Below are 132,789 nucleotides of genomic sequence, written 5' to 3'. Positions count from 1 at the left end.
GATCAGGAGTTCAAAACCAGCCTCAACTGCATAGAAAATTCAAGGTCAGTCCTGACTACACGAGACTAACCATCTGAAACAAAAGAACTGAGAATAGTGGTATGTACCTGTGTGCATATAGTCCCAGTAGTATGGAAGCTGGGACAGGAAGAGTGATGAGTTCAAGGTCAGCCTGGGTACATGGCAGGACCATACCTCTAAATAAATAAACAAACAACACATAAACAAAATTTTACCTTGCAGTCAGTACAATTCTTTGTTACTCTCTGAAAGGTCTCAGATCTGACAGAGAAGTTGGAGGAGAGAATGTACCAGGTGTACAGCCACCACAGCAAGATCATTCAGGAAAGACTCCAAGAATTCACTCAGAAGATGGCAAAGATCAGCCTTCTGGAAATGGAGCTCAAGCAAGTTTGCCATACTGTGGAAACAGTATATAAAGACCTGTGTGTCCAGTCTGAGGTAAGGGGTGTATCCTGTGAGGAAAGAGACCTGGAATGACTCAACTGAGAGTAAATGTGGATAGGAACCAGACTTTTTTCTTTTCCCCTACATTGCTTGGAATGAAATCCAGGGCACATGGATCTGCACATGCCAGACAAGTGCTCTGCCACTGATAGTCACCTCAGCTCTAGGAAACACGACTGTTACTAACCCTAAGTCATACAGTCTGCCCTGAGAAACCAAACTCTTGTCCATGTTATCATTGTGTAGTTCACTGTATCATGAAGGAAAGGACAAAGTGCCCCCTTGCCGGTTCAGAAACTGTCTAGCTCAAAGTTTATGAACTATTCCAGGAAGACATAGCCCCCAGGCAAGTTAATCTCTCCTACGAGAAACTCCCCAAATTACCCCTCTGTGGTTACCAGTAAACCCAGACCAAGGAGTGAGGCACAGGCTTTATTTTTCTCTTTTATTTGCTCAGTGTTGAACATAGAAGGCACTGCCCCTGGGATGGAGGCAGGAAGGAAGGCACCACAAACTCCAGAGCACTTTCTCACAAGGTCTGCTCCATTTCACAGTGTCGTCCCCCCCCCCCCCAGTTAGAAGAAGCTTAAAGTAAATGGAGTCTGATCTCACTTAAAATGGGCTAAGGGCCATACAGAGAATTTCATCTTCTTTCTATAGAGCATATCTGAAATTTCCATAGTCTCAAATCAGTGTCTCACTTTCCACCATAAAAGCCAGTTCCAGCCACTGCTTCTTGAGCAGACAAAGAGCAATGCACGGTGCGCGGTTCTAGCCAAGCATTTCTCTTGTTGAAGGTCCCGCTGTTGAAGTGGGTTCACTTGCCAACTGTGAATGCCTGAATCCCAGTAATTGCTTTCCCAAGGATCAGAGCGTGAATGTCATGTGTACCTGTGTGAGATGAATGTTAGAATTCGTTTGGAATCTTCAGCTCATAACTTACCTTTAAAGTCATTCCCTGTGCTGCCCTAGGTTCCCACTTCAGAAGAACAGAATTACAAAGATGGTGAATGCTGACTGCTGCTAAGAAGCTCCCATCTTAACACAGCCCACTGAGCCATGCTGCGATTGTTTTCTTTTACAGTTCTGTAACCCAACACAAAAGCCACCAATGATCTTTGTGCTAACTACCAAAGTGTGACAAGGTTAGCCCCTGCCATAGACCTAGCTTTAGCAAATTTACCCAACCCACACCTATAGCTGATTAAATGTTGGATTTCTAGCCTGGCCTACTTTCTTCCAGAATTGGGAAGACTGATTGTATGTGCAAAAACATGGATGGTCCTTTGCTCCACCCCTCCTTTAGGGACAGCAGCAGAAACCATGGTTTCCTTTTTACACAGTTAAATCATTCCATTTGCTTCCAACACCCCAAGTCTGACACATCTCAAATCATGCTCACATTGTAGGATCTCATCCACCTCTCTCCCTCACTGTTTCTGGAATGTTTCGTCCAGTAGCCAGAGATAAACATTGAAGACTGCGACTTTCCCTTGGTTCAGATCCTCAGTCATTGAGGCAGACAGGGAAGATATCACATGCATTCTGTGTTTTCTGACTAGAATCTGCCTCTCTGACCAAGAAGCTAGTGACCCCATTGTGCATGGATCACACTGGATTTGATCCCCCCCCCCAATAGGATTTCTCTGTAGGTTTGGAGACTGTCCTGGAACTTTCTTTGAAGACCAGGCCACCTGCCTCTGCCTCCCGAGTGCTGGGATTAAAGGCATGCACCACCACCACCCAGTGTATTTCCCCCCTTTTAAATACTGGTCAAGAACCCGTGAGTGTAGGTGCACATGCCGTGACACATACTTGGAAGCCAGCAGACAATCTCAGGCCTTGGTCCTTATTTGAGATGGGATTTTTGTTGTTCACTAGTGTGTTACCCTGGCTGGCTGGTCTGAGATCCATGCCTTAGTTTCCCATTTTACCTTGGAGCACTGGGTTACAGATGAATGCTATTGTGATGGCTTTATGAGGGCTCTGGACTTAAACTCAGGTTTTTATGCTTTTATGGCAACTGTTGTGCTTACTGAGCCATCCCTACAGCCTCCCCCCCCCCCCAGTATCATTTTTCATGTCTTTTTCCAAGTTTGTCCTAAGCCATGGGTACATGCTCTGTGACTCCCATAGTCTGCAAACACCTTTTTCTCTGAACATGAAGTAGTGATACAATTACTGTGTGCTGTTCTCTTTTTCACGCCCACCCACTACCAAGAACTGCGCCTCTCTCTTCGAACTTTGCTCTTGGGACTATGTCTCCCTCCATATTTCATCCCACAATGAGAACAAGGGCCAGGAGCATGAGCATCTCACATAGTCTGCTCATTGGGACCTTTGAAGTCATGCAGTCACTCGTTTATATATTTACTCCCACAACCTCTGAACAGCTCCAGGTGAGGGGCAGAGGGTAGTCATTTGACAGTCATTTGGTGACGCTGGAGGACAGAGCTGTGCTATCCCAGCTCCTTACTGCTGTCTCCCTCCCCAAGACCACTGTAACACCCTCCTCCTCAGCCCAGGGTCCAGCTCTGACCTTCATAAGTGTTCACTGCCTCCAGATTCATAGCATGCCGGATCACATGGTACTCATCAGAAATCCCATTTCCTCCCAGGATGTCTCGTGCCTGGCGGGCAATGTCCAGGGCTTTCCCACAGTTATTTCTCTTCAGCAGGGAGACCATTTCTGGGGTAGCCCTGGGAGTGGCACATAAGTTATAAACACTGGGTCTCATGTACACCCCACAGATGATATCCAACTGGCAAGGCTGTCCCTGGTCCAGCCCATCAAAACCAAGAGGGAAAGAAGCTTATGTCCCCAGCTGGGGCCACTAGCTGGCAAGGAGAACCTCAGAAAGGGCCCAGGATTCAATCATACTATATGATTTCCTACTTGTCCTGATCCTTTAAACGGCCAAGCTGCAAACAAGCGTGGAGGCCCAATGTGATCTCGGTGAGCATGTCTGCCAGCTTCTTCTGAATCAGCTGGTTCCTGGCCAAGGGGACACCAAACTGGATCCTAGAAAAGGCAAGGTCAAGTGAGGGCCTGTAGTTCAAGAGGCTTCCCAATTCATAGTGACCCTGTTATTGGCTCATTTTAACTGCTCAGGATGTCCCAAGTCATGCCAGAGCAGAGAACTTAAACTTGGGGGGTACTGGGGAAGTCACTATTGGGGTACAAAGTAAACTTTAAGACCCTCCACACCTGTCCAGAGCGTATTGCCGTGCTGTGTGCAAACAGAACTCAGCAGCTCCCAGGACACCCCATGTGATGCCATATCGAGCAGCGTTGAGGCAGCCAAAAGGACCCTAAAAGATTGACAAGAGGTCTCTCTCAGTCAGCTGAAGGCCTGGGAAGAACCAACTGGGAAGCAGGAAAATCTGTCTCCCAAATGTTCCAGACAAGGGCATCTGCATTTAAATCACATAGGGTATGTACACCAAAACTCGGGTGCAGCAAGCCTTGTTTGTTCAGTGCCTTTCTGCTCTGTGTGTGCACACAGTTCTATACAGCATGGGACCTCAGTGCTCAAATGCAAGAAGCTGGCAGGAGACAGGTAGCTGCTCATACAAGCAGAGTAAAAAGTGGTCCAGGGCAGAGCCATATGCATTTGGGGCAAAGTGGTAACCCATGAACAGGGAGCATCAAACTCCACAATGCCCCACAAGTACAGGGACCATGTAGTTTGTTCTCCACTTGAAAAGGTGAGAAAGGGAAGCCAGCAGGTGGCCCCCACCAGTTCCCAAGGTGTCTACCACATACCGCCAGGCTGGACGCATTAGGGAGCACATTCTCCTCAGGCACTTCCACGTTGTCCATGATGATCATACCAGTAGACGAAGCCCGCAAGGAGAACTTCCCCTCAATCCTAGGGGCTGAGAGGCCCCGCATTCCCTTCTCCAGCAGAAAGCCCCGAATACAGTTGTCCTCACACCGAGCCCACACTACGAACAGGTCAGCCACAGGTGAGTTGGTGATCCTGGGGGCCAAAAAATTATGGTGGGATCTGTCTGCTGCCTCCTCACACACACCTTATCACCCACCACCACCTGGGCCCCTCACCAGGTCTTGGTCCCATTGAGAATGTAGCTCTGGTTTGATGGATTGTGGCGAGCTCTGGTCTCCATACCACCGGGGTCACTCCCATGGTTGGGCTCTGTAAGCCCAAAGCAGCCCAGAAGTTCACCCTTGGCTGCAAGCACAAGTCAGGGTTATAAGGCTACCTACCAGGCCTCATTCATCTCCTGATAGATTATCTTCACCACTGAGCCAGACCTGTAACCACTCTGTGAACTGAGGAAATGGTCCAGGCTATCTATAATCACAATGTCACAGTATGAGGGAGGCCAGAAGGAAGGGGCTGGTGAGAGTGTCTTCAAGGGCACCAAGAGGCTTAGCTGAAAGAGGGCATAAAGTTTGTGGTTGTCTCTTATTTTGTTTTTGAGAAGGTTCACTATGTAGCCCTTGCTGGCCTAGAACTAACAGATCCAACTACCTCTGCCTCTGGAGTGCTGGGATTAGAGGCGTGCGCCACCACACCCAGCCTGAAGGAGGGTATGAGGAAAAGTAATCACCAAGGTGGTTATTGAGAGAATCTCTAGTAGCTGAGCAGTCACAAGAGTGGCCAGAGGGATGAGCATGGTTGTGCATGCCTTTAATCCTAGCTCTTCCCTCTCCCTCAGGAGACCAAGGAAGGTAGACCTCTGAGTTCCAGGCCAGCTTGCTCTACAAAGCTCCAGGCCAAACAGGGCTACCTAGAGAGACCCTATCTACAAATAAGATCTGAGTGGTCAAAGAAGTAGAGGAAAGGTCTCAGGGGCCTGCTCCTGGGCCGCATGGTTAGCAGTTAAGACTTTCAACTTTGGACTGGGATAAGGAGCACAGAAAACAAACCCAAGGGGAGATGATGGTGGCCAGGAGTGAAGTCACAGGGGAGGGGAGAGGGAGGAGGCTGACAGAGATGGTATGGAATCAGGGCCTGGCAAGGAAGGGCACAGGTGGTCTGTAGGAAAGGAGGCAGGCTATGAGGACACTGGGATCTGCATTCCAGACCACAGTCTGATTTCCCTCCACCAGGCAGCAGCTGCTTACCCAGCCGGGGCAGATACTTCTGCCGCTGCTCCTCGCTCCCATAGGTGTAGATGGGGTGCATGACAAGAGAAGACTGAACACTCATCATTGACCTGTAGCCGCTGTCCACCCTCTCCAGCTCTCGGGTCAGGAGCCCATAGGCCACTGATGACACCCCAGCACAGCCATACCCTGGTGTAGAAGAGGAGCAGGTAAACCGACCAAAGTTCAGCCAGCTGGAACAGCCCTGAGTAAAGGGCTATAATGGGGCCCTTCTGAAGTGAGCAGGGGGCTGCCCTGACTGGGGCTTTCCACTGCCCATTTTACAGATGGGAAGGGGTGACTTCTCAGGTGCTGGGAGTAAGGGCTACAGAGTATACAGAGAACCCCTCTTACCTTTGATGGTGGGTCCCAGCATGCCCAGCTCCCCCATCTCATACACGATGTCCCGGTGAAAAACTGCAGAGACGGGTGCCAGAGTCAGGCCCTGTCTCAGCTTGATGGAGTCCCTGACTCCAGGGACAGAGCCTGTGTGTGGGCACTGCAGCAGGTGTAAATCCTGTGTGGCTGAGGAGCCCAGGGTGCCCACCCTCCACATGGGCACCTTCATTCCGATTGGCCAGCACAATTCGAGGCATAAGCTGCTCCTGGCAGTAGTTGCGGAAGGTGTCCCTGATGAGTTTCTCATCAGCAGTCAGCTGCTCCTCCAGTACCAGTGGGTCCCTCCAGTCAAACCCAGGACGAGAGGCTGGGTAGGGCATGGAGTTCCAGTCAGCCAGACCCCCCCCCCCTTTCCTCTTTTTGTTTGTTTTTTGAGACAGGGTTTCTCTGTGAAACAGTCCTGGCTGTCCTGGAACTCGCTCGAACTCACAGAGATCCGCCTGCCTCTGCCTCCTGAGTGCTGGGAGTAAAGGCGTGCACCACCATTGCCCAGGTCTCTTCCAGGTTTCTTTTCTTCTTTTATTAGGGATTTATTTATTTATTATCTATCTATACAGTATTCTGCCTGCATGCAGGCCTGGTTGTGAGCCACCATGTGGTTGCTGGGAATTGAACTCAGGACCTCCGGAAGAGCAGTCAGTGCTCTTAACCTCTGAGCCATCTCTCCAGCCCATCTCTTCCAGATTTCTAAGTTGCACCCATTCTCCCTATCTAGCTCCACATGAATGCTAGCTTCATACAGTCTGACAAACGCAGCCCTTCTCTAGCCCAATAGAAACAAATACCTTAGCGCTTCTGACCCTGGGCACAACCCAGCTTCCCTTCCCGGCAGCCCTTGCAATCACAGACAGAGACCACCAAGGGTCAAGGCCACAGCTGGACCGGAGTGTAGGTGGGAAGGTGGTTCTTACTTTGGGCCGGTCGGCTCTGTGTCTTCTCTGCAAACACAGGACGAGAAAGTCACACTGAGAAAGTGTCCTTGTGTCTCCCTGCCCACCCCATCCCAGGTCCCCGCACTGACTAGTGTGTGCCGCCGCCGAGCTTCACGTACGTGGGAAGTGCAGGCCCGGCCTGCGGCTCAGTATCCGCGCGGAGACTCCTCTCAAAGCCATGTAGCCGGCCAGCATCGCAGCGACCGCCACCTGGAAAAGCCCGGCGTCAGCGGAGCCCAACCTTGCCCCACCCTCTACCCTTCGGACCTGGTGCACGCAGACTGCTCGGGAGCTGCACGCTTGACCTGGCCTAATAGGGACTCATTGGTTCCTCCTTGATTCCGCCCAGAACACCCCGGTCCTACGTGGCTCTGCCTTTTAAAAGGGCCTACGTAGCAGCCTGGCTATGTAAGCGGATTCTTCCCATCGCATGCATGATGTCTCCTTTAAGAATCCAAACCAGGAAGGGGCGGAAAACGAGTGCACAAATCCAATTGGCCAGCTGGCTTTTGCTCCGCCCACCCCAGGTTAGCCAGTTGTCAAGGGCCCGAGGGGCGGGATCCCAAAGTTCAATAAGGAATCCTGGGGCCAGACTTTGAGAAATCCTCAAACGGTGTGTGTGCGCGCGCGCGCGCGGGTGGGGAGAAGGTAATCCCAGCCCCGCTTGCCCGCCAGTCCCTCCCAGTCTATCCCAGTTACTTTTGTGTGCTCTGCGGGTGGGCGTGGTCTCGTTCTGTGAATGCTGCCTGTCTGTGCACCTGAGTATGCGCGGCTCTCCTACTTGCTGAGTGTTTGTGTAGACTAATCTAGAACATGTTGTAACTGCGTGTCTTGGATATTATTATTTCTATGGAAGTACGCTCTGTTTTGAACAGAAGATAAAGACAAGAATAGAAAAGGAGGAATATGTAACTTCAAAAAACTCGCCTGAGAAAACATAACTGGTTATCCTGTCAAAGCAGCCGTCAAGGATTGTCCTTGGAAAGGAGAATGCTCTAACCATCGACCCAGTATCTGCTTCTGAAAAGTGCTCTATTGACCGGCCACAGAGAGGGAGTTCCCTTTATAAACTTACACCGGCCCTTTATTGGCTCTTAGTAGTGTTTTTTGCTTTTCCGTTTTTCGAGACAGGGTTTCTCTGTGTAGCTTTGGAGCCAATCCTGGCACTTACTCTGTAGACCAAGCTGGTCTCGAACTCACAGAGATCCGCCTGCCTTTGCCTCCCTAGTGCTGGGATTAAAGGCATGCACCACCAACCCCCAGCTGGCTTTTAGTAGTTTAAGCCACCAATAAAGATGGTTTAGCAATAATGTTACAACTACAAACATAGAAACCCATGTGAAATTGCTCAAACCCAAGGTGATTTTTCTCCTGGAGGGGCCCACAAATGATAACTTCTGGTCCTCCTCTAAGTCCTTAGTGTCTGTGGGTGGCAGCTCTGCGATCTTTCCTGTAACATGTTTTGTGGTGTTGTACTTCTGTCTTGTGACATAATTGACTATGTCCCCCGTTTTAGCTGTGTGTGGACGAGCTCTTGTGATTGTTATCTTTACACGTGTCTTGTCTTTTTTTCAAGTGTTTGTGTGCCCTCACTGGCATGCAAGTTTTTAAAAAAGATTTTATTTATTTATTATGTATACAACATTCTGCTTCCATTTTTATCTGCACACCAGAAGAGGGCACCAGATCTCATAAGGGATGGTTGTGAGCCACCATGTGGTTGCTGGGAATTGAACTCAGGACCTCTGGAAGAGCAGTCAGTGCCCTTAACCTCTGAGCCATCTGTCCAGCCTTTGCATGCAAATTTTAATTACATTTATCTGTGTGTGTGTGTGTGTGTGTGAGTGTGTGTGTGTGTGTGTGTGTGAGTGTGTGTGTGAGTGTGTGTGTGTGTGAGTGTGTGTGTGTGAGTGTGTGTGAGTGTGTGTGTGTGTGTGTGTGTGTGTGTGTGTGTGTGTGTGTGTGAGTGTGTGTGTGTGTGAGTGTGTGAGTGTGTGTGTGTGTGTGTGTGTGTGTGTGTGTGTGTGTGTGATGGGGGGGGTCCACCTAGCGTATGCCACAGCTCCCATGTGGAGGAGGATGCAGGACAACTTTCAAGACCTGGTTCTCTCTTTCCACTGTCCTGGGATCCTCAGGTCTTTTTTTTTTTTTTAATGATTTATTTTTATTTCATGTGTTTTGCTGTATGTATGTGAGGGTGTAGGATCCCCTGGAACTGGAGTTACAGACAATTGTGAGCTGTCACGTGAGTGCTGGGAACTGAACCCAGGTCCTCTTGAAGAGCAGCCAGTGATCTTAACCACTGAACCATCTCGCCAGGTCCTGATCCTCAGGTCTTTAGGCTAGGTGACAAATGCTCTTACTGCTGAACAGTCTCTCAGGCAGGCCCCTTTGACACAGGGCCTGTTATGACACTGTCATGAGTGTAGGGTTGCTCAGAGGTTCACCGTGACCATAAATAAATTTTAATAAAAAGAGGCTTTTTATTTAGTTACTGGTGTTCAAGAACGCTCCCAAGATGCAGCCCCTAGCCACATCAGCCCAAGGCTTACAAAGGCAAAAACTACAAGATTACATGTAGACAGGCTCTAATTTTAACATATATGTCTTACAGTTGCCTTAGTCATCTTTTTTAGCAGAGAAAGCAAGTTTGATTACAAAAGCCAAAATAGCAGTTAGTTTTATGACCATCTATCTTGCTATTACAGTCAACTTAAGGATAGTCTTCATGTCTGAGAAAAAGGAAAGTGGGTGGCTAGTGTACAACCTGCGAGTGAGAGACTTACATGTTAGAGACATTTTTTGCTTTTTGGTCTCTCAGGGATACTAAGTCTAAATTTTAAATATAATGTTAACCATCATCACACCTCCTTGAGTTACCCTGATGGCCTTGAATAGTGTTTAGTGTTTAGGCTCTCCTGAGATCGAAGATCACAGGCCTGAAACACCAGGCTCAGTTTGTACTTTTTTGTTTGTTCAGTTTTTTGTTTTTTTTTTTGCGGGGGGAGGGGGGTTTCGAGACAGGGTTTCTCTGTAGCTTTGGAGGCTGTCCTGGAACTCTGTGTTTGTTTGTGTTTTGATCGTTTTTGTTTTTTGGTTTTTTTAAAGATTTTATTTATTTATTGTGTATACAGTCTTCTGCCTGCATGCAGCAGAGGGCACCAGATCTCATTCAAGGTGGTTGTGAGCCACCATGTGGTTGCTGGGAATTGAACTCAGGACCTCTGGAAGAACAGTCAGTGCTCTTAACCGCTGAGCCATCTCTCCAGCCTGCTTTTTTTTTTTAATAGGTTTCTTTTTTTTTCATGATTCTTTTTTAATATTTATTTATTTATTTAAAATGTATACAGTACTTGCTTGTATATATCTCTGCAGGCCAGAGGAGGGTACCATATCTCATTACAGATGGTACCAGATCTCATTCAAGGTTGTTGTGAGCCACCATGTGGTTGCTGGGATTGAACTCAGAACCTCTGGAAGAGCAGGCAGTGCTCTTAACCTCTGAGCTATCTCTCCAGCCCCTGTTTGTTTGTTTTTAAATAGTCTTTTATACCCTGCTAGATTTTTCTTCAAATTTGCTATGTAGTGGAGGATGACCTTGAAATACCGAATCCATATATTTTTTAGAGATTTTATTTATTTATTTATTTATTTATTATGTATACAATATTCTGCTTCCATGTATATCTGCACACCAGAAAAGGGCACCAGATCTCATTATAGATAGTTGTGAGCCACCATGTGGTTGCTGGGAATTGAACTCAGGACCTCTGGAAGAGCAGCTGGTGCTCTTAACCTCTGAGCCATCTCTCCAGCCCCCGAATCCATATTTTTTTAATGATTTATTTTTATGTGCATCAAAGTTAAGTCTGTTTTAGGGCACAGGATCCCCTGGAGGTGTAGTTACAGAGTTGTGAGATGCCATGTGGGTACTGGGAATTTAACCCAGCTCCTCTAGAGGAACAGCCAATGCTCTTAACTGATGAGCTGTTAAGGGCCATGGGCCCTAAACTATGGGGTTTAAAAGCCCATCTTTGTAAATCCTTTTATGACCTTTAAGTGAGCCTCATGTGACCCATAATTAGATAAGTTTGGCCAAGAGGGACTACTAATGACTGCGTTCTGAGAAAAGGCGTGGGCCTTTCTGCCTGCTGTTTAGAAGATACCGCAAGAATGTCCCAGCCCCAGCAAATACAAGACGTTCCTTCCTGCTATCCCCACCGCTTGCCTAATTTCCTTGTTGCAGGGCTATATAAGCCCACTCTGAGCCCCAATAAATGGAGACCTTGACAATTGCACAGATGGACTCTGGTCCCCTCTTTTGCTCACTTGGTCTCCTTCTCTTCTCTCGCCCATGACTCTTTCAGGCAGCCCCCCTTCGGAACCCTGAATGACTGATCCGAGGGACGGGTCAAGTGGCGCCCGAACAGGGGAGTACGGTCAGCTGTCGGATGGCGGAAAGACAGCCCGGGACAAAGAGGATCCTGCAGACGGCCAGACTCGAGCCCTCTCCAGGTGGAGGTAAAGTACCAATCATTGCTGTCCCAATGCCATGGGCCGTGTTATGGGTAAAGAATTGAAATTCATAAGAGAAGTTAGGTAGCCCGCAGGGAGAAAGGAGTAAGAGTTAAAAAGAAAGATAAAAAGGAGTAAGAGTTAAAAAGGAGAAGATAAAAAGAAATGAGTCAAAAAGAAAGATTTAGTTCATTTTTTCTGTTTTATTGATAAAGCTTGTCTATGGTTGATTTTAACGGGACCAGACATAGCTCCCCAGACCTGGGAAAAGGTTGGGAGAGTTACTTCGCCCACAGCGAGAAATGCTGCTGGCAGCATTTCTTAGAGGCAGTCAAGCTTGGGGGCTGCAACTTACAGCCTTGGGAGATGCCGCCATGGTTGATGGCTGATTAATGTATATAAATGCTATTGAAACAGCCAGACTGTTTTTGAGACTTATAGAAAAGAAAAGGCAACATATTTAAGCTTAGAATTGTTCAAATTTTGGATGCTCATATTTCAATGATTGACTATAAGCTACTATGTTAGAAATTTCAATTAGGGATTTTTCTTTTCTACAAGCTGATCATAACCTAGGCAAAAGGAGAAATGTGAGACGTATGCAAGTTATGAATGAACGGTGTGGCCACACCTGGATGCATGATGTGATTGTGAATTTATGAATGCAGATGAATGGAAATGCCTAAATTGCCTTGGATATGATTAGAGATATTTATATTGCCTCAGATATAGTTTAAAATATCAAAATCACTTTAATAGGGTCAAAAAGAGCATCCAGTCAGTCAGTCAATGTCTTAGCAGGAAAAATTTTTATTTCAGCCCTAGGAGACAGTCAATTAAAAAGTTAGCAAAAGCCTATAGCATTAGCTTAGAGACATAGAAATCTATGGATGATTCTGTAAAATTTGGCAGATGAGAGGATACAGGTCTGACTAAATTTTTATGGTTAAAAAAGGAAATCTAGGAAATTAAAGTTAAAACATGATTTTGAAAAGGGTTTATAAGAAGCCTCAGAAAAGAGCCAACCTGTTAGATTCACAGCTTGGCAGGTCAGCTAACATGCAAATAAGGTTTTATCAGCTTGTCAGCCTCGAAGGTTAGATTAGAAAAGGCTACTCAAAAACTCTAAATAAATCTAGAGAATTGTTAAAGACATATGTTATATTCTAAAGAAATTAAGGCTTAATAGATAGCAATTGGAAAAGATACCTTAAAAATCTTTAAATAAGTTTTTTAGAAATTGTTATAAAATATTGATTGGTTAAGTACCTTTTTTGGGACATCTAATGATGATTTAAATCCTTTAAGTACAATTCTATAAGGAGATAATGATCCAGATATACCCAAACAGCTAACTAAGAAGGTAGACAAGTTCTATAATTTGAGGAGTCGATTCAGCATCATCAGATATATTGACTATGCAAAACCATGGGAAACTTATGTACTCCCTACAAAACATAGTCTGACTTCTGGTTTTTGGCAGAAGGAACCATTACTATGGTTGTGCCTACCCGTCTTACAGGCCTAAATATTTTAAACCCTTATTTTAAAGCATTAGCCTACATGATACAGAAATGCCATATAGATTCTAAAAAGTATTTTAGGAGAAAACCAAGTATGATACATGTCTCCTACTCTAAGCAACATTTGATGGTTTCAGAACAATGATTTATGGGCGATTGCCTTTGCTCAATTTTCAGAAAGAATTGATAATCAATTTCTAGCTCATGGACTGTTACAATTTGCACTATACATCCTTTTGTATTTCCAAAATTGTAAAAAGCAGTCCTAAAAAAATATGCTATGTTAATTTTTACCAATGGTTCTATTGGAAGAGTTACTTACATAGGTTTTTAATAGAAAGAAATAGAGCAGACAGCTCTGGCTTCAGCTCAAATAATCAAACTACAAGCTGTTGCAATAGTCTTACAGATCCTGGTAAATAATTCATTTACTTTGTATACTGACAGTCACTATATATTTAAGGCTTATAAGGTAACAGAAACAGTCCCATACACAGGATCTAGTAATAGTCAAGTCAGAATATTATTTAAACAAATTCAAAATGTTATTCACCTAAGAGAATTATCATGTTTATGGGGCACAATGGGAACCTATTAAATAGGCCTTTCCCTGATTACTAGCCAAATGGAATGAATTATCTAATTAACAAAATTGGTTGATTTGCCTTAAATAGAAAAAGCTCGACAGGCTTCTAACTTTCTTCATCATAATAGCAAAAGTCTAAGAAAGAAATTTGGCTTAACCAGAGAGACTGCTGGTCAAATCATCAAACAATGAGGAATATGTCCACAATATGGCTATGGCTGGTTTAAGGGTGAATCCTCAAGGCCTGCTCCCCAACCATTTATGGCGAATGGATGTGACTCACATTACAGAGTTTGGCAAGTTAAAAATGTGCCACTCCACAAACAGGAGAAGGCACTAGGCATGTTATAAGTCACTGTTTAAGATGTTTTGCTTACATGGGAGTGCCAAAAGCTATAAAAACAGATAATGGGTCTGGATATACTAGCAAAGTTTTCCAACAATTTTGTGCTTAATTCCCGAGACCGGTGCTACCGGAACAGCCCGTGTGGCCTAGTCCCGCCCAGCACGCGTGGACCTGCCTGCCGAGCCTTTGGGCCCAGCATGCTGCTGACTTGAGGGGAGTAAAGCGCCTGCCTCCGTGCTTTTATAGCAGGTGAGACATGAGGCGAGCCCGCAGCTCGGGCAGCGGCGGCTCCTGAGCCGACAGGACGCACAGGCCAGGCAGTGGTGGCGTACGCCTTTAATCCCAGCACTTGACAATTGCACAGATGGACTCTGGTCCCCTCTTTTGCTCGCTTGGTCTCCTTCTCTTCTCTCGCCCATGACTCTTTCAGGCAGCCCCGCCTTCGGAACCCTGAATGACTGACCCGTGGGACGAGTCAATGAGCCATCTCTCCAGGCCCCACATATCTTAAATACTGTTACAAATGATCTTGAGCTCCTGATCCTCTCATTGCTACTCTCAAGTGCTGAGATTTCAGGTCAGTATTACCACACCCAGTGTCTCCTCTGTTTTTCATTTTTGTCTCTCTCTTTTGTGGGGGAAGGGAGGTTGAGACAGGGTTTCTCTGTGTAGCCCTGTGATGGGGGTTGTCCTTCTGTATGTTTCTCTTATTGGTTAATGAATAAAACACTGTTTGGCCAATGAGGCAGGAAGATAGGCGGGACTAGGAGAAGAGGAGAATTCTGGGAAAGGTAGGCAGAGAGAGTTGCCATGTAGCAGTCAAAGGAGTTGCAGGTACAGCATTTCCAGTAAGCCAAGACCTCATGTAAATACATAGATTAGTAGTTATGGGTTAATAGTTAAGACAGAGCTAGCCAATAAGAAGTCCTAGCCACCAGCAAACAGTTTCATAGTTAATATAGTGTCCAAGTGTGTTTATTTGGGGCTCAAGGGCCACGGGACCAGCTGGGACAAAGAACCTCTTGTTACAGCCCTGGCTGTCCTGGAACTTGATTTGTAGACCAGGTTGGCCTGGAAACAGAGATCTACCTGCCTCTGCTTCCCAAGTGCTGGGATTAAAGGCGTGCGGGTTAAATCAGGGTCTTTTGCTTTGTTTTTGAGACAGGGTTTCTTTGTGTAGTTGTCCTGGCACTCACTCTGTAGACCAGGCTGGCCTCGAATTCACAGGCATCTGCCTGTCTCTTCCTCCTGAGTGCTGGGAATAAAGGTGTGTGTTGACACTGCCTGGCTTTAAATCAGGCAGGGTCTTAAGAAACAGGGAGTTAGACAAGACTTCCTGGTAGGCAGATAGATAGGGAGAGGGGTCAAGGTAGGTACTAAAGGTGGTAAATTTCCAAGTGGCCTCAACCTTCTGACCTGAAACAAAAGTCTGACAGCCCTCATAAGTTTTGTATCTCACTAACAGGACCCCTGCTGATGAACTGGCTTAACAAGTTCAAGGATGAAAGAGCTAATGTAGACAGGACAGAATTTGTTGGTAGTTGAAGGGTGTGGTGATATATTGTTTATGATCTAATAAATAAAGCTTGCCTGGAGATCAGAGTGCAAAGCTAACCACACTAGCTAACCATAGATGCCAGGCAGTGGTGGCCCACACCTGTAATCCCAGCATTCAAGAGGCCAAGGCAGGTGGATCTCAGTTAGTTAGTTCAAGGCCATCCTGGGCCACATATCCAGTCTAAAAGAGAAACCGAGCTCACACAAAGATGATCCTAGCACTTGGAATGACAAGCCTTTAATCCTGGCACTAAGGAGGTGGAGACCTGGGGCTGGAGAGATGCCTCAGAGGTTAAGAACAGTGACTGCTCTTCCAGAGGTCCTGAGTTCAATTCCCAGTAACCACATGGTGGCTCACAACCATCTGTAATAGGATCTGGTGCCCTCTTCTGGTGTGCAGGTATACATGGAAGTAGAATGTTGTATACATAATAAATAAATAAAATCTAAAAAAAAAAAAGGAGGTGGAAACAGAAACAGGATATGGCTATGCAGAGAGGTGATGGAATTGTCTAGTGGGACTGGCAGTGGACAATTCCTATAGCCATGGGGAGATCATGGCTGTGATTTGGTCTGAGTTGTTTACTGATCCTCCTTTTGTTGGAAGTAGCAGCTACTCCTTCCAGAGGGAAGCTTGGGACAGGAGGACATGGAAGACATGATTATGGTCTGTGTAGACGGTTAGGGATTATCATTGTGCCAATTAAAAGGCACTGGAGAGAGCTATTAGTTGGGTCTATTGATTAGTGCTGTGGGCAGGGGGGGGGGCGGGCTTCAACCACCTCAGTATCTGACATAATGGCATAGCCTGCCTTTCAGGCCCCCTCAAGTAAAAAGGAGCTGCCGTTTGTGTACCAGGTGTAGGTGGCCTGGGGTAATGTGCCTTCCTCTGTGTGCAAGTAAAGACGCAGCAGTTCTCGGGTTTCAATACAAGAATGAGATGGAGAGTGGTCTGTTTGGTTAGGGAAGAAGATTTGAGATACTGAGGGATGGGCATGATTGGAAAGTAAGTGTGGCTTCATTTACCAGTGTCACCTGGAGAGAGAGAACCCAGAAGGGAGGTGGAGTTTGTAAGCCTTTATATAGGGGGGACAGGCTGTGGGAGAAGACAGTGGTAAGTGACCTGAAAGTTCATTGGATTCACAATAAGGAGCTCAGTCACCACTAAAACATGTATGCAGGGCGCCTGACCCTGGGTGATAAAGCTAATTTTTTTTCTTGACAAACATGCCACAGGTATGAAGGAAGGTCTCAATTGGTGGCCTAGGACCCCAAGGACATATCCCTCTTTTGTGTTAGATAGAGGGAGAAGGCACAGGTTAGGCCTGGACAGTGTAGTGCCAGGACCTGGAAGAGGGCCTGTTGGAGCTTCTGAAAGGGCTTGGTAGCAGTGTGAGAAGGGGTTCATGTTGGGGGTCCACAGCTGCTTCATGTAGGGTGCGGCATGGAGGGACAAGGAGGGAGATCCAGGAGCACCAGAAGCCAGCTCTTCCTAGGAATGCTGAAGTCTCCTGGACTGGACAAGGTGTTTTCTATCCTTTGTGGGTCGGGGGTCATGGTTAGTCCCCAGCAGGTGGCCTGAGTGGTGGGCATTTGGACCTTAGACAGGGAGACTCGATACCCCCGACTGGACAAGAAATTTGGAAGAGCAGAGGTGTCAGTTTAGCTAATCGGAGAGGCAGACTACAGAGATCATCTATATATTGTGTAGGTTTAGATCTGGAGAGAGACAAAAAGATTAGACCAGAGGCCAGAGCCGGACTAAATAGGTGTGGACTACCCAGAACTCCTGGGGTAGGACAGGCAAGGTGAGTTGAGTAGAGAGCAGGTCAGTCCAGGTGAAGGCAAAGAGATTTGTGACTGGCTGTTTAGGGGCATAGAGAAAAAGGCCTCCTTAAGGCCCAGGGCCAAGAAATGGGAGATTCTTGAGGGGCTAGTGGAAAGGAGTGTTAAGGTTTAGCTACAGACAAGATGGAGAGGGACCACCGAAGAGGTGTTGAGCTGAAGGTCTTGAACCCCATGGAGGGCCCCATTGGTTTTTTTTTTAACTGCAAGTATAGGGATGTTAACGGGGTGGGGCAGGGAAATATGGGGTGAAGTAGCTTTTTTCTTAGGAGGTCTGAGATGATAGGCTTAAGTCCGCTGAGGCTCTGGATAGAGGGTGGGTTCTGGGCTTGGGTGATGTTCCATGTAGGGTCCTGTAGTTGGATAATTGCAGGAGAATGGTGTTCGACAACAGAAGGGTCTTGGGTATCCCGGAATTGGGGGGGGGGGGTCCACCTGGGAGGTTGGTAAAGGAAATAGAGTGTTGGAACCATAGTTTCGGTGGCCAGGTGCTCTTGAGGTCAGGCAAATGGGGGGAACAAAGGAAATAGAGGCTTTCCCTTTAACTAGAAGATCCCTTCCCAATGAGGTGAAATGTTAGAGCAGCCTGTCACTGGAGAGGGAGGAGACTGGAGGTTGTGGACCACCTCTGCCCCCCGCCAGGTGTGCTGCCTTAGTTTGGTGGATTCCGTCTGCACGTGATCTATCCTGTCCCCGAACCTGCCTGCGCTCCTCAGGACGTCAGTTGTTAGAATCATATATGTCGTCGTGGAAGGTGAGACTATAGGACCAGGTCATATATTGGAATTCTTTAAAGAAAGTAGAGGAGTTAGAGGCGTAAGGCCCCAGGTTTTCTCTATTTGAGAGAGTTCATTTAATGAAAAGGGGACACACACCTTGACTAGGCTGTCCACCCTGGCAATCTCCCGAAAATGGGAAAGAGAAGCTGTGTGAGTCTGGATCGAGAGAGGTGGAGGAGGTCCCACGGCAGAGTGGGGGTGGGTGCGAGGGACTGAAGATTGCTTGTGAGGTGAAAGGGGCTGCAGGGTGGGGTAGTTAGAGCAGCCTGTTGCTGGAGAGAGAGGAGAGGAGGTTGAAGGAGCCAAAGGAGAAGGAATTGTGGGTTGAGGCTGGTAAGAGACGGGGTCGTTAGCAGGATCAAGAGCAGTGGAGGAAAGGATACGATAGACTCTGACGAGCCCCTAGGGAAGGCCTCACCCTCCCTTGGGAGCAGAAAGGATATGTGATAGGTAGGGTTTTAGTTGGGGGTGGTGCGGGAGGACGAGAGAGAGAGAAGGGAACAGGGATTGACATGAAAAACAATTTTTGTTTTGTTTTGTTTTGTTTTTCGAGACAGGGTTTCTCTGTGGCTTTGGAGGCTGTCCTGGAACAAGCTCTTGTAGACCAGGCTGGACTTGAACTCACAGAGATCCGCCTGCCTCTGCCTCCCAAGTGCTGGGACTAAAGTCGTGCGCCACCAACGCCCAGCTTAACAATCTTGTTTCTAAGTCAAATAAAAAAATCTGCAAAAGAAGAAGAAGAAGAAGAAGAAGAAGAAGAAGAAGAAGAAGAAGAAGAAGAAGAAGAAGAAGAAGGTGGTAAAATCCGGAAGATCAGGGGTTCAAGACCAGCCTGGACTGCATGATACTTGTTCCAAAAAGCCAAATAAATAATTTGTTTTGTAAGAGAGAGTGGGAGAGGGCTGGAGAGATGGCTCAGCGGTTAAGAACACTGACTGTTCTTTCAAAGGTCCTGAGTTCAATTCCCAGCAATCACATGGAGGCTCACAACCATCCGTTATGAGATCTGGTGCCCTCTTCTGGTGTGCAGACATACATGGAAGCAGAATGTTGTGTACATAATAAATAAATAAAATCTTTTAAAAAGAAGAGAGTGGGAGAATAGTCAGAATGCATTATATACTTGTGTGAAATTTTCAAAGAACAAAATTCATCAATAAAAATAAATGAGTAGTTTTGTTTAAAAAAAAAAGAGTAGTGGAGGTTTCCACTGGTTCCAACTTCATAGCTAGGAGCTGAGTTGGGGAACAACACAGGGAAGGCTTGGAGTGAAGATAAGAGAAAGCTTGAATTTCCCCAGTCGCTAGCAGTAGTTGCAGAGGTCCCTAATAATGTTGAGATTTAGGGTGCTGCTGGGCAGCCATTTGGATTGGTTATCTGAGGGATGTTGATGCCAGATTCAACTGCAAAGGAGAATAAGCCAGGTGCTATGTGGAGAGGTCGGAAGTTCTCTAAGAGGCATCCCAAGGGAGCCAGAAGGCATGGATGACACCTCCCATGGATGAGGAAGAGAAGACGGTCCTAAACCTGAAGTCCAGGGTATCCTCAGGGCTCACCAAGGACTAAATGGGAAGATACAAGCCATTCAGTGGGTTGTATCACACTCAACAGGCATCTGGGCTAAAAGCCTGAGGAGACTCATGGCTGGTACAAGGGCTTTTGAGTGAAGCCAAAAGGCAAAACCGTGCTAAAAAGTGAAGGCTTGCTGAGCAGCGGTGGCACACACCTGTAATCCCAGCACTGGGGAGGCAGAGGCAGGAGGATCTCTGTGAGTTTGAGGCCAGCCTGGTCTACAGAGTGAATTCTAGGACAGCCAGAGCTGTTAGAGACACCTTGTCTTGAAAAACAAAAACAAAGCAAACAAAAAGTGAAGCCTCACCAAGGGTAAGAGTCAAAAGTGGGGTTAATGAAGAGGGTCAACCGTAGCCTTAAGGACCGTTGATAGGGATAACTCCACCTCAAAGAATACAAGGGAATGCCAGATGCTGGACGGTCACTCCCTTGGATTTAGGAAACTGTTTACACAGACCAAAGGGTAAGCTTACCAAGTGCCCATGGTAGATGGGGAATCCAGCACTGGAGAGCCGGAAGGTGAGTCTGTTGCTGGTGGGCTGGAGATAAGAGATAGGGTCCCAGTGCAGCTTAGACCCCAAAGGGAGTGCAGGCACCAGGATATCCTATGAGTCACAACATCAGTTTGTTCTTGTGTGGATCAGTGAGCCACATAATGTCTCAAAATCACACAGTGCAACAGACCTCACACAAGAGATGCACTGAGGGTGGAGGGGTATACAAAAGGCCCCTCTGAGCAGAGATGGACAAGCAGCCAACTGAGAAGGTGCAGGCTGTGTAAAGAGCCTGGTGCAGGAGCATAAGGAGAATACTTGACTCCAGGCAACAGTGGATGTGCTGAATTTGGCAGCTGGTGATAACATGGCCACTGCTGCTGACTCATGGAGGACAGGCTGCAGGAGCACCTGGTTCAGGAATGACAGTAGTTCTCAGTTTGCCAACATTGCCTTCAATATTTTCCCTGCCTTTTAATTCTTGAACTGGCAAGGGAAATGAACCTTTTGAGACCCCGAGATTGCATCAGTCTCACTAAATTGCTCTGGTCAACCTTGAATTTACTTTGTAGTCCAGGTTGGCCTCAAACTTTTAATTCCGAGCCCAGTGGTGGTGGAGCATACGTTTAATCCCAGTACTCGGGAGGCAAAGACAGGTGGATCCTGTGAGTTCAAGGCCAGCCTGGTCCACAAAGCTACACAGAGAAACCCTGTCTCAAAAAAAAAAAAAAAAAAAGTGTTTGCCATACCACCATGCCAGGGTTGCCTCCAGCACTTTTGATGGTTTCTTGTCTACATAATACATTGTAAGTTTGTTCCAGGACAGCCAGGACTGTTACACAGAGAGACCCTGCCTTGAAAAATGAAATCAAACAAAAACAAACAGAGCCCACCCGTGACAACTCACAAAAACTGGAAACCTGCATACCTACAGGCAGCTCAACAGGTTGCAGGGTTCTTTCTGCGTGGTACCACTAGTCTGAGCCAGCAATAGACCAGTGACTAAGATAGGGATCCCACTAGCTCTCTATGGGCCATAAGTCTTCACCTAGTAAACATTTTTATATCACAAGCCCCACTCAGTCCTAGAACTTGACAGCCTGGGACTGCACAATCATCTCCTCTTTCCATTTTCTTTGTGTGAATTCTTTTAAAACTGGCCAGTCCCAAAACTATGAGGCCAGATCCAGCCAATGGTGAAAAGTCACCATCACCATTGACTTAGAATAAAAACCAAGAGAACTTAAGTGCTAGACTGTGATTGCTAGCTCGGTTTGGGTTCTGGCCTTGAACTCAGAGATCCGCCTGCCTCTGCCTCCCAAATGCTGGGATTAAAGGCATGTGCCACCAACGCCTGGATTTTTTTTTATTTTTTAAGATAGGATTTCTCTGTGTAACAGTCCTGGCCATTCTAGAACTCGCTCTGTATACCAGGCTGGCCTCAATCTCAGAGATCTGCCTGCCTCTGTGCATATGGTTTTTTACAAGAAGAAATTGACTTACCAAGCTACGTTTACTCTATGTGTGTGTTTCTTTGTGGGACACCTTGATTATTCTTTTAACTGGTGCTACAGTTCTCTGATGCTCGATGGGTATTAAGGGCCAAAAACAGTGTACAAATCAGGAAACCCAAATTAAGCCTCAGTCCTGCTACTCCGGGAAATCTACTGTCTTTCTCAGCCACTTGCTCCCGAGGGCCTTGGACCCACACTCTTATCCTCTTGCCTCTCCTTAAAGGCAAAAGATGCATGCAAAGTGCCTTATGCAAAACCAGGAAACTACTGTCCTTTCTAGAAACGTCTCCAGTTGCAGGTGAGCTCCACGGTAATGTGCTTGTGTAGCTCACTGGAGACCCTGATCTTGATCCCCAGTACTGCACACACACGAATCAAACTTGATAAAGGAAACTCCAGTTCCAACCAGTTTTCTTGACTGAAGTTTACTGCTGTTTATGTCATGTGGTGGTTTGAAAGAAAATGTGACCCTCCCCACAAAGGGAGTGGCACTATTGGGAGGTGTGGCCTTGCTGGAGGAGGTGTGTCATGGTGGAGGTAGGCTTTGAGGTCTCAGATACGCTCAAGCCACGCCCAGTGAGACCACCCACTTCATGTTGCCTGTGAGTCAAAACATAAGACCTCTCAGCTCCTGCTCCAGGACCATGTCTGCCCACATGCACCATGTCATACCATGGTGATGATGGGCTAAACCTTTAAACTATAAACCACCACAATTAAATGTTTTCCCTTAAAAGAGCTGCCATGGTCATGATGTCTCTTCACAGCAATAGAAAGGCTGAGACATGTAATATGAAAATCTTTCCTTTTTGACACAACCGCTCATTGGTAGCCCCAGGTTGGCCTTGAACTCATGGCCAAATGAGACCTTGTACCCATTAGCAGGCACTGCTGCCCCATCCTCTGAGAAGCACTGTTAGTTCTGATGGCCTATTCCGAATGTTGTATATAAAAGAAATAATACAATATGTAGCCTTCCATGGCTGACTTTTCCTCTCCTTTAGCGTGTTTTTCTCCAGTTTACTCATGTTATTACATGTATAATTGTGACATGTGTCTGTCTGTACACATGCATTCAGCACAAGGTCAAGGTTGACTGTCTCTTAGATTTCTTTCCCTTATTTTCTTAACCTGGGTCTGACACTGGAGCTCACCGATTTGCTAGAGTAGCTATCCAATGAGCTCCAGTGTCCAGTGTCCAGTGTCCAATGAGCTCCAGCTGGAGCTCCTGTCTCCAGCTCCCTAGCACTGGTCTTAGACTTGCACAATGACACCTAGCTTTCATGTGGGCGCTAGGGATCTGAAATTAAGGTCACTTTTATTTTGTTTTTGTTTTTTCAAACAGCGTTTCTCTGTGTAACCCTGGCTGTCCTGGAATTTGCTCTGTAGACCAGGCTGGCCTCAAACTCAGAGATCTGCCTGTCTCTGCCTCCTGAGTGCTGGGGTTAAAGATGTGCACCCCCACTGCTGGCCTGAACTTTGTCTTTATGTCCAGTAAGCACTTCACCAGCTGTGCCACCTTCCTGGTCCCTGTTATGCACACCACTGTATTTTTTGGTGGGTTTTTGTTTTTTCTTTTCTTTTTTTTTTTTTTTTTTTTTTTTTTTTTTTTTTTTTTGGTTTTTTGAGACAGGGTTTCTCTGTAGCTTTGGAGCTTATCCTAGAACTTGCTCTGCAGACCAGGCTGGTCTTGAACTCACAGAGATCCACCTTCATCTGCCTCCCAAGTGCTGGGATTAAAGGCATGAGCCACCACCGCTCGACTACTTCATTCTCTTTTTTTACTAGATAATAATTCCTGTGTGCAGGAGTATTCTGTCTACTGTTCACCTGTCCCTGGACATTCAAACAATCTCTTTCTCCTAGTGACTGAACAGTGCTGCTGCGAACACTGACACGAGCATTTGCTTGAAGACTTGTTATTGATTCTGTGGGATATAGACCTAGGGGTGGAATGGCTAGTTTTTTGTTTTTGAGAAAGTCTCATGCATCCCAGGTTGGCCTTGAACTCACTATGTAGCTGAGGATGACCTTCAGCTTATGCTCAATTCACTCAGTACTGAGGACAGAGCTCAGGGCTTCATTGTTGCCAGCCGTAGGTGTAAGTTTCTATCCCACCAGCAGTCCCAAATAAACACAGAGGCTTAATATTAATTATAAATTTGTAGCCAGTAGCTCAGGCTCGTTACTAGCTATCTCTTACATTTATGTTAACCCATACTTTTTTTTATTTGAATTACAAACAAGATTGAATTACATGACAATCCCAGTTCCCTTCTCCCTCCCTTCCTCCCCTACCACCCCCCAACTAACACCCTACCTCTCACACACCCTTTCTTCCATTCTTCCCCTGACTCAGCCTTTCTGCTCCCTCATGACCTCTGCATCCTCCTCTTCTTCCCTTCTCATCCTCGTAGCTCCCTCCCCCCTCTTCCCATGTTCTCAATTTGCTCAGGGGGACAAAGTTAGTCTCTCTTAGGGTCCTCCTTGTTTACTAGCTTCTCTGGCAGTGTGGATTGTAGGCTGGTAATCCTTTATGTCTAAAATCCACATATGAGTGAGTACATATCATGTTTGTCTTTTTGTGATTGTAACCCATACTTTTTTTTTTTTTTAAGAATGAGGGGCATTATTCTATTTGGTACTCGGTAACTGAATGGAGGTGGGTGCTAGCACTGCCCCCTCCTCGATGTGGTGAACAAGTTAAGGGGCTTAAAATCTAAGTTCCAGGTTCAATTCCAGAATGACTTCGGGGTCCTGGCAGCAGGCCCTGTCAGTGGGTATGAAGGGACATATGGGGGGGGCAGCTTCTTGACCAAGTAAGGACTGACTGAAGGTAAGCTTTTCCAGGCCAGTTCTAGGAACCCATACTGGGCAATACCCACAGGTTGGACAGTATCCACATTGTTCCGCCTGGAGAGGAGTATCACATCCCAGAACTTCAAGGAACCTGCCAGGGCGTGGGAGCCACTGAAAAACAGATGGCAGAACAGCCGCTCCCTGGGCACTAGCTCCATGGCCTTCAGAGACTCTTTGGAGACGAACTCTTGGAATTGAGGTTCTTTTGTCAGTAGCAGGTCCTGCAGCAGCCTCTGGACTCGGGGGGGATTTAAGCCGGTAGCAGTCCATGAGCTGGTAAAGTAACCCATACTCCTTATCTATACTTTACCGTGTGGTTTGGTACCTTTTCTCAGTATGGCATGCTCATCTTGCTTCTCTCTGGTCTGCTGATGACTTCAGACTCCGCCCTTCTCCTTCCCAGCATTTTCTTTATTAAACCAGTCACAGTGCCATATATTCACACAATGTAAAGGAATATTCCATAGCCCGCAACCATTCCATTAACTGAGCCATATCTGAAGCCCTCAAGTTTATTTTTGTGTCTGAGGCCATCTCTATGTTTGATGAGGTTATGTGACTTTAATAATAATTGTAGTGACATTATATTTGAGAGTTCTCATGAGTCTGCTTGGTGTGACCAGAGTATAAGTGAAACTGCATAGCTGTGTGATTGTCTCATCAACAGCCATTGTCATTATGAGTTCTGTCTGCAGGCTCACTTGGACTGTATCACAAATTGATGGCAAAACCAACATAACAACCATTTACCTAACACCCACAGTATGCTGAGCATTGTAATTAATCTGCAGATGACTTCAAGTGTATGGCAAAGCAGAATGTAGTGGCACTTACCTATGTAATCGGACAGGCAGGAGGCTCAGACAGGATCACAAGTTCTAGGCCAGCCTGGCTACACAGTGAGCTTGTTATGTGAACTTTTCCTGAGAAGTGAACAAGTACTCACTCACCCCCAATAGCAGAGTTCCCTCCCACTGTGAAGGAATGTCCCAAGGTCCAAGCTTGAGGATAACAGATGTTGTGCACCAAGTATCGTGTGCTACAACAGAGACGTAGGACACGAGGCCTGTCTCAACCATAATAACAATAAATCATATAAATGGATGTGCGTAGACTCAGTGCACATGGGTTTGTTTTTATTTATTTTATTATTATTACTGGTTTTTCAAGACAGGGTTTCTCTGTGTAGCCTTGGCTGTTCTGGAACTCGCTCTGTAGACCAGGCTGGCCTCGAATTCACAGAGATCCGCCTGCCTCTGTCTATCAAGTGCTGGGATTAAAGGCGTGCGCCACATGTCTGGCTAGATGGATTTGTTGTCCCCTGTGGATACCAAGCAATGATGGTGTATGTGTGACCATATGGTATAAGTGACACTCCATTTCCCTACACTGACTCACATGGCACCAGAATGGAGGTATGGGAATTGCAGGCCCTCTACCATGGGGGCCACAAACCAAGCAGCAGCAGGGCCCAGTCAGGACTGAGGTCCCTTGAATGGCATACTGGCTATGGCTCCAGTCAGGACTGAGGTCCCTTGAATGGCATACTGGCTATGGCTCCATCTAAACCTCCTCACTGCAGGGTTTATAGCCATTCCCTTCAGCTTCTGTGAGTATCCAGTGAGGGTCCTCAGTGTCCAGAGGTGGGCTCATTTGAGGGGCTCCCTCTTGCTAAATGGCTCAGACCCCAACACAACTCAGGCAATTCAAAACCAAGATAATTTGTGGCCCCAACCCCCAGCCTTTCTGCTCAAGGAGGGATAGAGCCATGGCTGTTCTGGGCCCCTTACCTGATAGCAGCCTAAAACATCTGGTTTGTCTGATAATGCCTGAAAGAGAGCTGGTGCCAAGTCCCGCCACTAGCACCGTTGGTACTGTTGGTTGGGGAGGGTAAAGGGGTGCAGTTCCCCAGATGAGGCTCAAAGGGTCCAGAAGACCTTTCCCAAGAAATGTATGCTTCTGGTCCACCCCTTCTCCAAGAAGAAAGACTTGAGACCAGACCAGGGAGGCCTCTCAGTTCCCTGAAGGAGGGGGGTGGGTGAGTGGGAATCAGGCCCTACTGTTCACCTGAACCCCAAAACTATGGAGCCCCTACCCTTGACTTCTGGCTTAATTTACATACAGGTTTGGTTTTCAGGGACCAGTTCCCAAACAGGCTAAGGTAAGGTCTGTTCCCTTGAAAAGTCTCTCTCTCTCTCTCTCTCTCTCTCTCTCTCTCTCTCTCTCTCTCTCACACACACACACACACACACACACACACACACACACACACACACACACACACGCCTTGCCTGAGTCTTATCAGACAAGACAGCCAATCAGAGGAGGGTAGACAGGCGTCCTCCAAGGAGACCTCCAAGCCTCATAGCCCATGAGGCAGAAGAGGGAGAAGAGGCCTGGGGCCCAGGGTGCACACCAGCCAGCCATGGCAGCAGCTGAGACTGTCTTGCCCTCCATCAGTACCCTCACCACCCTGGGCCAGTTCCTGGACACCCAGGAAGACTTCCTCAAGGTGGGGGCCAGTGGGGCTCGGGTAGTCTTGCTGTGACCTCGCATATAGCGATTGGGGGTCGGGCTTCTAAGCATCCTCTGCTCAGGGTTTTTTTTTGGGGGGGGTCTGAGCCTGGCTTGGGGTACTGTTCTAGGGGTCTGAGATCGAGGTGCCTGTTTCTGTTATAGGAAGCTGAATTCTGAGCGCAATACCTTAACAGTGTAGACTCAGAGAGACAAAGTCCTGGATAGATGAGTCCTGGGATGTTCAGGCTTTGAGATGTAATATTGTTGGGAGATGTGAAAAGGTAGGGAAGGTGTGGGGGAAACGGAGTCAAAGCTGCCCCTTGCCTTCCATTCTGAACTCTGCGACCCTTTCCCCCATCTGAACACTGTTCTTGGTAAGTGTCTTATCGGTCTCTAACCAGACCTAAAGGGCTTGTCTGGAGCTGAGAAGTGGGTTAGGGGAACAGTGTGAGAGAAGAGATAGGCGCTCAGATCCCTCAACCAACCTGCCCCAACGGTGTTTCCAGCCGGGACTGCGTCAGGGGCAGGTACCAGGTGCCCACCATTCAAGCAGTGCGCTCCCTCCCGCAGTGGTGGCGCTCCGACGAGACACAGGATTTGGGCCCGGGTCCCCCTGATCTTCCGGGGTCATCCCTTCACGTGAGTCTGAAATCGCAGGCCCCTCCCGGAGAGGACGAGGACGATGAGAGGGACGTGGCCTATGCCTGGGATCCGGATCCTTACCTTACCAACTTCCCAGGTCCCGAGCCCCGGACCTGTGCTCTGGCGCCCAGCGGGGGCCCGGTGGCACAGTACGCGCCGCCCGAGGCTCTGGGCGCCTATGAAGGTGGCCCAGGGTTGGTGGCCGGGCCTTTGGGCTCCGAGGAGCACGCGGGCTGGGCGCACTCCGCCCCGCGAGCCCCAGCCCCTGAGCCCTTCGTGGCCCCGGCTCTGGCCCCGGGATCCGCGCCCAAGGCGCAGCCAACATTCTCCGATTCGCGAGCGGGCTCGGCCAGCGGTTTCTTCCCGCGGGCCGGGCTCGCGGTGCCCGCGGCTCCCAGCGCCCCCTATGGGCTGGTGTCGGGGTACCCCGCGCTCTACCCCGCGCCACAGTACCAAGGGCATTTTCAGCTCTTTCGCGGGCTGGCGGCGCCTTCCGCTGGCCCCGCCGCGCCCCCTTCCTTCCTGAATCGTCGGGGACCCGGTGCGGTGGGCACAGAAGTCGGGGCCACCGCGCTCGCGGGAGACACAGGCTTGTCCCCGGCAGCTGCGCCGCCCAAGCGCAGCGGGAGGGCTTTGGCCCCAAAGAGGCAAGCGGCACACACCTGCGCGCACGAGGGCTGCGGGAAGAGCTACACCAAGAGCTCGCATCTGAAGGCGCATCTGCGCACGCACACAGGTAAGGGCGGAGCGAAGCGCATGGGGGCGGGCCCGGGGGCCGGAAGCGGAGCGGAGGGAGGGGCCAGAGGGTGGTCAGAGGCGTGGCTAAAGGCGGCTCCAGAGCTAGAGGCCTGAAGCGGGCGGGTCACTGGGTAAAGTATAGGGGCAATTCTAGACCCAAGTGGGGCCCGGCGAATCCCAGCACTCGGGAGGCAGAGGCAGGTGGGTATAAATGACTTCTAGACTAATCTGGTCTATTCATAGCGAATTCCAGCAGTCAGGGCTACATAGTAATATCCCATCTCAAAAATGATAAATAGGGCTGGAGAGATGGCTCAAGAGGTTAAGAGCACTGACTGTTCTTCCAGAGGTCCTGAGTTCAATTCCCAGCAACCACATGGTGGCTCACAACCATCTGTAATGAGATATGGTGCCCTCTTCTGGCATGGAGGCAGAATGTTGTATACATAATAAATCTTAAAATTTTTTTGATTGTTTAAAAAGAATAATAAATAAATAAATAAATAGTTAAATGGGTGTAGACAGAAGACCTGGAGAGCACTTTGGGGGCTTCAGGGTTAAAAGCTGGTGTATAGGACCTGGGTTAGAGATGGGCAGAGGAGTGGGAAACAGGATGAAAGTAGCATAAGGGGAAGAACTAGAGAGGCGACCCCAGGGAGGGTACAAGCTTGGAATGCAAGAGCTCAGGGATAGAGCCAGTATTCACGTGCATATATTCCCGTTGGATGTGTCTGAGATCTGGAGGCAGAATTAGTTTCACGGGCAAATGATGGAAGCCCCAGACGCAAGGTGGGGCCTCCCAAGTGCGGCACGCACCAGGTATAGAACCAGGAGAGGGTCATCAGGGACTTGGACACTGGGGTGAACTTCAGGGCTTAGGCCAAGTTCAAGAGCAAGACTGGACGCCAGCGGGAGGCTCTGCCAGTGCATGGAACACTGAGAGCAAGGGATGACCGTGCAGCCACAGAAGGTCTCAGGCAGGGAACTAGAGCATAGGAAGTGGGATAGGAGACAGGAAATGAGAAAACCTCAGGATTGCAACTGCAGGTACAGAGAAGGGTCAGGATCACAGAGGGCAGGACTGTATGCCCTTCTTAAACTGTGCAAGCTAGATAAGTAACCTAAGGCCTGGCTTCAGCTCATCAAGTGTGCAAATCGGAGCTGGACGGTTTGGACGGTGGTACTCACAAATTCCTGTCCTTCAGGAGAAAAGCCTTATGCCTGCTCCTGGGATGGCTGCGAATGGAGGTTCGCTCGCTCTGATGAACTGACACGCCACTACAGGAAGCACACTGGCCATCGACCCTTCTGCTGCAGACTCTGCCCACGTGCTTTTGCACGCTCTGACCACTTAGCCTTGCACATGAAGCGCCACCTCTGAACTCCGATCTTGCACAGGGACTGTGAATGAATCGTCTTCCAAAGGATGGGCCATTATTGAACTTAGAGCTCTACAGACCTACCCAGATCAAGAACTTACCTGTGGACAACGCAAAGGAACCTTCAATAGAATCTTCTCATATCTTCAGGCAGCCACACAGAAACATTTGATGGCCCCACAGACCCAGCAAGACAGACCACCAAATAAATCAACTCAGATGGACCCTTAGACCAGTTCAGGAGTGACTCTGAGTGGGGTGAGATTTCTCAGAGTCTAGAAGGAGCCCTCACACTGTCTATCAGCTGGGATTGTCATGGTTACTATAAAATTCTCCCATATAAAACCGTTGTTGGCCTCACTGTAATATGGAGCTGGAAATCAGGAGGAGTATTGAGCTCCAGTAGGTGACACACTTATCTGTAAACACACTCACCTACTAGATCTCCTAAAACACAGTCACTTCTGATGACCTGCCCCCAGCAGTACAATCTATGTAGCTCTTCTCCATCAAGATTAGCCTGTATAATCCTGTCACCTGTTGTCAACCCAGGGGCATTCACAACTGTCATTTGCCTTCCCCAGGGGGCATCAAACTCACAGAAATTCTGTCATCCTGCCTCTGACTCCTGAGTGTGGTTATCATGCCCAGCCTGTCTACTTCCTTTTAAGAAGCCTCAGCCCAAGTGGGCCATAGAGGTAGCTCCAGCCTGTGATCCCAGCTATTTGAGAGGCTGAGCTGAGGCAGGAGTATTGCAAATTCGGGACATGCCCACAGTACAGAACAAACTCAAGGTTATCTTGGGTGTGCAGTTTAGCCAGTTTCTCCAACTCTCTCTCTCCTTCTCTCTCTCTCTCTCTCTCTCGTCTCTCTCTCTCTCTCTCTCTCTCTCTCTGTGTGTGTGTGTGTGTGTGTGTGTGTGTGTGTGTGTGTGTGTGTGTTTGTCTTTCTGAGAAAGGGTTTCTCTGTATAGCCCTGGCTGTCCTGGAACTTGCTCTGTAGACCAGGCTGGCCTCCAGCTCTGAGATCCACCTGTCACTGCCTCCTCAGTGTTTGGTTTTTGCTTGTTTGTTTGTTTTTTGTCTTCCTGTCTCAAAAAGTAAAAAGAAAAACAAAAGACTTGCCATGGTGGTATGTGACCTTAATCCCAGTACTTGAGAGGTAGAGCTGGGTGAATCTCTGAGTTTGAGGCCAGCCTGAGCTACATAACATAGAGGCTCTGTCTTTAAAACGGGGCAAGTATGGTGGTATAGGCCTTCAGTCTCAGGATTCAGGAGGCAGGCGGATTTCTTCAGTTAGAGGACCGCCTGGTCTACTTAGGGAGTTCCAGACCAGCTAGAGCTATGGTGCTACAGGCCTTTAATCCCAAAATTTGGGAGATAGAAGCAGGAGGATCAAGTGTCAAGGCCTAAGTGACAGAGTCAATCTGTGGCAGAGTGCTTAGCAACCCCTGTATTCCCGCCTTGCCACAACCTAAAGTGACTCCCAGGTCAGTGACAAGAGGGCAGGGTGGCTAGAAAATTTGCAGAACATTCAGAAGGAGGGTGCAGAAAGAACTATGCCTACGCAAACAACAGTGACGCAGCTGGGAGTGGTGGCCCATTCTCACTGGGAGGATGGGAAGTTAGAGGTTCGCTTGGGCCAGAGTGAAAACCTGTCAAAAAACAAAAGCACAGGGCCACAGGTGGTGGTGGTGGCATGGTGGCTGGAGAGATGGCACAGTGGTTACAAACACCTACTGTTCTTCCAGAGGCCCTGACTTCAGGTCCCATAACCCAAATAGTGCTCGCAACTACCTGTAACTCCAGCTCCAGGGATCTAACAGCTATGGGCATCTGCCCAGCCTGCACATGGTATACATAAACTCACAAAAGCACACACACACAGAGATGCACATAAAATTTTAAAAGCTGGAAGGATAGAACATATTTATAATGCCAGCACTCAGTCAGAGTTGAAAGTTCCAGGCCAGCCTGAGCTACAATGACACCATGCCTCAAAAAAAGAAGGCCCGATAAGATGACTCAGCCTATGAAAGTGCCTGCTATTAAGCTTGATCGCCAAATCCCACGTAGTGGAAGGGGAAACTCCCACAAAGTGCCCTGGACTCCACTTGCATGCTGCTGTGTTATGTGCCCACACACTTACACATACATACTACGTGGTGGAGCACTTCTGTGAGGAGAACACTTGGGCGGTAGAGGCAGGAAGATCAGGAGTTCAAGGTTAAACCACAGTGTTAAGAGGTCAGAAAAAGAATCAGGAAACTGTCAGAAAAAAGAAGAAAAAAAAAAACAGGGGTGATTGGTGCGAGTCTTTATTTTTTTTTAACTTTTATTTGTTTATTTATTTATTATGTACACAGTGTTCTGCCTACATGTATGCCTGCACACCAGAAGAGGGCACCAGATCTTATTATAGGTGGTTGTGAGCCACCATGTGGTTGCTGGGAATTGAACTCAGGACCTCTGGAAGAGCAGCCCGTGCTCTTAACCTCTGAGCCTTCTCTCCAGCCCTGGTGTGAGTCTTTAAATCAAACTTTCCGGGAGGAGAGGCAGAAGGGAGGCAGAGATCCCTGTGAGTTCCAGGCCAGCCAGGGCTACATAGTGAGATCCTGTCTTAAACAAAATATAAATAAAAGAGAGAGAGAGAGAAAGGAAGAGAATTGGGTCTTCCCTGACACGCAATGATGCTCAGACAGACATACATGCTCCTTAGAAGAATCATATGGCAGCTAATGCCTAAAGGAGGGGCGTGACCACGGGTGGAGCCTCTCCGGAGCTGAGTCGCCAGAAGCAGGAGGGTGGGGTGGGCCCTGAAGGGGGCGGGGTCCGTGGGAGGAAGCCCCGCCCCCGCGCTCCGGGGCTCTCGGGCGTCGCCGTCACCCTCGCGAAGCCCCCACCCAGGTCTCAGCGGACTTTAGGGAGAAGTGAGTCTGGACCTCGTGACCCGGCCGTCCTGGGTGTTTGCTCAGATTCCGCTCGGCCGCCTCATGGCAGCGCTGAGCTCGCTGCTGCTGGCCGCGCTGCTGTGGGCCCCTGCCGAGGCCCTGAGCTGCTATGGAGACTCCGGGCAGCCTGTGGACTGGTGAGCGAGCCAGTGGCTGACGGACTGTTCCGGCGCGGGCACCGAGGTGGCGCTTTTCGTCCAAACCTCAGATCCCTTTTCTCTCTCCTCCTCCTGTCTTCCCTGACCTCCAGGTTCGTGGTATACAAGCTGCCAGCTCACAGCGGGTCTGGAGATAGTTCGGGGAAGGGTTTGAAGTATAAATACATGGACCAGAGCTCCGAGGGTTGGCGCGACGGCGTGGGGTACATCAACAGCTCAGAGGGAGCCGTGGGCCGCAGCCTGCTGCCGTTGTACCGGGACAACTCCAGCCAGGTGACTGAGTGCAGTGGGAACCTGGGCTGGGTCACCGTGGTGGGCCCCACCGGGAAGGGAGGATAGTTATGAGCCTCTCTGCATTCTCCCAGCTGGCCTTCCTACTCTACAACGACCAGCCTCCTAAATCCAGCTCAGCTCCGGACTCTTCCAGCCGTGGGCATACAAAGGGTGAGGCTTGGACTGGTGGTCGTGGAGCCACCCTGAATTTCTTGTAAATTTACCCAGACTAACCTTTGACACGCATGAGGGGTGGAGTTTCTGCCCTGTCAAACCCTTGCCTCGGTTTCCTGCCTGTACCTGTCTAAGACTCCAGCCATACGAGACCGTGTACCTGGTTGCAGATGAGCTGACTTGCGGGGCCTGCTTCCAGCACCTTCTCTGACCTCCTTCTTCTGGTTCAGGTGTTCTGCTCCTGGACCAAGAAGGGGGTTTCTGGCTGATCCACAGTGTGCCACGCTTCCCACCGCCTGTGTCCTCTGGTGCATACAGCTGGCCTCCTAATGCTCACACCTATGGGCAGACCCTACTCTGCGTGTCCTTTCCCTTCGCCCAGTTTCTCAAGATTGGTGAGTAGAATCTTGGAGGTGTGACAGTCGCAAACTGCCTGAAGTAACCAGCCTCACTTTTCCTCACCTTGTCTTCCAGGCAGGCAGCTAACCTATACCTATCCCCTGGTCTATGACTACAAGCTGGAAGGCATTTTTGCCCAGAAATTACCTGACCTACAAGAGGTGATCAAGGGTCACCATGCCCTCCATGAGCCCTGGAATAGTAGTGTAATACTCACTTCACAAGCTGGGGCCACCTTCCAGAGCTTTGCCAAATTTGGAAAATATGGAGATGGTGAGTCCTGGTGTAGAGGGGTAAAGAGCACTTTCTTTGTGTGTGTGGCGGGGGTGGGGGTGAGGTCCCTGATATCTCCAAGCCTGAGGGCAAGCCACATTTAGAGCCAGGTGTCTTTGGGAGTCATGTTATAGTAACAGCCACCAGTAGGAAACCAACGGGCCAGCTGGGCAGATGGTACTTATCTGTAATCCTAGCACTATGGAGGCTGAGATAGGAGTTCAAGATCTGCCAACAGACCTAGGTTCAAATATTGGTTTCTGGATGTGCAATATATGATATGGCCTGAGTCTGTCTGCTCATCTGAAAAATTAAAATATTGATGCTTGTTTCCCTTAACTGACTATGAAATAACATAAATTGTTTGGTAAGGCCTACTTTTTTTTGTTTTGTTTTGTTTTTGAGACAGAGTCTCAACTGTGTATCCATAGCTGGTCTGGAACTCACAGAGATCCACCTGCCTCTACCTCCTGAGTGCTGACTATAAAGGCTTGGGCCACCATTCCCAGCCTATCTTTTTGTTTTCAAATAAGGTCTCACTGTACATTGCAGGCTAGACTCCATCTGAAATCCTCTTGTTCCAGCTTTCTGAGTGTTAGGATGGCAGATGTGACGTGACCTGTTGATGAGGGATATTTAGGCTCCTGGCATTCTGAAAATAGACAGATCCTGGAAGGAAACGGGCCTAAGGGATCTAACAGTGACCACCTTGTGCTTCTTTCTTCCTCTGCAGACCTGTACTCCGGCTGGTTGGCAGCAGTCCTTGACACCAACCTACAGGTCCAATTCTGGCCAAATTCTCCAGGCACCCTGCATTCCAACTGCTCTGGGACCCATCAGATTCTTAATGTGAATCAGATAGGCTTCCCTGGCCCATCTGGGCCAACTTTTAATGCCACAGAAGACCACTCCAAATGGTGTGTGGCCCCTCAAGGGCCCTGGGCCTGTGTGGGTGACATGAATCGGAACAAAGGAGAAATGCACCGAGGTGGGGGCACTCTGTGTACCCAGATGCCTTCCCTTTGGAAGGCCTTGCAGTCTCTGGTGAAGGCCTGGGAGCCCTGTAAAGAGCCCAGAGAGCAAAAAACTAAGACTGCGGGAATAGCTGTGCATGGTGGTGCACACCTTTAATCTCAGGCCCTTCCTAACTGGAGACCTTAGTAGTGCCTGGAACTCAGAGATCCAAGCCAGCCTGATCTACAAAGTGAGTTCCAGGGAGACCAGGGCTACACAGAGAATATGTGTATCAAACCTCCTCCACACACAAATAAAAGGGGGTTGGTGTTGTTGGGTTGAATCCCAGGGCTTACCACAAAGCACCATGCTGCTCTGGCTGTGAATTCAAGTACCAGTTCAGCCCCTCCCTAACTGGAGACCTTAGTAGTGCCTTAACCTCCTTGGCTGTCCAGTGATCTGCAGCACAACAGAGGCTGTTAATAAAAGGAACTCTGTACATGAGGCCGTTACCTTTTCCTTCAGACACTAACACACAGAGCAGTAGTGAGACACCTCTTCCTAAAAGGTCTGCCCCAAGCTGTTATGTAAGGGATGGCAGTGGAAGGGACGCAGAAAAGCTTGAATGAAAACTGCCTTCCCACTTGTACCGAGCACAGGAGCCATCCCTTGTCCTGAGAGGAAATGTGAACCTCGGAAATCTCAGGCAGCATGGGCACTTTATTTATATGTGTACATATGTATACAGGCATCTGTACAGCACAGGACCAAAGGCCTGCTCTGCTATGGGCCTAGGGGGGCGTGGCTGGGTGCCCCATTTTTGGTTAGGCCTGAGGAAGTCACAGCTTCAGCAGGACACCGGGAGTTCAACCCTGCTTCAGGTTTGGTGCCTGGGACCACAAGGGAAGCAGGTGGGACTGGAGGAACTGCACTGCGGGACACGTTCTTTGTTGGGACTACGGTTGGAGTCTGGGGGTCGGGAGAGAGCTTGGGAGAAGCTGGCTTGGAGCGAGGTCCGCTTAGTGTGGTCCGCTCTTCCACCTCCTCGAGCACCCAGCGCTCCCGGCCCCTTGGTGCATCAGGAACTAGAGGCACCTGGGCTACAGGTTCCTTCAATCCCTTGGAGTCTGTTCCTAGAGGTTGAGGTGTCTGGGTCTTGACCCCTGATCGGGCAGGCTCTACAACAATGGGCACCAGGGGTGTGCCTGCCTCACCAGAGCTACAGCGCCGGCCTGTCTCATGTTCCTGCACCGGGCTTAGCGCCGCCTTGGCCAAGGCCCTAGCCACTCCACCTGGGCCATCCTCAGTCTGCACGCTCTGGTGCCTGGTGCAGCCTGGGTCACGCTCCAGGGGCCGGCTCCCGGGGGTTGTCGCACGAGGCGGGGTGCAAGCCTCTGCTCCTCCCGGGGACTCCTCCTTGCTTGATGTCATCGGCCTCGGGGCGCTCTCGGGTAGCAACGGGTCCGCGCCCAAGCTCAGGGGCGATTCCTGGCGGCCCAGGCGTCGCACGGCGACCTGCCGGGTCGTCCCAGGACCCTCGATGGGAGGTGTCTCACCGTCGGATTCGGCGAGGCTATGTAGTGCCAGCTCACCGTGGAAGTCCTTGCGGAAATCCGGGTGGCCCACTTCGAGGCTGTGTTTACGCAGTGCGCCCTTCTTGTCGGAGGCCAGCGAAGCCCCCAGCTTCTCTGCTGACTGCACGCGCTTGAGCAGTGGCGAGCGCGGTGGCTCTGCGCTCTTGGGGCGCGGGCGCACAACAGGCGGTGACGAGTGCAATTTGGCTGGGAAGCTCTGCGTGGTGTGCGAGCTGCCCACCGTGTGGCCTGGCAGTGGCGGTGGCGACGCCTGTGTCGGGGATGGCGTGTGCGCCAGTGGTGACAGCGGGATGTTGCCGGCCGATTTACAGCGTGCAGAACGGTACTGCCGGTGTAGCTTCGGTGACAGCCCGTGCAGGGTGCTGGGCCGGATGTGGTGTGACGCCGATGACGCGGGAGAGTTGGGCGTGCTGGAAGCTGGGGAGCTACTCTGTGACGAGGCACCTGCAGGCCAGAGAAGGTATAAATATTCTGAGCACCGCACCCCAGTCCCCTACCCCGCGCAAGTACTGAACCTACCTAGGTAGGCGGAGTCAGGCGTGGAGCGATAGCTGTGTGTGGGCGAGCGTGCCGGTAATCCGTGCGTGGGCGAGCCGGGAAGACTGTCGCTGGACGACAAGGACCGGTTCAGAGAGGACAGCGATCTGCTAGTGTGCAGCAGGTTTGACTGTTTTGTGATCTTCCGAAAGAGGGAGCTGCGCTTCTTGCTGGGGGATAAATACCAAACACCTCTCAACTCCGGAACTCTGACAGCTACTCCTTTCTAGCACTCCCCTCTCCCTGCAGCCCATCTATCAAGGCAGAACTCTTGGCTCAATCCTGGGTGGTCATGCCCTCTCTTTTCCACATGCAATCCAATCCAGAAATCCCTTCCAAACAAACTCAGCCCCTTCTGGTCCCTCCCACACATCTAGTCAGGCACCTTTTCACTGAACTTATTTGCAGGATTAGTTTGATTCCTTCACTCAGATCTTCACTCTGGCCCTGACCAAATCCACTGATCAACGCCTCCCCCCCCCACTCCGGGCCACCTTCTTAGGGTCATTATGTAGTTCTGGCTGTCCTGGAACTTACTATGTAGATGAGGCTCGCTTCTACCTCAGAGATCTGCCTGCCTCTGCATTAAAGGAATGTGCTACTATGGCCTGCTGTCAAAACAGTCTCTTTGGAGCTGGAGAGGCGGCTCAGCAGTTAAGAACAGTGGCTGTTCTTCCAGAGGGACCAGGGTTAGATTCCCAGCACCCATATGGCATCTAAAAACCACCTGTAACTCTAGTTCCAGGGAATCTGGCGCCCTCTTCTGGCCTCCTTAGGCATCAGGTACACATGTGGTGCACATAAACAGAAGCAATCAAAATGCTAATACAAGTAAAAAGAATCTAAAAGAAAACAAAACTGTTTTCTTGGGGCTGGAGCGATGGTTCAGTGGTTAAAAGGAAGAGGGTATATTGCCCTTCAGAGAACCTGAGCAAGTCTATCAGACAGCTAGCTCATAATGCTTGTAACTCCAGCTTCCAAGAACATCCAACCCGCGCCCTCTTCTGGCCTCCATAGGCAGTGCACTTATATTCACAGACACAAACCTATGCATAATTAAAATAAAATATTTTTAAATCTTAAATAAAATTTTCTCCTACATCTGGGAAGGTGGCTCCATGTATGAAGACCACAATCCACAGGACAAGCACATGTGCACTCGTGTACGCACTCAAACACACACACACACACACACACACACACACACACACACACACACCACTCCTGGCCCCACCCTTTCCCTTATTCTTCTAGTGTATGAGATTAGAAATTATAGTCATGCCCCTTAATATAACCACATTCCCAAATGCCCACACCATGTTAGTCCAATATGATGATATGGCCTGGTGACCTCATAGTTGATTTGTGTAAATTCACCCTGATACTCACCAAAGGAACTCCTGTAAGTAAGGAAGTCAGGATATATTTGTAATAACACTTCTCCATCACTAAATAATACTGACTGTGTTTAATTTCTTTTTTCCCCTTACTATATGGGCCTACACTAGCTTATTTATTTATTTATTTATTTATTTATTTATTTTTGAGACAGGGTTTCTCTGTGTAGCCCTGCATGTCCTGGAACTCGCTTTGTACATCAGGCTGGCCTGGAACTCACAGAGATCTACCTGTCTCTGCCTCCTGAGTGCTGACATTAAAGGCATGCGCCACCACTGCCCAGCCCACACTGGACTTTAACATCCAGAGATTTTCTTGCTTCATCCTCCCAAGAGCTGGAATTACAGGGGTGCCCCCACCAGATGGTCTTCTAAACTGTATTCCAGGTAACTCAGTCTTTTGTTTAGTTTAGTTTTGTTTTGTTTTGTTTGCTTATTTGTTGAGTCAGGGTTTCTCTGTGTAACAGCTCTAGCTGTCCTGAAACTAGTGTTTTGCTTTTTTGAGACACCATCTCTCTACATAGCCCTGGCTGTCCTGGAACTCACTATAGAGACCAGGCTGGCTTTGAACTCAAGATCTACCCTTCTCTCCCACCACACTGTCTTCGAACCTTGGGGATTAGGGACTGCTGGAATCATACACCACCTTTCCCAGCCAGTAATCTTTTATCCAGCTCCTCTCAAGTCCTGCTGACAGGTCTAACCTGCTCAAGTACTAACCCACAGTGCTTTTATTTGAAATAGTTTTCTTCCCAGGCTCCCACCACTCCCCTCCCCCCCCCGGGTTTGGTCCTCAATCTCTGCTTCCTACCCTTTGCATTCTCCCTTCTGTTCCTCACACCTCTGGCTTTAATCCCACCCACTGTGGACAAACTACTTATGGTCCCACTCACCTTTCTTGGCCATCTTTAGCCGAAGGCCTTTTGTTCCTACGAGCCATTTTGGCCTTGTAGCTGCTGCGCCTGGCTGGCCCAATGCGGATGGAGGTGTTTTCGAAGGGTGTGGTGGTCACAGCTACTTTGTTGCCACTCTGGGAGGAGGGAGGGAAACCCATTTGTTAGAGGCCGCTGGTCCTGCTCTCCACCGCACTGGTAGAAGCTCCTCCTCCCTTACACTCACCTTCAGGATCAATTCAACCACCTCAGGATGCACCATTCCATGGACTGGCTCACCATTCACGTGGGTGATGAGGTCCCCAGCACAGAGCCCTGCCTCTTGGGCTGGACCTCCTTCCTCCACGTGCTGTAAGTGGGAAACCCCACAGGGGCATGATTGAGGGATTGAACAGAAAGAAAGCTCCATGCTTTTTGCTTTGGCTCTTTATGAAATAGTCATTCTCCCTCACTGCATAGACGAAGAAACTGGGTTTAGTCTCACCGTGACTACCTTTCACCCATTCGCCAGCCCACCAGACTCACCCAAACAATATGGTGGACACTGTAGACATCTGAGTCCCCCATGTAGACACGGATGGCACGCAGTGTGAAACCATATTTCTTGCCTGAGCGTTGGATGGTGATGGGGGAACGGAGTCCACTGACAGCTGGGGAGTAGTCCCGGCTAGGTGAAGAGTCCCGTGAGGATGGATTGGAGGAGAGAGACCGAGGGGACATGGGACTAGCAAGGGGTGAGCCTCCATGTGGGTCCACTGCAGACACAAAACTGTGGTCAGAGACCAAGACAAACCTCACACTGTTATCCCAGTGTCTGTTGTTCGCTCCATCCACGTCAAAGCTCCATACCAGGTTCTCCATTACTCCACCCTGACAGCAAACAGCCATAGACAGGGAAAATGCACCTGTCACACCACAACTGCAGGAGCCATTCCCTAGAGGGTGGGGCCCAGCCTCACCTGCGGGAATCATGACTGATAAGGCAGTTGCTGAAGCTGACTTGATAACTTTGCCCCCAGTTCGAGATGGTCGCTTCTCCACAGCAAGATCCCCAGACAGCTGCTGGTGCCTTGCTCTCCGCAAAACTAGGTCATTGGTGGCCCTAGGGCCTAGTGGGTCTCCATCCTTGGAGGGTGGGCACAGGTCACCTGGGTGGGAGCGCTCAGCTGCAACAGAGAGCAAGAGCTATCAGATCAGACACATTATTCCTAATCCTTAAACTTCACAGCACAGGTCACAGATCCTGTGGTACAGCCTGCGGCCCAGGACAGCACTACCACCATTCTGTTCGTTTGAACAGAACTGAACAGCCTGGAACAGTGAGTGCTTTTATTTGTTTGTTTGTTTGGAGACATGATCTCAGTGTGTACCCCTGCCTATTCTAGAACTCACTTTGTAGACCAGGCTGGCCTTGCACTAATAGAGACCACCTACCTCCCAAGTGCTGGGCCCATAGGCGTGTCCCATCACATCTGGTTTAGTGCTCTCTCATTATAGATCGATTTTATGAGTGTTTTGCCTGCATGTGTATGTATGTGCACCAGTGTGCAGTGCCTGCAAAGTCAGAAGAGGGTGTTGGATTCCCTGGAAACTGGAACTATGAGTGGTTGTGAGCCACTCTGTAGGTGCTGGGAACTGAACCTGAGTTCTCTGAAAGAGCAGCAAGTGCTTTTAATCTCTGACTCCAGTCCCTGAGTGATCTTTAGAAGAGGAAACTGTAGCTATCCCCCCCCCCCACTCATCCCCACCTCTGGGTGACAGAATTATCAGCTCTCCGTAACTACCACCTTTTTTCTGTTTTGCTTTGTTTTTTGAGACAGTTTCTCTGTAGCTTTGGAGCCAGGGTTTCTCTGTAGCTTTGGAGCCTGTCCTGGAACTCAGGCTTTAGACCAAGCTGGCCTGTCTCTGCCTCCCGAGTGCTGGGATTAAAGGCGTGATGAGTCACCGCTGCCGGGCTCCCAACTGAACTACCAATTTTGTAGTGTGGCCTAAATTCTGGGACTTAAGCCACCCCCCCCCCCACTAAGCTTCACCTACTCTGGTAGGGGTTCTCAGTGGTAATACCCTCAGATAGGTGCGTGAATAGCGTGAGATCTTGCATACACTATGCTATGTACATTAAATGAATACGCAATAGATCCTCCCTGGGAAATTGGGAAAAGCAGCTGGAGAAGGCACTCACTGGCCTCAGGGTCCCCGGGAGTAGAAGTGCCTTCTCCTTGAGCTGCCTCTTTGGGAACGCGTGTATCCAGTGAGCTAGGGGGATCAGAGCTGGGCCGAGGAGGCCTGCGGAGTCGGGCCTCATCTTCGTCCTCCTGAGGGGCACTGAAGCGGCTGGGCTCCAGCAGGGCCGAGAAGCGTCTGCGCGCTCCCAGCGGGGGACTGGCCTCGCCCTCCAGGAAACTAGCTTCAGACGCTGAGAAGCGCTTACTGTACAGAGGGGGCCAGATCAGAAGGGACAATCCCATGCGGCCCCGCCCTCGAGCCTCTCCAGAGCCCTGCTTACATTTCGGGGGAGCCCCCTCTCCAGGTCTTCTCTCGCAGAGTCAGGCCACCCAGTCCCTCCCGCTTGCCGGCCACCTTCTCCTCCGGGCCCTTGGCGCTGGGGTCCCGCTTGCTGGCCCCCGGTGCCGACACCGGGGTCTTGGGCTCGTGCTGCGACAGCTGCTCCATGCTGCTGTACACCTAGGGGCCGGGTGGGAGGTGCTGAGTCCGCCTGCGCGCCGGGGCGACAGCCCATCAGTTTTTCTGCAACTGCATTCTGCCCTCTCTGGGCGCCGCCGGCCCGATTCTACAATTCCCTGTAATTCCGCCCTGAGAAGCCCACACCGAGTCCAGCTCCCTGACCACTGTGCTCTCCACCTAGCCCGGCCTTACAGGCTTGCCCCAGCTCCTGTCTGTCGCGCACCAGGCTGGACCAGGCATCCCTCCAGTTGCTCAGGACTGGTAAGACCTTGCATAGCTTTGCCACCCTCAGGCCAGCCCAGTGTCAAAGGTCTGTCCCCAACCAGCCTACCCAACGAGACTTCTCCATCCCCTAGTTCCCACCCCTCCTGTAACTTTCCAAACTGAGACCTCGGGCGCCTGGGACCCTGCTGCCCACAGGCCTTCCAGCCCAGCCCGGCTCGGCGCACCTTGCTGAAGCGCGGAGAACAGGAGGAGAACTGGCGGATCTCTACCGGCTCCTCCTCCGTGGTGTCGTCATCGTCGTAGGAATTCACATGGTGATACCTGTCCGAGCGGGCTGGGGAACCGCAGCCTCCTCAGAACCCAGCCAGACTATGTCCTCGCCTCGCCCCCTCCAATTTGCTCCCGGTTCCTCCCCCAGATATCCCCCCACACTCCCGTGCGCCCCATTCTTCGAATCTCTGCCTTGCCCGGAGCCCGGAGCCCGGAACCCGAGGAAGGCCAAACTACTAAATCACCCTGGCTCCACCTCAGGTTACTATAGGTCTTGACCGCTTCTTGGCCATAGCCCGGTCATCTAGCCAAAGCCCGGGCCCAACCTGTCAACTCTCCCACGTTGAGGGTCAACCCCTGTCCAGTTCTTAACACAGGCACTGCTCCCAATGTGGGAGCAGCAAGGACTCTGAACCTTCTTTGTGGCGCAGAAAGCTTTCTTAGAAGCTGGGAGGACAGGCCTGCACCCCCCAGGTCTGAGCAGCTTCAGCCTTTGTCTCTGATACACCCTCAGCCAGGCTCTGCCCCAGCCCTCACTCTAAGGGCCTCTCTTCTGATCCCATCCTCTCCTCAGATCCAGCATTGTGTCTCTCCCTACTCCCAACTCACTGTCAAAGTAGCTGGTGTCGTCTTCTGACTCCAGGTGGGGGATGAACTCTGCCTTCTGCCGCAGCAGCCCCGTCCAGTCTAGGTCTCGGAAGAAACTGTGCTGCTTCACTTCAAAAGCCCCACCTGTGGGCAGACGATCTCAGAGACCCCTGACAGCCTGCCCCGCCACCCAGCCCTTCAGGCCATCTTCCACCCCTATGCCTCAGCACAAGCTGGATCAGTCCTGTTTCCCAGCCTTAGCGGTCTGTGCAGAAGGTCTCTTACCTGCCCCAAGCCGGACCAGGGGGTTGGTCTGCAAGAGGCTAGATATTAGAAGCTGGGCATCTGTGGGCAGGGCCTCATCCCCTTCAGGCCACAATATGTCATCTGCAAAGCAAAATGAAGCTGAGCAGTCACCCCAGGCTGCCTGTCTTTCCAGATTCCCACCTACCCACCAAGGAGGCACATACCACTGATAACCTGTCCAAAGAGCTCTTCTGGGGTATCCCCGAAGAAAGGCACACAGCCTACCAGGAACTCGTACAGAATGATGCCCATAGCCCACCAGTCCACTGGCTTGCCGTAGCCCTGGCGCAGGATGACCTCGGGCGCGATGTACTCGGGGGTTCCACACACCTGGGGGCAGGCGGTCAGCCTGTGCCCTGGCCACAGAAGGGGCCTCAAGGGAGAGCTGTGCCCCCCACCAGGCCCTGGGCCCCTGAGGTCCTTCCAGGTCACTCCACCCTTGGTGACCCCCATGCCCGCCACACACCTGTTTGTCCAGGAACTCCCGGGCATCCTTCTCAATGTGGCCTTCATATAAGTTGGTTGTGAGACTCATGAGTCCCATCTTGGAGAGGCCAAAATCCGTGAGTTTGATGTGGCCCATGGAAGTGATGAGAAGGCTGCAGGCACAGGACATAAGCAAGTTTCAAAAGTGAGATCCTTGTCCTTCACCCCTAGAACAGGGCAGGGGGGAGGAATAAAGATCAAGGCTCACTTGTCTGGTTTGAGGTCACGGTGCACGATGCCATAATTGTGTAAGTACTCAAGGGCCAGAACCGTTTCTGCAAAATACATCCGAGCCATCTCCACAGGCAGCGCTCCAATGTTCTTCAGGAGAGTGGCACAGTCACCACCTGAGAGCCAAAGAAGGGATTCCAATAAAGAGGGGGTCACCCTGTACCCAAAGCCAAGCATACAGCATGCACCATTTCTCTACTTCCATTGTACCCATTTTGCAGAAGGGGAAAATTAAGGTCTAGGTTTGGAGAAAGTCTCAGAAAGAGTTGCACTCTCCTAGGCTTACCTCATGTTATTAGTCATCCTCTGAAATTGGTATGACCAGCTCACTTTCTACATAAGGACTCTGACTCAGAGACAGGTCTGCTCAAACAGGAAGTTGATGGTTGTGAGTTTTGTTTGGAATCAAAGAAAACCGTGACTCTTGACAACTGAACCTTGAGGGTCAGGAGGAGTGTGATCCGAATGTTATTTAATAGTGCTGCAGGTGGGTCCAGGGCCTTGTGCGTGTCCTTGAGCCACACTCTCGCCAGCCCTCACTGCTGGGTCCTAGACAGGTGCCTGCCCCACGTCTGCCCGTTCCTTACAGGGGTAGATGTCACTCAAGGCAGGGCACCTAGCTCAACACTGGACAGAGTGTGGAACTTGCTCCATGGCAGCCTTGCTACAGGAGGGTCTGTCAGGAGGACTGCGTGTGGGAAAGCAGTTCTACGGGATTGCCAACGGCTTGGTATGGACGCCTGCAGCCAGCCATTCCTAAAGGTGACATAGGCTTTTCTATCACATGAGCTAATATATTTCTTTGTTACATAATACAGAAAAAGATAGATGGCTGAAACCAAGCACACAAAAGGTCCTGGATTCAAACTCCAACATTGCTCAAAAATAAATGTAAAAATATAAAGTATGAATGATGACATAAAGTATGAGTGTTAGATAATATTGTAACTAGTTAATTTTTATTTGTCATATTTTATTCATAATAATATTTGCTATTAACTAAATCATAACTGAAGCTGGCCTGGAGCTATCTCTTCCTGAAAAGGGCTGGGGACATGATTCAGAGGGAAAGCCATTGCCTAGAATCCCCCAGTGAGGGATTATGGCTATGGCTCAGCAGTAGTTCCTGGGTTACATCCCCAGCACACCCCCCAAAAGAGTAGAGTCGTAGAGGAACAAATAGATGAAAGTGAAAGGGGTGAATGGGTGATGCTGCACACCTGTAGACCCAGCTACTTGGGGGCTGAGGGAGGAGGTGGAGCCTGGAAGTTCCAGGACAGCTTCAGCTACACTGAAGACTATTTCAGAAACAAAGACAGACGGACAGGAAGGAGGGAAGGGAGGAAGGAGAAAGGAGAATTGGGTTGATGATGAGTAGATGGTCAGAGAGAGGAAAAGCATGTAAATAAACAGATGCGGCAGGGCTGGAGCGATGGCTCAGAGAGGTTGAGAGCATTGCTGCCCTTCCAGAGGTCCTGAGTTCAATTCCCAGCAACCACATGGTGGCGCACAACCATCTGTAATGAGATCTGGTGCCCTCTTCTGGATGCAGGTATGTATGCAGGCAGAACACTGTATATATAATAAGTAAAATGTTAAAAACAAACAACAGGTGTTCTAATGAATGGGTGTGAAAACAAATGAATTGATGGAAAGACGGATATAGAATGCAAATTGAGGGGATGTATGTACATATTAATACAATACAAAGTAGCTAAGCCTGCCCCCCCAAAAAACCACACCTAAACAAATAAATAGGTGTGATGAAGCCCAGCACTCAGAAGGATGAAGTAGAAGACCAAAGGTTGAGGTCAGCCTGAGCTACATACTGATACCCTGTCTCAAAACAAGCAAAAAACGATGGGCATAATGGGCAGACAGATCAAGGACAGGATAGCAAACAGCTGGGCAAACAGGGTCAAGTGGGTGGCCCAGCAGCGTCGGCTGGCCCAGCGGAGCCCCAAGGTGGCCGCACCTTCCACGTACTCCATGACCATGCAAAGGTGGCGCCGGGTCTCAAAGGAGCAGAACATGCCGACCACGAAAGGGTTCTCCGCAAACGTGAGGATGTCGCGCTCCACGAATGCCTGCTGGATCTGGTTGCGGAGGATCAGGTTCTGTTTGTTGATCTTCTTCATGGCGAAGCGCTGCCGAGTGTCCCGGTGCCGCACGAGGTAGACGGCCCTGCGGGGGAAGAGAGCGAGGACCGGCCATCACCTCCGAGACACCCGGCCTCCGCCACCCTCCCCCGCCAGAGCCCCGGGTGGCTCACCCGTAGGCACCATTGCTTATGAGCTTGATAGTGTCAAAGTCACTCTCTCCAGGCGGTTTCTTGGCCTTTGAGGTGCTGCTGCGACCCTGCCGAGGAAAGTGCAAAACCATCGTCATCACCATCTTTACACATCGGGGAACCGAGTAACAGAAGAGATGGGTGAGTCCTTTATCCATTTTGCACAGTGAGAAAGAACACAGATGCCACTTGAATCCAAACCTTCTCTGGTGACATACTCTTTTTTTCTTTTTTCTTTCTTTCTTTTTTTTGGTTTGTCGAGACAAGGTTTCTCTGTGGCTTCGGAGGCTGTCCTGGAGCTAGCTCTTGTAGACCAGGCTGTCTCGAACTCACAGAGATCCGCCTGCCTCTGCCTCCGGAGTGCTGGGATTAAAGGCGTGCGCCACCATCGCCCGGTTATTCTAGGAACATTTTATATATGTACATGCTACTGTATTAGCCACCAGTTTTCTGTCTTTCCCAATAGCGAAGTTAAGAATATGTCACCAGCCGGGCATTGGTAGCGCACGTCTTTAATCCCAGCACTCGGGAGGCAGAGGCAGGAAGATCTCTGTGAGTTCGAGGCCAGCCTGGTCTACAGAGCAAGTGCCAGGATAGGCTCTAAAGCTACACAGAGAAACCCTGTCTCTGGAAAAAACAAACAAACAAACAAAAAACAAACAAAAAACCAAAACAAACAAACAAAAAACAAAAAACAACTCCCCTGGAAATTCAACACCACCTCCCAAAAACTGAAAAGGAAAAATATGGGCTGGTGCACAACTTTAATACCAGCAGTTGGGAGACAGAAGCAGGTTGATCTCTTCTAGTTCCAGAACAGGAACATCTACACAGAGAAAACCAGCTCCCTTGTCAAAAAAAAAAAAAAAAAAAAAAAAACAGAGGAGAGGGAGAGAAAGAAAAGGAAAATAGGGACAAAGTATGTAAGTGAACTAGAGTTAACAGCCAGTAAGTATAAGAGAGGCTTGGTGCTTGCTTGTAAGTCTGACAACCTGAGTTCAATCCCCAGGACCCATAAGATAGAAGAAGAGAACCAACTCCCAAAACTTGTCCTCTGACCTCCACCACATGCATGCTGTAGCATGTATCCTGATAAATAACTAAATATAATAAAATGTTTAAAAAAGAAAAGGGCTGCTAGGTATGGTGGTACACACCTGTGACCTTGTCACTTGGAAAGTTGACCAGCTGAAGGCTACACAATGAATTTCAAGTTACTACTAGCTACATAGGAGAAACTGAGGCTCAGGGTGTGGAACCAAGATAGCATCACACAGCCTGAAGGCAAACAGCCCCTGGCTGGCCTGAGAACCAAACTTTGGCGGAAGCTCACCTCTGATGTGTCATCTTGCTCAGGTGTGTTGGAGCCCCCGCTGTCCTGCTCCTCCAGGCGAACCACATCTAGAATGAGGTGAGTGTGAGTGGCTGCCCCGCTGCTCATCCCGCCCCCTCAGGCCCCTCAGACCCCTCGCACACCTGGAAAGGGGTCCCGAGTGAGGCCCAACTGTCGAATGATGTAGCGGGGGATGTCAGTTTTGACCAGGTGGCCCTCCTTGGCATGTCCCTCAGCTGCTTCCAGCAGGTGGTAGAACTCTTCTGGGTTGAATTCCTGAGGCAGGGATGGGCTTAGGTTGCTGTGCCCACTGAGGGCCACCCCAGCCCTCACACCCTTCTGTAGCCTCACCAGGCACTCCAGAAGCCTTGCAGGGCGAGAGATGATTATGAGCAGTTTCTTCACCAGCTGAGTGACGAAAGCCACCTCCAAGCTCTCAGAGCGTTCGTAGGCCTGGAGTGGAGGAAATGAGGGAATGGACTCACAAGGCATCTGCTCTGCCAGGCCTCTTTCCCAGACCAGGTTCTCCAGGCCCTGGGGCTACACAGAGCATGCAATGTTCCTGCTGTCCCTTTACAGAAGAGAACTGTGAGTGCAAGCCCAGCTCTGCTCTACATAGCAAGTGAGACCCTGTCCAAAATAATGCTTGTTTATTTATTGTGTATGTATGATATACTTGAATATAGGAACGTGTGTGTCAGGGTACACATTCAGAGGCCAGAGGATGTCTTTGGGAGTAGGTTGTCTCCTACTATGGGCTCAAGGGAATCACAGCCTTATCATTCTTTTTGGTTTTTCGAGACAGGGTTTTTCTGTGGCTTTGGAGGCTGTCCTGAAACTAGCTAACTAGCTCTTGTAGTTAGCTGGTCTCGAACTCACAGAGATCCGCCTGCCTCTACCTCCCGAGTGCTGGGATTAAAGGCATGTGCCACCAACGCCCAGCTGCACTATCATTCTTATAAGGCTAAGCTTATTAAAGGGAGTGAGCCACACAGGTGTGGTTCAGTGGGAGCGGAGGACCTGCTTACCTGGGCTTTATCCTCAACACACACATAGAAACCCTGTCTCCAAATAAATAAATAAATAAATCCTTAAAAACAAAATAAATAAAATTTTAAAAAATTAAAAAGAAAAGAGGGAGCAAATCATCCTTTTTGACCTCTTCTGGGCACAGAGGTTAATGGCATTAACAGAGCTGCAGAACCAGCACTGAAGACAGACCTAACACCAAGCCTACTGTTTCCTCTGCTCAGTCACACTTCTTCTGGCCTTTCCACAGGTGCTGTCTACTTAGTATTCTTGTCCCAATTTCTATGTCTCATCCCCAGAGACCCCTCCTAAGAACTCTTGATAAGGGAGCATGGTGTTGGTGGCATATGCCTTTAATGCCAGCACTCGGGAGGCAGAGGCAGGTGGATCTCTGTGAGTTCGAGACCAGCCTAGTCTACAGAGTGAGTTCCAGAACAGCCTCCAAAGCTACACAGAGAAACCCTATCTTGGGGAAAAAAAAAAAAAAGAACACACACACACACACACACACAACGAACTCTTGATAAGGGGCCCAGTTGCTGTTTTGTTTCCTGCTTAGCCCTAAGTGTCAGCTGATACCATTATCCTTGACCTGTTTCCATGATTCCTGGACTAGCATTTCCACCTAGGAAGGCAGGGATACTTATCTTCAGTGGCACCTGTGCCCCAGCACATAGTATGTGTTCAATAAATGCTCTCCACAATCCTTGACTTGGGTGGGATATTGTCTTGTTTGCTGTTATTCATACATCCACTTACTAATGAACTAACTCATTCATTCATTCATTCATTCATTCATTCATTCATAGGCAAGGTCTGCTGTGTAGATCAGGTTGGCCTGGAAGGTGGGACACTCTTGCTTAGGTTTCCCTAATGCTGGGATGACAGGAGTGTGCTGCCATAGCAGGTTAATCCAATGGTGTGTGTGTGTGTGTGTGTGTGTGTGTGTGTGTGTGTGTGTGTGCTAGGGATGGAACCTAGGGCTAACACGTCAGGCAAACCCTCTCCCAACGAGTCATGCCCCCAGAAACATGTATGCAATATTTGTTGAGCACACCAGAATCAGGGACTCTGTATTGAACAGAACAGCCTCTGTGCCCAACTGTGGGGCTGACATTGGAGTAGGGAAACCAAGAAAGAAGAGAAGTAAAAATATATAGAATGTGTTGTGTGTGCAGTTAGAAATTACACACAGCCTGGGAGTGGTGCTACAGACCTGTGACTCCAGCTATTCAGGAAGCTGAGACAGGAACATGTCAAATTCAAGGCCTGCATGGGCTATGCAGTGATTTGAAGGCCAGTTAGTGGGCAACTTAGTGCGAACTAGGGACGCTGCTTAGTTGGTAGAGTGCTCTCTTAGCATGCAGAGGCCCTGGGTTTCATCCCAGCATCTCATAAACCGGAAGTGGTGGCATAAGACTGCAATCCCAGCACTCAATAGGTGGAAACTGGAGGTTCTGGAGTTCAAGGCCATCCTCGGCTACATAGCAAGTTGGAGGCCGACCTGCACTACTCGATACCCTGTCTTGAACAAAAAGAAAAGGGAAACAAACAACAGGGGCTGAAAATGTAGCTCAGTCGTAGAGCACTCGCCTCAAGTGTTCTAGGCCACTGGTTCACAGGGTTCAATTCCCAGTACGGAGTAAAGGGAGGCGGATCTAGGGTGCCACCGGAGAAGGCGACAGTTGCTTAAACAACTGAAGGGCTGCTAAGGAGATAAATTCCAGCTTCTCCATCGGACCTAGAGTGGGGACCTCAGTATCCTTGTTTTCCACCTCCCAGTGTCCCGCTGCTCGCCTGCGCTGCGCACTTCGCAGGTGTAGGGACCGGGCGGAGCCTGGCCGGCTCCTGGGCGGGGTCTGAAGCGACCGACACTCACATCCTGCAGCAACTTCTCCAGGTTTTCCTGCAGCTCGTAGAAGTAGACCGTGGTGATGAGCCCATCGCGGGACTTCGTAAGGCAGTCTCGAGCCAGCTCAATGATCTGGTGGTGGATGAAGCTGAGCACGCCGTCGGCCAGAGGCAGCACGCTGTCAGGTTCGTACGCGCGGGCGAAGTCCCGCAGCTTCTCTTCCATCTGCGCGGTGGCCTGGGCAGCGGTACAAAGATGCAGGGCACTTGGAGGCTGTGGTCACCGAAGCCTGCGCCGCGCGCGCCGGCCGCTAGGAGGCGCGCGAAGCCCAGATGAGCGAGCGAGCGAGCGAGCGGGGGAGGGGGGGGAGGGGGGGAGTCTCACCTTCGGGAACCGCTCCTTGTACACGTGGTTCATCATCACGATTTCGTTGTCGTAGGAGGAGGGGGAGCGGCCGGGACTGCAGGTAAAGAAGTCCTTCCTGTCCAGCACCCTGCCTCCGTGCTACCCCCCACCCCGCAGCCACTTCACTCTATTTCCCCAGGGTCGAAGGTTCTTGGTCATGCACCAAATCCCATCCTTCCAGAAAGGAGATTCGGTGCCTGCGCACCTGAGGCTCCGAGAGCGGGGCCGAACAGCGGGGGAGCGGCGGCCACCATCCTCGTCCGTGATGCTCTCGGTGCTGCCGAAGTGTTTGGACAGAAAGTGCAACTCGTCCACCGTGGGCTGGTAGGGCAGTTGGTGAAGGCGTTCCTGGGAGGAGCAGGAGGACTATGGAGAGAGCCTTGAGTCAGAGCCACCGAGTGAACAACACAGCACCAGACCCTGCTAGGGCTCCCTCCTGTTATCTTGAGGATAGTTTGAGTCCAGCCTTGGTTACACTGAAATCCTATCTCAAAACACCAAGGGGATGGGAGTGGGGGAGCGGAGCGGGGTATTGCTCTACAGAACCATTCATGGCTCCTTTCTTTCTTACAGTGTACGCTCAAGGCCTTCCACTAAATCATGAGCTCCTGTGCTTTCCTGGCCTGGTCTCTGTGCCATCATCTCCTGCTCTCCGCTTTGCCTGCTGTGTTCCATCCCCACTGGTCCTGTTGATCCTTGAACATGCTAGCTGTGCTTCCGCCCAGGGCCTTGGCATTAGCTTGGGTCATTCCTCTAAGTCTTGGCTAAATAGCTAGCTTTCTTTCTTTCTCTTTCCGTCCCTCTTCTCTTCTTTCTTTTGTGGTACTGGGGATCAAACCCAGGGCCTCAGGCATGAGAGGCAAGCACTCTACCAATATAACTATTTTCTCAGCAATTTGTTTCTTTCCTTTTTCTTCTCTCCGCTCCCCTTTGTGGTAGTGGTGAGGAATTGTGAAGTAGGGTCTCAGGTAGCTCAGGCTGGCCTTGAACTCCTGATGTTCCCATCTCAGACTCTGCAGCTGAGATTACAGACCTATGCCACTACAACCAGCTGTAAAAGAGTTATCTTCCACTGGCAGCTGAGTCATGTTTTCCGAGGCCTTAGGGGGTTGACCTGTGCTGGTGAACTCCTGAACATCTCACCTCCAACCCTTCCCCATTCAAGCTGATCCTTTGTCTTGGCTTCAACCACTCCTTCCAGGAAGCCTTGCTTTATACCCCTAGCCAAGTCATGTGATCATGTATCAGTGCTTATTAATCCTCACAGCAGTAGATGGGTAAGAGAATCAGGGCTGTGTCTCCAAAGGGCATTGAAGAAGAGAGTTTTTTGAGGTGTCCAATGTGTAAGCAAATGGGCTCTAGGTGGAAGCCATGGTGGCCTGGCTCTGACCAGCTAAAGACACTTGGGCACAAGCCTTGATTCTCCAAGACTATGTCATTGTGTATAAAGAAATGAGTAAGTTCCCAGGAAAATGCAGTAAGTGCAGAGATGGGGCTCTGGGGAAAACCTGTCACCTCTAATGGCTGAACAAGTGGACTCTCATGAAGGGCAGTAAGATCCAGCCTCACAGTCCATCTGGAACTGCTGGTCTTCATGCAGTCATTCAATCCCTACCCACCCATTCATCTACCGCCACATACTCACTGAAACAGTCGAGCTGGGTGTATTGGTGCCATAGCCAGAGGAAGGGAGTGAGGCAAGTGACCACCGGCGTCCATCCGCCCTGGAACCCAATCAAGCTGCTCAGAATTCTGCCAGGGTCCCCTCACTCCTGGAGTGAGAGAAGCCACTGGCCATGACCAGCATGGGAATGGGGGGTGGGGATGTTCAGATAGCAGAGGCTTTCAGAGTAAAAAGGGAAAGATGGCATCTTTTAGCTAGGTGCCAGCATCACGGAGGAAGAATCCCTCTCCTTGGAACTTCCCTGTGATCCTTCCTTGTTTGGTACTATCACCACCACCACCATCCCAGCGGAGCATGGTGATGCAAGTCTTTAATCTCAGCATTTTAATCCCAGGCAGAAGCAAGCAGATCTCTGTGAGTTCGAGGCCAGCCTGTTCCAGTTCCAGGACAGCTAAAGCTGTTACACAGAGAAACCCTGTCTCATCTCGAAAAACAAAAACAAAAACCAAACCGAAACAAAAGCCCCCTCTCCTCCCAGAGTGGACACAGAAGGATTGGAAAAGCCCATTCAAAGGAAGCTAGGAATGTGGTTCCACAGTAGAGGGAGCTTTCTTAGCATGTGCAAGGCCTTGGGTCCAATCTCCTGCACTTGAAATCATAACAATACAATAAAAAGAAGCTAACACCAATAAATCATCCCCAGGAGTCCCAGAATCCAACTCCAGGGAACGCTGACAAGAAATCTCTCAGAGAAGACATCTGAGCATCTTCTCAGACAAAAAGAACCCATCTTCTAACAGACCTAGTGACACACCGACTTGGGTCCACACACAATCACTCTCCCAGTATAGCTACAAACCACTCAGGTTCCTGTGCCTAGTTTGGTCAAGTTCACAGACTGAGCCTGGTGGACTGGCATATGGCTACAATCCTAACACTCAGAAAGTAGAGGCTGGAGGATCAAAGGTTCAAGGTCAGCCTGGACTATATAGTGAGTTCCTGGATGGCCAGGGCTACACAGAGAAACCTTGTCAGAAAACAAAACAAACAAAAACAGTGCTTGTTGGTCTTGCAAAGGACGCAGGTTCAGTGCCAGCACATACATGGTGGCTCACAACCATTTGTAACTCTAATTCTAGGGACTCGGGAATTGACCCTTCTTCTGAACCCTGCAGGCACCGGGCATGAACATGATGCATATACATGCATGCATACATACATACATGCATACATACATACATACACAAAATACATGGATTAAAGAAAATTTAAAAAACAAAACAAAGGCCTGGCGGTGGTGGCAAACATCTTTAGTTCCAGCACTTGGGAGGCAGAGGCAGGAGGATCTCTGTGAGTTCCAGGCCAGCCTGGTCTACAAGAGCGAGTTCCAGGATAGGCTCCAAAACAATACAGAGAAACCCTATCTCAAAAACAAAACAAAACAAACAAACAAACAAAAAACCTTGCCTCAAAAAACCAATAAAATAAAATAAAATAAAATAAAAGGCAAAACAAGGGCCAGTGAGATGGCTCAGTAGGAAAATGATGAAATGCCTTGAAAGCCTGATGACCTAGTCTGATTCCTGGAACCCATGGTGGGTGACAGAGTGGACCAACTCCTGACAGTTGTTTTCTGTCCTCCATGTGAGCACCTACACTCTCTCTCACACACACACACATGGGTGTATGACACATACAAATAAAGAAATACATGTCAAGAAAAAAGTCAGGACTGGTAATGGTTGTGCTCACTTTTAATCCTAGCACTTGGGAGGCAGAGGCAAGTGTATCTATGTGAATTCAAGGTCAGCCTGGTCTACATAGCCAGTTTTAGGCCAAATAGGGCTACAATAGTAAGATCATGTCTCAAAAAAAATTGTGAAAGAGGGTGGGGGGTGTGCCGGCAGGGATCTGAAAAACATCCACTTGAGAAGCAGGAGACACTTAGTAGAAGAATTCAGTACCATCCTTGGTTACAGGGCAAGTTGTAGGCACCCTAAGCTACATGAGACCTTGTCCCAAACAAAACAAAACACATACAAAAATTCAGACTGCTGGAGCTGGATAGATCAGTGTAACCACTTGTTGAGTACTTGTTGCTTCTGCAGGGGACCCAGGTTCAGTTCCCAGCACCTACATATTCACACCATGTTCCTATAACTCTAGTTCCAGGAGATCTGGTGCCCTCTTCTGACCTCAGAGGGCACCAGACACTCAAATGGTGCATGCATACATACAAGCAAACCATTCATCAAACACACATAAAATAAAATTTAAGAATCTTTTAAAATTCTAACTCTCTACAGGCCAGCCTGTCTCCTGAGTGAGTTCCAGGATAGGTATACAAAGAAACCCTGTCTTTTTTTTTTTTCTCCTGCCTCTGCCTCCCAAGTGTTGGGATTAAAGGTGTGCCACTACCGCCCATCCAGAAACCCTGTCTTTAAAGAGGAAGGAAGGAAAGAAGGAAGGAAGGAAGGAAGGAAGGAAGGAAGGAAGGAAAATGTGGTGGTGCACTTCTTTAATCTTGGCACTCAGGAGGCAGAGGCAGGCAGTTGTCTGAGAATTTGAAGCCAGCCTGGTCTCCAGAATGAGTTCCAGAATAGCCGGGGTGACAGAGAGAAATGCTATTTCAAAAATAAAAAAAAAAAAAAAAGCAAATTCCAAGTGCCACACTCTACTCATTAAAGGCAGCTGTGAGTATTCCTAGCCTCGTAAGGAACCCAAACATTGTACTCTCACACACTAATGCATGATCGAATTCTAAAGCACACACTGACATAAAGACACACAAGAGAGCCAAGACTCACACGGACACACATAGAGCTGCATCCTGACTCACACACTCCACGCTTCATCTTCGTGCAGCTACACATTCAAGACTTTCATTCACTGTCAGACAGTCAGACTCCCACACAGCCACACACTCATCCAGTCACACCGAGGCTCGCAGGCCAAAACTCCCTCACAGAGATAGTAACAGATACACACTCAGATACATTCCTACTCACACAGGGCCACGACCTCACCCTGTCACACTGACAAGCTCCCTCAGACACTCACACACACACATGCCTACTCCCCCACAGGCTGCACATGCCTCAGAGATCCCGAGCTGGGGTTTCCTCCTTTAACACACATTTACAAACCTACAGTACACATAGACTTGCACTCCCATACATGTGCACATCCTTCATGCTTGCACACACCTACACTGGCACTCAGATGACCAGGCCCATAGACACACATTCTAAAAGGCTGGGAACGAACCTAGAGTCATGCTTGGCTCCCATTTCCTTCAGCTAAGTTCTACTACTGCTGAAAGGGGCTCCCCTCACCCCCTAGGAAGCCATCCTCTAAAGCCTTCTTTAGACGTCATCGGTCTTTGACCCCTCCCTGTCCTCTTTCTTTACTGTCTCACCCTCTCCTCATCATGCTAAGGATAGGAATGAGGTGTCCTTCATCCCATATGTCCTGTTCCTATCATGTTTCTAACCATGAATACAGCTAAAGAAAAAGCACCCCGCCAGGCGTTGGTGGTGCACGCCTTTAATCCCAGCACTCGGGAGGCAGAGGCAGGCGGATCTCTGTGAGTTCGAGGCCAGCCTGGTCTCCAGAGCCAGTGCCAGGATAGGCTCCAAAGGTGCACAGAGAAACCCTGTCTCGAAAAACAAACAAACAAACAAAAAAAGCACCCCAACTTCCACTCCTGGTCCCAAGATCCCAGTGACTCTCTAAAAGTCTCTCCACAAAAAGCAGAAACTCTCCGCCCCTCCTCACTTTTCATTATGGCCCCCAAGAACATTCATTTAAGTCCCCTAAGAACCTTAGAGGCAAACACATCATCTTACCTTTTGGAAGGGTGAGAAAATGCCCTAGCCACCCTCCCCCGCTGGAGGGACTGGGCACCTAGATGGGTTCTGTGCAGTGTGCGCTTGCGCACCTCATCTTGACAGCCTGTTCTGTTGCTATGGAAACGCTCGGCCAAGTGCACAAGGCTAGGAGGGGGCTCCAGAGCACGAGCAGTTTCCCTTCGCTGCAAAAAGATGCCCTCTTCTGCATTCTGGATCAGTGATTGGCTCCACCTTTTTATAAGCCCCACCTTGAATTCTAGTAGCTTTTCCAGCTAGGACATTGAGGCCCTTCCACTGGTCCCCAGAGGCTATTCGGGTGCAATTAGGACAAGAACAGATGGTGGCCCAGACGGTGGATGGGGAGGATCACACCAGAGTTTTGGGGCCCTCAGGGGAGGGACTCACCTTCGGGAGGAAGCAAACGAGAAGTGGGCGGGGGTGTTGGGAGAGAAGTTGCGGGGGCTATCCAGGGGACTGCTACCTGCGGGAGAAAGGAAGGCTTTAGGGTCTTTCGATCAACAAAATAGGTTGCTGGGGACAGCTCACCCTTCTAATGTAGGCCAGAGCATGTTGGTAGGCCACGCCCCTTTAGTAGCGGCCCCGCCTCTCTCAACATTTTGGGGGATCTCGAGTCACTGAACTCACCTAGGTGCCTCTTCGGCTTCCTCTAAGACGGCTCTGCCCTGCAGCTCTGGCCCTCGTCTCTGCTCCTACGATTTGCAATCCAGCTTCCTCTAAACTCCAGCACCCATTCCATCAATCCAGAGGGGCCCCGCCCATAAGGGATGGCCACGCTCTGGCTGTGGCCCCGCCTTCCTTGGTCTAAATCCACACGTACCCAGGCTGGCTGTATCTTTATCTCACCTAAGTGTCCTGGCAGTGGGGAGTGGGGTCGCGGCAGGGTTGGCGAAGTGCTTGTCAGGATGAGGCTTTTCCGGTTACTGGTGCGGCAACTGCCAGGCAAGGAGAGCAGGGATCAAGAGAGGCAGACCTTTGAGTGTGAGCCTATGAAGCCACTTCTCTTCCGTGCTGCAGCCAGTGTGCGACACTTCCAGGGTAGCGTGTGACTCGTGTGCAGCTCTGTGAGGTCTGTGTCAGTTATGGCCCGATAGTCACGGTGACACCATTGGTGATCCTGAATGTCTGTGTCCTTGAGATACCCATAACATTCACAGCATGTACACACATATCTCCCCCGTGTAAAATCCACACTGAGTGACATCGGTGTGCTGTGTATGTTATCCGTGTGATAACACGTCGTTCTGTATGTGCGGTGCAGGGAGAAACACAGCTTGTGCGTGACTGTGTAACTCCTATACGGCACATGACTTCAGCTGCAGGTGTGCGATTGTCATTTGGGGTTATCAGCATGAGTGACACTGGCTGGGTGTGTGCCCCCATCATTGTGTGTTCCTATCACTGTGTGTGAATTTAGCACCCTGTGACACCGGACACATCCAAGCATGCAACTATGTACCACACGGATGGTGCTATGTGATGTGTGTCCTTGCCTGTGCAGTAGTCCCTGTGTCTGTCTGTTTACCCTGGTGTCAGTGTAGCACAGCTGGTGTACAGTGTTGGGTGCCTGGCTGTGTCATTTTAAAGAATGGATCTGTAGTCTCGGATGGAAGCATCGTTTTGGGTAGGTGGTCTTGCATGTGGCATTACTAGGAGAGAACAGTGTGTGTGTGTGTGTGTGTGTGTGTGTGTGTGTGTGTGTGTGTGTGACACAAGAAGTGGCCTATTTGTCCCTGTCTTTGACCTGTGGCTGAGGTATATGTGGTGCCTCCCAGTGTTTTGGGGCCACTAGGGTTGTGTGTGCGGTCATGTTCTGTGTGACGCCGGTCGTGCCACTATTTTCAGTGTGAGGCTGTGTTCGAGTTGGGAGGGTCCTCCGTGCAGTGACAACGACCTTTTCCTCTGCCTAGCAGCTGTAGAAGAGGAACCCCGTCGCTCTAGCCCCTTCTCCCTCAGCCGCAGTGACTGAGCATATCAGCTTGTCCAGGAGCACGCGGATGGGGGCAGGGGGAGGCCAGGCTGAGGCTATTGTTCTGAAGGTGCCAAGCCCCCCTCCCCGCGGTCCCCCTACCCCCACCGGGCCGCCTGAGTCCTTGGCGTCTGCAAACAAAGGCGCTGCCACCCCCCGCGGCCGGCACGACCCCTTTCCCCCAGCTCAGGCCTTTCCAGCCTCTCCAGAAGCGTGGCCCGCACCGCCCGCCCGCGTTCAACCCCATCCCCTGCAGGAGGACACAGCGTGGACACCTCTGGCACAGCTGGACAGCGAGCAGCATCCCGGCCCCGCCCTGCCGCAGCAGCGGGCTGGGCGGCTTCACCCGGAGTGCCGGGACAGGGTCTGGGGTGGGGGTCTACCTCTTGGTGCGGCGGAACATGCTGCCACCGGGGAAGGAGGGCATCGAGAAATTGGAAAGCGCTGTCCAAAGAGAGTCAGACATGACCCGGCGGCGGCGACATGGTGGCAGGTGCGGCGGCGGCAGCAGCAGCGCGAGGAGCGAGCGAGTGCGCTGGGCGGAGGCTGCAGCCGCTGCGGCGGCCAGGGAGGGCGGGGGAGGGGAGGGCCCTGCTGCTGCTGCGGCTGCGGCTGCGTCCAGTCGCGAGGGGGCGCTGCGGGGTGTCGCCGAGCGAGGCCCCGCCCGCGAGCACGTCTGGTGCCCCTACCTGGGGCAGCATCCCGGTGCACCTTTCCCCTAAAGCTCACCTGCTGCTTTTCCGGGGCAGGGGCAAATCCTTCTGGAAGAAAAAGGGGTAAAAAGGAGGGAGGTCAGCGTGGACACATGGCCACTACCCACAATGCAGCTCCGTTCACATAAGGAGCAAGAGCGCCATCAGCATCGCCATGTCACCCTGGCCTTCCCCATTCCCAGTAACCAGGCAGGGCCAAGTGCACAAGCAATAGACCCAGGTGGACATCCGAAAGCACGTTCATAGGGATAAAGTTTTGTTTGCTTTCTGTCAAGACAGGATCTCACTCTAGCTCTGGATGGCTTGGAACTCACCCAGGCTGTCCTCCAATCAGACATCCCACTGCCTAATCTCCCAAGTGCTCAGACGACAGTTATGAGCCACCATGACAATATTAAAACATTGTCCTTTGTTCTGGACAGGGTCTCATGCAGTCCAAGCTGGTCTTGAACTTGCTGTGTATGTAGCTGAGGAAAAACCTTGACCTTCTGATTGTGCCGCCACACGTCTTCAGCACTGGCATTGCAGGCATGCTCCACCACACCCTGTTTATATGGTACTGAGTATCAAACCCGGGCCTTTGTGCACTCTCCCAGGAGAGCTATACCCTCAGCCACTCAGTCATGAAAAATATTTCTTGAGGGCCCAGTGGCCAACAAGTTTGAACACTTGAGTGAATTCCTAAGACCCACACTGTGGAAGGAGAGAACCCACTCCAAAAGAAAGCTGTGCACTTCTGCGTGCATACTATCACACACACACACAAACAACTGCAACCCCCCCCAATATTTCTTGCTGCTGGTGGGATGCACTCTTTTAATTCTAGCACTAGGGAAGCAGAAGCATTCCAGGACAACCAGATGTATTCAGTGAGACCCTGTCTCAGGTAAATAAATAAATACATCTTGAACATCAGGTCTTAATGCTGGATACTGAGAACACCACAGCTAATAAGAATGAATGCTTAGCCTTTGGGAAAATGCATTTAGAAGCACTTGCTCGTCATTCCAGCTAATCAGAAGGCTAAGACAGGCTGTTCTAGCAATCAAGACTGTCCTGAACTCCATAACAAGATAATAGACACTGTCTTTTAAAATAATAACCAGCAGATATTAAAGTAGAGTGATATAGAAGTGGGGAGTGGGGAGAGACTCAGTGGTTAAAAACACTTGTTGCTCTTGCAGAGAACCCAGGTTTAGTTCCCAGCACCCACATGGCCACATACAAATATCTGTAACTGAGAGTTCCAGGGGATCTGATGCTATCTTCTGGCCTCTGTGGGTACTGCATAGCACACAAACATACATGCAGGCAAGACACACATACACATGAATAAAAATGGAGTGAGATCCTGTCTCAAAAAAAAAAAAAACAAGAAGAAGAAGAAGAAGAAGAAGAAGAAGAAGAAGAAGAAGAAGAAGAAGAAGAAAGGAAGGAAGACAGGGAAAAGTGACTTGTAAGATGACTCAGTGGGTCAGCTACTGAGCCTGAGAACATGAGTTTGGTCCTTGGGATCTACATGGTAAAAGGAGAGCCATGGCTTACAGAACTTATCCTCTGACCTCCACAGGTACCACATATTCATAACAGATACCCACCAAACACACACACACACACACACACACACACACACACACACACACACACACACTTAAAAAAGAAGGAAGGAAGGAAGGAAAGAAGGAAGCCACAGAGGATCTGTGGAGATAGCATATAGGGGACTGTAAGGATGAAGGCTTGGAGATAAGATGGAGCTTAAATGTCTCAAGCATGATTGAAGAAATGAATGGCTTCTTACATTCTAATAGCTCTGCCCTACTCAAGGCCTGCTCACAGGGTTGGGGTAGTATATGTAATAAATGGAATTTTGAGAGGAGTCAAAAGTTCTTTAATTACACACACACACACACACTGTATGTATGTATGTATGTATGTATGTATGTATGTATGTATGTGTATGTATGTATTCTACCAGGTGTGGTAACACATGCCTTTAATCCCAGCAATCGGGAGGCAGAGGCAGGCAGATCTCTGGGTTCCAGGCCAGCCTGATCTATAAAGAGAGTTCCAGAACAGCCAGGGCTACACAGAGAAACCCTAAAGAGCCGGGCGTTGGTGGTGCATGCTGTTAATCCCAGCACTCAGGAGGCAGAGGCAGGTGGATCTCTGTGAGTTTGAGGCCAGCCCGGTCTCCAGAGCGAGTGCCAGGATAGGCTCCAAAGCTACACAGAGAAACCCTGTCTCGAAAAACCAGAGAGAGAGAGAGAGAGAGAGAGAGAACAAAAAATATTGCATTTGTTTATTTATTCATGTGAGAGCACTCTAGTGTGCTCATGGAGATCAAAATATAACTTGTGAGAATTATTCTCTCCTATCCTGTGCATCTTTAGAATTAAAGTCAGTCTGTCAAGCTTGGTTGCAAATATCTTTGCCCACTTAAGCACCATACAGTGCTTCTTAACAGCTACAATGGTAACAATTCCTATTGGCTTTGTGTAGCTAGGTTTGAGGAGGCTCTTGTTTGTTGGAAAGGGTGCTGCAAGCCTGCAATCCTAGTGCTCAGAAAGCTGAGACACCGCATGGTGATCTCAGAAGGCTAAGGTGGGCAAGCTATGTGGTGAGATCCTGTCTCAAGGGCCAAAATGTCAGACGTAGTATGCACTTGTAATCCTAGCATTGGTGGGGGTGGAGTGGGAGGGGAACTGAGGGTCCCTTTGAGTTTGAAGCCAGCTGGGCTACATAGCCTGTTCCAGGCCATTGTGGACTATACAGTAAGAAACAAAACAAAACAAAAATAGTTGTGCATATTTTCTGATGTTAATTTGCTTTAAAAAGCAAAGAAGGCTGGACATGACCTTTAATCCTGGAGCTCAGGAGGCTATCACATCTTTGTGAATTTGAGGTTATCCTGGTCTATATAGTTGTCTCCAGCTGGTTAAGGCTACGTAGTAAGATTTTCTGAAAAACTAAACTAATAACAAAAAAAAAAAAAAAAAAAAAAGCCAGGCGTTGGTGGTGCACTCCTTTAATCCCAGCACTTGGGAGGCAGAGGCAGGCAGTCTCTGTGAGTTTGAGGCCAGCCTGGTCTCCAGAGCAAGTGCCAGGATAGGCTCCAAAGCTACACAGAGAAACCCTGTCTCAAAAAACCAATAAATAAATAAATAAATAAATAAATAAATAAATAAATAAATCTTGGGCTGGAGCGTTGACTCAGGGGCTAAGAGCATGGACTGTTCTTCCAGAGGTTCTGAGTTGGATTCCTAGCAACCACATGGTACTTTACACTGTAAATATGTATTACTCTCATTGATTAATAAAGAGCTGACTGGCCTATACCTGGGCAGGAAGGGATTGGGTGGGAGAGCCTGGCTAGGAGGACAGAGGGAAGAAGAAGGGCGGAGTTTCGGGAGTAGAGAACCAGACAACAAGGAAGCATGAGGTAACAAGGCATGAACCATGTGGTAGAATTTAGATAAGAAATATGGGTTAGTTTAAGTTATAATATCTAGGTAGGAACAAGACTAAGCTATTGGTCCAGCATTTATAATTAACATTAAGTCTCTGTGTGGTTATTTGGGAGCCAACTGGTGGGAGCCTTCAACATGGTTCACAACCATCTATAATAGGATCTGATGCCCTTTTCTGGTATGTAGATATATATGCAGAACATTCATATATAAAATATAAATAATTAAATAATTTAAAAGAGATTTATTATAAAAACAAATAAATGAATACATCTTTAAAATATGAAAAGGAGGGCCAGATGGTGGTGGTGCACACCTTTAATCACAGCACTTGGGAGGCAGAGGCAAGCAAACTCTCTTGAGTTTGAGGCCAACCTAGTCTACAGAGTGAGTTTCAAGACAGCCAGGGGTACTCAGAGAAACCCTTGTCAGCATGATAAAAGACTTGTGGCTAGAAAAGGTAGAGATATACAATAAAGACAGATTCAGATGAAGTAAAACCTCTAAAGGGTTTACAGTGTGTTTAAAGCACTTGTGAGAGAAAAGCAACAGGATAAAGTGGTTAAGAAATAGATGAATAATAGATAGATGATAGACAGACAGATAGATTGATAGATAGATAGATGATAGATAGATAGATAGATGATAGACAGACAGATAGATAGATAGATGATAGACAGATAGATGATAGACAGACAGATAGATAGATAGATAGATGATAGACAGACAGACAGATAGATAGATAGATAGATAGATAGATAGATAGATAGATAGACAGATAGATCATTCCAGACTAATATGGTTAGCTAGTGACAAGCTCCATTCTCTCTCTGACCCCCAGACGGGCTTTATTTGTGCAAGAAAGGTAACACCACAAACCCTGTCTGGAAAAAACCAAATTAAACAAAATAAAAAACCAAAACAATGGAAAGGAGGAAGAAGTTGTTACATTATCTCAACCCTTTCAGGTGAGAGCAATTGGATTAGTAACAATCATCTTCCCAGCAGGACTGTTTCGCAGGCTGGGGCAAAGTAAGTCAAGTAGCAATGCAGGTGGGAAGATTTGGGTGAAAGTTTCAAAAAACTTGTTTTGTTTTGAAACAAGGTTTCATGTAGCCTATATATACTGTTTTTGAACTCCTGTCTCCACTTCTCATGTGCTGAGACTGTCCACGTGAGCTAGCATGCCTTGCTTCAGCGGTCTTTTGAAGGAGAAAAAGCACGTTATGATGCTGGTGAGACATCCCAGTGGATAAAGACCTTAGTGGATAAGTTTAAGACCCAAAATTCCAGGGCAGGAGAGATCACTCAGTGGTTAAGAGCACATACTGTCCCTCCGTGAGGACCTGAGTCAATTCCCAGCACCCACATCAGGTGGCTAACAATTGCATATAACCCAAGCTCCAGGGTTATCTCACACCTCTGACATCTATGGGCACTTGCATTCATGTGCAAGTACCCCATACATATACACATGCTTAAAATAGATATTTAAAAATAAAACACTTCTTGAAAGGCATGATGTTGTGCAGCTTTAATCTTAGCACTATAGACAGGCAGACCCGTGTGAATTCAAAGCTAGTCTAGTCTACATAGTGACACCCTAGCTCATTAAATAAAATCCTTTTTTTAAAGATTTATTTATTATGTGTACAGTGTTCGGCACCAAATCTCATTACAGATGGTTGTAAGCCACCATGTGGTTGCTGGGAATTGAACTCAGGACCTTTGGAAGAGCAGGCAGTGCTCTTGACCTCTGAGCCATCTCTCCAGCCCCAATAAAATCTTAGAAAACAAAAAAGAGCCAGAATTCTAGTCCCCAACATCTACCCAAATGCCAGATGGGTATGAGGCTCTCCAGCAATCCCAGTGCCAGGGTCAGGGTGGAGTTAAGGGATCTCCAGGGCAGACTGAGTAGCTAGACTGCTATGTTATCAAGCTCTGGGGTCACCTAAAGACCCTGCATCAGTAAGTAAAGGGAGAGTGGAAGACGACAGCAGGTATCAACCTCCAGTCTCCACACACACGTGTGCTCACACACACATGAACATGCATATACACATGTATGCACACCACAGACATACATGTGCAAAAATGAGTATATCCTAATCCTTTCTATGATCTCTTGGAGGAGAAAAATCTCGCTTTAAAATCCCAGTGTTGCTTTTTGTGACCTTGGCAAATGACCTTCTCAAGTACCCCTGTCTTCTATAGCAGTCTGTGAAGTGATGTAGGTTTTTGGTATCTTAGGGTGATACCTGCCACTTGGTGTATGCTCATCAGATAGTAAGTCCAGGGCAGAAGAGATGTTCAGCTATTAAGGACATGTTCTAGCAAGCCTACTCACCTGAGTTCTGGCCGCAGGACACACGTAGTGAAAGGAAAAGAACACCCTCCTAAATGCTCTCATAAATACACATATACACATTCATACTACACACACATAAGTAAATAAATAAATAAGTAAATAAAAGACGGGCTGGAGCCAAAGCTCAGCAGTTTAAATTACTTCTTTCAGAAGACCCAGATTTGATTCCTAGTACCCACATGGCAACTCACAGCTATCTGAAATTCTTGTTGTAAGGGGTCTGATGTCCTCTTCTAGCCTGCATGATCCCTGGCCACAGGTAGTTCACAGATAGACATGCAGGCAAAACATCCTTACACATGAATTTTAAAAATAGTAATAAATACTTCATAGCTGGGCAGTGAATTAAAGCACATGCCTTTAATTCCAGCACTCCAGAGACAGAGGCAGGTGGATCTCTGTGAGTTTGAGTCCAGCCTGATCTACAGAGTGAGTTCCAGGACAGAAAAACAGTGTCTCAAAAAAAAAAAAAAAGTAATAAAATATTTTAAGTAAAAACAAAAAATGTTGCCAGGCGTTGGTGGCTCACGCCTTTAATCCCAGCACTCGGGAGGCAGAGGCAGGCGGATCTCTGTGAGTTTGAGGCCAGCCTGGTAGAGCTAGTGAGTTCCAGGACAGGCTCCAAAGCCACAGAGAAACCCTGTCTCGAAAAACCAAAAATAAATAAATAACAATAAAAATGTTAAAGTCACAAGTCACAAGAAGATTTATTAATAAACATGCTACACAGCAGAAAATGTCTCAGAGCATCCTACCGCTTCCACGTGCAAAGGGCATTCAGACAGGGCAGGGTCAAATGGCAGCCTGCCCTGAGGAGCCACAGTGACCAGAAATCCAGACCAGTTTTTATCTCTTGCAATGGCAGGTTGTGGGGGAAGCGGGGGGGGGGGGGGGGGGAGGGAGGGGCGGGCGGAAACTGGTCTCGGCTTACCGAGCTAAGCAGTCTTAATGGACTTAGCGAAACTAAGACCTGGATTTTTCAGCCATGGAGCCAAGATCTCCAGACCTTTGTAATGGGACATGGGAAGATTACCCTTAAAGAATCTTAAATACCACCGAAAGAAGTCATCAGAACGGACCTCACCTGCAAGCTCCCCATAAACATTCTAGAGTGGAGAAGAGAGACAAACCAGAGCCACAGAAATTTAGATCCTCCCTGCATTCGGGAGGCAGAGGCAGGGGATTCTTTGTGAGTTCGAGGTCAGCCTGGTCGACATTGCGAGTTCCAGGATTGCCAGGGCTACACAGTGAGACTCTATATTAACACATTTTTAAAATTTTAGATAAAAATAAAGAAGAGAAATTTAGATCCTTGGAGTTCTGTTAGACAAACGCCCCTCCCCCTCCCCCCTGCAGCTGCAGGACAATTCTATCTCCCAGCAGGGTTCTGTGGCAGCACATCCGAACAACCAGCCCTCCCGTGTTTAAGATCCTAACTGCACACAGGCGACTCTCTGGCGCTGAGGGACAGTGGGACTTTTGCTTAGCGGTGGAACCGATGCGCGTGAAAGGACCCAGGCATTAAAGTGGCTAGCTCAGAAGACAGGTGGCCGCATTCGGGAGAGCAGGGACTCCCTGCCTATAGCTTGTCCAGAGCTGAGAGCCAGCAGTGCTGTAGGGCTTCGGGGCGGAGTCTCGTCAGAGACAAAGTCCCGCGTGGCGTTGAGCCAATGGGATTCGGCGCTGGTTCGAAGGACAGGGACACACCCCGTTCAGACCCCGCCCACATCCATCCTTTTCGCGAGGAGCCGGTGGCTCCGACCAGGTTAGTCCCCGTAGTACTTACTCTGGCTTTGCCGCAACTCCCTCCCGTACTCAACACTCACACTCCTGATCTACCCTGGGCGCAGGAGGGAAAGCGAGGAAGGCGTGGAGAAGCCTAGGCGCTGAGACTGTGTTTGAAAGCAAATTAGCTTTCCAATCAGGCTGCTCCAGCAGCCAGCAGCCGGCCTCCTGGGATGTCCTTCCTACAGTCATGAGTCTCATTTTCCCCCAGTCCTACTGACTGGTCGTCTCTCCGAGTCTTGATCTTGCAAGTGGTGCATTAAGGGAGCCTACAATTGGACACGAGACTAAGCTCATTATTGATTTAATCTGAATTCTGGAGTACAAGCAGGGCTGACCTCCAAGGAGATTCGGAAGGACCAGCTTCTAGGCAGCTGTAGGAGTGAAGCAGCATTGATCATTTCCCCTGTGAGGTTCGTTTGTGAACTCAGAAGGGCAAGCCCCAAATTTCAGAGGACAGTTTCAGCCTCAGTAACCCTCACCTATCTTGGGGGTGGGAACTACTGAGTACTGGATTTGTTCCAGCCGTCGCTCACTCCAACAAACCTCAGTATCTCACTCTGAGCAGTGGACTCACGCCTCCTGCGCCTGCGCAGCCTGGCGACCAGCATCTTCGAAGACTGCAAGGAGCTAAAAATCGCTCCCGCCCACCCACAAGCTGGGCTGGACTTAAGGATCGCGGGCGGGCGTGTGTGCGTGTGTGTGTGTGCGAGTGCGTGTGAGTATGTGCGTGTCTGTGTGTGTGTGTGTGTGTGTGTGTGTGTGTGTGTGTGGTGGGAGTACTGTAGTAGAGGGGGTGGAATGGAAAGTGGGAGGCTGTCTAGATGCCTGTCCAATTAGGGCAGCAGGAAGAGTCCGTCCTAGTGGCCAGACAGGTGAATGGAGGACTCAGGTTAGCAAGCCTAGGAAGGGCTCTGGGGTGGTGAGGGGCGAGGCTGATGAACAAACATGTTTACCGCTGCTGAAGAGCTGGTAGCCCCGAGGGGCTCGAACCCTGGGGCAATAACTTTACTTGCCGCACCTTCACCCCCAGAATGTCCAAGCGCCTGGGCAACCTGGGCCCGCTGCCTCCGCCTCCGGTGGGGCTAGGCGCCGCCCAGGCCATCCTCGAGGGGGCGCGCTAGGATGCAGCCCCTCCAGCAGCCTCCGGGATACCCGGGCGACGCCTGAGGGGCGGGGTCCGCGCTGCCAGGACGCGCGGCCACTGCACTCCTGGCCCAGAGCATCCTCTGGCAGCACCAAGGGACACAACAGCCGACCCTGGCGCAAGTTCTCCTGCGTTCTGCTCGGCCCCGCCCCAGGGCACCGACCCTATCCCCCTCCTTGGAGCCCGGGCTGCGGCGTACCTGCAGCCTCCGGCGGCGGATCAGGCCCGAATCGTCCATGGCGGCGGCTACTTCGGTCTGGGGGAGGGAGGAGGGAGGCGGCGGCAGCAGGAGAAGGGAGGGAGGAGGGAGGAGGGAGGAAGAGAGAAGCCTAGGGGACCGCGGCGGCGGCCGGCGAGGGGGGAGCCTGGGGGCGGAGCGAAGCGGGGCGGGACCGGCGCCGTCACTGCGTCTGGGAGCTGGAGCCTGGTTTCGGCCACCGCTGCCCGCGCTGGGGGGCGGAGGGGCGAGCAAGGTTGGGTGGGTGGAGCTTCCAGATGTCCCTAAGGGAGGGATGCTGGAGAAAGACCCTATCAAGACATTCTCTTACACAGACCCTCCAACCCAAGAAAGATCTCCAAGGGAGCTATTCTCAACAGACGAATTCCCGGTGCGACTAGAGCCCTCCCCCCTCCCCCGCTCCCCCAGGAGACACATTCCCACAAGGGTGTGATCTGCATGAAGAGCTGTCCCTTCACCCTGAAAATCACTCCTAATAGAGATAGTGTCTGAGACGTGACACTTCATCTCAATCTTCCCCTTCCTAAAAAGGCATTTCTTCAAAGATCCTATTGGTGACATCTTTGGGGACCTTGAAGAGAATATCCCCCATGTGGGACCACTTGAAGGCATATTCTCTTCTCTGTGGGAAATTGTTCCACCCCAGGGTACCTCAGATCCCCACAGATGCATCCTTCCAGAGTCACGTGCTCAGGCAAGAGGCTGGTCCTCATGGGAGTTTTTCCCCCAGAAAAAACATGTGTATACGCTCAGACCTTCTTCCTTTGCCCGCCACAGAACAGAGCCCCTTAAGTCCTGCAGCCCCTCCATAGTCTTTGCCTCATGGTCAGGATTAAGGAGTTAGGCCAGGTCAGGATATATTTATAAGAGCGATTAGCTGGTAGCTGGGGAGGGGGCAGATGGAGCGATTCTTACTTCGCCCCAGTTCACTCAGCTGAGGCCAAACTAGACCAGAGTTGGAGAGGACATCATCTGAGCCCTAGACAAAGCAGGAAGGGCTTTCCTAGGGTGGTTGACCCAAGGACTTGGAGGGCAGGGTCTCCGGACTAGAATGACCTCTGCTGGACAACGGAGGCGACGAGGTCTGGGTCAGTGTGTTCTTGGTGGTTGACTCTTACATCTGCACCTTTGCCTGTGTTATTGTAGTTTACGTCTTTCTGTTTCTCTTGGTCAACGTAGCCATCTCAATGAGTATTTTTTGTATTTGTCTCTGTCCACGGCTTGTATTTTCCTCTTGTTCCCAGCTGGGAAAGCTGTCCCTGGTGCTGGCCTCGTGCTCCTGTCCACGGTGCTGAAATATGAACACCCTAAAGGTGATGAGGGCGTGTGTGCACACAGGGTCTTGAGGGAGGTAAAACCCACATACACAATAAATATGACTCACAACTACCGTGGTCCAGCCCAGACAAAGGCTATATCCTGTAATGCTTGGTTCCTGGGGCCTCTATGATGTCACTATTGCCCACAGAAAGAGAAGCAGGAGTTCAGTCCAATCTGGGTACATAGGGTTTTCCTTCCTGGGGGGGAGGCACTAATTCATTAACTTAATGATCAACACTTACAGAGCATGCTCTGTGTGCAAATGCAAAATAGAATTTGGCAATGTGGGAGTTCATCAATAAAAACAGACCAAAAATACATCCCTGCTTTAGGGCCATAGACAGGCTAAGCTCCACCCTGGAGAGAGATGTCTTATCCATTAAGAGCACACTGGCTGCTCTTCCAGAAGGCCTGGGTTTAATTCCTAGCACCCTTGTAGTGGCTTTACGACTATTCATAACTCTGACTCCAGGGGATCTGATATCTTTTGGCCTCTATGGGTACCAGGCACATATGAAGCACAGACACATGCAGCCAAAACACCTATATGCATAAAATAATTTATATTTTAAATGAAAAACAGTGCTTGATGCTATTGCAGAGGACCAGAGTTTGGCTCCCAGCACCCACGTTGGATAGTTCACAACAGCTTGTACCCTCAGCTCTAGGTGATCAGAGGCATCTGACCTCCCCAAGCACCTAGAGTAAAGTGCACACATACCCTCCAATCCAATACATACTAAAAATAACTAAAGTATTTTAAAAATGCCTGCCTTGGTTCCCCAGATTTTGGTTCCAGGATAGTTTCTGTACTGGGCATCTTGTTTGCACACAGTATAGTTAGCACCTAGTGGTGGGTCCCCACTTTAGAAGGGTCCTTGCCTTACATCAAGCACATAGACACTAAGGCATACTTTAGCATCTCTTGTCTTAATGATTAAATCTGTATTTCCATCCATTTGTGTTTTCTGTGTTGTGTCATTTGATGTAACCCTTGGAAATACTGCACACTAGCCTCTGAAAACCATGAAGCAATACATGGGTCTGACTTATGGACTCAGTTCAAATGTCAAATAAATTTATAACACAGTTTTAAAAATGCCTGCCTTACCCTGAGATGGGAGGGACACACATTCCTGGTATTGATATATTCTATAAGGATGGATGCATATACTCTAAAAACATGCATATGAAATATGTGTACAAGCAGAAACAGTGCTCTGCACATACACTTGTGTGCACACATCCTACAAATACATTCACAAACATTGTATATCTTTACATATACAAACTCCTCAAACACAGACGCAAGCATGCATTCACGCATGCTGTGTACATACTCTTCAAATAAAGACCTATCTATTCTCTAAAACATATGTAGGGATTGGAGACATAGTTCAGTGGTCAGGAGAACTACCACCCTTGCAGAGGACCCAAGTTCAGGTCTCAGCACCTCTCACAACTGCCTGTAACTCCAGTTCCAGGGGATCTGATCAGAGGAGTCTGACCTCACAGGGCAACTGCATTCATATGCACAGACCTGTATAGACAGATAGACAGACAGACAGACAGACAGACAGACAGACAGACACACACACACACACACACACACACACACACACACACACACCTAATTGAAAACAGTACAATATAAAAAAGAAAATTCAAAAACACATAATTAACAAAGAGAATCACATATAACATGTAAATATTTGCAAATATACAGCAAACAGACACACATAATGTACATAAGCACATATACATAAAAACCACACACTCAGGCTGGTGAAATGGCTTAGAGGTTAAGAGCAGTGACTGTTGTTCTAGAGGTCCTGAGTTCAATTCCAAGCAACCACATGATGGCTCACAGCCATCTAAAAAATGAGATCTGGTACCCTCTCCTGTCATACAAGGAAGCAGAACACTGTGTATATAATAAATAAATAAATCTTTAAAAAACCTCACCCTCTTCAATCATACAAATATATATTTGGGAAAGACAGACTCATCAAATGCAAGTACACTAAAAAAAAAAAACCAAAAAACAAAACAAAAACAAAAAAACAAAAAACCCAGGGGCTGGAGAGATGGCTCAGCCAGCGGTTAAGAGCACTGTTTGCTCTTCCAGAGGTCAATTCCCAGCAACCACATGGTGGCTCACAACCATCCGTTATGAGATCTGGTGCCCTTTTCTAGTGTGCAGATATATATGGAAGCAGAATGTTGTATATATAATAAAAAATCTTAAAACAAAAACAAAACAAAACAAAACAACACCAACATCCCTAGTTCCAAAACCTAGGGATGCTCAATAGTGCACAATTTCCACCCAACAATAGATAAATATCCCAACACAGCTCAGAGGTGCATGAAAGCCATGCCATGCATGCCCCCTTCTCCAGAGCTCTCTCCCTCGACTGGTTCTTCATCGTGAGTGAGTCAATTCTGTGAAGACTAAGACTGCTTTATCTTGTATAAGTGTACTCCCAAAACCCAGTACAGAGTTGGGTGTTGTGTTTTTTTCTCCATTTTTATTTAAATTAGAAACAAGATTGTTTTACATGTCAATCCCAGTTCCCTCTCCCTCCTCTCCTCCCTTGCCTCCCCCCCCCATGTTTGTTTTTGAGGCAGGGATTTTGCTGTGGCTGTCCTAGAGCTTACACTGTAGACCAGGCTGACCTTGCACACAGAGATCTGCCTACCTCTGTCTCCCCAATGCTGGGATTAAAGACGTGTGCCACCATGCCCGGCTTCTCGGACTGTGTGTTTAATAAATGTCTATTGGCCAGGTGTTGGTGTTTGCCTTTAATCTCAGCACTTGGGAGCCAGAGGTAGGCAGATCAGCAGATCTCTGTGAATTCAAGATCTACAGAGCAAGTTCCAGGACAGCCAAAGCTACACAGAACCCTGTCTGGAAAAAAGCAAATAATAATAATAATAAAATATAAATGTCGGGGCTGGAGAGATAGCTCAGAGGTTAAGAGCACTGGTTGCTCTTCCAGAGGTCCTGAGTTCAATTCCCAGCAACCACATGGTGGCTCACAACCATCTGTTATGAGATACGGGATCTGGTGCCCTCTTCTGGTGTGCAGATATACATGGAAGAAGAATATTGTATACAAAATAAATAAAATCTTTAAAAAATATATGTCTATTGGATTAATGGACAGAATGCTAAAGAACACAGATTTACAACAACTGTAGGAAGGCACAATAGCCTGCACCACATACACTTGAAACTACCCACCCAACAGCCAGTCTCTCACACAACGGAGAAGAGAAACATGCAGGGTTACCCACACATTATAGAAAACAGAGACAGAGCTCAAACCCCAAGCTTAACATAGGGCAAACTTGTCGATATAAATTCACCAGTCCCAAGAGCTCCTGTTTTTGTGGCTGTGGGGGTGGGGCTTTGGAAAGCCCCGCCCCTGAGCCAAACCACACCCCCTTCAGTTGCCATTGGGGCCTTGTTCTGTTGTTCTGAGGTGTCTCAGCAGCCCTTATACTCCAGCCTGATAACAGGTGAGTGACAGGGCATAGGGAGGTGAAATCTTGTCTCTCATACCCTTGTTTTCCTCTGCCCAGAAGCTTTTGGTACCTATTGGCAGAACCCCAGCCCTGCCACAGTCTGCTTGGTATTAAAGGTCCAACTCCCCCCCCACCACCCCCCACCCCGGGGTGGAAGCTCCTAAGCCGATTGTGAGCTGAGAGAAGGTGACTGTGAAAGGCATGAGAATCGGGGCTGGGCTGAAGAGAGGAAGTCCTGGGTGGAAGAGAGGCTGGGAAGAGCTGAGGTGGTCCTGTTGCTCCGACGGAAGTTAGTATCAGAGAGCAAATAGGGTGAGATTGTTCGCATGTGTGGTTTAAGCTGGGGTGGTGTTTGGGCCTGAAGGAATGTGTCTGCTGGGAGGGGCTCTTGGATGAGACTCTCCCTAGGGTTCAGAGAACCCTTGCCGTTGCCTGGCCTCCTTCTGTATTGCCCATCCTTGGTGCTGCCTGGTACCCACCAGTGCCAACTTGAGCCTCCAGGACACTCACACCTTGTCCCTCCATATCAGCTGGTTCTTGTCTCAGGTGAACATGGCCAACAAAGGCCACTTTCAACCCAACATCCTGAACTGGGCCCTTCGACTGATCCTGGCATGGATCTTCTTGGTGGCCTGTGGAGGAAGCCACCCTCTGCAAGCTAGGTTCTGGGAACACCCTGGGCTAGCAGCCAATGTGAGCACAAGCCAGCTGCACCTAGCAGGTGAGCATCTTATCTCATTCCTAACACCCAGAAGCCCCACTCAGACCTTCCTTGTAAGAGGGGCTTAGAGTAGCAATGAGAGTGGGTAGCCAAGGCTAGTGATGAAGAGCGCTGGTTAACAGCCTAGACTCTGGGTTCCAGACTGCTGGGTTCCAGTCCCACATCCACACCTTGTTGCTCTGTGACCTTGAGTGAGTCAGTTGACTTGGGTAGAGTTAGGTGTGGTGATGCCCACCTGTAATCCCAGCACATAGAGGGTGGATGTAGGAGGGTCAGGGCTTCAAGGCCAGCCTCACTTACCTACGGAGTTAGAGGCCAGGCTAGACTACCTGAAACTCTGTCTCAAAATAAACAAACAGGGCTGGTAAGCGGTCTCAGTGGGTAAAAATGACTGCCACCAAGCTCAACAATCCGGGTTAGGTTCCTGGAATCCACATGATCAAAGGACAGAAATCAACTCCTGTGACTTGTCCTCTGACTTACACACACACACTGTGGCATGTGAGCAGTCACACACAACAAAGAAGTTAAATACAATTCTAAAAATTAGTAGAATGTGTGCCTAAAATGGGGAATGCCCTAGATCCAATCCCCAATAAACAAACATGAAATCACAGACCTAACATACAGGTGTTGTGGATATTAAGCATATAAACACTATGCCACCATTTAGAAACACAGATATAATCTGATTGTTATGAGTGATAGAGCTATTACTGCTTGAAGCTGCATTTCACATAAAAAAAAAAAAATCTGCAGCAATGGGAATTGAACCTAGCCACCATTCACATGATAGTGAGAGTTATACCACTCACTCCTAGAGGATTATTTTTATTTTCTGCCAGGATCCCTCTATGTTGCCTAGCCTGGTCTTAAATTTGAGATTCCCCCTGCTTCAGCCTCCAAGTGTTTGGGGTTACAGATCCATGTCATTTCTTTCAAGAGTAATCTTTAAGGCTTTCCTCTTTCAGATGGCTGATAAAATTTCTGTTATCAGGGCACCCTCAGCCTTACCGGAGGATCCAAGATCCTGGTTCACAGACATCACCAGTGCCAGAACCTTGCTGTACCTCAGACAAAGACAGACCAGAGGCACCAAGCCCAGGGGTCCTTCTAGAGAGCTGCGGTGCTCCAAGCCCAGAGTGAGTACTGCGCCCTCTAGCCTGTCCCCTGTTCTCTGCCCTATTTGCCCTTGCCTGGGGTCAGAGCCCTAAGTCCCCCTGAGGATTGTGCCCCGCCTGCCCTGTGTCTCCCACATCCAGATGTGAATTATTTCTGGGACATCTTCTACGTACCCTCCGCAATCGCTTCCACCCTCTGTTGCTTGGAATGCAGCCACTCTGCCCAGAGGTCTGCCAGATTTGGTAAGAGAGGCGGGGACAGGGGCGTGCCCTAAGGTATGAGCATGTCAGAGGGTCCTAGTTTGGCCCTAGAAAGCCAGGATGAAGTCTATGGGGAGAGATGTAGTGTGTACTAGTGAGGTAGAAAGGGTAGGCGCTGCCGGGCGTTGGTGGCGCACGCCTTTAATCCCAGCACTCGGGAGGCAGAGGCAGGCAGATCTCTGTGAGCTCGAGACCAGCCTGGTCTACAAGAGCTAATTCCAGGACAGCCTCCTCCAAAGCCACAGAGAAACCTTGTCTCAAAAAACCAAAAAACAAAAAAACCAGAAAGGGTAGGCGCCCGAGAATGACAGCATTTAGAGCATGAAAGAGTTGCTCGGAGGGCCAGGAATGACTCTTAGAGGAGCTAAAACAGGAGAGAATGCAAGGAGCTGGTCACAAAGACGTTATCTGGGCTAGAGAGATGGCTCAGTGGTTAAAGAGTGCTTGTGTCGTTCCCCCCCTTGCCCCCCCCAGGACCCGAGTTCAGCTCCCAACACCCACGTCAGGTTCACAGTTGCTTGTAATTCCCGCTCCAGGGGATCTGATGTCTTTGGGAACACCCCTGACACCAGCACTAGTGTGTGTATACAAAATGGACACACATAACTTAAAACTAGTTTTAAGCATGGTGGTGGTGCATGCCTTTAATGCCAGCATTCAGAAGGCAGAGGCAGGTGAGAAACCCTGCCTTGAAAAAACAAAATAAATTAAAAATAACTTTTTTTTTTTTTTTGGCTTTCTGAGACATGGTTTCTCTGTGTAGTTCTGGCTGTCCCAGAACTCACTCTGTAGACCAGGCTGGCTTTAAAATCACCGCGATCTACCCGCCTCTGTCTCCCGAATGCTGGGATTAAAGGCTTGTTCCCACCACTGCCCAGCTTAAAATAAAAATTTTAAAGGGGAAGGGAGTGGCCACTGTGGTAGTGTTGATGGCCTGTTATACTAGTACTTGGGAAAGAGGATCAGGGGTTCAAGGTCATCCTTAGACACAAAATGGCTTCTAGACTAGCTTTAGACCCAGCCTCACAGTAGATTAGATGGTAGATCTGGGAAGAAGTGAACCCTGCAAGGGCTGGGTTGGGCTTTTGAAGGAATGTGGCCTGAGAGGTGAGGCTATGGTCTGAGAGCAGGACAAAGGTCTTTAGAAGCCAACTGGCTCCAAAGCTCTAACCCATCTTTTCTCACACACCCAGGTTCACCACCTGTGAAGCAGATTTTACCTGTGGACTGACTTGGCTGCAGCCCTCTGGGAAGAGAGGCTGTGAGTCCAGTTGTCGTACCTTTGGGCAGGTGAGGAACACAGGGTGAGGGTACAGATGAGCTCTATACTATAGTCTGGGGTATTAACATGCTCCAGCACCCAGATTCCTGGTGTCTTTTAACTAATTAGATACTTTGTGTTTTTTTGTTTTTTGTTTTTTTTTTTTTTTTGAGCTTTTGGAGGCTGTCCTGGAACCCATTCTATATACCAGGCTGGCCTCCAACTTACACAGATCCAACTGGTGATGCCTCCCAAGTACTGGTCTTAAAGGTGTGTACCACCATCACCGGGCAAGATAGGAACTTGCTACAGAGCTCTTATTATGCTGAAACTCACTATGTAGACCAAGCTGACCTTGAACTCTTGGAGATCCACCTGCCTCTGTCTCTCTAGTGCTATTAATCCCTTTGAGAGTGTGGGTTACACATTCAGTCAAGCTTTGGAGCTATCCCGGCACTTGCTCTGGAGACCAGGCTGGCCTCGAACTCACAGAGATCCGCCTGCCTCTGCCTCCCAAGTGCTGGGATTAAAGCTTCAATCTATTTTTTAAAGACTTGGTTTTATTCTGTGTATGAGGGTTTTGCCTGCCTGTATGTGCAACACCTATGTACCTGGAAGAGGTCAGTACAGGATTCAGAGTCCCCTACATTTGGAATTATGGTTATGAACTACCAAGTGGGTGCTGGGAATCTAACCTGGGTCCTCTGTAAGAGCAGCCAAAGCTCTTACCGGCTGTACCATCTCTCTAGTCAAGTGCTTAGCCCTATCTTTCTTTTTAAAACATTTTCTTTATTCATTTATTTTTTACATGCCAGCTTAGCCCTATCTTAACCTTACGTAGCCCCTAGGCTCATGCTCCACTCTTTCCAAAGACCCAGCCTCGGTGTGGGATGTGTGAGTAGGGAGGGTCCCAAGAGCCCACTGATTCCAGACTCTCCTTCCAAGTTATTGTCTTTGCCCTGGGTTCTCAGCAGGCCCAGGAAATCTGTTGCCCCTCCACTGGCTCTGGCCCTGCCGAGACCAACCAGTCCCTCAAAGGAACAACCAGACCCTCCCCCATTGCCCAGGCCACACCCCAGGACAGAAGACCCTCCCCAAGGCCTCAGGTTCCACCCTGACCCTGACCCCACCCTTTTTCCTAGACCTTCACTAATGCTGAAGACTTGTGTCGCACGGCTCTGGGCCATGCTGTGGTGGCAGCTCCTGGCTCGCGTCACTGTCTCAACGTCTCCATGTCCTCGCTGCGAGCCCGCCGCTCTGGCTCCTGGGTCTCCAATGCTGCAGGCAGTGGCAGCGGCAGCAGTGGCAGTGGGGACAGCCCCGAGTAGACACTGGCTTTCAATAAGTGTCCCTTCTCTGGACCAGGAGCAAGAAGCCACCTGAGTCACACACCTCTCCCAACCAAGCCCCACGCCAGGGTTGCCCAGACAGGCTTCCTATCCATTATCCTAGAAATGCCCAACTCTCACTTACTTTGCTGTTTCCCAGAATAAAGTTACCACTTACACCATCTATACAATGTGGCTGCTGCTTGGTGAAACAGTTGGTGAGAACTGCCAAAAATGATAGTGTCAGAGGGGAAGAGAAAGGGTGAGACAAAGAGACCAGTAAAATGGCACAGCAGGTCAACTCTGACGTCCTATTATGTTCTAGCCCCAGAATTCACGGTAGTAAAAGAACCAACTCCTGAAAGTTGTCTTCTGACCTCCACATTTGCAGTGGCCCGAGTGCTCCCTTTCCCCAAAATAAATAAATGTAATAAAATAACTTTTGGCTTTGAGTCAGGGTCTCATTATGTAGACCTGGCTGGCCTCTAACTTAGAGATCTACCTACCTGACTCCCAAATGTTGGGATTAAAGGCATGTTTCGTCACAATAGCACAAAAAATAATAGAAAAGAGGACTGGAGAGATGTCTGTGCTGTAAACAGCACTGATGCTCTCCCAGAGGACCTGATTCCCAAGCCCACAAGGTGGCTCACAACCTTCTCTAAGTCCAGTTGCAGGTTATTTGGTGCCCTCTTCTGGTTTCACTGAGCATTGCATGTATGTGGTGAACAGCCGTACATACAAGCCAAACTCTCTCTCACTCTCTCTCTCCATGAGACAGGGTTTCTCTATGTAGCCCTAGCTGTCCTGGAGCTCATTCTAGATCAGGCTGGCCTTGAACTCACAGAGATCCACCTGCCTCTGCCTCCCCAGCGGGATTAAAGGTGAGTGTGCCATCACAGCCTAACAACACCTTTAATTCATCACTCAGGAGACAAGAGAAAGGTGGACCTCCGTGTGTTTGAGGCCAGCTTCTTCTACAAATTGAGTTCTAGGAGAGCCTGGGCTACATAGAGAAATCATGTCTTGAAAAAAAAAAAAAAAAAAGACAAGGGCTGGAGAGATGACTTGGTGATTAAGAACACTGCTGCTCTTCCAAGATTCAGTTCCCAGCACCCACACGGCAGCTCACAACTGTCTGAAACTCCAGTTCCAGGGGATCTGACACCTTCACACCAATGCACAATAAAAATAAAGGTAAATTAAAAAACATAAAGTATAAAATAAAGCCGGGTAGTAGTGGCACACACTTTTAGTGCCAGCACTCAGGAGGCAGAGGCAGGTGGATCTCTAGGAGTTCAAGAACAGCCTGGTCTATATGGTAAGTTCCAGGACAGCCACAGCTAAGGGCTATGTAGTGAGATGGTCTCAAAACAAAAGAAAGATGTGGGTTAGGAAAGTGGTTAATAGCATACAGCACCCCCACACAGAATAGGCCATAACTGCCTCTAACTCCAGCTCTAGGGAAATCTGAAGCCTACAGACTTCAAGGGCACCTACATTCGTGTGTGCATATTCGTGTGTTTCTATACCCACCCAATGACACATACACATACACAAAAATAATTTTAAAATCTCAAAAACAAAAGGTGGGGGGCTGGAGAGATGGCTCAGCGGTTAAGAGCACTGCTCTTCCAGAGGTCCTGAGTTCAATTCCCAGCAACCACATGGTGGCTTAAAAAACCATCCTTTATAAGATCTGGTGCCCTCTTCTGGTGTGCAGATGTACATGGAAGCAGAATGTTGTATACATAATAAATAAATAAAATCTTTAAAAAAAAAGGTGGGCATGGTGGTGCATGCCTTTAATCTCAGCACTAAAAAGGCAGAGGCAGGTGGGTTACTGTGAGTTCTAGGCCAGCCTGGTCTACATGATGAGTTCTAGCAGACTAGGGCCACAAAGAGAAACTTTGCTTTAAAAAAAGTTATCAAACTGTACCAATCTAGAAACACCTATTCTTTGACGATGAGTCAGCGGCTAGCCACAGGCATACTCCTATCAGACCTTAGCCACAGAGCACACCATTTCCTCTCCTTGAACAGCTTTAATTCCCAAGTAAGAGGGGCGGATTCACACATTTGCCTCTAGAGGCTGTTGGCTGCCTCCAGACCTCGCTCCTGGAAGTACCTGTGGGGGATCTGCAGGCGGCAGGCCTGAGGGCCCTGGCTAAGGAAGTAGGATGTGATCCTTCCAGGCTGCCCAGGGTCCTCCTCAGCGGCTGAGTCCTCCCTGTGGAGGAAAGAAATGACACTGGCCACTTTCCATGGGGTTGAGGGGACAAACCACGGCTTCACTCCCCCTCTTATGCCCCCTCAGCTCCCTCAGACCACGAACCACGTGACACCTTCAGCCTCCTTTTCCAGGATGGCTTGGGCTGTGCTCCAGCTGAACCGGACAAACTGGGGGAAGCCAAACACGGGGTCCACGTGTTTCCTCAACCAGGCTTTTGTCTTGGGATCTAGGGAGAGAAGTAATGGTGACAGCATCTGAGTGTCAGGTGACAGTCACATGCCACCTTCATTCTCAGATTTTTTACTTTGTTTTGGAGACAGTTTCACTATGTAGACCAGCCTGGCTATCCACCTGCCTCTGCCTCCCGAGTGCTGGCAGGGTGTGTCTCTTTGGCTCTGTGAGCACCGGGACACCCTCCACCGTCCTAAGTGCCCTTCTGTCCCGGGTGTTTCGTACAGGTAGGTGTGTCTCACCTGAGCCTAAGAAGTCTGGGGAGGTCAGGTAGTGTTGGCACACACCTTTATTCTGGCACTTGGGAGGCAGAGGCAGGTGGATCTCTGTGAGTTCGAGGCCAGCCTGGTCTACAGAGCTACACAAAGAAACCCTGTCTCAGAAAAAAAAAAAAAAGTTGCTTTGGGGTATTTCTGAGATAAGTGCAACAGTCATTAAATTAATTTTTTTGTTTTGGGACAAGGTTTTGCTATGTTGCCCAGGTTAGCTCCAAACTTTCAATCTTCCTGCTCCTGCTTCGGGATAAGAATGCACTATTGTTGCCTAGCTTAACTCTTAGAGCAGATGTGTGTGAACATTCCTTTCCATAATGGAGGGGACTGGAGTTTCAGTACAGAAAGAATAGGAAATGAATCCATGGCCCACATTCCTTCCACTTTTGTTGTTTGTTTTAGTTTTTCCAGGCAGGGTTTCTCTGTGTAGCCCTGGCTGTCTTGGAACTTGCTTTGTAGATCAGGGATTAAAGGTGTACACAGCCACCATCACTATCACCGCCACCGCCACCAAAAATTTTTTCCTTCTTTTTTTTTTTTTTTTTTTTTTTGGTTTTTCAAGACAGGGTTTCTCTGGGGCTTTGGAGGCTGTCCTGGAACTTGCTCTTGTAGACCAGGCTGGTCTCGAACTCACAGAGATCCACCTGCCTCTGCCTCCCGAGTGCTAGGATTAAAGGCGTACGCCACCAACGCCCAGCTCTTCCTTCTTGTTTTTAATACTTATTTTAAAGTGTATGCATGTGTGTCTCTCTGTGTGTGTGAATGCAGGTGCCCTTGGAGGCCACTGAATCCCCTGGAGCTGGAGTTACAGACAGTTCTGAGCTGCCCAATGTGGGTGCTGGGAATTGAACTCTGCAAAAGCAGCTCTTAGCCACTGAAGCATGTCTTCAGACCTCATTTTGTCTTCTGAAAATATTTCCTTTTATTTTACGTATGTGTACCATATGCTTTGTGGCACCAGACACACACATGGTGCACACACATACACACATTCTGGCAAAACCCATACATATAAAATAGAAGTTTGTTTTATCTTTTTAGGCAGGGTCTCTATATAGCCCTAGCTATTATGAAGCTCGCTATGTAGACCAGGATGGCCCCAAACTCGTGGAGATCCTCCTGCCTCTGCCTCCAGAGTATTATAAAGGATTTTTTAAAACTTAAGGGGCTGGAGAGATGGCTCAGAGGTTAAGAACACTGGCTGCTCTTCTAGAGGTCCTGAGTTCAATTCCCAGCAACCACATGGTGGCTCACAACCATCTGTAATGAGATCTGGTGCCCTCTTCTAGCCTGCAGGCAGACATGCAGACAGAACACTGTATACATAATAAATCTTAAAAAAAAAAAAAAAAAAAAAAAAAAAAAAAAAAACCTTAATGAAAAGAATGCCTTCAGCTCACCATTGGGATAGCCAGAGCCATAATCAGAATCCAGATCCTGTAAACTCTCTACAAACTGCCAGTTCTTCACAGCTTGGTCTCGAGCCACCTGCAAGCAAGACAGTAGCTTAGTGTCTCCTTCCTCATAGGGATCCTGCCTGTCCCTATACAAGAGAGATGCAGGGAATGGGCACTGGCCATCAGGATGCTAACCTTGGCAAAGATGCTTGCAGCACTGACCACAGGGAACAGGGAGTCTGCTTTGGCCTTGACTGTCACCTCCATCCCTGGAAAGCGCTGTTGCAATCGAGCCTGGTATGTCTCTGGCATTCCTACAGTGTCTACAAATACCTGCCATGGTGACAGGAGGATGGGAAGAAATGTACTCATTTAACAAACAGCAGGAAAAACAACTATAAAACATGCAGTCTTCTATTCTACTGAGAACAGAACCCAGGGTCTTACACATGCTATACAAACACTAGCAAACTAAGCTACCGGCCCAATACTGTTTAATCCTATGTGTATGGGTGTTTTATCTGCGTGTATGTCTATGCACCATGTGTGCCTGGGCCTGAAGAGGACAGATCACCTGGAACTGTTGGAAGCCCCTATTAAGGTGCTGGGAATTGAACCTGGATCCTCTGAAGAGCAAACAGTGCTCTTTAACTGCTGAGCCATCTCTCTAGCCAACTGATTTTTTACTTACTATACAATTCAAGGGATGGGGAAATGGCATAGCAGGTACAGATCCTGGCACTCCATACTGATCTTAGTTAGAACTTCAGTCCCCATAAAGGTGACAAGAGAAAGCTGACTCTGCAGTTACCCTGACTCTCTGGGCATGCCATGACATGCATGTCAGCACTCACACATACACCACAAACAAAAGAAATGTTTTGGGTATGTTTTTAATTCAGGGTCTCAGTCTGAGCTCTGGCTGGCCTGCAACTCATTACGTTGAATAGCCTAGCTTCAAACTCAGAGATCAGCCTGCCTCAGGCTAAAGGTAGGTGCCTCTATATGTGGCATAATATACATTTGTAAATTTTTAAATTTTAAATGTATAAGTATTTTGTCTTTATTCGCATGCTTGGTGCCTGCAGATGCCAGAAGAGGAACTGGAGTTAGTTTTTAGTCACCATATGGGTGCTAAGAATTGAGCACAGATCTTCTGTAAGAACAATAAGTGCTCTTAATTGTTGAGCCATATCTCTAGCTCCACAGTTTTTTAAAAAATGATTCTATCAGGGTAGAAGCCCTCTATGTTACACCAACAGCACTGCCAAAAACAATGGTCTCAGCCTTCACCTAATAGAGTTCCTGTTTAGTGACCTCCCAACAATAAAATTATTTTGTTGCTACTTCATAACTAATTTTGCTACTGTTATGAGTCAATGTAAATATCTGATATCCTCACAGGGGTTGCAACCCACAGGGTGAGAACCACTGGCCTAAATCAAGATATGCTTTCTGTAACCATGGTGTAGGCTTTGAGCACTCAGTGCTCACTGTCATCCGAGGGGCTGAGGACAGCCTGCACCCTGAATACAACCCTTGCATTTGGGCTGGGGATATGCCTCCATAGGCAGAGTGCTTGCTTGCCTGGCATGCTCAAAACCTGGGTTCCACACCCAGGGTCATATTCCTAGCTTTGGTGTCACAGGCCTGTCATCCCAGCACTTGGAAGATGGAGGCAGAGGTCAGGAGTTCAGGGATACCTGCATATGGAATTGGAGGGCCAGCCTTGCTATGTGATATCCCTGGAGAGTTGGCTCAGCAGTAAAGAGCATTTGCTGCTCTCAGAAGACCTCAAGTCAGTTCCTATACCCACATGGTGGCTCAAAATTATTTGGAACTCTAATTGCAGGAGATCTGATGCCTTCTTCTGACCTCCATGAGCACCATGCGTGCATGTGACATACAGACATACATACATACATGCATGCCTAACTACATACATACACGCATGGATATATACAAAACAGTCATACAGTTCATTAAATAAAAAAAAATTTTCATTTCACAGGGACTGTCTGCTTTTCAGAAAGCAGAGCAAAAGGGCTGGGAGAGCTAAAGATAGGACCAGTGTGTTGATGGGATTCCAAGTGTGGGGTGGACCCTGACATAGGACAGAAGCCAGAATAAAGTAGAACTGTGGAATCACTCTGGACCATTGGAGGCTTAGGATAGGGAGGTTGGAGCATACATTTAGAGCAGGAATAACCAAAATCTGGTTATTGTGCTAAATTTGCCACTTAAACACTTCCTGAATGAAATCTTATTCACTTTTTGTAGTGTGGACACCAAAGAAGCCAGCTCTCTCTCCATCAGGTGGATTGAACTCACATTGCCAGGAGTTCTCATCCACTGAACCACCTTGATGCTGGAGAGTAAACTCAGGACCTTGGGCATGGTAGGTGCAGCCTATTGTAGAATAATCTTTCTGTACACTGCAAAGATGTGTCTCTGCCAAAGTGCCTTCTTATTGATTCAATAAAGAGCTGAATGGGCAATAGCTGGGCAGGAGGTACAGGTGGGGACAGCAGACACAGCAGACACTGGGAAGGGCAGAGTTGGGGCATGCCAAGGACAGCATTGACATTACAAAGTAAAGGTAAACGAGCCACTCAAAAGTACATTAAGCCAGTGGTGGTGGTGGTGGTGGTGGTACAGGCCTTTAATTCCAGTACATGGGAGGCAGAGGCAGGCAGATCTCACTGAGTTTGGGGACAGCCAGGACTGTTATGCAGACAAAACCTGTCTCGAAAAACAAAACAATAAAAAGTAGGTTAAAAGAAATGGGTTACGTTAAGTTATGGAGCTAGTTAAGAAAGAAGCCTAAACTATTGGCCAAGCTTTCCTAAGAAATCTCCATGTGGTTATTTGTGAGTGCCTGAAGGACAGAAAAAATCTGCCTACAACAGCCTCCACTGCTGGCCTGAAATGCTGACCCTCATATACAAGCACATTCAAGTGGAAGCCAGGTCACTGTCACGGCTTTTCCTCAATTGCATTTCAAAAGTAGCTCTATAGCTAGACTACAGTAAACAGCCAGGGTGGTGGCTCACACCTTTAATTCCAGCTCTTGGGAGGCAGAGGTAGGTGGATCTCTGTGAGTTCAAGGCCAGACAGAAATATATATTCAGACCCTTTCTCAAAAACCAAACAAAACAACAACAAAAACAAAAAACTCTCTGGGATTAAAGGTATGAGCTACCAAGCCAGGCCATATCCAACTGATTAAAACAAACAAACAGATTAGAGAATGGCTCAGAAGTTAAGAGTACTCTTCCAGATGACCCAGGTTCAGTCTCCAGCACCATATAGTGGCTTCCAACTATTTCCAGTTCCAGGACATCCCATACCTACTTCTGGCCTTTGTGGGCACCAGGCAAAACACCCATAAACAAATGCTTAAAATTTAACATTTTTTGACATTGTTGAAGGGTATGAACTACCACTGCATGCAAGTCACAGAATAATTTCTAGAATCGGTTCTCCTTCTACCATATAGAAGGATCAAACTCAAGTCAGGCTGGGGTGCAAGCGCCTCCCCACTGAGGCATCTCAACAGTCCCTAACTCATCATTTTTTTTAAGTAACCAATAAGTACTTTAATTCCTTTTTTAAAAAAATTTATGTGTTGGGGCTGGAGAGATGGCTCAGTGGTTATGAGCACTGACTGCTCTTCCAGAGGACCTGGGTTCAATTTCCAGCACCCACATGGCAGCTCACAAATGTCTGTAATTCCAGTTCCAGGGGACCTAACACCCAATGGCAAAACACCAATGCACACAAATAAAATATAAATTTAAAAAACAATAAATTTCCCAGCACTAGGGAGGCAGAGGCAGAGGCAGGCGGATCTCTGTGAGTTCGAGGCCAGCCTGGTCTCCAGAGGGAGTGAGTGCCAGGATAGGCTCCAAAGCTACACAGAGAAACCCTGTCTTGAAAACCACTCCCCCCAAATAATAATAAATTTTATGTGTAAAGGTAGGTGTATTGCTTGAGGAGGCCATAAGAGGACAAGACCTGGGGCTGGAAAGATGGCTCAGAGGTTAAGAGCACTGACTGCTCTTCTAGAGGTCCTGAGTTCAATTCCCAGCAACCACATGGTGGCTTAAAAAACCATTTGTTATGAGATCTGGTGCCTTCTTCTGATGTGCAGATATACATGGAAGCAGAATGTTGTATACATAATAAATAAATAAAATCTTAAAAAAAAAAAAAAGAAGAGGGCATGACCTGCCTTGGAACCAGAGTTAGGTAGTTGTCAGCGACCCTGTGGGTGCTGGGAACTCAACCCAAGTCCTCTGAAAGAGTAGAGTCAAAGTTCTCTCTAGCCCCAATTTTGTTTTTTGAGACAGTTTTTCTGTGTAGCCCTGGCTGTCCTGGAACTTGATCTGGAGACAAGTCTGGCCTTAAACTCAGAGATCTGCCTGCCTCTGGCTCCAGAGTGCTGGGACTAAAGGTCCCAGCACTACCACCCCAGCTGTTTACTGTAGCCTGGCTTTTCTTTTTCCTTGTTTTGACTTTTGAAATGGGGTTTCTCTGAAGCTTTGAAGCCTGTCCTGGAACTTTATCTGTAGACCGGGCTGGCCTTGAACTCACAGAGATCCACCTAACTATGCCTTCTGAGTGCTGGGATTAAAGGCATGAACCCCCCACCCTCACCCTCACCCTCCCAACCCTCAACCCCAGCTCTAGGGTGACTTTTGAAGGACAACTGAGGAAAACCCCTGACTGTGACCTCTGGCTTCCACCTGAACATACATGTACATTTTTATTTATTAGATTGCTTTGTTTATTTATTTATTTATTTATTTATTTATTTATTGGGGGGTGTCTCTCACTAAACCTGGAGCTCACCAATTCACCTAGATTGGCTAGCCAGTAAGACTTCAAGATCCGGGCTGGAGAGATGGCTCAGAGATTAAGAGCACTGACTACTCTTCCAGAGGTCCTGAGTTCAATTCCCAGCACCCACATGGTGGCTCACAACCATCTATAATGAGATCTGGTGCCCTCTTCCCGCCTGCAGGCATATATGCAGGTAGAACATTGTATACATGATAATTTTTTAAAAAATCTTAAAAAAAAAAAAAAAAAAAGACCTCAAGATCAGCCCGGTAGTGGTGGCACAGGCCTTTAGTCTCAGCATTCAGGAGGCAGAGGCAGGTGGATCTCTTTGAGTTCGAAGCCAGCCTGATCTACAGAGCGAGTTCTAGGATAGCCTCCAGAGAAACCCTGTCTCGAGAGAAAAAAAAAAAAAAAGACTTCAAGATCTTTCCTTGTCCCAGCACCGAGATGAGATTTGTGTCACTGTGCCTGGCTTTACAATGGGTGCTATGGATTTAAACAAAGGTCCTCACAATTGTTTTAGACAGGGTCCCACTGTGGATGGATGTCCTGGAACTCAAGAGATCTGCCTGCCTCTGCCTCCTGAGTACTAAGATTGAAAGGTGTGCCACCATGGCCTTCATACTCATGCTTTTGCAACAGACACTTACTAACTAAGCCACGGAGGGTCTCCATATACACCCTGAAGTCACAATTCCTTCCTCTACTATGTCCAGCCTTATTAAAAAAAGAAAAAAAAAAACAAAAAAAACAAAACAAACAACCAAACAGGGCTTCGGGTAGTCCAGGATGACATCAACTCACTCTGTAGCTAAGAGTGACCTTAAAGTCTTGATCCTTCTGCCTCCACTTCCTGTGCTACTACTCTGGCTTTGTGCAATGCTGGGATGGAAGCCATGACTTCATGCATGCTAGGCAAACAATCTACCAAGTGAACTACATGCCCAGTTTCAATTTTTTAAAGCCCCCTTTAATCAGAAGGTGACCAAAGGGCTGCGACCCAACAGCTCACCTGGGTGACATTCACACCCTGATCCAACGCATACTGTATCAGCCCCGCAGCTGTATCATGGGACAGGGAGTTGAGGTTGTACTTGACGCTGTGGTTAGGGATAGAACTTAGTCAACAACACCATCCCAGATGCAGAACCCAGCCAACTTGTGTTGGTTGCTCTTCCCCCACCCACGCAGAGGCCCCTCACCGCCCAAGCATGCTGGTAGAGATCAGGTTTGGAGACAGAATGTCCAAAGCCCAACCCACAAAGTCTCCGTCCTCCTCCATTTTCGAAAACAGCCTCTCCCGTTCATTCTCTGTCAAGGTCTTTGAGTCTGAGAAAAAAGTTGAAGAAAAGGGGAGCAGCTCGCTGGTCCTTTCGGCTCCTGCTTCCTCCATCTCACCTGCCCTCCTGCACATAGCCCGGAACCCCAAGTGTAGACATTCAGCAGAGGCTCACCTGCCACTTTCAGGGCCTCTAGATCTGCCAGGCGGGACAGGGGGCAGTAACAGATGGCGTAGACCATGGGGCCTTGGGAGGGAAGAAGTCACATTTCTGAGAGCAGGGTTCCAAGCAGTAAACACCTAAAAGCCTCCTGCCTGCCTTGTGCCATCACCACCACGGCCCAAGGACATTCCACTATCACTCCCGGGTCCCAAGGCCGTGCTTGGGTCCCCACTCCCATCTCCCTGCAACCACACCCCTTTCACCACGCGCCTCCCGGCCTGCCGCCCGAGGGACGCACCAAGCACCGGGCCCCGGCCCGCTTCATCCACGCCCAGGACGCACGGCTCCTTGAGGCACACGGCGGGTACAGGAGAGCTCAGGCGACAGCGGCCCGTATTGTCCTTCTCCAGCTCTCTGAGATCCATGCTGCCTCAGCGACAGCCCACAGCTTTACAAAACTGCAGGCGCAGGTCCCAGCGCGCGTTTCCCGCGAGTGCCGTTACCGCTCTCGATGCTGACCAATTGGCGCGCAGGACCCGCCCCCGAGGCGCCCGCCGACGCGGTACTTTTACGCAGGCGACGCTGTCGCCGCTGCCGTGCCTTCTTCTGGGACTTGTAGTCTTCGAGAGCTACCACTAAGGGAGTAGTTTGTAATCGAGGGTGGGCGGGGTTGCTTCGCAAGCTCCGCCCCGTTGCTGCTGGAGCCAGTCCCTCAGTGACTGATGTGTGAAGAGAAATTAAGATGCAGTTCAGGTGACGGTTTTTGTTTGAAATAGTTTCGCACAACGCCCAGGCTGCCTCCCTCGAAGTCACTATGTGGCCTAGTACGACCTTCTACTCATAATCCTCGTGCCTCCACCTCCCTAATGGTGGGATTACCAGCCCACACTCAATTTGACTTTTTTTTAAAAAAATTAATAGATCAAATATCAGATAAGCAGTAATGGTGCACGCCTTTAATCCCAGAATTCGGGAGTCAGAGGCAGTCGGATCTCAGTGAGTTCGAGGCCAGCCTGATCTACAATATCAGTTCCAGAACAGTCAGGACTTTTATCTGTTACCCAAAGAAACCCTGTCTCAAAATAAATAAATAAATAAAATAAAATAAAAAGGGCTGGAGAGATGGCTCAGAGGTTAAAAACATTAGCTGATCTTCCAGAGCTCCTGAGTTCAATTCCCAGCAACCACATAATGGCTCACAACCATCTGAAATGAGATCTGGTACCCTTTTCTGACCTACAGACAGAACTCTGTATACATAATAAATAATTTTGGGGGGAAGGATTTTCGAGACAGGGTTTCTCTGTGTAGCTTTGGAGCCTACCCTGGCACTCGCCTTGTAGACTAGGCTTGTCTTGAACTCACAGAGATCTGCCTGCCTCTACCTCCCGAGTGTTGGGATTAAAGGCATGCTCCACCACCACCCAGCTAAATAAGTAATTTTTTAAAATAATAATAAAATTAAAACCAAGCAAAATAACAAATGATCAAATATCATTGCACTTTTGGTCTCACTGGGTCCTGATCTCCCACCTGCCATCCAGGTTTGTACTGGACATCTGTCTGTTTCTTCACTTTTTTTTTTTTTTTTTTTTTTGCCAGCAATTAACTGTGTTTCCCTGGCTGATAGTCTATGCTCCTAGTACTAGGTGTCCCAGATTAAACAGGGCTCAGGCCTTTTGACTCAGATTTCCCAAAACCCCTCTGTCAAGGATCCTGCTGCCTCCAGAGCCTGTTCCACAATTCCATCATATTACAAAGCCTTCTATACCACTATTATAGATGCCAGGCCCCCGAAGATTCCCATTTAGGGTCAGCTCATACCATGCAGGCTTCTTTTTCCTCCCCTTCCCCCACTCCTCTCCTGCTCTCCCTAGTTTAGGGAACCCCACATCTCCCAGACACCTCTGGCACTCCAATCACACTGCTTTCTTGTTCTCTCCATCGATGGGACACAGGTCCTCCTTTTGTGTGGAGTCTTGTTTCTCATCAAAGCCATGGTACATCCTCTGAACCCCAGTTCCTCTATCATGGGCCTCTTTGGTACCTCCATCTTCTCTTCAACCTTTTCCTTTTCTTCTTTTGCTTTGAGGACAGGGTTTCATGTAGCCTTAAATGCCCTGACCTTGCTATGTAGCCCAGGTTGATCTTGAATTTTTGATCCTCCTGCATCTGTCTTGAGTGCCTGAATCACAGGCACTCAACCAACCACAGGCATGAACAACATGGCTCACTCCTACCAACTTTCCTTGGTTTCTCCCTAGTTTTCAGAAAGACTCTTGTGTCCAAATCAGCTGCCTGGTACAAATCACCAGCCTTAAGCCTCAGACTTTGGGCCCCAGTACTCACCTCATACTAGCCACTACCTCACTTCTTATCTCCCTGACTATGCCTGGATCATCCTGTCAGTCCTCACTGATTTTCATTGCCTCCTCTTTCCACTCACCTCTGCTCAGACCCTCCAGTCGCAGTCCATTGGTTTGCAAGATGAGCAATCCCGTTGCCGGCAGGGCCTCAACTGTACCAAGTTCGATGGGTCCATGAACACGGGGACTGGGTCTGTACCCAGCACCTCACGGCTGCGTTCCTGTTTGCCCAGATCGCAGAAACAATGCCACTTTCCCCACGGGCCTAAGATTGAATCTTCCGCTCCTGGAGATGGAAGTGAACATGAAAACCCAGTTGGGGTAATTAACTCCATTACGGGGGACTTGTCCAGGGAAGGACAATGATAAGGAACCTAGTATCAGCTGGTATTTGAAGACTTTGCTGCCTCTGTGTGGGGGTGATCCAGAAAAACAAACCACTCTGTCAGGTTGACATACATGAGCTGCCCACAGCTGCAAATTAACACCTCTAATCTGTGCTGGCCTGCTCAGTTGTGAGTATGGACACTCTGTCCTTCATACCCGACATCCAAAGTTGACTCTTGCCCACTGCCACCTGACTGGCAGGACTAACACACCGCAAGATAAACAATATAATTGACACAATGAATTTACTTAAAGCCACTGGTGCTCCACTAACTTGTAGCAACAAAGTAATTTTTATGCTCAGGAACAGCTACAACTTTTTTTTTTTCCCAGTGTAGTGCTAAAGGTAAGATTTAGCCCAAGGCCTCACACACTCTGGTCAAGTGCTGTACCACCCCTGACCTACATCCTAACAGAATTCCTTTCCTTTCCTTTCCTTTCCTTTCCTTTCCTTTCCTTTCCTTTCCTTTCCTTTCTTTCCTTTTTTTGCTTTTTTTTTTTTTTTTTTTTTTTAATCAGAGTCTCGTGTACTCTAAGCTGGCCTCTAATTCCTTTGGTAGCCGCAGATGACTCTGAACTTCAGTTCCCCTGACTCCAGCTCCCAAATACTATGATTGCAGTGTGCACTGCTTAGTCAGTGTTGGGGAAGGAGCAGGACTTTGTTGCACGCTGGGCCAGTGCTCCAACTGCTCTAGCTACTAGTGCAGCAAAACCCTTATCAGAACTCACCGAGGGTGGTGCCTCTTACCCTTCCTCATCAGATCTTTGCCAAATGACATCCTCCCCTTAGGCCTTTGTTTATTCCCTCTTCCTGGGACACTGTTACTCACTCAGTCTTTGTAATTTTGACTCTGCTAGTCATTCCGGCTGTATTGGTTACTACCATCTTCACCACACCTTGCGGACATCTCAAGCTGACTGGACAGTTTCTTTCCCTGTCTCCACCCTGCCTAGCACTATGTTTATAGTCTGCTTATTGTCTCCTGAATAGTGCTAAATGTGTATATTACAATTATCAGATGACCAAGGAAGCTGCAGAGCAAAATTTTCAGTAAAGTGAAAGAAAACAAAACAAAAACAACTCACAGATGAGAAACCAACACACTCAGAGAAAAGTGGCCAGTCCCAGAGGACACGGCCTGTGCTGAGCTGGGCAGAGTCGAGACAGGAGGGTCTATTTGTAATCAGCTGACTAAGTGAGGCCTTTGGGGGCACCTTTTCAAATCGTCACTCCCGCCACCTGCTAGTTTTTACCCTTTTTTTGCTGCAGCCTCAGCAGCTCCAAGGTGTCAACTTTGCCCTGCTGGCCAAAATACTGGTAGTCTGGGTCTACCTGAGTAGGGGACACCAGACCCAGGAGCACTAGAGGTGGCAGCAGCAGAGCCAGCAGGCTCCGGTCCATGCCCGGACTCCAACCGACCCCAACGCGCCCCGGGGCCCCAGGCCCGCGTGGATCCCACAGCACAGACAATCCCGGCGTCCGCAAAGGCACACCCCACCCATCCCTTGTGCAAGCGCGTGGGCCGGTCCGCGCGCTCCCCCTCTGCAGGCGCAGTGGATCCTACCGTCGGAGCTGTCCCGCCCACCTCCCCCTGTCCTGCCTAGTGTGGTTTGGGCCGCGCATAAAAAGCTCGCGGGCCTAGGGCTTGTTTGGCTCTGAGATCTCTGTGCTTTGTGTCCTGTCGTTCGCGTGTCCGGCTCTTGCCCACGCAGGTATGGAAACCCAGAATGCACACGAATGGGAGCAGCCCCACGGGTGCGGTTCTGTCCCTATAGAGCCCTCCTTGCTTACGGTCTTTGTTTTCCATGCTCAACGGCGGCCGCCTTTGTCCTTGCGGTAGGTGGGGGTGGGGGCGGGGGAATGGGGGGAACCAAGGTCGGAGCCCTGGGTTGCAGGCCGTATCGCCGAGCTCACAGCTCCTCGCTCTTGGCCTCGCCATCCCGTTCTGGTTCGCGTCCTTTCCCCCGCGCTTGGGCCGACTGGATAACCCGGGTGGCGGCGGTGACCCCATCCATCACTCGTGCGCCGTTTAGGGGGCCGGGTCTCCTGAGGCCTTGCAGAACTTGTTCTGGGAGGGTGAATGAATTTGAGTGCTGGTGCTCCCACCTCTCAGATTCGGTGTCTAGCTTCAGCCCCAAGAGTGACCTTGGGAAAGTCAGACAAAGGGTCCTTTGCGGCACTGACCAGCCTTGCGTGGGTCTCTGCTTTCAGTCATGGCCTCCGGCAACGCGCACATCGGAAAGCCGGCCCCGGACTTCACGGCCACCGCAGTGGTGGACGGCGCCTTCAAGGAAGTCAAGCTTTCAGACTACAGAGGTGAGGCTGCCCGGAGGGGGACCAAGTTGGGACAGGCTCCATATATGAGAGGGGCTGGAACTAACTTTTCTTCGTTCTCCTCTTCCCTAGGGAAGTATGTGGTCCTCTTTTTCTACCCACTGGACTTCACTTTTGTGTGCCCCACGGAGATCATTGCTTTTAGCAACCACGCTGAAGACTTCCGAAAACTGGGCTGCGAGGTCCTCGGAGTGTCTGTGGACTCTCAGTTCACCCACCTGGCGTGGTATGGGGCTGTGCGCGGGGCGGGCGAGGGCGGGGGCAAACTATGGGGATAAACTGTGTCTTCTCTTCCGGCCCTTCATCTTTTATGTGTGTGTGGGGGGGTTGCGAGACAGGGTTTCTCTGTGGCTTTGGAGGCTGTCCTGGAACTAGCTCTTGTAGACCAGGCTGGTCTGGAACTCACAGAGATCCTCCTGACTCTGCCTCCTGAGTGCTAGGACTAAAGGCCTGCGCCACCACCGCCCAGCTGGTCCTTCATCTTATAAAGAATGGAAACAATGACACCCAAGTCCTTACAATAATGACAGTAATTAGCATTTGGCACCTAGTTGGAAGGTACAGATGCTTCGTGGCTTAGTTCTCAGGAGACAGGCTGGCCTTGCCCTATCTCATGAAACGGGAAACTCTAGTTCTCAAGAGTGATGGGTTGATGTAAAGACCAGAGCTAGATGATGTTGGAAATCCCCCCCTTTTTTTTTCAGAACTAGGGGTCAACTCAAGGTCTCATTGCTGCAAAGCAAGTACCCTACCCCTGAGCTCTACCTCTGCTGTTGGCTAAAGTGGTATCCCTATTGCTAGTTATTGGAGCCCATGGGCCCAAGTGAAGCTACTTTAAGATGATGATTTATCTGGGCCATTCCCTTTCCAGTTGTACTGCCTTTGCCAGGGTGGGGAGGGTGGGGCTACCCAGCCTTGTTTGAAATCCTTTATCTCTTGCTTCCAGTACCCCCACTCCAGCCCTTATCACACTGGAGGCGGGGGGGGGGGGGGGGGGAGGGGGGAATTCTGCTGTTCTGGGCATCCTAAGGCCCCAACCCTGTTTCTCTCATCTTCAGGATCAACACCCCACGGAAGGAGGGAGGCTTGGGCCCCCTGAACATCCCCCTGCTTGCTGATGTGACTAGAAGCTTGTCAGAGAATTATGGAGTGTTGAAAACTGATGAGGGCATTGCCTACAGGTATAGCAAGGGCCTCAGCCCAGCTCCAGGAGTCCCCATCTCAAGGCTAAAGGGACCACTGTGGCTAATGGGGTGTGTGTGTTGCCTTACCTGGCCTTGGCAGTGGGGGACTCCAAGCTCCTCACTATAGGCTCTCATGTCTTCAGGGGCCTCTTTATCATCGACGCCAAGGGTATCCTTCGTCAGATCACAGTCAATGACCTCCCAGTGGGACGATCTGTGGATGAGGCTCTTCGCCTGGTCCAGGCTTTTCAGTATACAGATGAGCATGGAGAAGGTGAGTGAATATTCACAGATGGGGATCCTCAGCTCTCTGCCCAGCTTACAGACATTAACTGTTTGCCCTAGCATCATTGTGGGATGGGTGGTAAAGCCCCATACAAGGGCTGAAGAGATGGTTTACAGCACTGGCTGCTTTTCCAGAGGATCAGGGTTAGATTTCCAGCACCCACATGGTGCCTCATAAGCATCTTTAATTACAGTCTCAGGACTCTCTTCTGGTCTCCTCTTGTATATATATATATCACAAAAAAAATTAGATTAAAAAAAAAAGCCGGAGCCCCAAAAAAACAAATTTTTAGTATGTATTCATGTTTGCCTGGAGCTAGCTATGTAGACCAATCTGGCCTTGAACTCAAAAGATCTGCCTGCTCCCCAGTTCTGGGATTAAAGGCACAAAATACCGTACCTGCTTTAAAAACTTATTTGTGCATGAGTGTGCTAGTGATCAAAGCCTCAAACATACTAGACGATGCTCTTTCACTGAGCTGTACCTCGAGGCCAGTCATAGCACCTCATCATATGGAAGGGTCACCTGACCACAGGTACAGAGTTTTAGTAAGGCTAAGACTGACAGAGTGAGTGAGTTAAAGGGGAGGGGCATGGAGACACAGGCCTGTAATCTCAGCACTTTGGAGCTGAAACAGGAGACCAGCTTGGGCTGAAGAGTGAGACATTATTTCAAGAAAAAAGGCTAAGTGTGGTGGTGCATGCCTATAGTCCAAACACTTCAGCTGTGGAGGAAGGAGGAGCAGTGCATGTTTGATCTATGGAGCCTGATCTATGGAGAAAGTTGTAGGCCAGCCAGAGAACCCTTAAAAAAGAAGACTGAACTATAGCTAGGTGTGGTTTACACAAGGCCCAGAGCTCAAACTCCAGTCCTTCAGCAGCTAAAATAAAACTAAAAAAAAAAAAAAGAATTTGCAGGAGTGTGGTGATGCCTGTCTGTGATCCCAGCAGTCGGGCTAAGATAGGGCTGCCATCGGGTCGGGGTCAAGGTGAAAACAAAAGTACAGAACAAACAAGACAATAGAACAGAAAAGTATCATCTAGAAAACTATTGGGGCAGGGGCTTCTGATTGAGTGAAATCTGGAACCCTGCCCCTTAGCTTCCAGCCCTTCATTGTGCAGGCAGCCTAGGGTCTTGCATGGCCTGTTTGTCCCTGACCTGGATGGCAGAGCTGAGCCTCATGTGTTCATCCTTGTGTGTTTTTCTAGTCTGTCCTGCTGGCTGGAAGCCCGGCAGTGACACCATCAAGCCCAATGTGGATGACAGCAAAGAATACTTCTCCAAACACAACTAAGATGATCAAACATCAGTGAGCCTGAATTCTTGTATCCCGCCCCTACCTGGATGTCCTGTGCTGGTCCAGAAAAGACTGGAGGGGCTGGGGGTGGGCCAAGGCTTTCTCATTGCCCACCTGGGATGTGGTGAATAGTGACCCTATGTCCTGAGCCCACCTGTCTGGGCACACATCTATAGGAAGGAAACCAATAAAGTATTAGGGACAGTGAAAGACTGTTGTGCTGTCTAGTTGATCCCAACTTCATTTTTACACGCTGGCCTGCGCAACTGACTCTGCAGTTACCCTTCTTCACCACAAGGTGGCGACAATACCACATTCACTGCATAGAGCTCTGGTGGCCTGAGAGTGGAGAGATACTGATCTGTCTGTGGAGAGATGGTTTAACTTGTTGCTCTTGTAGAGGACCCAGGTTCCATTCCCAGCACCTACATGGTGGCTCACAACCTTCCTTAACTCCAGTTCTAACATTGTCTTCTGGTCCTCTGGCGCAGGCATGCACATGCGTGCAGGCAGAACAACATACAGATAAATTAAAGCACGTGCATCTCTTCAAATAAACAACCAAACTAGCCATGGGCAGTTTACTTCTGGATCCTGTCTCGGTAGACCAGTGCCCACATCTTGCCATCAGCCATAAAAATGCTATTTAACTACTATGGTCATCACTGGGTCTCATCGGATGGGAATAAAAAGCAAACTCAGATGACCTTGTGAGTTCAAGTGTGTGAAGCCTAGGCTCTGACCCATTTCTGTGTAATATTTTAGGCAAGAGAGTGAGACCAAGGTTCTAAGAGCCAACAGTGGGAGTCATTGAAAATATTTGCTTCCTGAGGTCAAAGGTCAAGGGTAGGTTGGGAGATCTGTATTTCAGAGTTTCCGTTGAGTTGGACATATGGCAGTAGCTTTGCCATTCTGAGTTCCACTTTCATTCCACAAAACAAGTATGATCTGGTTGTTTGTTTTTATTTATGTTTTGATACATGAGTTCTCAAACTATACTCCTTCAGCCTCAGCTGAGGCTTTACACCTGTACCTTCGTGCCTTTGTTTGCCAGCTCACATGTGGAAGTCATTCATCCCCTTGGAATTTTTTTCCACCCATGCTAAGGATGGGATCTAGGTCCTTTTGAATGACTTGGACACACTACCACAGAGCCCACACTCAGCTACTCCCTGGAATTTAATATATATTCTCAAAGCTCCTGCTTGGGTCTCCCTGAGTTCATTCCAGTTCAGGTACACTCTTGGGTTCTTCAGATGATCTTGCTTTGGGTATAAGAATTATGCATGTGCATTCCTTCCTTCCCTCTGACCCCAAACTTTACTGAGGGCCCTACACTGCCAAATCTGTTGCAAAGGTAACAGTACATTCTGTCTATGAACCTGTCTCCCTGCCCCAACTCTCAACACTTTTGTTGTTGTCTTTTTCAAGGGGGGGGGGTATCTCTGTACTGCTTGATCTGTAGACCAGGCTGGCCTCAAGTGCTGGGATTAAAGGCATGAGCCACCAATGCCCGAACACTTTTACATTTTAATTTTATTGGTTTTTTGATAGTTTCGATGTGTAGCCCTGGCTGTCCTGGAACTCACAGAGATTTGCCTGCTTTGCCTCCTGAGTGTTACGATTAAAAGCTGTGCCTCACCACTGGCTGGCACTTTCACTTAAGAAAAGAGTCTAATCGCTTCTCGGCCTTTTGGCTGAGATCAAGTGAAGAAAAGAGTCTAGCCGCGCACTGGTGGCGCACGCCTTTAATCCCAGCACTGGGAAGGCAGAGGCAGGCGGATCTCTGTGAGTTCGAGGCCAGCCTGGTCTACAAAAAGTCACAGAGAAACTCAGTCTTGAAAAACAAGAGAGTCTGTCTATTTGTGGTTTTGTGCATATGAGAGTGCAATGACTGGGGAGGCCAGAAGGGGGAAGTGCATCCTCTGGAGCTCGATTTTTTGAGGGTTTGTAAGCCCCTTATGGTGGGTGCAAAGAAGCACACTTGCATGCTTTGGAATAGCCGCGTGGTACATGCCCTTAAGTGCTGAGCCATCTCCAGCAGTCTTTTCTTTTGAAAATCCCGCCCCCCCACCCCGTGTGTGTGTGTGTGTGTGTGTGTGTGTAGGTGAGTGCTTTTTCTCCTGGGTCCAGGGATGGGACTCAGGTACTCAGGCTCGGCCACAAGCATGTTTACCTGCTGAGCTATTCATCTCATACCCCTATCTGCTTTTGTCCTTTTTTCTATCAGTACTATGGTCCAAACTGTCACTGAGGGTTTTGTTTGGTTGGAGTCAGGTTCCTTTTTGATGTTTTTGTTGGGGAAGGGGATGAGAGAGTTTCTCTGTGTAGCCCTGGCAGTCCTGGAACTCACTCTGTAGACAAAGCTGGCCTTGAACTCAAGAGATCCCCCTTGCTATGTAACCTAGACTGCTTTGAGGCCATACACTTTACTACTTAATTATTCTTTGACTCCGCCCGAGTAGCATGGTTTTCTTCGCGATGGGGTCCTCCAGCTTCAGGACCAGCGAGGTCCCCCCCAGCTCCAGCAGCTTTGAACTTCAGTCTCAGCCTTTGGGGAGCGGCCCGGCAGGCACGAAAGGCTGCGGCGGCGCCCAGCGGCCCAAACAACTGCCCCGACAGGACCAGACCTGGCAGTCGCCAACTTCTGGCCTGGCACACGGGAGGGGACCCTGGCAGGCGGGCGCCGCCCTTCCTGGCGGGAGTTGCCCCGACGGCGGCGTCTGCACTCCGCCGCCCGCCCCGCCGAGGCCGCAGTTGGGCTCCGCCAGGGTCAGGTCCCATGGAGGGGGCGTGGGCGCGGCGGGTCTCCGGCGCCAGCCTGTTGAGAGACGCTCGGGTGGCTCCCAGGGCCCAGGAGAGCGTAAGTCTCCCGCCGCGGGCACCCTGGACCCAGGCCTGGGGCTTTCCGCGCCCCGAGAGCCGCCCGCCCGGGAAAATCCCGGCCCCTTCCCGGCGCCGCGGCCCTGCCGGGCAGAGCTGGGGGAGGGGATTCCCGGAATCTGCCCGGAGACCGTGCTGGCGTCACTGAGCAGAATAGGCCCATATATGGGCATCGCTTCCGGCGCGTCAGCGGGGAAAGCCCCGACGCGCTGGGCTGGGCGGGGCTGCTTACACATTCCGCGTTTGGTCCCGGGCGGCTTCTTCCCGGCTGTGGCCCGCCTGCCCCGCGTCGGGTGCCGGGGCGCGGCGTGAGAGGTCTGCGTGCTTGCACTGGACCTTAAGTCACCTGAAAGGAGGGAGCTACGAAAGCGGACGACTGGGGGCATCCCGTTCTTCTCCCTCCACCCGCCCGGCTTGGAAGAAAAAAAAAGACCACAGAAATTAATAAAGACAATTTTTTTTACTTAAATAGATTCAATAAAAAGTCAAACACACACACACACACAAACACATCTTAAAATAGACTCTAGACACGAAGTGCGTGTTTCTTCTCCACAGTCCTGTGCAGAGGGGGAGGGCAGGGGGCGGAGGTCCCTCCCTAGTGTCCCGGCAGGCTGAGTACCAGGCGGCGGGGCCAGCTCCGCCGCGATAGCGTAGCCCCCTTCTCCCTCCCTGTTAAATACACAAATATATTATATTCAATATGAATCCGGTCTCTTCCCAGAAAAAAAAAAAAAACATACAAAATACGCTGGAAGGGGGGGCCATGTAAACGTCGAGGTGGAAGGACTGGGCGCAGGCGAGCGAGCCAGAGTCCAGTGTGTGCGCGGCGCTCCAGACCTCCGGGCCGGTGCCCATCGCCCGCCCCCCTCACCCCAGGGGGGGGCGGGCGTCCAGCCTTCCCGGCCGGGGTGTCCGTGCGGGGCGAGCGAGGGAGGCGCTCAGAAGGCGTGTCCTTTGACCCCCAGCAGCAGCTGGCAGCCGTTGCTGACGTGGGTCATGACCTTCTGCTTGAGCTGGGCCACTTGCTCCCGGAGAAGGCCGGCAGTACTCGACAGCCCCGCATTCTCAGCCTTGAGCGTCTTCACCTTGTCCTCCAGGCGCGCGATGCGCTCCAGCTTCCGCTTCCGGCATTTGGTGGCCGCCAGCCTGTTCCGCAGCCGCTTTCGCTCCACTTTGATGCGCTCCTGGTCTTCCATGTTGATAGGGGACACCGGCGGGGTGGCGTCGCGGCTGCGTGCCTCTGGTACGGTCTGCGGTTCCTCCTTAAAGGCGGAGGCGCCGCGACCCAAGCCCAGCTGTGCCGGGTGGCCGCCCGCAAAGGGTGGTGCGTGTGGGAGGTAGCTGATGGTGGCCGTCGGGTACGAGCTCCCAGTCCCGACGGCGGCCCCGGCGCCCCCAGAGGGTGCGGAGGCTGGGGAGTAACTGCTGAGGTTGGTATAGACGGGGGGCGGCTCTGGACCTGCGTAGACGCCCCCTGGCCCGGCCTGGGGACCCCCGCTGGCGCCCAGGGACACGTTGGGGGGCGTCACGTGGTTCATCTTGTGCAGGTCGTCCAGGGCTTTGACAAAGCCGTCCGCGAAGCCCTCCTGCTCCTCGGTGACGCCGCCCCCTGTGCCTCCACTGCTGCCACCCCCACGGGGGTAAAAGTACTGTCCCGGAGGCGTGGGCGTCGTCGTGATCACGCCGTTGCTGTTGGGGACGATCAAACGCTCCAGTTCCGTGGAGGCGAGCTTCAGAGACGCGCCTGTGTCTGATCCCTGACCCGAAAAGTAGCTGCCTGCTGCCCCGCTGCCCTCTGGGCCCGGGCCGCGCGCTCCCGGGCCCTTGAGACCCCGGTAGGGATCCGTCAGGTTGAGTGCCAAGGTGGGTTTCAGGAGTTTGTAGTCGTGGAGAGACAGGCTGCCAGGGGTCCGACCGTATCCCGCCGCTGCGTATGAGTCGTCGTGATAGAAAGGCTGTTCCATTTTCGTGCACATCCGGGCGGTCTGGGAAAGGTCCCCCTGAAGGGCCGCCCCAGGCCTCGCTGCTGCGAGCGGCGAGCTGTCCTCGGCTGCGGCGGGACCCGGTGTCCGGTCGCGCGTCCTCGGGAACTGGAGACCGCCGGCGGCGGCCGGTTGGCAGCTGTGCGTAAAAGCGTTGCCGGGCTTCCAGACCTCGTCTCTGCCTCTGTGGTGCGCCCGCTTTCTCGGCGTCGCTTCCTTCAGTTCCCCGCTGCCTGCAGGATCCAAAACCGGCCCGGCCACCCTCAAGGTCCCCACCGCGCTGCCCCAGCCCCAAGCTTTTATACCGAGTTTGTCAGCTGCGGAAGTGCGCTCTGATTGGCCAACGCGGGAACCGGGCCCCCGCGGCCCCCTCCTAGAGCGTGGGGAAGGGGAGGAGGCGGCTCGCGTCACTGTCAGGAAGCGCGTGTCCTTGTAAACAGCGGCCACGAGCCGGGTGGCTCTGCGCGGCTGCAGGGGGAGGGGCTGCAGCGATGGAGACGCCGAAGCAAAGGGATGTGGAGGGGCTGAGGCACACGGGTTAGGACTGCGGGAGTACACCTCGGTGACTATGAGAGCTTGGCACAGCAAGCAGGGAAGGGGGCGCCGCGGGATAAGCCGGAGAAGTCTCGAGAGACCCAGAGTGCCTGTAGCTGAGAACTGACAATATGCTAGAAGACCCCAAGCAAGCAGGAAAGGGAGGATCGGGAGGGATCTGTTAACATTTGACCCGGGGATTGACTGGAGGTCCCAGATACAAAGGGCTTGAAAGACTGGAATTGTCACAGGTTGGAGGAAGGGGCGCCTGTTGTGCAAGAACAGTAGGGTTCTAGAGGCCGTTGATGAGTCTGAGGGTTCTCCTATAGGCGGAAATGAGAAGGAAATGCGGGGAGGGCGACGTAGATATGCAAAGGTGAGAAAGGGTCCTGGGTGCACTGAGGTAATACAAGAGGTGGAGGATGGGAACATGTCACTGTGGCCACCTGAAGAATTCGGATGTAGAGTTAGAAAGGTCAGGGCACAGCTTCCGAGCTTTGAGATCTGCTGGGGAGGATGATCCCAGAGACAAGGGACCTGTACGAATGGGGCTGTACCTCGTGGGTGGTCCTTAGGCACCTGCATACCCTGTACTCCAAGCCCAAAGTCCTCCCTTAGTCACTCTGGGCTCACCCGATACCCTGTCAGCTCTTGGAGAGCCGACGGGGCAGGATAGCTGGGGCGCGGTCGCCCAACCTCACTCCCTTCCTTAGAAACAGACTAGGGAAAGAGAGCCGAGGCAGGAAGTGTGGCAACAGCCCCGAGGGGAAAAGAGCCCGGCCCTGTCTCGTCATTCTGAGCCTACAGGACGGTGCACCCTGCCCTGGGCCCTGCCAAATTCTGCTCCTGGGAAGAGGAACCGGGGCAAGCGACCCCCGAGGAAGTCACAGCCCAGCTACAAACGCCTCGAGTCACTCTCTGCTCTCACCCATCTAGTAATGGTTCAGCCTGCAGCCTCCGACGACTACTAAGCCTGGCAGCCCGAGGACTGTTCCATTGACCCTGGGGGGGGGAGATGCAGCCTGAGAACCGGGCCTCATCACCAAGGCAACAGGCCGGAGTCCGCGAATTGGATTCGGGGCGGGGCAACCCCCCTCAATTTCTCCCCAGCATCCATATTAGGGCACAGGAAGAGGTGGGACCAGTACAGTCTTGGGGCGGAGAACTAGGAGCCAGGAACTCAGGGTGGCAAGCCAGGTCCCAGGGCGCGCCCGGGCCCCCCAGACGGCTAGTCCGGACCAGCCTCGACTGCCATCCCCGAGGGCCTCCCGGCGGCCTGGCCCAGCCCGGCGGAACAGCTCTGGGGCTGAGTCCTGTCCCGCCCGGCTGGGTCGGACCCAGCCTGGCAGGTTCCCGCCTGCCCGCGGGCCTGGGTCGGACTTTGCCCCCGGCCCGTCAGGGAGCGGAGGGGGCGGGATGATGCCTTCAGGCATCCTCGGCGCCTGGGCAGGCTGGTACAGGGCTGCCTCCTCCCCTGGGTATGTGCCCTTCCCTTCTGCCAGAAGGTCTAGGGTCCCCTTTACCCACTTCCATTTCAGCTGGGGGTGCGTGAGGTACCTTCAACTACGCAGTACCTAAAAGGAGGTCGCCCCCGGCACTAAGACGTTTCCCTCATCTGAGGACCTTCTTTCCACCCAAGTCAGAAGGCTAAAATCTCAAAGGGGGAAAATGGAAGAACTCATAGCCCCTGCTCCAGGAAGGGCAAGGAGGAGGTCTAAATAGCAAGGTTTCCAGTCAGACAGGTGGAACTTCAAGTAGTATGGGAGCCGCCAGAGGAAGGGGTGAGAGTCTCATCTCTTCCTCTTTCCCAGGCTCAGGTCTCCGGTAAGACAGGAGTGTTCTTTAGAGAGAAGCTTACGGACGGAACAGGGGCAACGTAGTAGACTCGGAGCTCACCTAGTGTAGGACAGAGAAGGAAATCCAAAGAGGCAAGAGAGAAACAGCTGTGTAGGGGTAGGGGGGAAGTCCAGCAGAGTAGGGGCACTGGAGAGGAAGGAGCTGGGGACATCCCAGTCTTTGAAGGACCCTTGTGACCCTTCAGTGCTCCCTCCCTTCTTGCCCTTGCTTGAACGGCTCCCCTCCCCCACCACAGTCTCAAGGGAGATTCCAGAAGCCGCTGAGTCTGCGGGCATGCTGCCAGGCCTGTGTCTCCTGCCCATGCTAATAACTGCAGCTGACATGTGGCCTGGCCCGAGGGGGTGCTGGCCACAGCGTTTGGGGGCAGGGCAGGATGGAGGGCAACATGTTGGGAAGCCGACCTGCCTGTCCCACTGGCCAGAAGGCCACACTGACTCACCCATGCCACAGCTGAAGCTGGCTAGGCCCAAGGGAAGTCCTGGAGAGAGGCCAGGTCTGCCCAAAGAGGGTCGAAAGGGAAGACAGAGTGGGTGGCTGGGGGAAAGGAGGCAGGCCAAGGGGAGACGTCCAGAGAGACGGATGGGGCCAGGTTAGTCTTCTGCAGACATGGAGACTGGGAGATACTTAAGACAGGCAGACAGACTGTCTGAGAAATAGTAATTATTATTTTAATAGCTAACACTTAGATGGTTCTTACCCTGGACCAGACACTGTTCTAAAGTGGCTTACATAAAGTTGCTCATTGGCTACTTCCAATGATCCAGGCAATTGCATGCTGTGTGAATTTCAATTAAACATACAAGAAACTGAGGCATAGGGAATGAAGGGCCTTTAATAATGTCTCAGAGCTAGGAGGAGGAGAATGAGAGGTGGCTCCCTCTTGAACCCTGCTGTGCTGCTGTGCTGTAGATGGGCATTTATGGAGAACCAGCAGCACACAAAGCTCTAGTGGGCTTTTTGCAGAGGACCTATCTTTTTTCCCTCACTGGGAGAAGTAGAGTTGGGCACAGAAAGGTGACAGTGGCAACAATGCAGAGTGGGGTCTTCCTTCATACTTTGTGTATGGGTGTTTGAGCAGGGGGTGGGGAAGAGTCCAACCAGGGAGAGGGCAGGGCCAGCCAAGCTGGTACAGCCGGTTCCAGGCCCCTACCATTCTCACTCTTGAGGCCTGGGCACCACCTCCTCAAGTCGCCCTGCTGGCGCCAGGCCTGCCCAGTGTGGAGAGTGTGTGGAGAGTGTGAAGATAGCCCCCTCCCCCACGCCACCTGGGCTACAGAACAGCACCAGGCTGGCCCTTCCTTGCCAGGTTTTACCATATCTCAGGGCCTGGGCCCAGGGGCTACCACTCAGGATAAGGAGGAAGTTAACCCCCACCACCCACCACCCACAGTCTCTCTGGGGCTTTTCGCCTTGGCACCAGGGACTTCTCCTTCTTATAAATAGTTTGGTGACCATTCTCCTCCCTGACCCCACTGGCCGGTGCCAGGGTTGCCACCAGGAAACTGGGCTGGGGGCTGCCTGTGAGTCAGCCAGTGGGCAGGCTGGGGCGGGAACCCACAAGTCACAGCACCTAGTCTCCTGTCCCTGCCCTTGGGTGTGAACTGGTGGCTGGGCCAGAAGAAACTAAGAATCAATCCCAGAGGTCTTCATCTTGGAAGCCCCAGCCAGCCAGCCAGCCCCCTCCCTCCCCTATTCTGTGGTTTTGGGGGTCCATTGGCCCTAATGTGGAGAGGAAGTTGCTTCGTTTTCTTGGAAACAGGCTATATCCTCACACTGATTCAACTGGGCCCAGAGGGAGTTTCCCACACAGCTGCCAAAGACTTGGGGGCCTGAGCTCCAAGGTGTCCCCTTTAAAAGAAATAACAGTAGAAAACAACGGATCCTGCCCAGCAGGGGAAGCCGGAGAATAGCAGGGAAGTAGGGTGATGTTGGGAGAGGAAGTGCCAGCATCTCTGGGCCCCACAGAACCTCAGCAAAGGGTGTGTGAGGGGAGTACAAGGGTGGTTGGCCTGTTAGGGCCTGTGTGAGTGCATGAGGCCTGCTCAGGGCTTCTGTCTACATGTTGATCCAAAGCTGCAGGGGGTGTGGGCCTATTTGTGAGAGTTCAGTTCTGCTTTGTGTGGATGGGGTGAGGGTGAGATTGTGTGTGAATGTGTGTGTGTGTGTGTGTGTGTGTGTGTTCTATTGGATGGGCCATATATGGCCCAATTCTGGGCATACATATAGCTAACATATTTATTTGTATCTGATTTGTGTGTGCAAGGTACATGTTTTGCTTTACATGTGTGAAATATCTGGATGTTTATATGTGATATATGGCTAGTATGGCCTGTACCTGCTTCTCCCCCCCTCCACACACACATACAGACCAGATATGGCTATACATATATTCCAAACCTAGATTGGGGGTATATTTTATGTCTGGTTTTTGTGGTCTATGTGTGCCTATGAGAGAGAGAAGCCTAGATGGTCTGTATGCTTTCTGTGTGCGCGGGTGCGTGTGTGTGTGTGTGTGTGTGTGCGCGCGCGCGCGCGCGCGCGCGAGTGTTATGTGGTCTGTGGCTGGGTTATGTGTACTCGAGAGAGCATGAGCCCTGTGTGGTTCATGAGCAGTCTGTGCGTGTCACTAGCCACAGCTTCTGTCAGGATATCTCCATGTTCATGTGTTCATCAGTGCTGGGCTGTGGCCTGTTTCTGACTCTCTGCACTAGGTATTATTGTTTGTCTAGACTGCATCTGAGAATGTGTCCATCTGTATCCTCCTGTTCATCTTTCATCTTGGTTAGGTCCATTAAGAGGTGGGCCTGGTGGCACAGGCCTTTAACCCTAGCACTCAGAAGTCAGAGGCAGGTGGATCTCTGTGAGTTGTAGGCCAGCTGGGGTCTACAAATTGAATTCCAGGCTAACAAGGGCTACACAGTGAGAACCTGTCTCAAAAAATTAAACAAAACCTCAAGGTGTGTGTAAGTCTTCATCTTCCAATGAATGTGCCACAATTATAGTGGTAGGTGCCTGGGGCACTCTGACATGGTATGTAGGTGACTGTGACTTCTCTGCACATCTGCCCATAGATGTATGTTTGTCTCTCCTGTTTCTGTATAGTAATAATATTGCTTGTGCATGTGGCCTAGAGGCTCTCAGTTTGTTTCTGTCCTGAGACTGTCAAACCACAAATGTGCACTTCTGTGTCTGATATCCAGCCAGCGTGCAAAGCTGGTTTATCTGGGTCCCACCTATCCTGAGTCTGAGCTTTGAAGTTCTGGGGATTGAATCCACTGCCTCTTCATGCTTACCAGATAGACCACTGAGCTACAGCCCCAGTCCCTCTGTCTCCTATTGTGGCTGCTCCCCTCTACCACAGAGTTCTTGTTTTTGACTTGACTGTCACTGTATTGGCCACGGCTGGGTGTCTTAACCAGATAGATGTCTGTTTTCCCTGTCTGTGTTTTCCTGACTAGGTAGATGTCTTGGTGGCTTGGGTCATAGAGTTTTGGTCCTCTGGACTTGCTCTCTCAGGATGACCGTGTATTTGTGTACATTCTTGTAGAGCACCCCTCACTTCACCCCTCCCCCGCAGTCTGGCCACTCTGGGCCATGTTTATTTTGCCCCCAGCCTATGTCTGCCCTGCCCTGGGAGGGGCTGACCCTCTTGTCTGTCCAGCTAGTCGTCCACAGGATGTTCCCTAGACGTTGTTTCCGGCCACCCGCAGGTCAGGACCCAGGCGTCCAGGGTGGTGGGGGTGGGGCGTTTATCGTGTAGGGGGGGTCCTTGTCAGGGCATGAGAATGAGGGTGGGGGGCGGGGAAGGGACTAGCCCAACTGGTTCCGCCTCATTCCTGCCCCGCCTCTCACTTCCTGGGTGCCAGCCCAGGGCTGGGGTGGACAGAATGAACCCCATGGCCTTAGAGTGCATGGGTGGGGCATGGAGTAGGTGTTTTCTACCGGGCAGCTGGACACCCAGGTCTGAAACACCTCCCTACCTCCGTGTCCAGCCCTGAATTCGGAGCGTCCCATCTATTATTCATCTAATCAGCACAACACCTCAACGAGGTGGACATAGTTTCAGATGGGGAAACGAGAGGAAAGAGGATTTGAACTGAACCGAACTCTGTACGCAGCCCCTTTCCCCTCTAAGCAGGGTGTGTGTCTGTGGGGTGCACTATGAGCCCCAGTCCCCGTGAGGCCAGGCTTTCAAGGGGGTACCCGCTTGCTCTGAGTCAAAAAAGCCCCTGAATGAAATGAATAAGAAAACGATTTTAACCGTTTCATTGCCACGATAGGCTCTGCCAGAACTTCCTGTGGGCTGGTGGGCGGGGGCACAGGGTTCCCGGAGCCCGGCCGGGGGAGGCTCTGTTAATTCAGGGATGGGGGAAGTGTCCCCAATGACTTTCGAAATGGCCAGTGAAAAGGGACGCCCACCCGGCCTCCTGTCCCCCGAAGGGTAACCCTTCACTCGAGGTATCCAGAACTTGATTCCTAGTCCTGGATGCCTTGAAGGGGGGTCCCAAAGTCCCCTCCCCAGGGGCCTGAGTCATACACAGGGAAAGCCGCGAGGCATGAGTCACTCAGGCAGAGCAAGGGTAGTGAGGCCGAGTGCGGCCTGGAGACCCCAGGGCTGGCTTTAGTCACGCACACCCTGGCCCTACTGACCCCCAGGCCTGCGGTGCAGAGATCAGGAGCGGGAAGCAAGCACATGGTCGGAGGGAGGAAGGGCAGAGCCGGAGGAAGCCAGGGCCCGGGTGATCCAGGAAGCTGTTTCCATGGCAACAGGGGGGGTGGCTCAGCTCTCTGGAGGAAGGTCTTCCCAGCAGGGACTGCCCCGCCCAGCGAGCTGGGGAAGCCCCCGTTCGTTCGACCCTGGGGCCCCGAGTTTCAGGTCGGGCAGGAAGGGGTTAACGGCAGTACTCCCCCCTCCCTCAGAGTTTCACCTGCGCTCCAAAGTCTCTGGCTCCGCAGCAGTGGGCCCCGCGCGCTCCCGCGGCTGCCCCCGTGCTCTCAAGCACGCGTACAGACACCCCACCCCCGGCTTGTACTCGCACGCACGACCGCGTCGGGTCCACGCACGCAGCGAACTCCGTCGTGTCTCACGTCACGAACGACGCACGCGCCCCCGCAGTGCGGGGTGGAGTCCTCCCAGAGGGACAGTGGCGGAGAGCGACGGTGGTGCTCATGTCCTTCATCCACTGAGTTGGCTGTCTTGTGTGACTTTGACACCCTCATCCACACACAAGGACACAAACAATTCTGACCCACAGTGTCACACAGGCACAGAATACACCTGACACACTCTAGCAGGAACCCTGTTTAGGCAGCCCTGCGAGCATTGACAGTCACACAGTCACACAGTCACACAGGGACTTACACCTAGAAGCAGTTTCTCAGCACATCTGCCATATAAAGGGATGTGGTAGACACACAAACATAACCATATGCACACACCAAAGTTTATATATGCTATACCATTGAGGCAATGTATAACAGCCTCTGTCACCTGGGATTTGGACTGTCCCACAAGTACCTCTCACATGGAAATTATGGCTGAGACGCATGGTAGAGACAGCCATGTCATCACTGAGTTACCACAGGCGACACACACAGATACTTAGACTGTTTAAAGGGGTATGATAAGCCGGGACCCATGATAAGGGCACATTATCACAGAAAAACAAAAGCTGGAGACAAGTAGTGTCTAATAAAACAGTCCCCTTTCTCAGAAACATGGAGTCTACCAAATTGGAGAACAAGAAGTAGGGTATGGTTACAGACATAGATCCTAATACCAACCTGAGGCACCAATTGTCATACATTTCTCACACAAAGAATAACACAGTGACCCAAAAGAAGGATCATCCTCAGAGGTTGTAGCTGGCAGACACAAGAAGACAAAATCAGAACAGAACAGTCTCCTAGACTTTGAAGTATGCAGAGAAACACAAGGGGATGTGGATGAGGCTCCCTGGTATCCCTAAACCCGAATTTTTGTTTGTTTTGAGACAGGGTCTCACTCTATAGCCCTGAAACTTGTTAAGTAGGTCAACTGAACTCAGCCTTGAACTCAGAGATCCACCTGCCTTTGCCTTCCTTGTGCTGGGGATTAAAGGTGTGTGCCACCAAGGCTGGGTAACCACATTTTTGGTTTGTTGTTTCTGAGACAGGGTCTTACTATGTAGACCAGGCTGAGCTTGAACTCATAAAGATCCATTTGCTTCCTTCTGAGTGCTGGGATTAAAGGTGACTACCAAGCTGACCTGTGCTTACTGTGTTTGAGACACTATCTTAGGATGTCCAGACTCACCTCCAACTTGCCTTGAACTCCTGATCCTTTTGTCTGCCCTTCCCAGGTGTAGATTTTACAGGTATGCACCACTACCCCTAGCTTTTTTTTCAAGCTTCTTTTTTAGATTCTTTTTTAAAATTCTTATGAGTGTTGGCCTACATGCATGTATGTGCACCAAGTATGTGCCTAAGTATGTCAAATCTCCTGGTACTGAAGTTATGGCTGGTTGTGAGCCACATGAACCAAACTGGGTCCTCAGCAGACACAAGTGATGTTACCATCCCCTGAGCCATCTCTCTAGCCCCTACATCTTGTAAACTGGTGTATTATGCACAGACTGATGCCCTGAACTTCCTGACAGCCATCAAATCACACACACATACTCAGTTGTACAAACTCAAGAATCCCAAGACACAAGTGGAGGCTAAACCAATCATAAACCCACCACCTCACACCTACACAGATATAAACACATTTCCCTTGACTTAGGAACACAACGTGGTGGGGCAGGAGCAGGATAGGAGCTTCTGCAGAACTAGAGTGACTGGGCATAGGAAAACTGTCAGTGTTTCCATGGTAATGGTACATGGAATTCACACAGAGGGTTTTACATACTCAATGGGGAGGGGGAGGGAGTATCCTCTGGTTGTAGAACTCAGGGTCCCCATCCCAGCTGTGATGACTGGATCAAAGTCCAGATGTGCAGGCTGAGGGGATGGGCTAGGGTCCAGCTGTGGCCTTAGGGAGGGGTTGAGTCACTCACTTCCCAGCATTACAACCCAGGCTGGGCCCAGCTGTCCCTGGAAACAAGTAGGAGGAGGTGGGATCCCCAAACCAGCTAGAGGTTACTGATCCAAACTTGCAGAGTGGGGACTCTTGGTTCCTACAAATGGAGGCCGTTAGATCTCAGCAAACTTTGAGGTTCACTATGTCTAAAATTCACTGGCATCCTTCTAAATATGAGGTCAGTAGCAAAGGAAAGGTTTGTGGCTCTTTTTAAAGAATTAAAGGTACTTAAATCCACAGCATGGCTCCTTGGTCGTAAAAACAGATTGTAAGTTTTCCCTGCTGCCAACATCACAGTTTCCTTTTCTTCCCCCAAAAGCTGGGACTCCCTGCTGACTCAAGGGGCTCCTTCCCCAGAAGAGAGTGAAGTACCTTCATTTATTTATTTGGTTATGTATCTACTTATTTATTTGACATAGGGTCCCTCTATCTGGCCCTTGCTGGAATTAAAGGTAGGTACCATCTCACTCAGCTCCTAACCTTCATTTAAATCTTTTTTTTTGTTTTTGTTTTTGTTTTTTCAAGACAAGGTTTCTCTGTATAGCTTTGGAGCCTATCCTGGCAATTGCTCTGGAGACCAGGCTGGCCTCGAACTCACAGAGATCCACCTGCCTCTGCCTCCCCAGTGCTTAAATCTTTTTTTTTTTTTTTCAGGTTTGTTTCTGTGTCTTCCAGACAGGGTTTCTGTGTGTAGGCCTGGCTGTCCTGGAACTCTCTCTGTAGACCAGGCTGCCCTCGAGCTCAGAGATCCACCTTCCTCTTCCACCCTACCTTTACTTAAGTCTTGACTTCCTGACATCTTGGATGCCTATAACGTCACTAAGTCACCCACCCAGCTGGATGGTGGTGGTACACATCTTTAATCCCAGCACTCGAGACAGAGGCAGGCAGATCTCTGTGAATTTGAGGTCAGCCTGGTCTACAGAGTGAGATCTAGGACAGTTACAAAGAAAAACCCTGTCTTGAAAAACAAAACAAAAAAATAGAAAAGCCAAAAAATAAACAATAAGTCACCTTCCCATACACAAATACCTGGATTCTCAGATTTCTTCTAAACTTCAAAATCACTGCAATGCCTCACCCCGAATTTTAGATGTCCCAGATGTCAGCCACACATTCTTGTGATCGTCATGGTTCCTGACTATGAGTGTGTGTCTCTGTGTGTAGGATAGCATAGCTTTGTTTCCACTTTGGGGTATTAACTTCTCTGGTGGACGTGGGATGGTGGAGCCAGCAGCAGCTCCCAAGCCCACGGGAAGCCAGTCCAGTTCCAAAGCACATTCCCCTCTCTATCCCTCTCCACAAGTTCCCAGAGACTGGAGTCTGGAAAACAAGGCGTGAAGAAGGGGTTGTGGAAGTGTGAATCAGCTTCCAAGCTCCCTGGTGTGTGCAGCTGAGAGTTTGAGTGGGTTGTAATCGAGTGTCTGTGGTAGACTGACAATTCTCTTGTAAGACTGAGGGAGGGAGGCTGATGTCACTGGACTCACCCCACTGGGACAGGGTCGCTGGATCCCCGGACTCCGCTTGATGCGCTTGATGCGCTGGATCCGGGCTCAACATCGCCCCCCTCCCCACCCGACCTGAACCCGCCCCAAGGCAGAGCTTGCCCGCTCCTCCCTCTGGGCACATCTAATAACCTCTAATTACAGCATATTACCCCACCCTCCTGCGGGGGAGGGGCTGTCAGTGGACCCAGGGGTCAAAGGGCGCGGTCTGGGACTTTACCCCTGGCGAAAGCCGGTGTACTTGTAGCCGTTTTTAGTCATCGGCAAAACGTGGGATTTGAATTTTTTAAAAAAAATATAAGTTTCTAAAATTAAGAAAACAGAAAACGGGGAATTAAAGTAGCCCTTGACTCTTAGGGTCATGAAGGACATTCGATTGTCTGTGAATATAGTTTAATGTAAGATTGCAAAGAGTAAGCACTCCACAAATGATGTCTTGAGACCATTGTTGGTAATTCTTTCTTTGAGCCCTCTGCGATCATCTAAGCGGGCTCAACCGGTGGAGGCACCCTTTTCCCTGAAGGTTTACCAGCGGTTTGCGCGCCCCCTGGTGGGTTTCAAGCGACCCACAGCTTGGGCCCAGCCAAGTATTTCAAGGCAAGATGCTGGAAGCACTGGGGAGGGACGGGAGGAGCCGGGAGCTCAACCGAAGGGGCTGACTCCCGGCTGGGCAAGCGCGTGTGTCCTTCACTCAGCATACGTGCCTGCTTGACCCTTCCTGCTCCCGACCACACCCGTTTCTTCTTGAAGCACTCCAGAGTCACTTCTCCGGGGAAGACTCTTTTATTAGTATCTCTCCGCCCATGTAAAGAAAGGCTCGGATCATAACGCGGCTATCATTAACAGGAAGGTTTCTTCCAGCTTCGGGGAAAGAACATGAATGTGCCTGTGAAATTAAGTGCGGTAGGTCCGCCTTAGAAGGACCACGAGGACCACTCCATCTCAGAAACAGGCCACGAGGAGCCACCACTGTGCCATCCGCACGCCTGGGCCAAACTGACACCTAGCGGCAGGATTTGTGCTCGCCTAACGTGCGGCATTCAAGATGGCGAGGGGGCGGGAAGAGAGGCAGGGGCTCGCATTTGGAAGAGATCACGTGTCTGGGGCGGAGCCTTGCCTAGGGGGCGGGGTGGAGCGGGGCGGCGCTCTAGGCCGAGCGGGAGGTCTGGGCTTCAGGCGCTCGCTGGTGGCGGACCCGGAGGCTGCTGCTGCGCGCCGGGGCTCCTTGGCCCGGATCGAATTCGATCCGGAGCCGTGAGTATGGACAAGGCCGAGCTATGCGGGTCTCTGCTCACCTGGGTAGGTCTGGGGGGCGGGGCTGGGTCAGGTGTGTGCCCTCTCTTCTCGCCCTGTCTTGGTCTTCTCTTCTCTGTCTTGGGGCTGGAAGGAGGAATAGGTCATAGGCTTGCTGGGCCGTTGGACTTTGACCTGACCACCTGCTCCTGTCACGTGGGCAGGCCTGAGAGGCAAGAACAGGTGAGGCCCCGCCCCTCTGGCGCACAGGCCTGGTCACATGTTAGCTGTGGGGACCAGGTGACTCGTGGTAACCTCCTGACTTAGGCTTGCAGGGTTTGTCGGACTAAGTGAAGGGAGGCCACGCCCCCTCCTGTCCAGGTGTGTAGAAGCCACGCCCCCTCTCACTGTGGGGTGTCTTGATGGCTAGGGTAAAGTGTGCAAAAGAAGTGTTCCAGATCTTGAATTTTCCTGTTGCCCCTTCTGGCCCCCTTTAGTTGCAGACGTTCCAAGTTCCACCCCCCTGTGCCAGCCCCCAGGACCTGAGCAACGGACTCGCCATAGCCCATGTGCTGAATCAGATGTGAGTGGGGGGCTGAGTGGGAGGATCCCAAAGGGCTCCCCAGCCAGCTCATCACCTTTCCTTCCCTAGAGACCCTTCCTGGTTCAATGAAGCGTGGCTCCAGGGCATCTCAGAGGACCCAAGTCCCAGCTGGAGGTTGAAGGTGACACATGGACTCATGACCAGGGAATAACTAGAGGATGGACTTAGGTGATCGTAAAGGGTCAGCTATACACATGTCCTGCATAATGGACAGGCAGACCTGGCAGGAGAAGGGCCAGAAGTCTGGTGATCAGCAAGCTATTTTTGTTCTTTATGTTGAGTACCCACCATAGACAAAAACTTGCCATCATTCTTTTGATGTGGGCAAAAAGCACATGCACAAACAGTTGTTAACTTCCAAGAGGTGTGGTGGCAAATGCCTATAATCCCAGCTATTTTGGTATGCTGAGTCAGGAGGATGGCAAATTCTCCATCAGCCTGGGCAACTTGTTAAGATCCTGTCTTAAAACTTTAAAGGTGGGGAGCAGGTATGTAGCTCAGCAATGGAGAATTTTCTCACCTTATACAAGGTCCTGAGTTCCATCTTTAGTAGCAGGGGATACAGTGGGGATGATAGCCGGGCCAGGTGGCACACAGGGGATCCCAGGACTTAGGAGGCAAGGGGATCAGGAACTCAAGGTCAATCTTGGTAGCTACACAGCAAGTCAGAAGCCATTCTGAGCCACAAGAGATGCTGTTTCAAAAAACAAAACTGGGCTGTAGGAATAGCTTAGTGGTCAGGAATGAATACTGCCCTTCCAGAGCATTCTAGTTCAATTCCCAGCACAGATATCAGGCAGCTCTGAACCACTTGTAACTCCAGCCTCAGGGGATCTGACACTTCTGGCCTCTGCAGGCAGGTGCACACACAGATACACACAGTAATTTAAAAAACAAAATAAATCCTAACAACAGTAACAGGAACAACAAAAAAACAGTGGGGCAGTGGTGGCACAAGCCTTTAATCCTAACATTTGGGAGGTAGAGATAGGCGGATCTCTCTATAGCATGAATTTCAGGACAGCCAGAGATACACAGAGAGAAACCCATCTAAGGAGGTAGTAGATTATTTTTTCTTTTTCCGAGACAGGGTTTCTCTGTGGCTTTGGAGGCTGTCCTGGAACTAGCTCTTGTAGACCAGGCTGGTCTCAAACTCACAGAGATCCGCCTGCCTCTGCCTCTCGAGTGCTGGGATTAAAGGTAAAGGCCACAATGCCTGGCAAGGACTATTTCAAGTACTATGGAAAGGCAGGGAATGGTTTTAGCAAAAGAAAGATACAGCCTGGCTTAGCCATTTAGAAGTTCCCCCTAGCTGCTTGGGGAGGAATGCAGAGTAGACAGCAAGAATAGATGAAGGGCTGGGAATGCACTTTGGCGGGCAACAGCTTGCCTAGAATTCAGCAGTGAGGGGCAGGAAGTATGGCTCAGTGGGAAAGCCCTTGTCTACCATACCTAAGGCCCTGGGTTTGATCACCAGAACTCCTATACCCCACCCCCACCTCCACCAAAAAAGGTGGGAGATGAGAGGCAGTGGGTACAGGCATCCAAGTGAGAGATAACATTGGTAGTGCCAGGTAGCAAGAAGCCATTGGACTCTGGGACTTGTGAATAAAGATGGTTAGGTAGACACTGAGTGTAGGCAGTGCAGATCAGCCCAGAGAAGGATGTTTAGAACAGGACCACACAACAAGGAGATAAGCAGGGAGAGAAAATTGGGGGCGGGGGTGAGGACAGATTTGGGAGCATTGTTCTAGACATCCATGCATAAATAACTCCTTGGCCTCACCAGGTCAGGAAACTGGAGAAGATCTTACAGAGCTTGATGGAATACTCAAAGGATGTGAGTAACTGCAAAGGGATTTAGGGGCCTGGGTTGGGAGACAGTTCCATGTGTGACCCTGACATTTTCTGTGTTCTTAGGTTCTGGGACATCCTTTATCAGAACAGCACCTTCCAGATGTGAGCCTCATTGGCGAGCTCTCAGATTCTGCAGAGCTTGGCAAACTGCTTCAGTTGGTACTGGGCTGTGCTATCAGTTGTGAGAAAAAACAGGGTATGAGGAGGGATAGAGGGAAGGAAGTCAAAGAGTTCTCAGAGGACACCCTGGGGAAATGCTCTTTTCGCTCTAACCCATCTCTGGTCTCAGCCTCTCACTTCCACCTTCATCCCCAGAGTATATCCAGAGAATTATGACACTGGAGGAATCTGTTCAACATGTAGTGATGGAAGCCATCCAGGAGGTAGGTGAAGACATCCCCTGTAACAATCCTGAAATGTCAGGGGAGGGGACATTGGGTAACTGGGCACAACCCTCACCCTGCCTGGTAAGGTCTGGTCTCTGCCTAGAAGTCAGCCATTCCAGATCTGTGTATGTCAACTGTAAGACCTGTAGCCTCAGAAGTGTTGGCCTTTTTCTGCACTAGAGGGAGCCTCTGGGCAGGAGTTATTGGGCTACACTAGCCTTGGGGAAGGGGAGAGAGAGGCTCCTAGGCTGATTTGTAGAAGTCTTGAATGAAGGTTGTGTCAGAGAGCCTAGCTCATCACAGTGCCCTCTTCTGCAGCTCATGACAAAAGACACTCCTGATTCCCTGTCACTGGAGAGTTATGGGAACTTTGATACACAGGTAAAATTAGAGAAACTTGCTGAAGGTCACAACCCAACCCCTGGATCTCTGGCTGTTAAGGTGGAAAGGCTTGTTCTTATGTAGTCTAGGCAGCACGAGTGAACTTTAGATCCGCCTGGCTCAGCCTCCTTGTAGCTGGGATCACAGAAGAGCATCTGATAAAGGGGCTGGTTATCTTTAAACTTAGTCAACCATCTCTGTCTCTTCAGTCTTAGCCTCACCCCTTGGCCCATCTCAGGGTTAGAAAATCACTCTTCTTCCATTTTCTTAGGACCCCAGCCCACTCTGAGATCCTGGGGTTCCTTGACTTTTCCCCAGGGTCCCTGGAAATCACAGCTTTTCTACTCCCCTCCCCCCTTCTAACTGGATCCCCAAGTCCTTCATCTCCCTCCCCTTGTTCATCTCCTCAGTCCCGAAGATACTATTTCCTGAGTGAGGAGGTGGAGGGTAATGAACTTCAGCAGCAGTGCCTGGATCTGGAGCGGCAGGTGGGTGAGGCTGAGGGAACAGGGCCACTTGCATAAATCTACCTACATAAAACCTGGTTCATGCTCCAGTTCACCTGTCTTCCCCGCCCACAGCTTGTGCTCCTTTCAGAGGAGAAGCAGAATCTGGCACAAGAGAATGCTGCCCTACGGGAACGGGTGGGCCGCTCGGAAGTGGAGAGTGCCTCAGGCCTCACGGCTAAGAAGCTATTGCTCCTGCAGTCACAGCTGGAACAGCTGCAGGAGGAGAACTTCAGGTATGATCAGCCGGGGGTGGGGCCAGGGCACTGGGGCCAAAGGGCATCCTTCTGTGTGTCTTTCTCCTGACACCCCAGGCTGGAGAGCAGCAGGGAAGATGAGCGGCTGCGCTGCATGGAGCTGGAGCGGGAGGTCACTGAGCTGCAACAACGGAACCAAGCACTGACCAGCCTATCCCAGGAGGCTCAAGCGCTAAAGGACGAGATGGATGAGCTTCGGTAGGTAGCAGGTCCTGAACGCCCACCACACACCTGCAACATTGGCACAGAGTGCTCTCTAGTGCTATGGCACCTCCAATTCCAAAATGCTGAGTGGACTTATAAACCATACCTCCTAAGCTCCAACATGCCATCCTGAACCACACAGGGCCACTAAGGCCCACTACAAAGAGATCCCTGGATCCATGGAGCTCCCTTGGTTTCATGGTGTCATTAGCCAACACCTGACAGCACAACCCCTACTCCCCACCCCCATTTAATACTCTCCAGACTCCCCATTTGGATCCTGTCATGCCCCTGGATTCTAGGGTGTCCTCTAAGACTGTATCATCACAGCCCCCTGTGAACCTACTGTGTCTGTATCCCCAAGATCTTTCCTATAGTCCTCTATACTCTTAAACTTCTGAAGACTCCTCACAACTCTCACATGGCCCGAAAGTGTCCTTATCACTCACTTTGTTATCCCATAGCTCTTCTATGTCTGTGCAGTTCCTTTCCATTATAACCTGTTACCCTAATGATCCCTGTGGAGCAACAGACCTGGCCTTCACCTCGAATGCGAATCCCTCAGGCTGAAACCCTTCCCAACATCCCAGCTAGCCTCTGAAATTTCCACTCCCTATGCCCTTGTCAGGCAGTCCTCTGAACGTGCAAGGCAGCTGGAGGCCACTCTGAACAGCTGCCGTCGCCGCCTGGGTGAGCTGCGGGAGCTCAGGCGGCAGGTGCGGCAGCTGGAGGAGCGTAATACGAGCCACGCTGAGCGCACGCGACAGCTGGAAGAGGAGCTGCGCAGAGCAGGATCCCTGCGTGCCCAGCTCGAGGCTCAGCGCAGACAGGTAAGGCAGGTAGCCTTGCTTAAAGGCTAGACCCATCGTTAATAGTCTATTCCCAGCACATCTCTGTAGCCCTCCATCTTGTATCACTAGACCACGCCCTCTAGATGCACCGCTTGCCTGGCCAGGTTCGTAAGCCCCACTTCTCTTAAGCACGCGTCAGCTTCATCCCAACTTCTTGGCACCACCAGGTCCCTTCTGGTTCCACCCCCTCTTCTGCTGCTCCATGCTGCCCCTCCTATCTCTGCTGTCCTCTCCTTTTCCCCATGATTTCTTGGTGTAGCCCTGGCTTACCCACAACTAGCTCTGTGGACCAGAATGACCTCGAATTCAGAGATCCACCTGCCTCTGCCTTCTGAGTGCTGGGATTAAAGGAGTGCACCACCAACGCCCCACCCACCTTCTTTTTTTTTTTTTTTAAATATATATGTATGGACGTTTCCTCTGCATGTGTGTCTGTGTGCCATATGTTTGCCTGGTGTTCATGGAGGCCAGAAATTACATACGGTTGTGAACTGCCATGTGGGTGCTAGGAACCCTTATCCTCTGGAAGAGAGGAGCCAGTGCTCTTATCTGTTGAGCCATCTCTCCAGCCCCCAACTTCCCTTCTTTTCTTAAGTTTCATTTTATTTATTTTGTGTGAGTGTGGGAGTGGGGTTCAGAAGACAACTTGCAGAAGCTGGTCTCTCTTCCTGCTCTGTGGGCTCCAGGGATTGAGCTCAGGCCGTCAGGCTTGGTGGCATGTGCTTTCCTTCCATCTGTCGAGTCCCAAGCCAGCTCCTCTTCTGCAGGTGCAGGAGTTGCAAGGCCAGTGGCAGGAAGAGGCCATGAAAGCTGAGAAGTGGCTATTTGAATGCCAGAACCTAGAGGAAAAGTGTGACTTGGTGACAAAGGAGAAGGAGGTAAGACTGAGTGAGGCCCTGCAGCCAGAGCCCTGTGTGTCCTGGGATAGCCCATTTCCCAGGAGGTCCAACTGGCATCTTGCATCCTGTCCCTGTAGCGGCTGTTGACAGAGAGGGACTCCCTGAGGGAGGCCAACGAGGAGCTCCGCTGTGCCCAGCTGCAGCCGAGGGGATTGGCTCAGGCTGGTGAGTTTCAGGTCTGGGTTGGAGATGGTCTGTGACTGTACTTTAGCCCTCAAAGATGACCTTCAAAAGGACCCAGGGATAGAAACTGTGGGTACACAGAAACCTGAAGATTTCTTGTTTTCTTCAGACCTCTCTCTGGATCCTACCCCTTCTGGCCTGGAAAACTTAGCAGCAGAGATCCTGCCTGCAGAGCTCAGGTACATTGGGACCTCTTAAGATCTGGACCCATCCATACTAGGCTTTTCCTCATCCCTACTCTCAGAGTGCAAGCCTAAAGCCTACCATTTGTTTTGGTTGCCTGGTTTAGGCTCCCCTGTTCCTTGTTCCTGCTTCTGCTCTGCTCTGGCTACAGGTGCTACTGTTCCAAAGGCTCTTCAGAGGTTTTTTTCTTTTGTTGTTTTTTTGAGATAAGGGTTTCTCTGTGTGACAGTCCTGGCTATCCTAGAGCTCACTTTGTATACCAGACTGGCCTTGAACTCACTGAGATCCACCTGTCTCTGTCTCCAAAGTGCTGGGATTAAAGGCATGTGCACCACCACCACCCTGGCTTCAGAAACTTTCATTGCACAAATTCAATCCAAGCCATGTGCCTCTACTCCAGATGCAAAATTCCTACATTTTAGCTCTGCTTACTTTGATCTGAGACCCAGGTTCCTGCCCTCGTTTCATTGGAGCCCCTACTAGGTCCAGTTCCTTTTACCCTGCTTTGGTAACTCCTACCTAGCTCTTACTCTTTCCACAGCTGGATGCAAGTGCTCTGAACCTCCCCGCCCCCAACCTGCACACCTCTTTGGAGCTCTGTCCACTTCGATTTCCCTCATTAGTCAAGTCCTCCATCCACCGTGCCCAGGTCAGCCCCCAGAGCCTGTGCAACTGGAGCCAGGTCCTCAGTACTCTAACCCAAGGCAGGCTAGGCTCTTTCGAAGGGAGCATTCGGCCCAGAGTTTCACCTAATGGGCCGTTTAGGAGCACAGCTCTACTCCTCCGTGTTCCTCAGAGAGACGCTCCTGCGGCTTCAGCTGGAGAACAAGCGACTGTGCCAGCAGGAGGCCTCAGACCGCGAGCGACAGGAAGAGCTGCAGCGCCACTTGGAGGAGGCCAACCGTGCACGCCATGGGCTGGAGACTCAGCACAGGTAAGAGCCATAGTCAGCTTGTTTGGAAGGGAGATCTAGACATGACCAAATGCAAGTACTGAGCACCCTTCCCCACCAGGCTGGATCAGCAGCAGCTGTCTGAGCTGAGGGCCCAGGTAGAAGATCTACAAAAGGCCTTGCAGGAGCAGGAAAGCAAGGCTGAGGACGTGAGTGCCTGCCTCCTCCTTACCTTGCCCCCCCCCCCCCCCCCCCCCCCCCCCCCCCGCCCAGTGCTCCCCAGTAATCTTCTTTTCTCCCCAACCCCCTGCTGCCCGGTGCCCGATGAAGGCCACTGTGAGTACCACAGTCCAGGGAGGCACCCTGTCGTTACCCACACAGATTTTCATACCTTGTCTCCCATCCCCTCACTTCCTGTTGCTTCTCTCCCCCAGCCCACCCTGCTGAAGAGGAAACTGGAGGATCATCTGTAAGTGCAGACAACTGTCACTCCTGGGGTAGGAACCCTTGGGGCCAAGGTGTGGAAAATTGTGGGTGAGGAGATCCAGTCAGCTCAGGTCAAGTACAGTCTTTATTTTGAGACAGGATGTCATGTAACTGAAGCTGGCCTTGAATTCCTGCCCCTCCAGCCTCTCTGCCTCCCAAGTGCTGAGATTACAGGTGTAAACTACCATGTCTTGCTCTTAAGTGTGATCTTCTGTTTGCTTTATTTGTTTATTTATTTATTTTTTTCAAGACAGGGTTTCTCTGTCTTGTTTTGGAGCCTGTATTGTTTGGAACTTGGTAGGTAGACCAGGCTGGCTTCGAACTCATAGAGCTCCACCTGCCTCTGCCTCCTGAGTGCTGGGATTAAAGGCATGCGCCACCAATGCCCGACCCTATTTGCTTTATTTATGTGTATGAGTGTTTTGAAGGCTCCCAGCCCCTAGGACTTGAGTTACAGGATAGCTGTCAGCTACCATGTGGGTACTGGGAACCATCTTGGGTCCTCTACAAGAACAGCAAGTGATCTTAACCCCCTTCTTGTTTTATTATGAAACAAGTTCGCTCTAAATTTTTTTGGGGGGGTTTCCAAGGCAGGGTTTCTTTGTGGCTTTGGAGGCTGTCCTGGAACTAGCTCTTGTAGACCAGGCTGGTCTCTAACTCACAGAGATCCACCTGCCTCTGCCTCCCAAGTGCTGGGATTAAAGGCGTGCGCCACCACTGCCCAGCTGAAACAAGTCCTCTCTGTAGCCCAGACTGGTTGAGGCCCTGTAATCCTCCTGCCTCAACTTCCCTCCTGTTGTGGTCATAGCATGTACCATTATGCTTGGCTCAGAATCTCCTTTAGAAAAAGCAGGGGATGGTGGTACTGGCCTGTGATTCCAGCACTCAGGAGAGAGACAGAGGAGGGTCAGAAATCCAAGGCCATCCTGGGGATACATGAGACTCCATCTCAAGCAGAGAAAGGGGCAAATGGTCAAGGCACAAATGGGGGCTAACCACCTTGACATATGGGGCTCTGTGAGCAAACCCCCAGCCAAGTGACCACATCTCTGACTTAGTGGTAGAGCACTGGACTGGATGCACAAGGCTTTTGGGTTCCACCCTTAGTACCACATAAAGTAAAAAACAGAGATAGGCCTGGGGCTTGAGAGATGGCTCAGCAATTAAGGTCACTTGCTAGTCTTCCAGAGGAAGTGTGAATCTCAGTTCCCCATGTCAGGTGGCTCATAATCACCTGTAATTCAGTAACTCCAGCTCCAGGGAGTCCAATACCCTCTCACCCTCCCCAGGCACACAGATACATGTGGTATACACTCAGAACCACATATAACAAACAATAAGAACCCCCCCCCCAAAAAAAAAAAAAAAACAGCCTGACTGCTGGACAGAAAATGAAGCTGAGGTGTTAAAGTGGGAGAGGATGGCCAGGGATGAAGGGATGAGGAGGACCAGACCAGCTTGGGAACTATGGGATGGGGAGATAGTTAGATAGAGCAAGAAGGTCTTAGTGGCTATAATGAAGCTTCTGACTTGCTGGAGTACCACTAGGACGAAAGAGAAGCCAGTGGGCCAGGAGTGTGTCTCTGCTATAGAGCATTACCCCCAGAGTTCAGTGAGATGCTGGGGTGTGGCCCAATGGCAGAGTACTTGTCTAGCATGGTCAAGGCCCAGGGTTATGTCCCCAACACCATGGGTGGATGAATGGATGGATGGATGGATGGATGGATGGATGGATAGATGGGCAGACAGAGATGCCAGCCCAAGATCATCCACTCTTTCCATGCCCACAGGCAGAAGCTGCATGAGGCTGATCTGGAGCTGCAGAGGAAACGAGAGTACATTGAGGAGTTGGAGCCTCCCACTGACAGCAGTAGTAAGTGGGGCTCAGCAGTGGCCAGAACTAGAGAGATCCCACAGTGCAGCGTAGAACTTAGAGACTTTGTTCTTCAGCAGCTCGTCGGATTGAGGAGCTACAGGACAGCCTTCAGAAGAAGGATGCAGACTTGCAGGCCATGGAAGAACGCTACCGCCGCTATGTGGACAAGGCACGCATGGTAAAGATGCTAGGTGTCCCACTATCCTCCTGCTTCAGGTCCTATGCCTTGGGCTGCCCATCAGTTCATATCTGCCAGTTTGTGTATCTCTGCCCTCTGCATTCACACCCTCCATACCACATCATGTCATATAGGCTTTTGCATGGTCCTGCCACCAAGGGCTGTCATCCTTTGCACTCCAGTGTGTCAAGGGGGTCTGCAAAGAAGCTTCAGGGCATGGCTCAGTGATAGAACTTCTGTCTTAGATATGGCTAAGTGATAGAATGCTTGTCTATAATCTACCAGCTGGGGGTGGGGTATGTGGCTCAGTAAGTTATACTTGCTTAGCAGGCAGGAGACTCTGAGGTCAGTCCCTAGATTTCCAAAAAATAAGCAGATATATAACATAAAGCCAAAGTAAGGCATCTGGGTGGTTCAAGTCTGTATTCCCAACTATTCTGCAGACTTAGCCAAAATGGAAAATAAAGAGCCAGGCATGGTGATATACTCCTTTAATTCCACACTAGGGAAGCAGAGGCGGGTGGGTAGATTTCCATGAGTTTGAGGTCAACCAGACTGCATAGAGAGAGACCCTGTTTTAGACAGACAGACAGATAGAAGGAAACAGGTCCAGGTGTGGTGGCACCTTGTGACTCAGGCAAGAGGGTCATAAGTTTGAGACCTGATCTGAATGAGAACCTATCTCAAATGACAAAACAAAATAGTGATAGAGCTATGTTGCCTAGCATAGCTCAACATCAAATTCAATCAGTCCCTTGGACTGCAAAAATGTCACTATCATTATAATCAAGGTCACTCTCCTGTGATTTTTTTTTTTTTTTCTAATCCCTAGGTCATTCAGAACCTGGAACCCAAGCAGAGGCCGCCCACTGGGGTGTCCCCAGAACTCCATACCCTGAGGACACAGCTCTGGGAGCGGAACATGAGAATACGGCACCTGGAGGTGGGTACCCCATCCCTCCCCTCTGTGCAGCCCTCAGCACACCCAGGCCCCTGACTCTTGCTTCCCTGGCAGATGGACTATGAGAAGAGTCGGAGTCAGCGGGAACAAGAGGAAAAGCTGCTCATCAGTGCCTGGCACAGCATGGTAAGCAGGCTGCCTCCATGGCTGGTTCATCAGGCTCACATGGCATAGGTAGGCTCACTTACTCCCTGTCAATCATACCATCTCCACAGGGCATGGCCTTGGAGCAACGGGCTGGGGAAGAGCAGTCTCCTGCCCATGCCCAGTCATTCCTGGCACAGCAAAGACTGGCGACCAATGCACGCCGAGGACCCCTGGGACGCCTGGCTTCTCTGAGCCTTCGCCCCACTGATAAGCACTGACAGACCTCAACTTCCTGCTGCCTGCTAGAGTCCTCCAGCTCACATGGTACCCGGCTTGGGGCGTTGACCTTGATTGAGGCTATGACTTCTGCCCTTTGCTTCCTTAGATGGGAGAGAAGGGGAGAGGCTGGTATCAGGTGTAGGCCTATTCTTTTTAGCAATGTGATTCTTATCCTTGATTCTTCTCCTGGGCCTCATGAACTCCTTGGGAAGAGCCTGATTTTTATATTTGAAAAGAATAAAGACTTTAAATCTGTCATGAATGGACTCTGGACACCATGGTGAGGACTAAAAAGTGGGCTAGACTGGCCAGTGGTAGTGCGCAACTTTAGTCCCAGCATTCGGGAGGCAGAGGCAGGCAGATCTCTGTGAGTTCGAGGCCAGCCTGGTCTACAGAGAAAGTTTCAGTTCAGGCTCCAAAGCTACCAAAGAAACTCTGTATCAAAAAAAAAAAAAGGGGGGGGGGGGATGGGGGAGGGATAGGGCCACAGACCATTGCTTTTATTTATTTATTTATTTATTTATTGGTTTTTCGAGACAGGGTTTCTCTGTGGCTTTGGAGGCTGTCCTGGAACTAGCTCTTGTAGACCAGGCTGGTCTCGAACTCACAGAGATCTGCCTGCCTCTGCCTCCCGAGTGCTGGGATTAAAGGCGTGTGCCACCAACGCCTGGCCAGACCATTGCTTTTAAGAACCACTTGTCTTGCATCCTCTTGTCCCCTCCCTCCCTCCTTCCCTCCCTTCTTTCCTTCTCCACATTTTTTTTTTTTTCACATGTATAAGTATTTTGCCCTTGTGTATGTTTGTGTGCTATGTATGTGCTTGGTACCCACAGAGGCCAAAAGAGGGCTTCAGAACCCCTGGAACTAGAGTTACAAATGGGGTGAGACACCATGTGGATGCTGGGAATTGAACCCTGGTCTCCTGGAAAAGGAGCCACAGTGCTCTTAACCACTGAGCAATCTCTCCCAGTCCTTGTCTTGCATTCTTGTGGGGTTTTTGTTTGTTTTGTTTTGAGACAGGGTTTCTCTTTGTAGCCCTGACTGTCCTGGAACTTGCTCTGTAGACCAGGCTGGCCTTAAATTCACAGATCTGCCTGATTCTGACTCCTAGAGAGTGAGGACTAAATGTGTGTGCTACCACTGCCTGGCTCCAGCTTTTCATTCTTATTAAAGTGTGAGTGACCAGTAACACAATGACAGATGAGAAAATTGTGGAGTTTTTGTTGTTATTATTTGTTTTAAAAAGCTGGGGAGAAAGCCAGGTGTGGTGGTGAATGCCTTTAATCCAAGCACTTGAAAGGTATATCTCTGCCACTTTGAGACCAACCCTGGTCTACAGAGTGAGTTCCAGGACAGGCTCCTAAAGCTACAAGAAACCCTGTCTCAAAAACAAACAAACAAACAAAAAGAAAGAAGGAAAAGGAGCCAGGGAGACTGCTCTGTCCAATTGTTCATGAACTGAGTTTGATCTCCACCAACCACAAAAACCTGACAGTTGCTGCATGTTCCTGTATCCCCACTCTGAGGAGTTGAGGGACAGGTCAAGCTAGAGAGCTCTCTGGCCAGTCAGCCTAGTCAAAAACAGTGAGTTTCTAGCTAGACATAGTGGCACATGCCTTTAATCTCAGCACTTGAAGGCAGAGGCAGGTGGATCTGTGAGTTCCAGGACAGCCAGAGCTACATAATGGACCCTATTTCTAAATAAATAAATATAAATCTTAGAGAGAGAGAGAGAGAGAGAGAGAGAGAGAGAGAGAGAGAGAGAGAGAACGCCAGGCGTTGGTGGCACACACCTTTAATCCCAGCGCTCGGGAGGCAGAGGCAGGCGCATCTCTGTGAATTCAAGGCCAGCCTGGTCTACAAGATCAAGTTCCAGGACAGACTCCAAAGCCACAGAGAAACCCTGTCTGAAAAAAAAAAAAAAAATAGGGAAGCTGGGTATAGTGGTGCATGCCTTTAATCCTAGCACTGGGGAGGCAAAAAGCAGGTGGATCTCTTGAGTTTGAGGCCAGCCTGGTCTACATAGTAAGTTCCAGGACAGCCAGAGCTACATAGTGGGAACCATCTTGAAGAAACAAAAATAAAATAGGGCCAAAGAGATGGCTCAGCAGTTAAGGGCACTGTCTGCTTTTCCAAAGAACTCGAGTTTGTTTTCCAGCACCCACATGACAGCTCACACTGTTTGTATCCCCAGTTCTAGAATATCTAACATCCTCTTCTGGATGCAGAGGAACCAGGCAAGCAAGTAATACATAGACTTACATGTAGGCAAATGCTTGTACACATAAAATAATAATTGCCAAACCAAGAAAACAGTAAAGCAAGCAAACTTGGCATGTCTGGGCTGGGATTGTAGTAGTTGCCTGGCTTAGCTAGTATACAAGAGGGCCTGGGTTGCATCCCCCAACACCATATACACAGGACCTGGAGTGCTGAGAGAATTTGTATTTGAGGTTTCAGGTGCTTGGAGCAAGGGGAAAACTGTTGCTTTGAGACAGTGGCTAACTTACTGATGTGAGTGGGCCTGGGGATATAGCTCAGTGTTTCCACTGCTTGTCTTTCATGCTAAGGGCTCTGATCACCATTTCTCTCCCACCAGTGAATAAAACCAAAGGTATTCCATCAAAATTTGGGGGTGGAGAACATCAAGAATGTCTGGAAGGCCAGGTGTGATGTCACCTGCCTTTAAGCCCAGCACTAGGTAGGTAAGAGAGATGAATGTGAGCTCCAGGAGAGCCTCGTCTGTATCAGGAGGTACAGGCCAGCTGCACAATAATACCCTGTATCCAACAACAACAAAAGCCCAGAGAACTTACAAATCTTGTAAATGATCTGGCTAGAGATGTTTTTATTGAACACCTATTATAAACCATTTTATTGAAAACCTATTGAACCTATTATAAACCATTTTATTGAACACCTGTTATAAACCATTTCATTTATTTTTGTTTTAATCCTCACAAGTTCATGAGGTAGGCACTCACAATTCCACTGCAAGGGAACAACCCAGGTCAGGTGGTGGTGTGAGGAAAGCAAAGCCACTTAAAGAAGCTGAGAGTAGGGGGGGGGGAAAAAAAGCAACAGCAGCTAGGAGAATATGGACCCCTAACCACCAGCAGCCCCAGTGGGAGACATAGCTGATCAAAATGGGCAGGACGACTTTGTGCAGGCATGGCTAGCTGGTGCAGACCTTTGTGGTCACCAGCATGCCCTGTACAGGATTGGGTGTCCGTAGGGGTACTGGTCCCAGGGTCTCAGGCTGGACTCTCTTCCTCCTCTCCAATAGGGCTGGGCAGCCAAGGCGGCGCCGGAGCTCGGGGCCCTGGAATGGGCACGGTGGTGAAAGGTTCAGCAGTCGGCCCCAGGATGGGGGCAGGCGGCTCAGGACACGTTGGGGGCTCGAGCTCCGGCTCCCTCAGGCTGGGGTCGAGCAATGGCTCTCCACAACTGCACTCAACGCCTCCGCTGTCCGCCGTGCCTGCACACCCACAGCTGGCCGCGGTGGACGCCTCGGACACGCAGCTGTTCTTACGCCTTAACAGCGACAGGCGCCGCCCCAGCGGACCCACAGTGCCGGCACCCGCCGGCAGGAGGCGCTGCAGAAAGTCCCCATGAGCCTCTCCCAGTGGGCCGTCCACGCCGTCCAGCCGCTGGAACTGCATGTCCTCTTTAGCCAGCCTGGAGGAAGGACAGGGGTCAGCACCGAGGCCTCGCTCCTTTGCGTTGATTCTAGTTTTCTGTTTTTTTTTTGTTTGTTTGTTTTTGTTTTTCTGAGACAGGGTTTGTTTATGTAGCTGTCCTAGTACTAACTCTGTAAACCAGGCTGGCCTCGAACTCACATAGATCCGCCTGTCTCTATCTCCCGAGCTCTGGGATTAAAGGTGTGCGCCACCACGGTCTGATTATCTGGTATTAGTTTGGTTGTTGTTTTATTTTTTTAGTAGAGGGAAAGATTAGGGACAAGAGATAAATTCCCAGGGGAGGTTCCTCTCTCTCTCTCTCTCTCTCTCTCTCTCTCTCTCTCTCTCTCTCTCTCTCTCTCTCTCTGTGTGTGTGTGTTTGTTGTTTGTTTTGACAAAGTCTCACTATGTAACTGTAAACAGACCTGAAATTCACTGTACAATCCAGACTGGCCTCAAACTTGGTGAAGGAACCTCTCTGTCTCCGCTGTCCTGGGACTGGCTACAGATGTGTGCCACCAAATCCAGGGCTCTCTATCTATCTATCTCTGTCTGTTTAGCAGTGTTTGAGGTGGAAGTTAGGACCTCTTGCATGATACACTAGACCCTACCTTCATCCCTGTCTTTTTTCTTCAGGATCCAGAAAGTGGATCCGAGGCACATGAGATTTTTACCTAGCTCCACCCACACCTTGTGTCACTCTGAGAGATTTAGCCATATCTTCTGGCACTACAATCTCAAACGTGGTCCCATCGTCTCTAAAAGACTTTAGATCTGCTCCCAGTCTCCAACTAATGACCAGTTCCCATCCCGGTCAAAGCCCCAAACTTGATCTCTCTACATAAGGAACTCCTGATCCCCTTGGCTCCACCTCCCAAGTGCTAGGGTTCCTGGATTACGCCACCTTTGTGCGCCAAATTGCCTAGTTTGGTTACTGGAGGCCCCCTTTGCCCCCCCCCCCATTAATGCCACGGACCCGTGATCCATCTGGGCCAGCAGAGTCCTAAGCCACGCCCCCCGGGCTAGCTCACGCTATGTCAAAGGTGGAGCCCTGGAACGAGGGCTGCTGCAGCAGGAAAGCCGTGGCCGCGGTGTAGGGCGCGCGAGCCTCTGCCGCGTCCCAGTATAGATCTTTCTCCAGCATAGCCAAGTCGTCATACATCTCGTCCACGGCTAGCATCGACACCTGAGGATGTGGACACGCAGGGTGGGGTGGGTGGAGCCCTCATGGTGTGTGACCAAAGAAGAAGGGCGAGTCTGGGACCACTTAGGAAACTCCTGTGACCACCAGGGGGAGACTCTGACCTGAAAGTTGCGGTCAATAAGAAAGTTGGTCTCAAAGTCGTCGTCGTCCTCTCCGAAAGGGTTGATGAGTTGCTCGGCTACCTGAGAACAGAGAAGAGAGTCAGGTGGAGCTAGGACAGTCTTTCACGCCCCACTCTTCCGTTCCGCCTCCCCCGCCCCCACGCCGCCCCACCCACCTTCAGCCAGCCGGCATAGAAGAAGAACTGCAGTAAGGTGAAGATGGGAACGCACAGGTCCAAGGTGTGGTCTTTGTAGCCCTGTGCAGGGTCGAGGAACTGACGGCCGATGAGGCAAGCCAGGAAGTAGCTGTACACGGCGATCGTCACTACCTGGGGGCCAGGCAAATGGAAACGAGATCACTTCTGCCCTCCCCCCACCCCCCGTGCCTCAGGGAGTGATGGAAAGATCAGGGCCAGCAATGAGCATCATCAGGGTGACTGAGTTTAAGCTGGCTTTCATTCCCTACACTCTGTAACTGAGAAGTGATCTCGCTATGTAATCTAGCCTGGTTTCAAACTTGGGGTCCTCCTGCTCAGCTTCCTGAATGCTGGGGGTAAGTACAGATGCGTATCATCATGACTGACCTCCGTTTTCCCTTAAGAGGAATGGGGTTTCCTAAGCTGAGTGTAAATGGAGGCACGGAAAAGTTACCTGGGTGTAGACGAGGGGTATGCTAATCCAGTCGTAGTGAAACAGCATCCCACATTTGCTCCGAAACGCATTCAGCTCCTACGGGCAGATGTGAGTCACGAATGGGCTGAACAACGAGTTCATGTGGAGATTAAGTGTGAGTACCCAGATGGAGAGAGGTCACAAGTCAGGAATTAGGCCGTTGTCTCCAGGAGCGACAGGGTATTTGGTTGTGATGTACAACTGGTTGGGGGTACCATGCACTACAGGGCTGCCCCCATGGAAATAAGTGCATTGGTAAGGGTGCTGGGACTACGGACTATCGGGAGGTGCGAGGCCAGCCGCCCTCGACCCACTCCAAAATAGAGAGCCACAATGCTCTCTATTCTACAGGTATACCTTCCCCTCAGGCCCACCTCCAGCAGCAGCTTAAGGGCACTGTTGTCGCGGATGCGCCCCTCCCGCCGCGCCTGCGCCGCCAGGCTAGAGAACCACACGCAGGGCACCCAGTACTTGTTGTAAGATGAGTTCAAGTTCTCGAACTTCTTGCGCTCCTCGCGGGTCATAAATCCTGGAGGGGGGGGGGTGATCCGAGGTTACTTGGACCGCTCTCCTGTCTGGCCCTGCCATCCTCTGGCCAAAGACTCACCAGCCTCGACCACATGGTCTATGGTGGGGAAGCGCTTGAAGACTGCTGTGCTGACCGAACGAAGGATCAGCACCGCTGAGAGCCCTGCGTAGCGCATGAGCGTGCGCCGGTAGAGGCGGCCTCGATCGTCGCGCCCATGCACGGTGCCGACCACCGCGCACATGAGGGCGTCGGGCAGAGGCATGCATAGGTACTGGTTCCACCAGCGATGCACCACCAGAGTCACGTAGAAGCCTGAGGGTAAGCCGGAGATGGAAGCTCAGCAGGGATTCAGGGGCCAAGAGTTTGGGAGCCCAAGTCGTGGGATTGGGATGACATAGGGCTTGCATCAGAGACACCTGGAAAAGGACTTGGGTATTCGGCCACCCTGAAGTTAAAGAGGTTGGAGCAGGCTGGGTTACCCTGGGAAGGGGGGTTGTATCCCGATATGGACGCGGAAACCCAGGGCCTGTGTTAGCTAGGGGCATGCTCTTCTAACCCCATGGAACTAGGCTTGGGGTATCTGGGTTGGAAACAAGGTGAGGACACTAGTGTGTGGAGGTGGGATGCACATCAGGGACATCTAGATAGATTTACCACCACAGCCACTTGTAGTCCCTGAACCCTGGTTATGAAAGTTTAGCCCTCAGCCTGAGTTGCTCGGGGAGTTTCAGGCCAGCCAAGGCTACATAAGGAGAGACCCCGTCTCAAATAAATAAACAACACACACACATAGAAAGAGTTTGACCCTATGCGACAGGGAGACCTGGGCAGGCTGGCCATCCCATCCATGTGGTGGGAGGGTCACATGAGGTTTCTGTGGGGCTAGGGGCCAGGCTGGATTTGAATGGAGTCCTATTTCGTCCCTGGAGGGAAGGGTCTCAGAATGTATGGGAGGATAGTGATCAGAGTGTACTGTAACCAGATGATACCCAGAGTCTCGGGACATAGGGTCATATGGGCACCCTCGAGGTGTGGATTCAGAAGTGGGAAGCCCTGGAGGTCAGATTTGAGTGAGGCGCCTTAGAAGGGTAGAAATGGCAGTCACCACGTAGTATGTATGTAAAACAGATTTCTCCCTTGTGTAGGAATAGGACACTCAGGGGGCACAACCTCACCAAGCACGAAAGAGACAGGGATGAGGCTGGCGTACTGGTCGCAGTACATGACAAGCTTCTCGAAGTAGCGCTTCTGCTCCTCTGCCAGTAAGAAGCTGCGGGGTAGGGAATGCAGTGGCTACAGGTCTCTCCTCCACTCCCCATCCCTTCCATCTGGAGCAGGTTCCCAGACCCCACTCCAGGTCTCACCGGTAGGCGGCGCTCAGCGCCATGTAGAGCCCCAGGAAACACAACAGTTCTCGCCACAGGAGCTTGTAGATGCTTCCGCGCCACAGCAGCAGCAGCTGCGAGAAACCACCGAAGCGGGCATTCGCCACTCGGGCTGTGTAGGTGACAGTCATCGCTGTGCCGGGCCAGTGTGGCTAATGGAGAAGGGGTTAGCCTGGGCGCCGGTTGTGAGCCAAAGGGAAAAGGCTGTGAGGAGACGACCTGGGAATTTCAGTTGCAGGTGCCAGCCAGCAGACATAGTGCACTGTCCTCACAGCACTAGGGTGGTCCCCACCCGCGTCCTGTTATTCCATCCCCCAGCCCCAGGTCCTGGCTCTCTCCCCAGTTCCCTTCTCCTCATCTTGCTCACTCCTCCCCTAGACTACTGGTCCAAGCCTCTTGGGTTTTTAGTTAGGTCTCCCACCTCCAAACCTTTGGATTAATCTAGTCAATTTTTGAATTGCCCGCCACGTCCCCTCACCCCCATTCCTTTCACCTGTACAACGCTCAACCTCCTGGACTTCCTGAGTCCTCAGTTTCTAAATTCTCAGAACTTCAACCCCCCCCCTCCCCAACTTACTGCCCATTCTCCCAACCTTGGTTCCCTTGCTCCACTCCCTTGATCCTACAGTCTGCCCTAGCAGACTCAGAGTCTGGGGCTACTGTCCCCCTCATATTCACAACTGCTCTGAATGGAGTCTTTAAGGCTCTAGGTCCTCATCTGTCCCATATCCTTTCTATCTCCGATAGATTCCAGCCCACGCCGAACCCCCATACTTAATCCTCCGTCTCTGACCCCTCCTTCTACTCCAGGCCCTCCTTTGCTTCCCTTTCTTGTTGCCCCTCCTAGCTCGCCCCCCTCATCCCCCCACGAGTCCCCCAGGAGTCCTGCCCAAAGCCTACCAGGGTAGGGCCCTTAATTCTCCCAGGTCTGGTCATTCTCACCTGTGTTGAAGGTGGCAGTACAGGGACAGACAGGGACAGAGACTGAATGGAAGGGTGGCTTCAG

At 50.2% G+C, this 132,789-nt stretch overlaps 10 protein-coding genes and 1 long non-coding RNA gene across 24 annotated transcripts; 6 read left to right on the top strand and 5 right to left on the bottom strand.

The window, feature by feature from the left end:
- Positions 1-886: 886 nt before the first annotated feature.
- Gcdh (glutaryl-CoA dehydrogenase) lies at positions 887-7,214 on the bottom strand. Of its 4 annotated transcripts, XM_035442545.1 has the most exons (12): positions 7,183-7,201; positions 7,035-7,125; positions 6,895-6,921; positions 6,147-6,290; positions 5,939-6,001; positions 5,564-5,734; positions 4,535-4,664; positions 4,235-4,451; positions 3,677-3,780; positions 3,365-3,490; positions 3,008-3,168; positions 887-1,359 (listed from the first exon to the last, which is right to left on the bottom strand). In XM_035442545.1, the coding sequence occupies exons 2-12, from the start codon at positions 7,108-7,110 to the stop codon at positions 1,286-1,288; spliced, it is 1,293 nt and encodes a 430-aa protein (XP_035298436.1). In that variant the 5' UTR covers positions 7,111-7,125; positions 7,183-7,201; the 3' UTR covers positions 887-1,285. The 4 variants fall into 4 exon arrangements, with proteins under 4 accessions (XP_035298436.1, XP_027262050.1, XP_027262049.1 ...); XM_027406249.2 differs by lacking the exon at positions 7,183-7,201 and having other exon boundaries at positions 6,769-6,921; positions 7,005-7,172; XM_027406248.2 differs by lacking the exon at positions 7,183-7,201 and having other exon boundaries at positions 7,005-7,172.
- Positions 7,215-7,463: 249 nt separating this feature from the next.
- Positions 7,464-18,684, top strand: LOC103161433. Its single transcript, XR_003483463.2, has 5 exons — positions 7,464-7,563; positions 11,283-11,436; positions 14,316-14,462; positions 17,930-18,041; positions 18,624-18,684. It is a non-coding gene; the product is annotated as an uncharacterized LOC103161433 (long non-coding RNA).
- An 8,122-nt stretch (positions 18,685-26,806) lies between these two features.
- On the top strand, positions 26,807-30,557 carry Klf1 (Kruppel like factor 1). Its single transcript, XM_027406251.2, has 3 exons — positions 26,807-27,017; positions 27,593-28,400; positions 29,608-30,557. The coding sequence occupies exons 1-3, from the start codon at positions 26,877-26,879 to the stop codon at positions 29,781-29,783; spliced, it is 1,125 nt and encodes a 374-aa protein (XP_027262052.1). The 5' UTR covers positions 26,807-26,876; the 3' UTR covers positions 29,784-30,557.
- A 2,077-nt stretch (positions 30,558-32,634) lies between these two features.
- On the top strand, positions 32,635-35,466 carry Dnase2 (deoxyribonuclease 2, lysosomal). Its single transcript, XM_027406253.2, has 6 exons — positions 32,635-32,868; positions 32,982-33,162; positions 33,255-33,333; positions 33,567-33,731; positions 33,811-34,008; positions 34,742-35,466. Exons 1-6 carry the CDS (start codon positions 32,774-32,776, stop codon positions 35,137-35,139), a joined length of 1,116 nt encoding a protein of 371 aa, XP_027262054.1. The 5' UTR covers positions 32,635-32,773; the 3' UTR covers positions 35,140-35,466.
- Positions 35,467-35,662: 196 nt separating this feature from the next.
- Positions 35,663-59,089, bottom strand: Mast1 (microtubule associated serine/threonine kinase 1). Its single transcript, XM_027406252.2, has 26 exons — positions 58,930-59,089; positions 57,424-57,512; positions 56,965-57,040; positions 52,730-52,808; positions 51,290-51,450; positions 51,064-51,139; positions 50,707-50,916; positions 48,150-48,251; positions 47,942-48,074; positions 47,799-47,866; positions 46,448-46,533; positions 46,151-46,359; positions 44,153-44,291; positions 43,925-44,057; positions 43,623-43,788; positions 43,438-43,539; positions 43,174-43,296; positions 42,519-42,628; positions 41,891-42,069; positions 41,567-41,814; positions 40,344-40,550; positions 39,910-40,139; positions 39,611-39,733; positions 39,385-39,521; positions 37,077-37,264; positions 35,663-37,001 (listed from the first exon to the last, which is right to left on the bottom strand). The coding sequence occupies exons 1-26, from the start codon at positions 59,010-59,012 to the stop codon at positions 35,746-35,748; spliced, it is 4,713 nt and encodes a 1,570-aa protein (XP_027262053.1). The 5' UTR covers positions 59,013-59,089; the 3' UTR covers positions 35,663-35,745.
- Positions 59,090-73,667: 14,578 nt separating this feature from the next.
- Rtbdn (retbindin) lies at positions 73,668-77,850 on the top strand. The gene is made up of 5 exons (XM_027406254.2): positions 73,668-73,836; positions 74,834-74,978; positions 75,099-75,200; positions 76,412-76,508; positions 77,622-77,850. Exons 1-5 carry the CDS (start codon positions 73,668-73,670, stop codon positions 77,805-77,807), a joined length of 699 nt encoding a protein of 232 aa, XP_027262055.1. The 3' UTR covers positions 77,808-77,850.
- Positions 77,851-79,837: 1,987 nt separating this feature from the next.
- Positions 79,838-92,435, bottom strand: Rnaseh2a (ribonuclease H2 subunit A). 2 transcript variants are annotated; one of them, XM_027406255.2, is made up of 10 exons: positions 92,235-92,435; positions 90,674-90,879; positions 88,526-88,946; positions 88,240-88,311; positions 87,988-88,114; positions 87,798-87,885; positions 82,136-82,273; positions 81,944-82,031; positions 80,153-80,266; positions 79,838-80,037 (listed from the first exon to the last, which is right to left on the bottom strand). In XM_027406255.2, exons 3-10 carry the CDS (start codon positions 88,650-88,652, stop codon positions 79,853-79,855), a joined length of 939 nt encoding a protein of 312 aa, XP_027262056.1. In that variant the 5' UTR covers positions 88,653-88,946; positions 90,674-90,879; positions 92,235-92,435; the 3' UTR covers positions 79,838-79,852. The 2 variants fall into 2 exon arrangements, with proteins under 2 accessions (XP_027262056.1, XP_027262058.1); XM_027406257.2 differs by having other exon boundaries at positions 80,143-80,266; positions 92,235-92,429.
- Positions 92,436-92,676: 241 nt separating this feature from the next.
- Prdx2 (peroxiredoxin 2) lies at positions 92,677-96,143 on the top strand. Its single transcript, NM_001246780.2, has 6 exons — positions 92,677-92,693; positions 93,193-93,297; positions 93,388-93,541; positions 94,374-94,496; positions 94,643-94,773; positions 95,994-96,143. Exons 2-6 carry the CDS (start codon positions 93,195-93,197, stop codon positions 96,077-96,079), a joined length of 597 nt encoding a protein of 198 aa, NP_001233709.1. The 5' UTR covers positions 92,677-92,693; positions 93,193-93,194; the 3' UTR covers positions 96,080-96,143.
- Positions 96,144-99,406: 3,263 nt separating this feature from the next.
- Positions 99,407-101,243, bottom strand: Junb (JunB proto-oncogene, AP-1 transcription factor subunit). Its single transcript, XM_027406258.2, has one exon. It carries the CDS (start codon positions 100,942-100,944, stop codon positions 99,907-99,909), a length of 1,038 nt encoding a protein of 345 aa, XP_027262059.1. The 5' UTR covers positions 100,945-101,243; the 3' UTR covers positions 99,407-99,906.
- Positions 101,244-112,533: 11,290 nt separating this feature from the next.
- On the top strand, positions 112,534-124,474 carry Hook2 (hook microtubule tethering protein 2). 10 transcript variants are annotated; one of them, XM_035442539.1, is made up of 23 exons: positions 112,534-112,812; positions 113,640-113,725; positions 113,795-113,867; positions 115,536-115,586; positions 115,667-115,799; positions 115,919-115,986; positions 116,308-116,370; positions 116,781-116,858; positions 116,952-117,112; positions 117,191-117,331; positions 117,966-118,167; positions 118,956-119,066; positions 119,165-119,252; positions 119,380-119,449; positions 120,250-120,387; positions 120,467-120,554; positions 120,676-120,681; positions 120,780-120,814; positions 122,622-122,704; positions 122,782-122,885; positions 123,718-123,828; positions 123,901-123,972; positions 124,062-124,474. In XM_035442539.1, the coding sequence occupies exons 1-23, from the start codon at positions 112,786-112,788 to the stop codon at positions 124,209-124,211; spliced, it is 2,139 nt and encodes a 712-aa protein (XP_035298430.1). In that variant the 5' UTR covers positions 112,534-112,785; the 3' UTR covers positions 124,212-124,474. The 10 variants fall into 10 exon arrangements, with proteins under 10 accessions (XP_035298430.1, XP_035298432.1, XP_035298431.1 ...); XM_035442540.1 differs by lacking the exon at positions 112,534-112,812 and adding an exon at positions 113,046-113,208 and having other exon boundaries at positions 123,916-123,972; XM_035442536.1 differs by lacking the exon at positions 112,534-112,812 and adding an exon at positions 113,047-113,208 and having other exon boundaries at positions 122,785-122,885.
- Positions 124,475-126,555: 2,081 nt separating this feature from the next.
- Best2 (bestrophin 2) lies at positions 126,556-132,300 on the bottom strand. The gene is made up of 9 exons (XM_027406259.2): positions 131,763-132,300; positions 131,574-131,668; positions 130,477-130,710; positions 130,244-130,398; positions 129,849-129,926; positions 129,374-129,526; positions 129,198-129,278; positions 128,924-129,078; positions 126,556-127,890 (listed from the first exon to the last, which is right to left on the bottom strand). Exons 1-9 carry the CDS (start codon positions 131,912-131,914, stop codon positions 127,467-127,469), a joined length of 1,527 nt encoding a protein of 508 aa, XP_027262060.1. The 5' UTR covers positions 131,915-132,300; the 3' UTR covers positions 126,556-127,466.
- Positions 132,301-132,789: the final 489 nt, after the last annotated feature.

Source organism: Cricetulus griseus, chromosome 3, assembly GCF_003668045.3.
Source record: "Cricetulus griseus strain 17A/GY chromosome 3, alternate assembly CriGri-PICRH-1.0, whole genome shotgun sequence".
In the NCBI taxonomy this organism is placed as follows: Eukaryota; Metazoa; Chordata; class Mammalia; order Rodentia; family Cricetidae; genus Cricetulus; species Cricetulus griseus.
The sequence above is the reverse complement of the archived record's forward strand: the minus strand, read 5'-3'. Positions and strand labels throughout refer to the sequence as shown.

Coding starts and splice junctions, on each gene's coding strand:
- Gcdh (XM_035442545.1), bottom strand. CDS start 7,110: ATGCTGGCCGGCTACATGGCTTTGAGAGGAGTCTCCGCGCGGATACTG. Junction 6,002..6,146: donor GCTGGCCAATCGGAATGAAG/GTGCCCATGTGG, acceptor CCGTCTCTGCAG/TTTTTCACCGGGACATCGTG. Junction 3,169..3,364: donor CGTTTAAAGGATCAGGACAA/GTAGGAAATCAT, acceptor TGCCACTCCCAG/GGCTACCCCAGAAATGGTCT.
- Klf1 (XM_027406251.2), top strand. CDS start 26,877: ATGAGGCAGAAGAGGGAGAAGAGGCCTGGGGCCCAGGGTGCACACCAG. Junction 27,018..27,592: donor CCCAGGAAGACTTCCTCAAG/GTGGGGGCCAGT, acceptor TCCCTCCCGCAG/TGGTGGCGCTCCGACGAGAC. Junction 28,401..29,607: donor GCATCTGCGCACGCACACAG/GTAAGGGCGGAG, acceptor CCTGTCCTTCAG/GAGAAAAGCCTTATGCCTGC.
- Dnase2 (XM_027406253.2), top strand. CDS start 32,774: ATGGCAGCGCTGAGCTCGCTGCTGCTGGCCGCGCTGCTGTGGGCCCCT. Junction 32,869..32,981: donor TCCGGGCAGCCTGTGGACTG/GTGAGCGAGCCA, acceptor CCTGACCTCCAG/GTTCGTGGTATACAAGCTGC. Junction 33,334..33,566: donor CAGCCGTGGGCATACAAAGG/GTGAGGCTTGGA, acceptor CTTCTGGTTCAG/GTGTTCTGCTCCTGGACCAA.
- Mast1 (XM_027406252.2), bottom strand. CDS start 59,012: ATGTCTGACTCTCTTTGGACAGCGCTTTCCAATTTCTCGATGCCCTCC. Junction 51,451..52,729: donor CACCCAGCTCGACTGTTTCA/GTGAGTATGTGG, acceptor CTCTCTCCATAG/TCCTCCTGCTCCTCCCAGGA. Junction 42,629..43,173: donor CGACACCAGCTACTTTGACA/GTGAGTTGGGAG, acceptor GCGGTTCCCCAG/CCCGCTCGGACAGGTATCAC.
- Rtbdn (XM_027406254.2), top strand. CDS start 73,668: ATGGCCAACAAAGGCCACTTTCAACCCAACATCCTGAACTGGGCCCTT. Junction 73,837..74,833: donor AAGCCAGCTGCACCTAGCAG/GTGAGCATCTTA, acceptor TTCTGTTATCAG/GGCACCCTCAGCCTTACCGG. Junction 76,509..77,621: donor GTTGTCGTACCTTTGGGCAG/GTGAGGAACACA, acceptor CCTTTTTCCTAG/ACCTTCACTAATGCTGAAGA.
- Rnaseh2a (XM_027406255.2), bottom strand. CDS start 88,652: ATGGATCTCAGAGAGCTGGAGAAGGACAATACGGGCCGCTGTCGCCTG. Junction 82,032..82,135: donor CTGCAAGCATCTTTGCCAAG/GTTAGCATCCTG, acceptor TCTTGCTTGCAG/GTGGCTCGAGACCAAGCTGT. Junction 80,267..81,943: donor TGGCTCTGGCTATCCCAATG/GTGAGCTGAAGG, acceptor TTCTCTCCCTAG/ATCCCAAGACAAAAGCCTGG.
- Prdx2 (NM_001246780.2), top strand. CDS start 93,195: ATGGCCTCCGGCAACGCGCACATCGGAAAGCCGGCCCCGGACTTCACG. Junction 94,497..94,642: donor GATGAGGGCATTGCCTACAG/GTATAGCAAGGG, acceptor TCATGTCTTCAG/GGGCCTCTTTATCATCGACG. Junction 94,774..95,993: donor TACAGATGAGCATGGAGAAG/GTGAGTGAATAT, acceptor GTGTTTTTCTAG/TCTGTCCTGCTGGCTGGAAG.
- Junb (XM_027406258.2), bottom strand. CDS start 100,944: ATGTGCACGAAAATGGAACAGCCTTTCTATCACGACGACTCATACGCA.
- Hook2 (XM_035442541.1), top strand. CDS start 113,170: ATGGACAAGGCCGAGCTATGCGGGTCTCTGCTCACCTGG. Junction 122,886..123,717: donor ATGTGGACAAGGCACGCATG/GTAAAGATGCTA, acceptor TCTAATCCCTAG/GTCATTCAGAACCTGGAACC. Junction 123,829..123,900: donor TGAGAATACGGCACCTGGAG/GTGGGTACCCCA, acceptor CTTCCCTGGCAG/ATGGACTATGAGAAGAGTCG.
- Best2 (XM_027406259.2), bottom strand. CDS start 131,914: ATGACTGTCACCTACACAGCCCGAGTGGCGAATGCCCGCTTCGGTGGT. Junction 129,079..129,197: donor TTATTGACCGCAACTTTCAG/GTCAGAGTCTCC, acceptor CCACATCCTCAG/GTGTCGATGCTAGCCGTGGA. Junction 127,891..128,923: donor GGCTCCACCTTTGACATAGC/GTGAGCTAGCCC, acceptor TCCTTCCTCCAG/GCTGGCTAAAGAGGACATGC.